The sequence below is a fragment of the Orcinus orca genome, chromosome 4, assembly GCF_937001465.1.
Source record: "Orcinus orca chromosome 4, mOrcOrc1.1, whole genome shotgun sequence".
Taxonomy (NCBI): Eukaryota; Metazoa; Chordata; class Mammalia; order Artiodactyla; family Delphinidae; genus Orcinus; species Orcinus orca.
This window is the reverse complement of record NC_064562.1, coordinates 95,423,683-95,567,861: the sequence shown is the minus strand read 5'-3', so window position 1 is coordinate 95,567,861 and position 144,179 is coordinate 95,423,683. Positions and strand designations below refer to the sequence as shown.

Genomic DNA, 144,179 nt, shown 5'->3' with positions numbered 1-144,179 from the left:
GATGCAGGGGTCACGGGTTCGTGCCCCGGTCCGGGAAGATCCCACATGCCGCGGAGCGGCTGGACCCATGAGCCATGGCCACTGAGTCTGCGCGTCCGAAGAATGTGCTCCACAACGGGAGAGGCCAAAACAGTGAGAGGCCCAAGTACCGCAAAAAAAAAAAAAAAAAAAGGTAAAACCTGATTAATGCACACAGAGGGTTTCAGAAAACTGTGACTATTTTAACATCAATAAATTTATTTATTCCTCAACAATTGTTGATTCTTTACTATATTCCAGATACTTTAGCAATCACTAAGAATACAAGAGTAAAGGATATAATGAGATATGTTACATAAATACAAGATTGTGATATAATCTGGTGAATTCTGAAAGGAATTCTTATTTTTTCATATAGAGTCCTTATAAAAGGACTCTACTTCATTCCTATAAAGGAATGCAATCTACTTCATTCTAAGTAAGGGGAGTTCTGAAATGAATATAACCGTACTCTTTCCACCCCCTCACTCTTCCACATAATTAAGAGCAATATGAATATGAATGGCCAGAATCTAGGATGTTTACTGAGACATGTGTTTATCTGGAGACAAGGTCACCAACTTGTAAGCCCATGGGTTTTATTACATTAACTCTTCTGCCAGAAACTGGATGCTAATTAAGTATTCAACACACCAAGGAGCTGGATAGTAACTACTTGGAATGAATCTACTGTGCAGATCAAACTCAACCTACTTATTGTATACATTTAGGCATGGAATAAGAGGCTTTAAAATGTGTGGTCTTTGACCTGTTTTATTAAGAATCACGGTAGGTCAGGGGTTATTAAAACTCGGCTGTGCAATAATAAAGCCAATAGTTTGAGTCTTATTAGTGTTCTTTTTTTTCCCCTCTTTATATTTTATTCGTTAGAAGGGAGCATGATTCACAAGGAAAAAAATTATAACTATGTGTGGTGATGGATGTTAACTAGAATTATTATGGTGATTATCTTGCAATATATACAATATTGAATCATTATGTTGTACACTGGTAACTAATATAATGTTATTAGCCAATTACCTCAGAAAAGAAACAAAAGAAGAGAGGATGAGTAATTTGTAACACAAATTACAACATACTAGGGGACAAACATGAGAGGTTGAAAGTAAAATTGAATGCGTGTGTCTATTATTTTAAGCAAGATTTCTTTGTAATCTTAGCTTTGAGAACCAGATGTACCTGGAAATGGTTACAGAACTTGAGTGGCAGCTGAAGTATTTTTAAAAATTTTTATTTTATATTGGAGTATAGTTGATTAACAATGTTGTGTTAGTTTCAGGTGTACAGCAAGGTTCAGTTATACATATACATGTATCTATTCTTTTTCAAATTATTTTCCCATTTAGGTATTACAGAGTATTGAACAGAGTTCCTTGTGCTATACAGTAGGTCCTTGTTTGTTATCTATTTTAAATATAGCAGTGTGTACATGTCAATCCCAAACTCCCAATCCATTCCTCCCCTCTACCCTTCCCCTCAGTAACCATAAATTCATTCTCTAAGTCTGTGAGTTTGTTTCTGTTTTGTAAATAAGTTCATATAAGTGACATTATATAATATTTGTCTTTCTCTGTCTGACTTACCTCACTTAGTATGATAACGTCTAGGTCCATCCATGTTGCTGTAAATGGCAATATTTAATTCTTTTTTACGGATGAGTAATATTCCATTGCATATATATCACATCTTCTTTATCCATTCATCTGTTGATGGACACTTAGGTTGCTTCCATGTCCTGGCTATTGTAAATAGTGCTGCTGTGAACATTGGGGTTCCTGTATCTTTTCCAATTAGAGTTTTCATCTTTTCTGGATATATGCCCAGTAGTGGGATTGCTGGGTTGTATGGTAGTTCTATTTTCAGTTTTTTAAGGAACCTGCATACTGTTCTCCATAGTGGCTGTAATCAATTTACATTGCTACCAACAGTGCAGGAGGGTTCCCTTTTCTCCACACCCTCTCCAGAATTTATTGTTTGTAGATTTTTTGATGCTGGCTGTTCTGACTGGTATGAGGTGATACCTCATTGTAGTTTTGATTTGCATTTCTCTAATAATTAGTTATGTTGAGCATCTTTTCATGTGCCCCTTGGCCATCTGTATGTCTTCTTTGGAGAACCGTCTATTTAGATCTTCTGCCCATTTTTGGATTGGGTTGTTTGTTTTTTTGATATTGAGCCACATGTGCTGTTTGTAAATTTTGGAGACTAATCCCTTGTCGGTTGCATGTTTTGCAAATATTTTCTCCCATTCTGTGTGTTGTCGTTTTGTTTTGTTTATGGTTTCCTTTACTGTGCAAAAGCTTTTGAGTTTAATTAGGTCCCATTTGCTTATTTTTGTTTTTATTTCCTTTACTCTAGGAGACATATTGAAAAAGATATTGCTGTGATTTATGTCAAAGAGTGTTCTGCCTATGTTTTCCTCTAAGAGTTTTATAGTATCTCACTTAATTATAATAGCTTGTTTACTCTTTACAACACCTTAATAAGGATAATAATATTGATAGAAGCATTTTGATGGATATTTCAAATGTCCTAAGACTATTCTAAGTGATACACATAAACTATAGCATTTAGTTCCTGGGAGAACTCTGTTAAGCAAATACTATTATTATCTCCATTTAACAGATGGGGTACTGAAGCATAGAATACTAAGTAAATTGCCAAAGATTATGCAGTTTTTATTTCTAAGATGTTCTGATGCCAAAATCTCTACTTTAGAATATAATTCTTTATCAGCTCTCATGAAGAGAGAACTGTAGTACAATAGATAAACTTAGCTTTAGAAATGGCAGTGAGAAATCCAGAGAAATATCAGAGAATGGAGGAAGGCAGCAAGCTACTTTGAGAACTTGAAGGCCAAACTAGTCTTATGTGAAAAGAAAGAGAAATGGAACAAGAACAATATATCTGGAACTAACGGCTTTGAAATGTGGAGTATAAAAGAGGAAGATATTTTATTCATGACAAAATCAGTGGGGATTACTAGGGCTCAGAGAGCTCTAACAAAGGGAAAAAAGTAGATCTCAGAGAGTAAACAAAAATGTTTCCCTAGTGGAAACCCTTTCCAAAAAGTTTACTGAGAGACTGTTTCTTAAAGTTAAGGTAGGAAGTCAATAACAGAGCAAGAGACTATCTAGTTACATGACTGGGATAGTTACATTTAGTATTTATACCAGCTCCGAATAGGTCTGTGGAGAGAAGACTGGGAATTCCAGTTAGAATATCTCAGACAGCAATCAATGAATATAAAACTTGTTGGAGACTCATATTTAAAAAGCATAATGTGATCTAGGAAACTATATAACAAATGAGTGAAAATTTGGACTGATGGGGGTGTTCCCTATGTAGGAATATCCTACAAAGGCAGATTATAACAATAGGATTTGTTTGAATAATAGACATTTTGTGCTGGCTTTGATGTCACATTTTATATTATGAAATAATTAATTAGGCTATTTTTGATGCAGTATGCTGACGAACTTGTGTTTTCTTTTTTTCTCTTAAAACACTAAGAAATTCAAAGTATCTTCATCTTCAGAGGTTTGAATAATGAACAAATATACAGACCAAAAAAGGTCCAAGGAAGAAGAGAGGGCAATATTCAAAGAGGAAGAGTAGATCAAATGACTCTGATAAAAGAATATAGACAATAGAGAACCAAAAACTATCAGATAAACTGTTTTAATTAGGGCAGGTACCTTAAGGTTCACCAGAGAAACAGAATCAGTAGGAGATATGTACATTTATCATGACAGTTTGGTTCATGCATTTATAGAGAATGAGAGGTCCCACAATCTGCCATTTGCTGGAGACCTAGGAAAGCCAGTGGTATTGTTCAGTCTGAGTCTAAAGGCCTGAGAATCAAGAGAGCAGATGGTTTAAATCCCAGTCTCAGGGCTGGAGAAAATGATATAGCTCCACTTAAGTAAGCAGGTAGGAAGCAAAAAGGGATGAATTCTTCCTTCCTCTACTTTTTGTCCTATTTAGGCCTTGAAAGGATTGGAATGTGCCCACCTACACTGGGTAGGACAATCTATTTTACCGAGTCATTAATTCAAATGCTAATCTCGTCCAGAAACAACCTCACTACCACATCCAGAAATAATGTTTAGTCCACACACACTGTGGCCAGTCAGGTTGACACATAAAATTAGCCATCACAGCAAGTGTTAGTCAGTTGGTGCCAAAGTAATGCCATACATATGTAATGTTCTAATGTACAAACATTCAAAATCTCAGTAGCTTACAACATAATCATCCATTCTTATGCTCACAGGTCTGCAGGTGGACTGTGGTTCAATTGACTAAGGGTTGGTTTGACTGGATGACTCTGCCTTAGGTTGTGGATCAATTGTCTCACACTAGGCTGCAATTAGTTTCATTCTAGGCTCTAGATTGAAGGGAATGCAGCTACCATGAGCATAATCTTCTCACAGCACAAAACCAGATTGCAAATTTATTTAAGATTCTAATTTGAAAAATGTGTTACCATTGCAGTAGTCAAAGCAAGTCAAATATCCAAGCCCAATATCAATGGACAAGGATATACACACTACTCAGTGGGAGATGGAGGTGAATGAATATTTATTAATACTCCAGACTATTACAGGACAATACTGGGTTAAACAGTCATTAAATTTCAAGAGCTCTAAGACCATGATTTTTTTAAGATCTTATAGATGTTCTTGATTAGAGGAGCTCCTCTCTCAGAAGACAGAGTCATTGGAGCTAGTATGAGTCACACTAATTTGGAAAATAGAGTTGCAAATGGAAGAAATACAAGGCCCACTGATATATCAACAAATGAGTGTACGCAAGACTAGTAAGACTTGGGCTTCTTGATTCTAGTAAATCCCAGAGCCATGAATAGAAACCTGTATTTGGAGGGTACAGTAGTCTGGTTCTGTGGGTTTTAAATTTTGCACAAGTGCTTCAGTTAGCCTAATGGAGTATACCTTACAGAGAATGAGAATGGTGGTTGAATGAGAGAGTGAGACATACAGGGAATAAGTGAGGATATCCCATTAACAGAAGATAGTTCAAATTAGAATTGAGGGTGGGTAAAGATAATATTGACTGGACTTCTGGGAACTTATGCAAATTAATAGTTTTTGGTGATCTGAGGAAATTCAATATAAATATATATTTACTTAATAGGCATTTATTTATAGATTTGCCTGCATTAAGAAGCTTTCATTCATTAAATACACATATGAAGAGTGGAAAGAGAATTCAAAAGGAAGAAAATGGTATTTGTAACATATGTTACCCCCCCCCTACAAAAAGAAAGAACTAATTCTAGAATATATAGGAACACCTGCCTTTTGGGGGAACAAGCTAGACAACTAAAGAGAAAGATAAATTACTTAACAGGTAACCCATGCATACACATGCACGTGAACACACACACTCAAAAGCACACACATTTAAGAAAATTAATAACATATGAAAAAATATTCAATTCATTAATAATCAGCAAAATGCAAAAAAAATTGAAATAAAATAGCATTTTACACTGATCGGATTGAGAAAAATGTAAAAGTCTGACAGTGCCCAGTGCTGGCAAAGATGATAATTAATAGGAATTTCCTTACATTATTGTGGAAACTTTTGCAGCCATTTTGGAAGATTGTGTGGCATTGTCTAGAATATTTGAAGATGAACATATCATATGACCCAGAAATTCTACTTCTAGGTATTTGCCATAGACTTGCACTGTCCAGTACAGTAGCGAGTAGCTACATGTGGTGGTTTAAATTCAAATTTAAATAAAACCAAGCTAAAAAAATTTGATTCCTCAGTTACACTAACCACATTTCAAATGTTATTTTGCCAGGTATGACTAGTAGCTACCACTTTGGACTGCAGAGATAAGAACATTTCCATTATATGAACCCCAAGAGACATTTACAAAAATAACCTTTGCAGTTTTTTGTGATAGCCATAAACTGGAAGTAACTCAAAGTTCCAACAATTTTAAAATGGATAAAATGGTTGTAGTATATTCATACAATACTATACTACAAAGAAAATGAAAGAATTAGAGCTACACCCAACATATTAGATAAATATTAAATGAATATATTCGGTATGATTCCATTTATGTAAAAGTCAATCCAAAACAAACAAACCAAAAAACAAATTTGTGTTATATTGATTGAGGTGGCATACATAGAAAATCATAAAGAAAAGTCAAAGAACTGACACACCTAGATACGTACACACACACACACACACACACATTACATACACAGGGAAGTGGGGAAGAGAATGAATAAATGAGTGAGTGATTATGAGAAGGACCAATGTTATCCTAAATTTTCCAGGTTCAGACAACCGTAGGGAATAAGAAAGGAGGGAGAAATGAGAATCTTTCATCAGATATATTATATTTAAGGAAAGATTAGGATATCCAAGTAAAAACATCCATTAGGAAGTTGTACATTTAAGGCTGAAATCACTGAAATTGGTTTGGGCTGAAACAATAGGTTTAAGAATCAACCATATGAGGATAATAGTCGAAGCTAGAGATTAGGTGAAAGCCTTAGGAAGTTGGCTACAGGGAGAACAAAACATACAAGCAAAGAAAAAGCAAAGGAAAGAAGGAAAGACAAATCCTCTCTAATGGACTTGTGGCAGCCTGCCCAAAAAAATTAACCCATCATGGATACAGTGCACCAGCCATAGCTTTCCTATGTTGCAATGAAATAAATTAATCTGAATCTCCCCTGATTCTGAAAAGAAATCCTGGCATTAATTCTCTGCATGTTCGGCTCTTACCTATTTTAGAGATGAGAAATAACTGCTAATCTTTCAAATGTCAGCTGAAACGTCAGTTATCTAGGTAAGCTTCTGTTGTCCACTGCCCCCTGGCCTAAGTCAGGCACATTGATAAACTCTTTCATTCTCTACTTTCTCTTTGTAGCAATGATTACAGATTGGAATTATAAATCTACAGTATGCATATGGCTGCTTTATTATAATTACCTCCTCCATTAAATTCTACAAAAGCAAGAAATGTTTTAACTCACCATTCTGTCTCTAGTTCCTATACAGAAGATATACAAAACGTGTATTTGTTGAGCACAGATTGAATAAATGAATGGATGAATTAGAACATTTTTATTTGCACTGGTGGTATATGTCTCTGAATGATTCTCACATCGTGTGTTGACTGTTTCACAAAAATGTGTAACAGGGATGGACTGAAGTAGATCCTTTCTTTATTTCTGAGTTCCTTCTAGACTTTTTCCATAATCATATACATATATACATAAAAATCTTCCATCTATAAGACACCACACAGAGACATTGATGCACAAATGTCAAAAAGAAGGAAACTAAGTCTAGGTAAAAGTCTAAACTATCAATAAATTGAGGCCAGCAGCAATTATCTTCTCTTTCTTTGCCCATATCTCTACATTTCAAGAGTGAAATACTCAGTCTCCAGTTTTCTTGAATTCTATTCCACCCATTATATTTTCATAAAATATTTGATGGTGCCTTCAAGTGAATTTATTTCAAAGTGCTATCAGTCCTAATGGCATTTTATCTTACGACTTTAATCGTGGAATAGAGGGTATTGAAATAATCAAGCATTTATGGTAACTGGACTTTGAATTCACATGAAGGATTCTTTCTCTAGGAAGAGGAAAAGTAGTTGAGGTACATTGAATTCATTCATTCTTTTATTAAAATGGATTCTGAAAAGAAAGGACATTGGTCTTAGAATTTTGGAAATGTTCTTCATTTTGTCTTCCTTTTGTATTTTCAGGGAAACTGTTGTTAATTGGTGTGTTAAGCACTAATCATTAAAGATTTTGCACAATTAAATGTGAAGATTAGGCAGTTACCAATTCCCAGATTTAGATATTAATCCAGGATGTACAGAAATTGAAATAGCATATACATGTTTTCAACTCTCCCAGATGTTCTGAGAAATCTTTGGAAATTTAGGGATTACCACCAGCATATTGATTTGGTGGAACTCATTTGGCTCGATAGGTCAGAGTAAATATGTTTATTCAGTATTATTTGACACAGAGAAATATAGAAAAATTCATATAATCTTACACTGCATGTCTTTTAAGGCACTTTGAATTCAATTTTTCTCACATCAGATAACTTTGAGTAGTTACCAAGTTGATTGAAAGACATTTAAACTTTTGGAAAAGTATGAATAATATTAAGGCTGGATGGGCAGACTTTTTTGCTGGGATATTCTGGGTTTCTACAAATTCTAGTAAACCTGGAACTTTCAGATAAAGTTGATTAATGAAAGAGCTAATTAGGTTACGTAAAAAAATTTAAGGCAGAATAATCAGCTGTTGTATTTCTCTGTTTTGAAGTTAGAGAGAAATATCTGGATATTTTCTTAGATGTTGGCGAAGACAATGAAGCTAAATAACATGTAATATGACCCCCTTGAGAGGAAATCATATAAAATTGTGGGCAAGAGCTTGGGCATTTTACTTCTAGGAATCCTGTTTTAAACTACTGGATCAAGTTTTAGGTCCTTTTAATACTTAAATCTCTCATTGATTGGTTACCAGTAGCAACAGGAAATTGTAAGAGAACCAGAGACATGTTTCCTTACCAAGTATTTAGACCCTTTCTTAATCACAGTTAAGTCCGCCTGATCTAATGTGTTTTGCCAGCACCAGAAGCAAATGCAATAATACAGGGTTCCCTAGTAATCCTGCCATTTGATAATTGTTCACTTGTTTTACCTGTGTATTTACTTCTAACTTTTCATCTATTTCTGAAAATAATTTGAGGCAACATAAACTTGGGGGAAAAAAGTCTGAGGAAAAGAACAGGAAACAGGTAAAAGGTTTACTCTGAGTTTCCTGGTATACAAGTTAAGAAAGTCTATCAGCTACGCATATGAGATCATTATACTCCAAAAATAGTAAGGAAAAAGTCTCAAGTAAATCTTTACATGCAAAACATGTTATTATCAGTTTTCAATAATGCTGTTATGTAAGATACAATTTTTAAATGATCTCAATATGTGAAATTCAATGAAACTTATTTTACAATTTATCATAGAGTTCTCTACACATATTTGCAATGTCTTTTTATTGTAAGTTAATTAGGGGGAAAGTAAATACGCATTCCTTCTTTTTTACTTCTATCTTCATACCACAAAGTATGTTTGGGTATATTAGGTGTGTACCTAGAACCTAAAATTAGAGTTGAAGGAGATGAAAAAAGTTTGGAAGTGCTCATTTCCTCATTATACCAGATGTTAAAATTTCTACGTAATACTTGGGGTCACTTTTTTATGAATACGTTAAGATATTGTCTATGAAGGAAATCTTTGTGTTTACTGGGAGACGCTTATTACCAGAAAGTAAAACCTAGTTGCAATAATAGTAAGTTTAAGAAATTTTTTTAGTTATAGAAGGTAATGAAGAAGAGAGGTTAATTTGGAATTATTAACAGCAAGCCCTAGCTGTTTAAAAGTTCAAGCAACATTTTTAAGGGCTGTAACTTATCTGAAGCACATCAATTTACTTTCCTTAGCTATTTCTAGTATAATTGTTAGTATTATAGGTTTATTAGTTAATGTAACTTCAGTTAAATCCCAACGTATCAAAATTGGATAAAACATCTTAATTTTTCATGTAAGAAGTAAATCAAAGGTTACAGAATGGCCATTAAAATTATTTTAAAAAAATAGACCAGTCAAAGGCTACCAGATTTACCATATATTAAAATATAATATAAAGTAACTGCCAATAAAACTATGCAGTACTGTTATAGAATTGACAGATATACTAATGCAATAAAATAGAAATCTCCCAAATATATACCCACATATACATGGATGACAAAGTTGATTATTTTAATTCAGTGGAATATGTAGTTTCATTTAAAAAAATATGCTGGCACAAGTGATTATGAATCTTGAAAAAAACAAAGTTGGATCTATTCTTTACACTGTACATTAAAACTAAATTCTTGATAAATTAATGGATTAAATCACATTAACACCAACCATTAACAATTAGCAGTCTTAGAATAAAATTTAGAATATTATATGTATATGCAAAGGTTTAGGAAGAAATTGTTAACAAGAGAGGGAACTCAGAAAATTAAAGTGTGTTTGTATCTATCTATTATATATATTTATAGATATATAGAGAGATCTTTATAAATAAAGTTTACAAATAGAATTAGTTTTAAAATGTTTTTCCTAAATTTAATTCATGAAACTGTCAAAGTCATATCTTAACATGCCAACATTTCACACAGTTTCCACAGAAAAAGATAAATATATTAAGTTGTTATTTCCAGTATTAACCAATTTTTTTTTTACTTCAGCCATGAAGAATTTAAAAGAAATCCAAGCCAAGTAGGATTATATTTAGTTTAGTTATATGTAAAACTATTTTAAATAGTTCATGGAAATTAATTTATCTATACTAGCCCTGCCTCCCAAAATGTTAGAGTACTATTTTTAAGATTAAAAGGGTCAATGATATTTCTTGTTCAAAAAGCAGTGTCTGTCTCCTTATGTTATTTTAAGTCTACCAACTTTAGCCACATATTTTCCAAAAGTAAATGCAAGGTCTGACATAGTACTTTTCAAGCTAAGTCATAAACACTTAACTTTCTATGGTGGAAGTTCAGGATAGTTACAGGCATTTTTATATGTAGTTCAAACATTTCCACTGAAACAAATTCTAGCACTTAGTATAAGGGAGATGGAAGTGCATTCACTGTAATATTGGGAAGGAAGTATGCATTAACACTGATGAATAATTCGTTCAGTTAATAACAGTACTTTTAAAATGTAATTTTGGAGAAATCAAAATACATTTAGTTTTTTGAGTACAAATTCAGCATGCATAAATATTGCATATTTGAAAAGTCATGTAATACTTTGTTCAGAAAATTGTAGGTCTTTTCTATTATTGTAATCATGATAGTATTTAAACTAAGGATTATTGTCTGGCATAATACTATCATTCTTAGAAATAATCAGACAGAGATTGATCAGCTTATATTGATGTAATACCTTCTGGAGAAAAGGATGCAAAGGCAAATAGGAAGAAAAAGATATTTTTCTAATTATTTAGCTGAATGTAGCTGTAGGCTAAACAACTGATGTATTCTATTGGAATGGCTGAAAAACCCCCACACAAAAAACACAACAAATTCAGACATAAAGAGGCTGAAAATGACTTTCATTCACCCTGTCTTCATTTACTCTTTATGTCAAATACCCTTTGCTAGAAGCACATTTGGGATAGTCTTGGTAAGGTGTCTGACAGAATTCTGATGTAGGTGATTTTATTCCTGGGGCACACCCATCTTCCATTGTATTACTCTATTTTACCCACAGGCATTATGACAGAAAGTAGGGATGAAAACTGTGTCACACTTACATGGAGATTTATCAAAACGCCTCATTTCTCCATCTTCTCATTGCCAAATCCAGAAGTAAAAGCACACCGTATGACATTAACTATTGGAAAACTTAACAAGCAGCATCACATTCTTAATGTATAAAAAGAGGGATGGCCGTTTATGCCATTTCAGAGTATATATTCTTTACACCCCAGAGGTATTGAACTACATATACAAGAATCTATAACATACTGCAGACAGTGTCTTTTTTCAGAGCTCAGAGAAATAACAAAGATCTCTTTTGTCCATACATTTCCACTTGCAAAATAATAGGTAAGGAAAGCTTTTGTTATTTTGTTATAATCTATGACTCCAATATAGCTGGGATTGCATTTACCATTTTTTGTTCTCCTTACTTTTGTACAAAGGCCAATAGTTAGCAGATTTTATTTGAGCTGTAGGGCCTTAGTAATAAACGTCTTTGGATTCCCCTTTTGACATTTATGACATGCCAAGTCAAACCACAGTTTTATTAAAGGCTTCGTGTTCGCTGCTTTTATTTTATTCATTTGCTTCATTTTTATAATTTCAAAAGGCACCTATTCAGTAGAATGTCTTGATCCATATCTAAACTGTTAAGTTTCATTTTTAAACTTTTGACTTCATGTGTTTTTATGATCTAAGCTCAGGTGACAAATCACAGAAAGGTGTGCCACCCCGACTCGGAGTTTCAGTTTTATGTAATTTTGATGAACTAGAATTACTTTCTGTTTTTCTGAAAATACCGAGCCATTCAGCCTCCCAGGGATTTTGCCAAGGAACAACAGTCACTCTGCAGTTTTCTGCTCTTGCAACCAATGGAGAATGCCTCTGACAAAACAGGAATATGCTATTATTGTTTTCACTTCTGACTAAGTTCCTGTAAATCAAGTCTTTCTCTCTCTCTCTATCGATCTATTTCTATCTCTATTTCTCTTTCAGTCCATGAATTATAGTTCCACACTGGAGTTGCATGTTAGAGATTTATAACTGGATGCCATACAAACCTGGCACAGTTTTCTCCAAAATAGTCTAAATTGAAACTCATTTTAAAACATTCCTAAATCTACTCCTAATCCTGTGTCTTTCTTTTTCTGTTGAGAGAAACAATCCCTATGGATCAAAATCTCAGTTCTAACCCAGACTTTTTCCTTTACAGAGACTATTAAAATCATCTCTGATCTTATCTTTACTATCCTCACATTCCCTTCTTTTCATAACATGAGTTTTATCCAGCTAAACCCTGCTACTTGTAATATAGGTATGCGGATATAGACACAAATTGTGAATTTTTACTAAGACACCAAGTTTGAATACAAATTTTGTCATGTATTACCGTTGCAATAAGTAACTTTACTTTGAATCTATGTAGAAAACTTTTCACATTCTTTTGTTTATTCACGTAAGAAGTATTTATTTAATAGACTACTACTAAACCCATGGTCTATTCTGGGACATCCAGTGAAAGCAAATAGGCAGGATTATTGCCTTCATAGCTCTTACAGATAATGGGTAGAGAGAGATTAAATAATCAGACAAATTATGTAATTTCAAAAGAATAATAAGTGCTATAAAGTTGTAGCATAGGATGTAACAAATACATATGACATTTAGATTAGTCCTCACTGTGGAAGAGATAGTTAAATTAAGACCTGTGTGATTAGATGGCAGTAGTTAACTGGACAAAACAGCAGATAAAAAAGGCCTCAAGGCAAGAAAATTCTTGGCACATCTGATGACTGACATGTACTGTGCCTGGGATGAAGCAAACACAAGTAGCCCCTCCATAGTGTGGAGTTTTGTTCTTTTTTTTTCCTTGGAGTTTTGAACTTTTCTGTGATGAGTACAAATATTCTTGAATGACCTTTTCTAGAAAGAAATTTAGTCTACCACAATAAAAAAAAAACTTACTTAAAAATTAATCTAATTAATTAATCTGAAATTAATATTACTCTAAAATATGCAGGTAACTATGTTTTTTTCTAATGAAGACATTAAAATTTTAAAGTGAAACTCAAAATTAATACTTCATAAGAGTCAAATAAAGCATACTGCTGCTTATATGTAGGTTTCAAGGACTCGGCATACTGTATAAACAAACACTATAGATATAGATTTAACTATATTTAAAATTCAGTACTTAATAAGGCCCTTAACCATACAATGTCTTTTACACTGCAAACTATGTAAAGGAACATTAAACTGCATAAATGAGCTTAATGTATCTATGCTGTAGAACAAAACGGAGTAAACTTAAAACATATATTATACTCTTGACAGTAAGAGTAAGACACTGTACCAAGCTGGGCCGAGAGAAAATGAGAACACATAGGGAACACCCAACAGTTATTTCAAGCAAAAAGTAGATACGTTATCACATATTCCCTTTCTATACATTACTTAGTATTTATGACTCATGAAATCTTTAAAGAATGTGTTGTGATATGTAAACTTTAAGTAGTGAAGTCATGGACTTTAAAGAGTGTTTTTTACATTCAGTACAACTTATTTTAGAACAAACAGATTATGTCAGATTTCTAAATCATATTAAATAATACAATGTAAATTTACAAAGTTCTCACTAAAGTCTGACACTGATTCAGACATTCTTTTAGTAACTAAACATATATTAAATTAGCATAGTGTGCAGCACCTGAAGACGTTTTACGAAAATAACTTTGAAAAAGATACTTAAGAGAACTGTGATTTCAAAATAACTGGTTTTATGTGTTTATCTTTGTAAAACAACTGATGGTTCAGTGATAAATATCTCAGGTTATTTGAACTTGTTTTGTCAAAATAGCTAGTGTAAGTGATCCACTAAATACAATTATTGAAGAAAAATTCAATACATCACACACTACACTGGTAAGCACTGTATTTATCAATGGAATCATGAAGATTAATTATTATAACTGATAGTTTTGGAAACCAAATTGTTCAAGTGGGTCATCAGGGTCTCTGCATTGTAAAAATCAAGTTGAGATAAATGAAATTCCTACTCTTTCCCTCTGTGTTCCACATTTTTCTAAAAATGATTCTTGTAGTAATGACTCTCAAACTTCTGTAAATTTGAGACAATGATACATATTAATTATTCCTTTTGACATCACTAATTCTTTTGAATCTTGGAATCATTTACATGTATTTTCTAAAAATTTGTAAACTACTTTTATAACTAAAATATAATTTCATCCATAATTTCATACTTTTAAATTAATCTTTCTTATCAAATTTTTCAGATGTCTATCTTTACTTATTAATATCCTTAATTCCTTAAATATTTTATTGCACTTTACAAACACTATATGTATGCTATACGTACAAAAATAATTAGATAACTTCAACTACCAAAATTTTATTTCCAAACACTAAGCTTTCAGTATAATTTAGGAGCATGTGCGTTCCCATTAATTGTCAGAAACAATTGAATACAAAGAGCAGCAAAGACATATAGAATAAATTCCAGATATAAGTGTGTGTATGTATAGTCTTTGCATGTTTTTTCTAGAAGACAAATATATTTAATTACTTAAATGCAATTAGTTTGTAATTTTTAAAATGCAATCATTAAAAACTCTGTTTATCTGAATTTATAAGCTCAATTTTAAAAGTAAGCTTGAGGGCTTCCCTGGTGGCGCAGTGGTTGAGAGTCCGCCTGCCGATGCAGGGTACACGGGTTCGTGCCCCGGTCCGGGAGGATCCCACATGCCGCGGAGCGGCTGGGCCCGTGAGCCATGGCCGCTGGGCCTGCACGTCCGGAGCCTGTGCTCCGCAACGGGAGAGGCCACAGCAGTGAGAGGCCCGCGTACTGCAAAAAAAAAAAAAAAAAAAAAAAAAGTAAGCTTGAAAAATACTGTCCTTTAGTAATATCTTTAGTTTTATTTATCAAAGACTGGATTTCTTTTGTTCCTTTTATTTTTACTTTTTAAATTTTTTTTAACCGTCTTATTACAGATCTTCAGAAGCATTTTGCATTTTTTTAATTTTAATTTTGGCTGCACCACGCACCGTGGCTTGTGGGGATCTCAGTTCTCCAACCAGGAATTGAACCCGGGCCTCTGCAGTGAAAGTACCGAATCCTAAGAACTAGACCAGGGAACTCCCCCTTTCTTCTTTTTATCTTTTCTTTTCTTTTAAGGAGAAAGTGTGGAGGAAGCTATGCCTTTTTCTCTTTGCTCATGCAATTACCCAGGAGAATACAATGCCCACAGATCTGTAGAATACTGAACCATCGGTATTTTTGTCTTTTATGCAGAATCAATTACATAAGCTAGTCTAACATAAGCTCCCGCGGAATTAGCCAGGTTCTTCAAAAATCGCATAACTCACTATAGCGTAGTGGATTAAGTTTGAAGCTGCTCTGGTCTTCATCCTGGATTTGTCATTCTTGCTCTGTGTATAATCCAGGTCAGATCACAACATATACTTGCTTGAACGTTCACAGCTATAGAAAGAAACTGCTCTTATGGATGCCTTATACACTATGAGCATTTTGAGATGATGGTGAAGTCAGCCCATCATCTTTGCAACATAATATTTAACATTCAAGTAATACTTCTGGTAGAAATTTATATAAACTGTCTCTAGCGTAAAATTAAATAAACTCAAGTAATACAGAGAAGCTTGCTTACTAAATATCATGACTTTAAAAAGTGACTTTCCTTTGAAAGATAATAACCATATTAAAAAGATTAATAGGCTTTTAGGTATTATTTTGATATTTAGATGAAAAAAATATTGATTGTAATTTTTGTCCAGTATTAGGTTAATGATTTAAATATGGAAAACCATATTTTCCTGTTATTCTTAAAGAGAAAAAGACAAGTTAGAAGCACTTACATATTTTTCCCATGATCTAATAGGTGGCAAATTATAAAAGGAAGAATTGAAATCCAACACTTTCTGAATCAAGAGCCTATGATGTGTGTGCTTCCCAAATAGATTACTAGTTTGGGTTGATTTAAGTTGAACATATTTTTTCTTCTTTCCCATTTAACTATGCTACTAATTCTTATACTATTCTTTAATATATAGCATAAATCTTCTAGGGTCTAACTAACACATAATTTAGTAATTATATGTATTTTTCACATTTCACTAATGTCTTCATTTTTACCTCCATGAATATGCATTTAAATACCACAGCTAAAATTTTCAGAATTTCTTCTCTTCTAATATAGTGTGCCTATTGATTCTTATTCTCACCACAGGGCCTGCAGGTTGACAAAACTGTCTTTTAATATCAAATTGAAATTATTATCAGACTTGTTAACACATTAACATCTCTTAACTCTTAAATCTTAAACAATGATGTTAGATCAGATATTAGATCAGATAATAATAGAAAGATGAGATATATGTGTAGTGGTCAATAGCTCCTGTTATGGATATGTTAATACTACATCAGAAGTTAAAACCTACTTAAGTAGAGTTAGACAACTGGCTACAAAGTCTCTCCAAAGTGCCAGTTCCATACTGGGTTTCAGACTTCTTTCCTGAATTCCTAAGGGAATGAGATGTATTTTTACTATTAAAGTATCAGTTGTTGCCCCTCAAAAAAAAAAAAAAAAAAGGAAAAGAAAAAAAACACAAGATCATAGTTAAGAAAGATTAATTATTACTCTCCCCTCTATTCCTGTTTTATGTGTTCTCACTATTCCCATTGACTGCAGAATAAGATCTCGCCTCCTCATTTATTATTTGGTCTCCATCTTCCTTTACATCTTATGTTTGCCAGCTTCTGCCTTATATTATAATCTAATAAGCCTAAACTACATATATTTTCCTAAGGAGTCCATGATGTTTCCTGTTTGCTGTTCCATTTGGCTCTCACTGGGGGATTATACTGGGTTTATTCACCAGTAAAGTGGGAATCTTGGCAGCCATGTTAGAATCCTGCCTACCTCACTTCTCTTAAAGCTTTACCATTAGTATAGAATGTAAAGGAGATGAAACAAAGTATTTTTCAAGAAATTTTGTTACTTCTAAAATTATTTATTTAATTGAATTATAATTAACATACAATATGATATTTGTTTCAGGTGTCCAACATAGTGATTTGATATTTTTATATATTACAAAATAATCACCACAATAAATCTTGTTACCATACAGAGCTATTACAATATTATTGACTATATTCCCTATGCTGTACATTATATCCTCATGCCTTGTTTATTTTATAGCAATAAGTTTGTACCCCTTAATCCTTTCTACCTAATTCACCCATTCCCCCCAACCCCTCTCCCCTCTGGCAACCACTAATTTTGTTCTCTGTGTCTTTGAATCTGTTCTGCTTTGTTTTGTTTGTTCATTTGCTTTGTTTTTTAGATTCCATATAAATTGAAATTATAGCTGTCTGTCTTTCTCTGACAGACGTATTTCATTTAGCATAATACATTCTAGGTCCATCCATATTGTCACAAATGGAAAGCTTTCTTCTTCTTTTTTTTTTTAATGGCTGTGTAACATTCCATTGTATGTATATGTACCACATTTTCTTTATCCATTCATTTATCCTTGGACCCTTAGGTTGCTTCCATGTCTTGGCTATTGTAAATAGGGCTTCAATGAACATAGGGGTGCATGTATCTTTTTGAATTAGTGCTTTTGTTTCCTTCGAATAAATGTTCAGAAGTAAAATTGCTTGATCACTAGTGGTAGTTCTATTTTTAGTTTTTTTAAGGAATCTCCATACTGTTTTTCATAGTAACTACAATAGGCATTCCTACAGACAGTGCATGAGGACTTTTCTCCACACCCTTACCAACACTTGTTTTCTGTCTATTTTATAATAGCCATTCTGACAGGTATGAGGTAGTACATCCTGGCTTTGATTTGCATTTCCTTGATGATTAGTGATGTTGAGCATCTTTTCATGTGCCTATTGGCCATCTCTATGTCTTCTTTTTTTTTTTTAATTAATTAATTAATTAATTTTTGGCTGCATTGGGTCTTCGTTGCTGTGCATGGGCTTTCTCTAGTTACGGTGAGCGGGGGCTATTCTTCGTTGTGGTGCACAGGCTTCTCATTGCGGTGGCTTCTCTTGTTGCGGAGCACGGGCTCTAGGCACCTGGGCTCAGTAGTTGTGGTTTGTGGGCTCTAGAGCTCAGGCTCAGTAGTTGTGGCACACAGGATTAGTTGCTCCACGGCATGTGGGGTCTTCCCGGACCAGGGCTCGAACCCGTGTCCCCTGCATTGGCAGGTGGATTCTTAACCACTGCACCACCAGGGAAGCCCTCTATGTCTTCTTTGGAAAAATGTCTATTCAGGTCCTCTGTCAACTTATTAATTGGGTTGTTTCTTTTCTTGATATTGAGTTGTATGAGTTCTTTATATATGTTGAATATCAACCCCTTACAGAATATGTCATATTCAAATATCTCTTCCTATCCAGTAGGTTGCCTTTTTTGTTTTGTTGATGTTTTACTTTGCTGTGAAAAAGCTTTTTAATTTGATGTAGCCCCATTTGTTTATTTTTGCTTTTATTGCCCTTGCCTGAGGAGACATATTCAAAAAATGTTTCTAAGATTGATGTAAAAGATCTTCCTGCCTACATTTTCTTCTAGGACTTTTATGATTTCAGGTCTCATATTTAAATTTTTAATCCATTTTGAGTTTATTTGTGTATATGTGGTAAGAAAGTGGCCCTGTTTCTTTCTTTTGCATGTAGCTGTTTTCCCAACACTACTTATTGAAGAGATTGTCTTTTGCCCACTGTATATTCTTGCCTCCTTTGTTGTAGACTAATTGACCATTAGTACATGCGTTTATTTCTGGGCTGTCTATTATATTCCATTGATCTATGTGTCTGTTTTTGTGTCAGTAACTTACTACTGTAGCTTTGTAAAACAGTTAGAAATCAAGGATTGTGATACCTCCAGCTTTGTTCTTTCTCAAGATTGCTTTAGCTGTTTGTGATCTTTTATGGCTCTACACAAATTTTAGGACTTTTTTTCTAGTTCTGTGACAAATACCGATTTTTTTTTTGTTTTTTTTTGTGGTATGCGGGCCTCTCTCTGTTGCAGCCTCTCCTGTTGCGGAGCACAGGCTCTGGACGCCCAGGCCCAGTGGCCATGGCTCATGGGCCTAGCCGCTCCATGGCATGTGAGATCTTCCTGGACCGGGGCACGAACCCGTGTCCCCTGCATCGGCAGGCGGACTCTCAACCACTGCACCACCAGGGAAGCCCCACCATTGGTATTTTGATAGGGATTACATTGAATTGGTAGATTGTTTTCGGTAGTATGGACATTTTAACAATTTTGGTTCTTCCAATCTATGAGTACAGTATCTATTTCCATTTATTTATTTATTTATTTACATTTTGAACACATTCCAAAGCTTTATATTTTAACACCTCCTTAATTTTATATTTTTGATGACTCATTTTACATCTTTTTATTTTATGTATCCCTTGAATAATTATTGTATTTTTTATTAATTTTACTACTTATGACTTTTACTTTGCTACTTGTTTTATAAGAGATTGATTTACTATCTCTAGCATTTATTTATTTACCTTTTCTGGTGAGAGTTTTGCTTTCATATGTTTTCTTATTAATTAGTACCTTTTCTTTTTAGCTTGGAGGAGTCCCTTTAACATTTCTTATAAAAAGCCAATTTAGTGGTGATGAACTCTTTTGGCTTTTGCTTATCTATAAAACCTTAATCTGTTCTTTAATTCAGAATGATAACCTTGCCAGGTAGAGAATTCTTGTTTGGCAGTCTTTTTCTTTCAGCACTTTGAATATGTCATGTCACTCCCTTCTGGCTTGTAAAGTTTCTGCTGAAAAATGTGCTGATAGCCTTATGGGTTGTCCCTAGTACATAATAAGTTGCTTGTTTTCTTGCTTCTTTCTTTTTACAATTCTCTCTTAATCATTAACTTTTACCATTTAAATAACATGTCTCAGTGTGTTGCTCTTTAGGTTTGTCTTATTTGGAACACTCTGGGCTTCCTGGAACTGAATATCTGTTTCCTTCCCCAGATTAGGAAAGTTTTCAGCCATTATTTCTTTAAATACAAATTAAAGAAATTTCTCTTTCTGTTCCTCTTCTCCTTTTGAAACCCCCATAATGCAAATGTTATTCCAGTTGATGTTGTTCCAGGATCCCCTATGTTATCCTCATTTCTTTAATTCTTTTTTTACATTGTGCTGCTCTGTCTGGGTGTTTTCCATTGCTTTGTCTTTCAGCTTGTTTTGTGCTTCTTTTTGTTTTTAGTTGATTAACAATGTTGTGTTAGTTTCAGGTGTACAGCAAAGTGATTCAGTTATACATATACATGTATCTTTCCTCTTCAAATTCTTTTCCCATTTAGGTTATTACAGAATATTGAGCAGAGTTCCCTGTGCTATACAGTAGGTCTTTTTTGGTTACCTATTTTAAAAATAGCAGTGTGTACATGTCAGTCCCAGACTCCCAATCTGCTTCTGTTTTATCCATTCTGCTGTTGAACCCTTCCAATGTGTTTTTCATTTCAGTTATCACTTCTCTTCAGTTCTTTCTTATAGTTTCTCTTTGTTGTCTTCTTGCTACGTTCATCCCTTTCTTCTCCTGAGATCAGTGAGTGTCTTTATGAACATTATTTTGAACACTTTGTCAAGTAGATTGCTTATCTCTGATTCATTATTTTTCTGGGGATTTGCCTTGTTCTTTGATATGGACTATATTTCTCTGTCTCCTTGTTTTGTCTGTCTCTCTGTGTTTGTCTACATGTATTATGGAAAGCAGAGCTACCTCTATCAGTTTTTTTCCAGGGGGAGCAAAGGCAGCTGCCTTTATTGCGGGCCATGGGCTGGCTGGCTTCACTCAAAGGCCGTGCACTTGATCTTGAAGTCGCCATTGGCTGCCAGGTAGTTGATGGCCTACAGGTTGAGGCAGTTGGGGAATTTGAATTTGTATCCACCAGGCAGCTGGATGGTTAGCTCTGCCTGGTCGAAGCAGATGCATACCTCCACAACACTTCCAGGCTGAAAGGGGAAGACAGACTCCTGCTTCTCAGCCCCCCAGGCCCCGCCATCCTTGCTGTTACACACGATGGTGTTGGTGTCCCCGTGCTCATTGAAGCAGGGGTTGAAGTGCAGGCACAGGTTGTTGCCATCTTTGCCCAGGTTCAGCACAAAGCTCTTGGCATCCAGGGCCACCTTGCCCAACACTCTGAGGCACTTCCCAGGTTTGAGATTCAGGTTGCTGATGACAACACCACAAGCCATGATTGAGGAGAGGAGGATGTTCCTGGGACTTTGGGACCAGTTGTCTGAAGACCCTACCGGACAGCCTTGGTCTTGAAAGAGTGGTATTCTTTAGAAGCTGTTCTGTGTGGCCCAGAAGTGCAGTCTCCTCTGGCCACCAGACCCAGGCATTCTATGGCCATCCCTCATGTGAGCTGTAGGTGCCCGCCAGCTGTGATAGGGCTGTGACTGCTGTATGAGGAGGAGAGGGTTGGAGTCACTTGCCCATCCTGGGTGTGGATTGATCTATGTATGGGCTGGTTGGAGCTCAGGGCACTCATCAGGCTCAGTTGTGGGTCAGCTACTGCATGAGGATGACAGGACTCTGTAATCCCTGCTGACCTCCAGACCAGAAGATCCGTAGGTGTCTCCTTGGCTGTGGTTGCAAAAACTGGGGCTCCTGGTGAGTGTATAAGCTCCTTTCTGAGGAGCCTCATCAAGCCCTAACGAGGCCAAGGGGGTGTGCAAGGATGGTGTCTCCCCGCTTACAGTCCCTGGGAGCACCTTCTTAGCCTCTAGGTATGTGGGAAACCTGAAGCCTGTCCCTCAGGATGAAGCTCCAGGCTAAGTAAATAAGCCTTTTTCATATAAGATGGGGTTATGTTTCAGTCTGCTGTCTGTGCAGGGCCCTGGGTATGGTGGCCTGCCAAGAGCTGTCTTTTCGATTGCTCCAGTGTCACGAAGTTCAAGAACACCAGCCCCCATGGCCACCAGGGCCAGGCCAGCCAGTAGTGTTCCCTATGCGGATTGCATGCACCCACTGGCTTTAGCTAGGTAGCTGGAGATTATAGGGGGTGGGACTTGCTCTCTTGCTTCAAGAAGGCAGTAGGAAAATGTCTTGACTACACCCACCCCTGGGCTTCAGCAATGCAGTACAAAAGTGCCTTGTCTGTGCACATGAGTCAGCTGTTAGGCCAGGAGTGGGAGAATATTATGACTGCTTGTGTTCTCCACTCCCAGCCAGGGGGGCAGGGGAATGTCACAGCCACCCACACTTGCAGACTTTAGTTAGGGAGCAGGAGAATGCCATGGCTATTTGTGCCACCCCAGTCAGGGCGTGGGGGGATGCTGCAGCTGCCAGAGCTCTCCAGCTTCAGCTTTGTGGCAGGGTAGTGCATCCAAGCTCTCAGGCCTGTGCTAGCAGGTGAGGTGAGGAACACAATGACCTCTGCCAATGCCTCCTACAAGTATTACCACCATATTACACCCCCTGCACCCCCCCCCAACCGATACTTTTAGACTTGCAAACAACTCTCCTTCACAAAGAGTCTCAGCAGTTTTCAAACCGCTGATATTTTTCAGGGTCTCTGAGTGAGAAGGATTGCATGTGAGCCCTTTAAGAGGGGAGTCTCAGTTTCCAATAGCTTTTTTGGACCCTTGGACATTAGCCCCATTAGTTTTCTAAGCCAGGCGTTTTGGGGACTCAGCTGTCTGTTGTAGAATTCTTGGGCGCGTGTGTCTGATGTGGGGTCCCACACTTGCTCCCCCAGGAGAAAAGCCTTTCTAATAAGATCCCTCTATATTGTGTGCGGCCAGGCCAGGGGTGGGGTTTTGGGTGAGATCTTTTCTCTGCCCCTCCTACCCATCCTGATGTAGTCCTTTGTATTCTTTGTTGTGAAACAGGTGATCAACTAGTTTTCAGGTTCTCTTCTGAGGGAATTAATCCACATGTAGGTATTTATCTCTGGGAGGAGATAAGTTCAGGCTCTTCCTTCGGCGTCTTCTTAAAATGCCTTCTTAGTTGTTTATTTTTAACATATTCCTATCAATATTTTTTGTGATGGTCAGATTTCTCATAAATTTGATATCTCATACATAAATTCAATCATTTATTTTTAGAAGTTTAGAGAGTTCTTACAATTCTAATTACTTGAATTTTCTAAAAAGAAACTAAGGTACTAGTGACTTTGGTGACATTTAACTTAATAGGAAAGGAAGGTGGATTCTTTCTACTCACTGGTTCTTTCAAAAGGGCAAAAATCACCCTGGAAATATCTAATTTTCAATTCAAAAATATAATTATTACCAAACAGATTTGAGTTTTCAGTGGGTAGGATGTTTTATTAAATCACCTGAGTTATTAATAAAATTTCACCAAGTCTTGACAATCCCCTTTTATGTGCTATTCTCAAATAATGCACTTCCTTTCAAACACTTTAAATGGCTCTGAAGCTAATAATCATGTAAGATGCCCTCTCTTCTCACACAAAGAAGTATTTCAAAATGAATAACACAGGTCAGGTATATTTAAATCTTGCACTATGCATGCATGTTTTCTAACTCTAAAGCAAATGCTACCATTTTACTTAGTATCAACTGAATATTTGTAAAGTGTCAATGTCCGATTTCAGAGTCAAATGGATACTGATAGTGAACGTTTCAAGGTTTGAACCTCTATATTTGTTGTTAATTGTATAAATAGTTTTACCTTTAAAACTATTTATACAATTAATAAATTGATAATTTATAGAATAAATAAATAAAACTATTTCACTTTCCCACAGAAATCTTCAAGATATATGGCAGTGATAAGATATAAAGTAAAAGTCCTTACTCAAGTGTTCACCTAAACAAAAAAGAACCCCTTTGAAATTTGAATTGCAATGATTTTATCTCAAATAAAGAAAAAAGTATGAACACAAAGCAACACTGCATTCTACAGTGTGGAAAGAGTGACCAATGATGTCTGCCTGGGACTTGGATGCATATTTTACTATATGATGTCCAGGAAAGAGCATATTAATGATCTCCAAAAAAAAAGGAAACTGGATAGTCCTAAGGATATTTCCTGGGATCACATACAGAAATGCCCCTGGTCACATTGATTTTTAAGGCAAGCAGTCATTTTAAGTCTAGTGCTACATATATTAAATTTCACCAGTTAAATATGACTTATGGACTGGATAGTCAGAACACATGGACTATACAGCATTAGCATTAACAGTGCAAAATTAATTCTGTCAAGAATGACTTTGTAGAGGAGATTTAGACTGTCTAACCATGTGACTAGAAATATCAAATAAGCTAGCCTTTACTGAACACTTACAAGCCAGCACTGTGTTCATGTTTTTCATGCATTGTCTCATTAACACATAAAATTCCATGAGGTAAGTAGTGCTATTATCCTCATTTTATGGATAAGGACTGTAATGTAACAAAATGTACCAAAAATGATGTAACAGTTAGCTAGTGTTAGAGGTGGAATTTGAACTCCAGATCATCTCCCTTCTAAGAACATGCCTGAGCTTACCACAAAACCACATTTGTGAGAAGCAACAAATACGAGAAAGTCTAGGGATACATTTTAACTCCATTTAACAGGAATAATCTTGAAGCAAATATTCCCCGCAGGGATCAGTTTTCCTTCTGCAGGATACAGAGGAAGAATCGGGCACCATGGGGGCCCTATAAATTCCCCCAATTAAAACACAGAATGAAGATCACACCAGGTTTTCCTTCAGCTGGATCAAATAGATGCTTGAACCTTATAAACACTGGCACCTCCAGGGAGGTATGGAGTCATGTGTTTGGTCTGTTCCGAGTTACCTATTCAATATTGTCTTATCTTTTGTTGTTTCACCCATGTTGGAGTTGCTTACCAAATTTACCACACCTTCTATCCGTATTAGACTTGCCTGAAATAATATTCAACTATTACCCAGAGTAGTCAGTGTGGTGTTGTAATGTTTTCCACTGTTTGGATATTTGAAAGACCTAGCAGATTCCATAGAGTATATTCACGTGAGAATTTTATTTAAATATAAAACATACAGAACAAGAGAAGTAGGTTTCAGGCAGCCATCAAAGGGCTGAGAGACCATCTTTGTGCCCTTGCGTTGTACTGAGCCTCTGGCTGCACTGCCAAGTTTGCATGAGAAATCTTAGCTTCAGGAGAGCAGCTAGAGGAAACTCTAAGAAGTTCTTCAAGTGGCCAAACCAGGCTTGTCAAACTATTTGAGCTAGTTGAACCATTGGTAGAGAAGCCAAGCCTGGGTGGAGTGGGATCACCAGAAAAGTTTCCAGCTTTAATCAGCACATCATAAATGCCACTGCCTTTATCTCAGACAAGAGTCAAAAACCAGGCATCTCCAGAGACAGAAAGCTTAGCCATTCCAGCTGTAAATTAGCTATCTTTAGGTGTCCAGCCCTATATTCTGAAGCCATTTGACAAACATTATTTAAGATTGGACTGTACCTGTGTAATTGTTTAAAATCAATCATCTCTACATTTAAAACCGTTGAGAATTCCAGGCCTGAGTGTGAAAAGTACTTGAGTCATGCTGTTAACAGAGAGTCTTAGAATTGTGAATGATTCTTGTTTAGCTTATGGGCCTCATTGATAATGTATTACTGTATTTCAAACATGGATCACACATGTGGACTTTACTATGATTCTAAAATATAATATGTAGCCTCCAGTTTTGATAGATCAATAAGACATTGATCTGATCCTAACTGAGCATAAGGGTTAGGAATAATGCTTTTAAACACATGTTGAAAACTATGTTTGGCTGAAATTCTGAATCTCCCCTTCCAACTGCCAAGAAAAATCTCAGAATTAAGTTCTAATATTTAACATGCTACCATGTTCTTGTTTTGTATACATTGTTCTTGCATTTTCAACTTTAATTTAAATACATTAATAGTAAAATTGTTATGTGGTCATGACCAAAACCAGCACAAAGCTAAAACTCAGCAGGAAATATTCAAAAGCAGTCTAAATGATTATCTTTCCCGAAATGTGAAGTTAATTATACCAGGTCAAAAAGAATAGTAATCTCATTGCTACTTGAATAAAATTTAATTATAGGCCAATCTTCACAAACTATTAATATGCTGACACATATTTAAATCAAGATTCACAAACACTGAAGAAGGGAGCTACAAATATGGAAAAGGAGAAAACTAGAATAAACTCTGTTCTGTGATATACATTAAAGGGATCAGTACAAACTTGTAGGCTGTAATATAATTGAAAGATATACAGTCATTACAGATGTATGTGTATGTGTTGTTTTCTGCCTCTATCTGCTAAGAGCACTTGGAAGTAAAGAAACTCTGATACAATGAGCACACCTAGCCCACAGATCTTGGTTTCTATATACCAGGGATCCTTGGAGAAATGGCTGATATGAAACATCTACACACACAAATATAAATTCATTTTTAAAAGGAAGAAATAAAGGATTATAGAGGTTATATCATTTACATAAAGTCACAAGCAAATAAGTGATAAAGAGAGCATGAAAAGGTAAATGCTGGATCAGACTATCTGGGGTAAGATCCCAACATCCTTCATTTACTAGTTTTCTGGGCAAGTCTGTCAACCACCTGACCTTAATTTCCTGGGCAGTAAATCTGTATAACAACAATAATATGTACCTCATAAGTAGGGTTATTGTGAGGAACTAAATGAGATAATATTAGAAAACATTGCATATTATAATTACACACTTTTTATCGCTATCATTTTTATTTTAATGACGATTTTTATTATATGAAACCATGTCTGGTTGACTTCACAATACTCCCACAGATACAGAATTGGAACAAGTATATTACAATGATGAACACTGTATCAGAAAATGGACTTAAAAACCTCATGGTGTATTTGTGAGAAAATAAGGAGGGTGACCTAAATAGTATAAAGTGTAAGAACTGAAGAAGAGTGGGAAACATGGTTTGACAGAAATGTTGAGCCCAGATTATACTGATCGTTGAGTTTGGAATGTATATGACTTTTGGAAGTGCATTTTTGCGGGAGTTTAGGTTCTTCATATCAGTATGCAAGATATTTTGGGTGAAGGAAAAAAAGAAATTGTCTTTTTGCTCTATATGGGTAAAGGATAGTCCCTGAATAGTTAATAATGCCTAAATTGTACTGGAAAAAATAAAGGGCATCATAAATTCAAAATAATTAGAGATGAATTCAGATAAAAAATAGGAACATGTTGCAACTGTAGAATATATAAATTAAATTAATTTTAGCTTTAAATTGTAATTTAAATTGGTCTAACAAATGATTTCACATAGAGACTCTGTAAGGAGTGACTTTAATTGATACATGTCTAATTTGTAAGTATTAGAAATCCATTGTTTGATATAAATAATTGATGTGAAATTATTGTAAGTTTTCTATTAGGTTTTTTTTTTTTTTTTTTGGCGGTACGCGGGCCTCTCACTGTTGTGGCCTCTCCCGCTGTGGAGCACAGGCTCCGGACGCGCAGGCTCAGCGGCCATAGCTCATGGGCCTAGCCACTCCGCGGCACGTGGGATCTTCCTGGACAGGGGCACGAACCCGTGTCCCCTGCATTGGCAGGCAGACTCCCAACAACTGCGCCACCAGGGAAGCCCTATTAGGTATTTTTTAATTGTCTCCTTTGGAATCTTTATCCTGTTAATTTACTTAGCCATTTTTTTCATGCAAGGAAAAAGCTACAAATACAAACCAAGTGATCAAAAATTGATGTAATTATTTCAATATAGCTTCATTTTAAAAAAGCTAGAAATGACAACACAATATTCATTTATATTCTATATTTCATCATTTTTCCTCTCCAGTTTCTGCTGGCACAATGCAAAGTCCAAAAATATTAAGACTAAGGAAAAGGAAGAAATAAAGGTTAGAAATAATGAGCAAAATGGACAATCACTTCTGGATAATTGAGAGTGAACTGTGTATCGCTCTTAAAGTAAGGGGCAACATCATTATCTCCATTTTCCTGTAAAAATATGTGTGGTCAGTAAGCAGTATTGCTACTCTTACTTCTTAAAGCATGAGCCACTGGTCTCTAGAGGAGCATAGCTAAATTTGGGGGTTTAATGAAGGTTTAAATGGGAATAAAACTTACCAAACCTTGCATATGAAATTTCACTTGACCCAGAAGCACTGTTCCTAATTCTGCAAAGTTAACAAAAGGCATGAGAATGGGGAGGAATGCATTACTAGACACAATCTGTTCCATCAGTTTTTTTGAATTCCTGTCCTATTTCAATCTTCTTTGTACAATAGATGTAATGTCAAAAGCATTGCTAATTAAAGGATATTTGTAGTAGCCAGATTCTCAGAAAGAACCACCATAAAACTAGAAGAAAAGAAGAGAAAAAAGGCGAGACATAGCTATTGTAATAAAAACAGCCTATTTCTTAAAAAAATATTACAAATACTAACTGAATAGTGTAGCCATTCCTAAGGATGATTATGGATTTTAACGTGTTGTGACACCTATAATGCTTCTATGTCCTACTCTCTTATTTTCACTCTGTTGTAGTCCTCAGAAAGACGAGTTGACCAATTCCACGGCTTCAACAATAAAGGCAAATGCAATGTAAGAAATATTGGATCTGTTGGAAATTTTCAGTTGCCTTTATAACAACTCATAAAAATATGAAATCTAATCTAATCACCATTGATATTATCTCCTGTGGGGGGTTTGTGTGTGTATATACTTCCAGCTAGGGTGATATAATTTTTTAATTTAATTTATTTATATTTTTATACAGCAGGTTCTTATTAGTCATCTATCTTATACATATTAGTGTATACATGTTAATCCTAATCTCCTAATTCATCACACCCACACCCCCACCCCTGCTTTTCCCCTTCGGTGTCCATACTTTTGTTCTCTACATCTGTGTCTCTATTTCTGACTTGCAAACCAGTTCATCTGTACCATTTTTCTAGATTCCACATATATTCATTAATATATGATATTTGTTTTTCTCTTTCTGACTTACTTTACTCTGTAAGGGTGATATAATATAACATATAAAACACTAAGTCACTTCAGGCAGTTTTCTTCCTACTTTTAACTATTTTTTTCTGTCATGTTTAATAAGAAACATTCAAAAATCACCTGCACTGTGAACATACTTTGTATGAAGGTAATTAGAGATAGAGAGGAGAGTTTGCTTTGATCAGCGCTGAGCGACTGAGCAAAACAATGGCTATAATTTTGAAGTAGTGTTGAGAAATTCAATCCAGGAAAGATTAGTTTTGATAATTTTGACAGAAAGTGAGATGAATTTCTACTTGTAAAGTAGACATGAATATTTTGCTAGTTATCTTAAATCATCTGTTTTTTAACAGATCCAACTGTTTTTGAAAGATTTGGCTCAGTCCCATCCCATCCCATCCCATCCCATCCTTCCCTCCCCACTTATTAATAAGTGATCCAGATGCTGGGCTAGGCTTGGGAATATCAAAGCAATGAATAAGACCTTCCTTTAGAAGACTCAAGTCACCTAAGAAAACACAAAAAGCCCCCAACAAAACGGATAGTTAACAAAAAAGTTGAATAAACGAGATGCTATTGTTAGCTACAGAGTTTTAGGGGAGCATGGGTGCATGGCACTAACTGAGATGCTATAGAAAACTTCAATGGAGAAGAAGAAACCTGAAGTTTGATGAGCAAATAGAAGTCAAAAGATGGGAGAGAGACATGGAAGAACTCTAGGCAGAAGAGCCTATAAGCAAAAGATCTGGGACATGAGAATGCATGGTATGTTAGGTACATCGAAGAGGAATTTCTTGACTGTAAGATAGGGAGTGTTTTCACATATATTACCTTACATAGTGTTCAAAATAAACTCACCAGACAGAAAGACTTCTTTTCCCATTTTAATATAATAAAATGACAATTTGGGGAGGGATCTGAATGTTATAAAACTCTCTAATGCTAATAATGGATTTTGAATTCATTTCCTTCGATTACAGTGAAAACATGCCAAGTATAGTAATAAGTACTGAGTCATGTCAAAGAGGATTCTACAACACAGCACAGGACAGAGTAATAAAAGTTGATACTTATATAGTGATTATTTTATGTCAGGTGCCAATAGGGCTTCCTAAGTGTTATTTTAAACTCATCAAACCCTTGCCACCTACAAAGTTAGCACTATTATTATCACCATTTCATGAATTAGGAAACCAAGGTAAAGAAAGATAAATCTTCACTAATTTCTCATGGCTAAATAATTGGCAGAACTAAGGCATAAAATCAAATAGTCTATCTCCAAATCCCACACTCAACTGCTAAACCACTGCTTCTCTATGTTACTATATTATTCATGGAAGAAGTCAATGATTAAAAAGCAGTATAAAATAATGACAATAAAGGGGGAGAATTTTTGTACGTGATCTATAAGATATGGAGAGGAGGGGATTATTGTTTGGGGTCAAAAGTTTGGTTTGAAAATAGAAAAGAATTAGCAAAATAGTTGACAGTCCTGGGTACTGTGGTGCCCTGCTTAGATCTCCCTTCAGGCATTCATTGCTCCCTCCACTGCTGGGAGGGCTGCCTGCTGAAGATTGGGGTCATCTCTTTCCTCAGGAATTGCCCATATCTGAAGGGAGCTGCCTCACCCAAAGTTAAATCCCCTTCTGAAAATTAGCCCACAATGATTGAGTTCTACAGACAGGTTAGGTAAATTACCTTAGGTCACAAAGATTCCACATAAAAGAATATGATCCCATACTTGCCTTATTCAAAGTCTAAGGCATTTTTCCTTTACCAGGTTTCCTCCCGTATATAAACTTTACAGATCAAAGTAGGTGTTTTATAGGAACTGGCAAATTTATTTATGTCCATTTCATGCAATCTTTAGACTACTGTCATTTCAGTGTGCTCTCATAAATAAGTTTGTTTCAATATCTTTAACATAGACCAAAAATATAAAAGAAACCAGAAGCAGTATAAAAGGAGAAAACTATTGGACATTGAAACATGAGATTATAAGTGATATCCTGTATTGTATATTAAATATATGTATGTAATATAATGTATATATATTTTGTAGCTTAAGAATATGTGTTTCCTTATATTGAATATAAAATACTGAAGTCTGGGCTTCCCTGGTAGCACAGTGGTTGAGAGTCCGCCTGCCGATGCAGGGGACACGGGTTCGTGCCCCAGTCCGGGAAGATCACACATGCCGCGGTGCGGCTGGGCCCGTGAGCCGTGACTGCTGAGCCTGCGCATCCAGAGCCTGTGCTCCACAACAGCAGAGGCCACAACAGTGAGAGGCCCACCCACGTACCGCAAAAAAAACAAAACAAAATTGAAATCTGTGTTCCCTAGAGATGAGAAGAATCATTCTTATTGATTCTAAGCATCTAAGCTACACTTTATAAATAGTAGGAATCAGTGGCACTTCAATCTAGGTTTTTATGTGTCATTGGATCTTTTATGGTTGTTGAAAAAGCTGGAATGTCTGTTAATTTGAAATACTGTGTATAACAGAAAGTATATCAGCTGTGCTTCAACTGACTCTAATAGGAAATCTTCCAGAATATTCCTGGGCCTTTAAGCTAAGCTTTTATTTTTCCAGAATTTTACCCACAGTTGATTCAAGACATTTCCTTGTTATACTCAACGATAAATAGTTAAGCTCAATAAGGTAATAGTTGAGCAACTGAAACCCTATATGTTGTGTTTCTCACAGACAGCGTGAATGCTGCTTCAGGGCACTGATCTATTAAGCCGGATATTATAAATCACAGGGCTATTCACTGGCAATCATGATGAGAATCCCTGTTTATAGAATTGCAACCTTGTGCAATAGTTGCATAGACCAAAGACAATTAAAAGAGTTAATGCCAGTGAGGGTCACCTTTCAAGAACCACTTAAATAGAACTGTGCATGCAGCAGTGCCTTGCCCCTCCATGAGGGGCACTGCAGCACTAGACTGCAAGCCTATAGCAAGATGTATAAAAGTCATAAAATAGCCAATCTCTCTAATCCAAGTTTGTCTTCAAAGGGACATCTTCATTAGTCAAGCAGTACAGTGAACACAAGTTCTAAAATACTCATTAACTGCCCTCTGAAATCAATCAATTTTGGAAACAATTTACAAATCACATATTTATTTGATATATTCATTATATAAAAAGTGAATAAATAACAACACCCTCAAAAGTCTTGTAACCTTTTAAATACGCGGTAGTAGTAAAAATTTTATTTGAAACAATGTCATGTTTAGCTGTGTAGCCTAAGAAAATACTGCATGTATTATTGTCCTTGGAATAAAATTATGCTGTTGAAAGCCTTACTCTTCTTATTTTTGGAGAAGATTAAACATACTACTGCACTACCATTGGCTTTTTAGACAATACTTATATAAATAATTGTCTTTGTTTTAATGCTGAGTTTGATTCTTATGACCGCATTTCCTTTGAGGAGATAACACCATGACATAATTATACCAATTATACTTCCCTTGTCTGTCAGCAATGTTGTAGTTACTAGTATCAATCAACCAATATATATGCATGTTTGACTGACCTTCACAAGAATTATATAAGTTCACATGTTGGAAATGAGCATCATTAATTTATAGACAGAGATAATCATATACTATATATATATATATATATACACAAACAATATGTATATATATGTATATATATACAATGTATATATACATATACAATATATATATCATAGTAAGGCAAGAGTCCTAGCAATGTAATGCATTAAGTGCTTGTTTATCTAAAAAGTAATGGCAACTAGCATTCATCGAAATGCTTACAATGTGGCAGGTCCTAAATATTTTACATAAATTAATTTGATTACTCTTCAACCTGAATCTATGAAGTGAATACTATTATTTCTCAGTTTTGTAGAAAAGGTGACTGAGACTTAGAAAGGTTAACTACTTTGCCCTAAAGACTAAGTGAAATCCAGTAAGTGATGGTGGGAGAGTTGAAATATGGCAGTCTCTCACCAGAGCCAGATTCTTAACCCTGGAATCAGAGGTCTTGCTCAAGTTTTGGTACTGCCTCTAGTGGACCAATAATCTCATTGGTTCTGAGGTCCTGAGAAGAGTAATAAACTTTTCTGACTTAAGTTTTGAAAATATCACTCCGGATGCTTCTCTGAGAACTGATAAAGACACTTTTGGAGGCAGAGCTACCATTGATTAAACATAGCACTATCCTAAGGGTCTTTAATGGACAGACACTGGCCCAGACTGTGGACCCCTGAGACATCCCATGCAAAGGCATCTGCTTGACTGCTGTAGATATAGTACAATATACAGTACAATATATTGTAGATATGTACAATATAGCAAATTATGCAATATAAATGTGTAGATATTACATCTCTTTATATTTTGACATGTCAGTTGCAGAATCTTTAAGGTGCTATATTTTCAAATACTTAGAAAAAACATCAACAATTGTTATAGATCATGTAAAGTATGAAACACAAAATGTTGTATTTCAGTACAGGAGAGGACACTTCAATTCACACTCTTCTGAAACATCCCTACAAACTGTTGTTTGGACTAATCAGACCACAGGAGAATTCAAACCACAGGTGGTTTGAATTCAAAAACATTTCAAAAACAATGTTCAAGGTAGACCAATTGAAAAAGTGGGGCAGCAATGATTAGTGCTCTATAATAAGTAATTTTTATTCATAACAGAAATCTAAATAGAGAAGAGATGTAGATGTCGCAAGGGGTGAAATTTTAAAGAAATTTATATGAAAGGGAGTGACTAAGTAGAGGAAAACAATCAGATTTGCCTCTGAATGAACGTTGCCTTTGGCCTTGTTAGCTCAAGAGCCACCTTTGCTTTCTTTCTGACACCATCATTTAACTGCAACAAATCAAATTTGTCTGATAGAGTTGCTTGACAGGAAGCATAAGTAACTGCCAGGAGGCCTGGCTGCAGCTGTTGCTATCTTATAGCACACAGTTGTGCTATGTCATTTGAATTTGTGCCTCAATGCATATTTAGGGCATCCCTTCTACATAACCTGATTAAAGTTGGGTCCTGTCTGTTCACATGACTGGCGATGCTTAGAATCCTACTTGTAAACACAGACCACAAATTTTAAGTCCAGTAGAAATATTTTCCAGAAAGAAATACTTATGAAACTAGACATTTCTAGCAGCCTTCCTTTCATTAGGCCCCAGCATTTTATCACCAAAATCCAAGCACGTCTGTCTATTCACTTTGGCTCTTAAAAAGCTTTTGTTCCTTGAATCCCACTCTGATAATTTCTTTGCTACACTTATCCTCTACCCTTATGCACTGTTTGTAATACTTTCATTCCCAATCTTTGTATGGTCTTTAAAAGTATTCTTGGGCATTTTCATGCAGTTGCTATATATTCTCAATAAGGCTATCAAATTCCTTGAAGACTAAAATATTCCAAAGTATTTGGATAGTTGGATATATACTGGGGAAACTCAGGAAATGACTTTGTCAAATATATATCATCCACTTTTTTCATCAATAATGCCGTTTGCAGCAACATGGATGGACCTAGAGATTGTCATACTGAGTGAAGTAAGTCAGACAAAGAGAAATATCGTATCATATCACTTATATACAGAATATAAAAAGAATTGATAAAAATGAATATATTTACAAAACAGAAACAGACTCACAGACTTAGAGGAACGAACTTATGTTTACGGGGGTGGGGGGGGGAAGGGTGGAGGGAAGGGATAGTTAGGGTGTTTGGGATTGACATGTACACACTGCTATATTTAAAAATGATAAAAATAAAATAAAGCAGCTGTGCAAGAACAACAACAACAACAAAATTGGTAAAACGTCATATGTTTTTATGTATTACATAGATGATTCATGTTTCACAGAGAACAATTTTTAACCAAAAATATGTCATCTCTCACCCCTAATTTCCCTCTTTCTTGTGCTAGTATTGGCAATTCTTTTTGTTATCATTCTGGCAATAACTAGCCCTTAAATTCTTAGGCTTCCCCCTACTATTTTTCTGTAACATTCCAAATTATTCTCCTCTTCAGTATGCTGAGCAATTTAGCAAATTTTTCTTTTAAATTTAAGTTCTCATTCAGATTACTTCCATCACTTCAAATAACTCACTAAATTATTTTTTCCAGACAAACAAGGTGTACTATTTCCTTGTGAAATAGCACATCATCAAATAGCATACATGTGTTCTTGGCAGCTAAATATGATTGCTTGGGACCTAACTGCTCCTTTTGAGGATTTTCTTTAGTCTATTTTTTAAAGCTGCTGGGTTTTGAAATGAGGTTGGGTTTATTTTATTTTATTTTATTTTATTTTATAGTTTAATTTGAAGTTCCAGGCACTAGAAAGGCTTTGTTTTAGAATAAAAATTTCAAAGATTTTTTGAGGTGAGAAGAGTAGATTTGAAGAAGTTAAGTGGCATGTCTAAATTAAATGACACAGTAAATATTCAAGGCAACGAAATAGGCAAACTCTTTAATACCTGTTGTGATTAATTGTACATTAATGAAAAAAGACATTATCTTAGTACCTGAGCATAACCATCTATGGATCAACTGTTTCTTTATTAATTTTCTGTCTTGATGGCCTATCCAACGTTGAAAGTGGCATATTTAATATTCATACTCTTATTTTATTGCTGTCCATTTCCCCCTTTAAGTCTGTTAATATTAGCTTTAAATATTTAAGTGCTCCAGTGCTGGGTGCCTATATATTTATTGTTCTTGTATCCTCTTATTGAATTGATTCCTTTATTACTATTTAGTAACTTTTTTTGTCTTTCTTGTGACTGATTTTGACTGAAAGTCTATCTTATCCCATGTAAGTATAGCCTCCCCTGTTCTCTTTTGATTACAATTCACCTAGAATGTATTTTTCCATTGCCTCACTTTCAACCTATGTGTGTCCTTAGAGTGAAAGTGAATCACTTGTAGGCAGCATGTAGTTGGAGCTTGGGGTTTTTTTTTGTTGTTGTTGTTTTCATTCAGCAACTTTGTATCTTTGATTGGAAAATTTAATTCCTTTTCATTTAAACTAGTTATTGATAGGTAAGGACTTACTACTACCATTTCATTAATTGTTCTCTGTTTTTTAAAAAGTTCCTTTGTTCTGTTCTTCCTCTCTTACATTCTTCCTTTGTAATTTATTTTTGGTAATGGTATGCTTTAATTCCTTTTTTGTATATCTTTTATGTAACTACTATAGGTTTTTCTTTGTTGTTACCATGAGGCTTACATAAAACGTTGTATGTATAGAACAGTCAATTTTAAACTGATAACAACTTAGCTTCAATTGGGCAAAAAAGCTCTAGAGTTTTCCTTCTCCTCCTTGTACATTTTATGCTATTGTGTCACACTTTACATTTTTTATATTGTGCATTATTTTAAAAATTATCATATTTATAGTTATTTTAATATTGTTTTTCAACCTTTTTATAATTTTTTTTATATAATTTTTATTTTTTTGACCACGCTATGTGCATGTGGGATCTTAGTTCCCCAATCAGGGATCAAACCTGCACCCCTCAACTGGAAGCACAGAGTCTTAACAACTGGACTACCAGGGAACTCCCTGTTTTTCAACTTTTATACTAGAGGTAAAAGTGTTTTACACACCAACACTACTGTATTAGTGTATTCTGAATTTGACTGCATATTTCTCTTTATTAGTGAGTTTTATACCTATATATGTTTTCATGTTATTAATTATCACCCTTTCATTTCAACTTGAAGAATTCCCTTTAGCATTTCTTGTAAGGCAGGTCTAGTAGTTATGAACCCCCTTATTTCCATTATAATCTGAGAATTTATTTTGTATGATTTCTATTATTTTTAATATATTAAGGTATGTTTTATGGCCCAGAATGTGCTCTATCTTGGTAAAAATTCCATGTGAGAATGTGAGAAGCTGGCATAATCTGCTGTTGGATGAAGTATTTTATGAAGTACATTAGACTCTTGGTTTCCGTTCTGACGTGTAAAGAGCTTAAAATTTGTCACTCCTTTCCCTACAAGTAAAAAGATAAATGAATTGAAAATCAAAAACTCTTAGTACATATATCAAAGAATTGAAAACCCAAGGCAAACTGCTGCCTCCTCTGAAAACTGGAGAGAAAGACAGAAACAGAATCACATCTTACTGGGAGTAGAAGTCCAGAAGCAAAGCCTGTATCTGGACCAGTATTGGTAAAACCATTTTATATTGTAGTTGAGGAATTGCTGGAGGCTCAATGTATACTGATGTGAGCAATAAAAATTCCAAGGGGGTCCAGTCTTTGTGAATACCAAATACTTTCTTGAGTTTTACCTCCAGGAGCTCTACCAGATTCTAACTCTAACAGAGGAAAATTCCCTTGTGCTTCCAGCAGAGGTTGGGAAACAGTAACCATTTTGAAATATGCCTATGGCTTTCCTTAACAAGGCCTGTCCTACAGGGAACCTACTTTACCAGAGCTTAACTGGCTGGGGCTTTACTAAAGCTTAACGACACATATTCAAAAGGGCAAAAGGATTTCTTGTCAACCAAGTTACCACTTAGGATCGCCAAAAGCCAGTGAAGAGCTTAGGCTCAAAGCTACCCAACCCAAAGGGAGCATGGGTATTATCACACTGTTCTAGTTACTCATTGCTGTGTAACAATCTATCCTGAAACCTAGTGCCTTAATAGAACCATTTTATTTTTTAACAGACTTATTAAGATTTAATTAATGTACAATAAACTGCATATGTTTAAAATGTACAATTCGATATATTTTGACGTGTGTATATTCTGTGAAAGCATCAGTGCAATGAGGAAAATAAACAGATTTATCACCTTCAATTTTTTTGTGTGCCCCTTTTTAATTTTTAAATGTTAAATTGACATTTTTATATATCATTGGATCCAAGTTGAGGAAATATTATTCAGAATTTTTGCATCCATTCTCACAAGAGATAGTGATCTGTAGTTTTCTTTTCTTGTAAGTTCTTTTGTCCACCTGGTTTTATTATGAGGATGATGCTGGCCTCATAGAATCAGTTAGGAGTATTCTCTATTTCTTTTTTAATCTATTTGCAAGAATTTGCTTATAATTGAAATTATTCCTTATATATTTAGTATAATTTATCAATGAAGCCATCAAAGTCTGGAGTTTTCCTTCTGTTTAGTTTTATTTTTTTCAAATTTAATATCTAATATCTAATAAATAGATATTAGGCCATTCAAGTTATTTCTTCTTGAGTGAGTTTTGTCATTTCTATCTTTCAAAAAATTTGTCTATTTCATCTAATTTATTGAATTTATTGACATAAAAATTGCTTATAAATTTTTGTATTATTTTAAGAATTATAGAATTTATAGTGACTCAAAGAGAACAAAATCAATTGGATATTTTTATCCAGCCAAAAGTTGGTGATGAATTGGACTAAGAGGCAAGTACTATGTTGCCATCTAATACTAAGATTAGTCATAGATAACAGTCATTAATAAGTTTTCTTAATATTCTCTTTTGAAGAAAGCAGAACATTAATTCAATAGTTATTTGCCAACATACTATTATTAAGCATATTATATGCCAACTATTATATTCATTGATTTTTTTCTAAGAAAATTGCTCAAAATTTTATTAAAATACTTGGGACCTAAGACAAATTTTAGCTAATTATGTAGAAAATTCATTTAATATTTAGTTGCTGTAATCTTACGTTTGTCATTTGGGTTTTCTAAGGAACAAGAGATGTACTAAGAACAAAAGATTTATTAAGATTTATTGGGACAATACTTGTGAAAGATAAAGGATACAGAGTGCAGGAGCAGGCAGGGAAAGACTTCTGACTGGAATACGGGTCTGACATCTGTGAAAGGAGAGTATGAAGGAAAGAAGATTGATTAGGAAGAGCCCCAGACAGTGGTACAGCCTTGAGAAAAACCCTGACTAGCCCAACAGAGAACTCTAATGCTTAGATGTCTTTCAAACAGTTCCACGTCGTCTTAAATGTTGAATCCTTTTATCACCATGATGTTCAGTCATTGCAACCGTACAGTCATTCTGTTGTGTGCCATGGCTCAAAAGCTGAGGCAGATCCTGAAAGTACCTACAGCTAGAGACTCTCAACTAAATTCTTTTTTGTGGCATGTTTCCCTTGGAATAGACTTCAGAAAGGGGCAGAATAGAATGGCTTCCCCATGGTGTTTTCTAACGTTAAGAAACACTATTGTCACCAAAAAATGCTAAATTATATTCCCTAAACAAGTAGTGTGAAATATGTTCTCCAAAGAATGCCACATTAAATATTTTTAAAGTATACTAAACAATAACACTGGATTAAAATCTTATATTAGTCCTTATTTTTATTTGCCCTGATTTTTTCTACTAGATTTCTCTGTACTTACAGAATACATAAACATTTCATAAGCCCTAGTATTACTAGAAGAAGCAATCAACATTTATGATTCTTGGAACCCTACTTAACCTCAATTTTCTTAAATGGGAAATTTGGGAGACTATATTTTTCATGTATATATTATTACAAAATATTTGTGTGATTGTTCACTATAATTAACTAAATTTTTTGCATGCTTGTTATAATCAGACCCTTAGAATTTTGCTGTAATATAGACTAAGAGAATTTTACTTTTGTATTCATCAAAATAATTTAGTAACACTAAATAAAAAATAATGTGGTTTCAATGACACACCAAATGTGCTATATTTTACAAAAGCAGTGTTGGCTGATACAAAGTATTTTGGGTTAAGCACACAGGGTCAAAAGCATAAAAAAGTTGAGAATGAGTTTTTGAATAAGAAGTAACACTTATGTTTACCAAAAGTTCTATATTAGAAACTTAACTTACTAAAGCATTGTTTCTTGGTAAAATTAATATTACATTCACATGTACATGTATGCATGTATCTGCATATGTATGTATGTCTGTGTAGATATTCATAAGCAGTTATAAGTTGTTCATTCATTCCTCATCTCTGGAGGTTGAGCTGATTTCAAGGGATTTGTTTCACACAAGTTAAAACAGCTGCAAAGGTTTTTATTAGGTTTCTAGCTGGTTTTAAGAGGGGTAAAAACACTACATGTAAATTAGATTTTTAAAAATCATATATCTATTCTCATATTGGCCTAGTTTTGAAAATGGTTTATTTTCTTTTATGATTGCTCTTTAATTGTTGATGTCTCTTTATATATTTTTTAACTTTATTTTTAAATTTTTATTTATTTATTTTTGGTTGCATTGGGTCTTCGTTGCTGTGTGTGGACTTTCTCTAGTTGTGGTGAGCGGGGGCTACTCTTCGTTGCGGTGCGTGGGCTTCTCATTGCGGTGGCTTCTCTTGTTGTGGAGCACAGGTTCTAGGCACGCAGGTTTCAGTAGTTGTGGCAGGCGGGCTCAGTAGTTGTGGCTCACGGGCTCTAGAGAGCAGGCTCAGTAGCTATGGGGCATGGGCCTAGTTGCTCCACAGCACATGGGATCTTCCCGGACCAGGGATCAAACCTGTGTCGCCTGCATTGGCAGGCAGATTCTTAACCACTGTGCTACCAGGGAAGTCCTCTCTTTGTACTTTGATTAAAGTTTCTTAGATCCCTAGCTGCTAATTAATTGACCTTCAAACAGAAATACAAGATGATTTTTCTTTTACCTCTGGTTTCTGTGGAGTACATAGTAACGGATCTTCAAATAAACATTGACGAACACTGGTGGGATGACAGTGGAAGTGTTTAGAGAGAAAGTGTCAACTGATTTTTTAAACTTTATTTTCATATATCATTATTTTTATTAACTGTGACATTCCCAATCATAGTTTTAAGATGTGAATTGAAAGTTAACTTAATTTTAAAATAAAAATTATTATACCATTATTCAAAACACACATAAAAATACATGAAATAATGAAAAATAAGTATTTTTGCCACACAGCTTTGAAAGATATTGGCAATTTGACTTATTAATTTTACAGCTTTTTTTTTTTTACTAATAGATGGACTTTATTTATTTTAAACATCTTTATTGGAGTATAATTTCTTTACAATGGTGTATTAGTTTCTGCTGTAAAACAAAGTGAATCCGCTATACATAAACATATGTCCCATATCTCCTCCCTCTTGCGTCTCCCTTCCACCCTCCCTATCCCACCCCTCTAGGTGGTCACAAAGCACCGAGCTGATCTCCCTGTGCTATGTGGCTGCTTTCCACTAGCTATCTACCTTATGTTTGGTAGTGTATATATGTCCATGGCACTCTCCCATTTCGTCCCAGCTTACCCTTCCCCCCTCCTCATGTCCTCAAGTCCATTCTCTACATCTGCATCTTTATTCCTGTCCTGCCCCTAGGTACTTTGGAACCAGTTTTTTTTTTTTTTTTAAATTCTATATGTATGTGTTAGCATAAGGTATTTGTTTTTCTCTTTCTGACTTACTTCACTCTGTATGACAGTCTCTAAGTCCATCCACCTCACCACAAATAACTCAATTTCATTTCTTTTTATGACTGAGTAATATTCCATTGTATATATGTGCCACATCTCCTTTATCCATTCATATGTCGATGGACATTTAGATTGCTTCCATGTCCTGGCTATTGTAAATAGAGCTGAAATGAACATTGCAGTATGTGACTCTTTTTGAATTATGGTTTTCTCATGATATATGCCCAGTAGTGGGATTGCTGGGTTGTATGGTAGTTCTATTTTTAGTTTTTTAAGGAACCTCCATACTATTCTCCATAGTAGCTATATCAATTTACATTCCCACCAATAGCACGAGAGGATTCCCTTTTCTCCACACCCTCTCCAGCATTTATTGTTTGTAGATTTTTTTTTTTTTTTTTTTTTTTTTGGCGGTACGCGGGCCTCTCACTGTTGTGGCCTCTCCCGTTGCAGAGCACAGGCTCCAGACGCGCAGGCTCAGCAGCCAGGGATCCTCCCAGACCGGGGCACAAACCCGCGTCCCCTGCATTGGCAGGCAGACCCCCAACCACTGCGCCACCAAGGAAGCCCCCTGTTTGTAGATTTTTTGATGATGGCCATTCTGACCTGTGTGAGGTGATACCTCATTGTAGTTTTGATTTGCATTTCTCTAATGATTAGTGATGTTGAGCATCCTTTCATGTGTTTGTTGGCAATCTGTATCTTCTTTGGAGAAATTTAGGTTGTCTTCCCATTTTTGGATTGGGTTGTTTGTTTTTCTGATATTGAGCTGCATGAGCTGCCTGTATATTTTGTAGATTAATCCTTTGTCAGTTGCTTCATTAACAAAAATTTTCTCCCATTCTGAGGTTGTCTTTTTGCCTTGTTTATGGTTTCCTTTGCTGTGCAAAAGCTTTTAAGTTGCATTAGGTTCCATCTGTTTATTTTTGTTTTTATTTCCATTTCTCTAGGAGGTGGGTCAAAAAGGATCTTGCTGTGATGTATGTCATAGAGTGTTCTGCCTATGTTTTCCTGTGAGAGTTTGATAGTGTCTGGCCTTATATTTAGGTCTTTAGTCCATTTTGAGTTTATTTTAGTGTATGGTGTTAGGGAGTGTTCTAATTTCATTCTTTTACATGTAGCTGTCCAGTTTTCCCAGCACCACTTATTGAAGAGGTTGTCTTTCTCCATTGTATATTCTTGCCACCTTTGTCACAGATTAAGTGTCCATATGTGCATGGGTTTATCTCTGGGCTTCCTGTCCTGTTCCATTGATCTATATTTCTGTTTTTGTGCCAGTACCATATTGTCTTGATGACTGTAGCTTTGTACCATATGATCATCTCAATAGACGCAGAAAAACTTTCGACAAAATTCAACACCCATTTATGATAAATACTCTCCAGAAAGTAGGCATAGAGGGAACCTATCTCAACATAATAAAGGCCATATGTGACAAACCCACAGCCAACATCATTCTCAATGGTGAAAAACTGAAACCATTCCCACTAAGATCACGAACAAGACAAGGTTGCCCACTCTCACCACTGTTATTCAACATAGTTTTGAAAGTTTTAGCCACAGCAATCAGAGAAGAAAAAGAAATAATAGGAATCCAAATCAGAAAGGAAGAAGTAAAACTGTCACTGCTTGCAGATGACATGATACTATACATAGAGAATCCCAAAGATGCAACCAGAAAACTACTAGAGCTAATCAATGAATTTGGTAAAGTAGCAGGATATAAAATTAATGCATGTAAATCTTCTGCATTCCTATACACTAATGATGAAAAATCTGAAAGAGAAATTAAGGAAACACTCCCATTTACCATTGCAACAAGAAGAATAAAATACCTAGGACTAAACCTACCTAAGGAGACAAAAGACCTGTATGCAGAAAACTGTAACACACTGAGGAAAGAAATTAAAGATGATACAAACAAATGAAGAGACATACCATGTTCTTGTATTGGAAGATAAACATTGTGAAAATGACTATACTACCCAAAGCAATCTATATATTCAATGCAATCCCTATCAAACTACCAGTGGCATTTTTCAGAGAACTAGAACAAAAAATTGCACAATTTGTATGGAAACACAAAAGACCGCGAATAGCCAAAGCAATCTTGAGAAAGTAAAATGGATCTGGAGGAATCAGGCTCCCTGACTTCAGACTATACAGTTTTTTTTTTAATTGTGAAGAGCACAGCTGATGGCCAAGTCCCCATAGCTTACTTCTCCCATCCTCTCATGAATAACTTCAAGTTGGTGTGAATACTTAGATATTTTATATTTAAAATTTGATATTTATGTATAACTGCTCACATATGCATACAAAGCAATATGCAGGATTGGTATTGCATATTTACAAAAGTTAAATAATGGCATTTATTTACCTTTATAAGACATTCCTTCCTCCTTTAACATGACGGTTTTGAGAAGTACTACTTCATTTAGCTCTAGTTCATTAATCCATTATTGCATAATATTCCTTTGTATGAATTAACCACATTTATTTTTCTTCTACCAACAAATTGAACTTTTAGGCTGTTTTAGTGTGTTCATAATTACACACAAATTTTGCCACGGACACTAATGGCCACAATTCCTTCTGCACATGTACAAGAATTTGTTTAGGGTAAATTACTGAGCATAAGGTTGCTTATTCTTAACTTTATTACCAATTTCTTCTCAAATTATGCTCTTATAGCAATGCATTGTGTTCTGTTTTTCTACTTTCCACCAACACCTTCATGTTAGCCAACTTTTTAAATTGTATAATCCTATAGATGAGAAATTATGTTTCAAGATTGTTTTAAATAACCTTTTTTTAAGTTAATGATTAGCTTGAGAATCTTTCATTTGCTTATAGGTTATTCAAGATTTCTCTCTACAGACTTTTCCATTTTTATTTTGTCATGTTTTCTTATTCTTATGGATATGTTGATGTGTTATCATTCCAGAGTTAAATCCTTTTTTGCTACATCCATGCCATATATCATTTTTCAATCTTTCTATTTGTTTACACTGTTTTTATCATTTAAATGTTTCATTTTGCTGTGGACAATTTTATCAGCATTTTCTTTATGCAGTTGTGTAAATACTGTTAAACCCACGAAAATGTAATCTATAGGACAGAGGGATATTTGTCAGTAATGTTCACTATTTTATCCTTAGCACCTAGAAGAATTAATGGCAAATAGGAAGAATTCAATAAAAAATGTGTTTAATGTTTTAATCAGGTTGTTTCCCTATCTTAAAGTCATTAAGAAGTATTTCAACTAATAAATAGCAGTTTTAACTTATTGTTTTTATATTTAGTCTTTCATATGTCAGAAATTAAAATTAAATGTCATAAGAATAGTATCTAATGTTATCTTTTTTTCTTGCTTGTGTATATAGTATGTACAAGCATGTGTGTGCATTTGTGTATTGATATTTATTGATACTAAGCCAATTCTTATAAAATATAGAAAGTTTGTTCCAATACAGTTCACATTCCTCTCCCCTACTTTGTCTTATGATTTTCATATATATTACATCTATATATTAACTCAACAATTCAGTGTTAGAATAATTGTTTTATACCATCTTATAACTGTAAAAACCTAAGAGAAAAAAATTAGACGTTATTTTACTTTTATCACAATTTTGGGTCACTTTTATTTTTTCCTGTGGATTTGAATTGACGTCTGGTATCATTTTCTTTAAGCCTGAAGGACTTCCTTAAGAATTTCTTGCAAGACATATATGCTAGTAACAAATTCTCTTGGTCTTCATGTTTCTGGGCATGTTTTTATTGTACTTCATTTTTTGAAGGATAGTTTTGTTTCTTTTAGTGGGCCCTTTTTTTCTCTCCTCTGCACATGCTCACAGCTTCCTTTTTTAGATTTTCTTCCCCAGTTTATAATTGTTTTTAGAGACTGTTTTTATAATCTTTATAATTTTTTTCCCAGTTTTTATCATTGTTTTTTCCACTATACCAAAAGTTCCTCTCTGCCTGTGACATTATTAAGAATTAATTTTATCTGAGAATTACTAAGTAGTGTTAGTGAAATAAATTGTACTTTAAATATTATGCAATACTGTATCAGAATGTTAATTCCTAAAAGAAACATTTTCTCCCACCCAAAACTCTGTAAGAAGGAAGAAGTTTGGTATCTCTTGCTGGGGATATAATTTATCAGTGTTTACAATGGCTTTCCTTATCTTATGCATAATCTCCTCAACCCTTATATTTTTATAACTTTATCTCCATCTTATATCAACCTTTGCATATGATTTCCTTCTGTCCGTAATATTTTTTCCTTAAGATGTCTTCTTGATAATTTTTTTATCATCTAATATTTGATCAAATGTCATTGTTTCAATAAGCCTTATCTAATTACCCTATTGTATTGTCACCTGCCTCTGATAACTTGTTTCTTGTTCATGTGTAAGCATTAACCCCCATGCTTCTTTTTAAAGCAAGCTCAATATTTTATTGTACCCATTCCTCTGGATTGTGGCTTCTCTTTAACTTTGGGAACATGGAGATTTATCGTTGACTTGTAAGCATAACCACATTTCTTTTTAATATATTTTGTTATAGTTTACTAGCATTTCTGTGTGTTGTGAGTCATATTTCTAGAACACAAATTTTATAATACAGTTTTTCACTTTGCCTAAAGCATGAGACACAACATAAACAACATTTTTAAGGTTTTCCTGAGAATTAGCTATAAAATTTTAAGAAGGGAAGTAAAGAAAGCAGTTAATGGAGGATATTTATTCCATCATGTATTACACTCAGGGGTTATATTTTGGGTTATATTGGGATTAAAGCTAATGGCTGCCAATCAACTATCAATGAACAGTTTATATGATTATGGTGTCTGAGTTATTATTTGCAAGCTAAATATTTTAATTAAGGAATACCTGTAGGTTATTTAAGAAGACAAAATTATCGTGACTTACCCTACACAAAAAGTCAATCTAAAAATTGGTCACGATGAAAAAGGGCAATTGAAAGAACAAAGCTAACTTGTTCTTGGATAACACTATAGAGTGGGCACATGTGAAATACTTCGTATAATTATAGTTCTAGTATCTTAAAAGTATAATGTCAAAAATAACTCAATAAAAGATAACCATGTTTTAAAGCTGTTAGGAAGTAGTCCTAAAGAAATCAAGAAAAATGATCAGAATTCTAAGGCAAGAAATAAAAAGCCTAAGAGGAAAAATAATCAGTCTATAAAACCATAAGAACTATGAATAAGTGAAACAATAGTGAGTTCATTAATTTCAAAACCTAGCTTAAGGAATACAACTTGGGTTACAGTTGGGTGAAGAAGACAATAAGTTAAAGAGTAGGGACAATTTCATAGACTTCCTTGATATAGTTTAAGGTTAAAAGACATTAAATGCCTGTTTTTAGTTACTATATCAAAATAGGAATTGAAGAAAATATTATCCTATTTTTAGAATTTAGAAATTCGGGAATGCAATAACTTTGATATCTATCTAGCCTACTAGAAGAATTATTAACAGCATAGTTCTAAGCTGCATGGTTTATAACTATGATTCATTAGAGTGTCATTGAAATTTTAATATATGTACATATACTATTGCAATATTTGAACATCTATTTGTTGTAGGCATAGCCCCGTTAAAAGAAATATCCATATATCATAAGTAGTTATGCAGAACAGAAATGTATCTACAGAAATGTATCTGTTATGCAGAACAGAAAATGTATCTATGTCATAGATACATAGATACAGAAAGGTATCTATGTATCTATGAAAGACATAAAATCTTAGTTCTTGGGAAACAAAGTGGTAGATAGGAGCTAGGGTGTCTTTTTGTGAATTTATAGTTCCCTGATCCTCTGGAATTGGCTTATTTCAGGATATCAACTTTTACAGAGGGAAAGCTAAGGAATATTGCAAAGATAAATGATTATAAAGATAAGCAGATAATGAAAGCTAGAGATTTACTATTTTTCAATCATATTACTTGACTCTATTGTCTGATTCTGAATAACTGATTTAAACCAAAGACCTATTTGCAAGGTTATATGGCTTTGCATCCAGCTGTGAGAGTGTGATATTAGCATGCAAGAAAAGGATACGATTATTAACACAATGCTGGACAAAGGCCTCCCACCTGGGAATGTATTTAGAGAAAATATTTAAACTAATATTACATTTTAATTGCCAGCTGAGGAACTATTGAAAGTGTAGTATTTTTCCATTTTCTTTGGTTGGTATATTTGATGCATTCCACTTGTATTTTAGATCAAAGATGGATATTAAAGTAGGCATTATCACTATACTTAACTTTCCAAAGAGTTATCAGTGAGAAATATTAATCCTAGGTATTAAAAGTATAATTCTACCACTTTGAAAGTTACATATGTATTGATATAACCCCATAAAAATTAGGAAGAAGAAATAATAAATGGAGTTTTCAGATAAAAATATATCTCACTATTGTGGGCATGAAAACATAACACTGGTTTTTCTTGGTATTTTAATAAAGGTATTATGAATTGCTGATATGTACTATATTCTTGAAAATTACATACTTTCATAATTAAATACTCTGACAATAGGGTTTCACACTGGTATTTTATCAAACATAAAGCAATACAAAAATGGACATAATACAAAGCATCATTAGATTATCATTCTCTAAAGTTAGCTTTAATTAAAATATTAAAAAGAACAACATCCTGTGAACTTTAATATAATCAGAACACTTTTGTGGGAAAAGAGGCCTGCTCATTTGGTTTTGCATTTTATACTGAAAAAAAAAAGATACTTTTAATCAAAATGTACATGTATTACTCTATTTACTAAAATGATTTCAAAATGCAAAAATACGTACACTACATATCAGTGTACATTTTCTTTTACATTATTTGGCAAATATGATCTGTGTTAGAAAAGAAAAAATAGCATGAATATTCCCACTATATCTTCAATCCAAAATAGCAGAAGGATTGAACAACCTTGGCCCTGGTGTTCTAATAAAAACAATGTTGCAAAATGCTCAAAGAAATGATGGTATCAAAGGTCTGTGTCATTTTGTTTCCTACCAGATCCAGAATGAGATTGATCAAGTTTCTGTGATTACCTTTCAATCCTTATAGAATGTTGCTTACAGGCCCTGTGATGATGTTCTCTCCATGTGTTTTTCAAATTCTAGATTTTAATAATCTCTTTCTGGGAGAGTGAAACTAAGTAAACTTTGCTTTTCCTGTATTCATCCCAATCCTAGCCTGGGAATAGATAAAAAGTAAGTTATTCATGAAGTGATCACCAAATAGAATATATTACTTTTGGATTGAATTAGGTGGGAGGGAGTTTGGATTAGAATGGTTACAATACTTTTTGTTAAATATTCTCCCTTGAATTTGGTCTACACTATTTGCTTAAGTAGGAAGAATCTGACAGAACAATTAAACAGATAATAATTTGATTTACTATCAGTGAATTATAAGCCAATAAATAAACACAAATTCCCAAAATATTACCTACATGCTGAAAAATCTTAGATTAGTTATGAAAGCTTTAAGTATTGGAATAGACCATATACAGTAAACCCCCAAAATAATGCCATTTATAATATTCATGAAAAATAATAAAAAGTATATATTTATAAAACCTTGAGTGACTTTATCAATATGATTTCCAAATCTTAATTTTCAGGGCATTCTAGTTCCTTTCTTAATAAGTGTGAGAGTAAAAAGGTAACGTTAATTAAGAAAAGAAAGTCTTAAACAGAGATCATAGTATAAGAAAGAGAACATAAGCTTTGAAGTCAGACAAATCTGGTTTCTATTCTCAGATTAGTTACTTAAGGGCAGTGATCTTGGTAAAATCATTTATGTTCCATTTTCCCCTTTCATTATTTGTAATAATAATACTTACTTTCCAGAACTGTAAATATTACATAAAATATACATTATATTTTTGCCATTTGCTTTAAGTATGCATCCCCAATTGATGGCAGTAGTTTCAGTACAAGTTAGAACAGAATGTTGATAAATGTATAAGTTCTAAAGCATACTTTTAAACCACCAGTGACTGTAGCAAATTCTCCCATATCTATACCCCTGAACACCTAACCAGTCATTTTATTTTATTCATTTCTCTTGAAAAAATATCTTTCTTGTTGCTTTGAAATTCTATTGAACAAATATCATTAATTTTACTTTGCTCATTATTTCCTTAAATTTAAAACTCCATAAAAATAACTTTCACATACATCTTTTTCTTTTCTTTTCTTTTTAAAAAAGCCCATGGAAAAGTTTTAAATGGCCAAGTGAAGGTGGCATTTGCAAATAATGACAGATTTGCAAATAATGGCAGATTTACTTCATCCTTTCCAAACCTAATGCCTCTAGAAAAGGTTTAATAGAAGTGCTGAGAGGAGGTATCTCTGTTTCTTAATCCCAAAGGTAATGTTTTCAGCATTCCAGGATAAAGTGTGTTTGCTACATACATCTTTTTCTAAAAATAACCACTTAAGTCTCTTTTGCATGGCACTATTTAACAATTATTTGTTAATTTCATATAAATCAGTGATACAATATTTATGATCTTTTCATGGTGCATTTTCAAGTGTTCAGTGATAATTTTGGCAGAGAAAATGCTTGTTAAATTCATAACTTTTGATTGTTAGATTTTGGGTGATATTGCTGAGTCTGAAAATAATGAATTCTAATAAAAGTATGGAAATGAATACCAACCACCTCACATTTATGGGAAAAAATGAAAGCATAAGTGGATCAAATGTAAACTAGTTTTATTGTGTCCTCAAACTGAACTGACGACAACAATTAGTGCACAATATCATGTTTAGGTCAAACAACATATGCAAATGTATTTTTCTTCCGTACTTCTACAACTTGTTTGCAAGACTTTATTTTTCACATAACCACAGGGAATGGTTTTCTTTCATTTTGGATCTCTGAAATAGAGCAAATATATATTTTCTTAGAAGACTAAAGAGCATTTTATAAGGATGCAGACATCTCTACTTTCTTGAAATTTTCAAAGAATTTTTAATCAATATTTAAATGTGAATTTTTTATTTGAATTTTTAATCACCAAATACTAATGATTTAATTGTGTTCCAACAAAACGTTAATTCATTATAGCTTTGTCCTATATTTTCTATGTTTTACAAAATCATGGGTTTTTTTTTGTTGTTGTTTTGTTTTGGTTTTTTTTGTGATATGCGGGCCTCTCACTGTTGTGGCCTTTCCTGTTGCGAAGCACAGGCTCCGGACGCGCAGGCTCAGCGGCCATGGCTCACGGGCCCAGCCGCTCCGCGGCATGTGGGATCTTCCCGGACCGGGGCATGAACCCTTGTCCCCTGCATCGGCAGGCGGACTCTCAACCACTGCGCCACCAGGGAAGCCCACAAAATCATGTTTTTTATGATACATATTTATGCAGGTGAATGAGGTCTAAATACTGGGAACATTTTGCTGTTTTTGAAGTTCAGTTTAACTGGCCAAATAATGCATGCCAGTGTGAAATAAATAAATGCCATATATATTAAATAATTAATTAATTTAACAGTAATATGAACTAGTTTATAAGTGATATGATTTATTTACAAGTTGTTACACCCATGGGGAGAGACTGTGGATTTGTGTAGTATAGGTAGGCAGTTTATTATATATTTCACATACCAGCCTAAGTGGTTTCAGTTGCTCTTCTCCCTCAATTTTTCTCCCTTACTTCTATGGCATCAATTTTCTCTACCTAAGTTTCATCTAAATTTCTAGCTCTTGTACTGCTATAATCTACACATAATTTTTCAAGTATTTCCCATATTCTTTCATTTAAGGACCTTAAAATCCCTCCCCAAGACAATATGAATACATAGCTAACATAAAATACCCCCAATTCTCAAACTGATAACTCCTTATAACTGCTATTCTCTGCTAATGCTTTCACAATTGTCCTAATTTCTGCTCAGATGACATCTAGTCAGTTATCAAGCTGAGTTGATTCTGCAATTCACTTATTTATTCCTTTGTTCATGCAGCAAAAGTTTATTGTTCCTACTAAAATTGGCTGATAATATTCTCGATACATTGTTGATAATATAATAATAATTTATTTCCATTTTGTTGGGTCTGAGTCCTCTCAGAATATGTGATAGAGATCTAACATCCCTTGGACAGCCTGCCAACACTCAATAATGCTACAACAGCAAGTCTCTGTTGACAGGTCAACTACAGCAAAATCTGCTCTTTCCTGGTGTCCCAAGCTTGTACCAGGCTCCATCTGTTTTGTTCCAGAATGTTTGGTCCTGCCTAAATCTTATGCTTTGATACAATATTTTTAGTATCAACAATGAGTAGTGTGACAATATGTTTTATTGTCCAAACAGAGACACTATGGACTATGAAAAACAGTAAAAACACTTAAAATGTATAACTTTTGAATGTTTATTTCTTAAGTGCCAAACTGGTCACAGTATATTGAAAAAACTAAAGATAATTATATTCTAAAATAAATTGTTAAAAAATTTCTAAAAGTAAAAACATATACACATATCTTAAATAAAAATCTTATTTATATTGATTTCTCAGGATTAACATAAGAAGAAAATAATTCTGGTATATATGTATCTATTTCTAATACTAAGTCACAAATTTTTTTTAAAGAATATATTTCTCAATGTGGTATAAAATGTAAATTTGTCAACTTGGAAACAGAAAATCCATCAGAAGATTGTTTCCACAAGTTAAGGTACTTAAAAAATAGTTTGTAATAGTTCAAAGTTAAAAACTGAATACAATTTGATTCATGTCATTATTTAATTTGTTTAAATCTTCCCTTGATAAGTAGATTTCTAAGTCTTTCTATTTTGTATGAGTTATTTTAAATAATCCCAATTTTCTGAGAACTGCTTTTTTGTGGTTAGTATTTCATTCATTATTGCTATGACTAACAATCCCCAACTACTTTTGGAAATGTAATCACACTTTAAAAGAGTCATTTACAAAATCTTTAACAGTGGGACACTTATGTTGATTTGCTAAATAGTTCCTCAAAGGCTAAACATTTTTAATTGATAAACAGTAAAGAGAGAAATTGCATATTGCCATGTTGAATTATTTTGTTTTTTGCTTTCTATATTGGATTTGTATATATCATATACAATATATATACTACCCATAGCTTATTTTGTGAGTGTATAACAACATTTGTAAAATTTGACAACTGTGGATTTTAATTCTGAATTATATTTTCTTCAAAACAAACTCAGGTACATTCTTGCTCCACAGATAATTAATTTAGCAAGAATATTGTTTTACTGTGATACTATGCTTCAAATTTATATTCATAGTAATTTGCAAAACCAAGTAATTTTATTTTCAGTGTTGACCTGGGAAACTGAATTTTAACAACTTTTACAATTTCAGTTGTCTCACTTTTGAGAGAGTGAACTCTTAAAAGCTTTGGGTTTTGTTTTGTTTTGTTTTTTGTTGGAGTATAGTTGATTTACAAAGTTGTGTTAGTTTCAGGTTACAGCAAAGTGATTCAGTTATACATGTACATATACATATATTCATTCTTTTTTTAGATTCTTTTCTCATATAGAGAAATATTGAGTAGAGTTCCCTGTACAGTAGATTCTTGTTGGTTATCAATCTTATATAATATAGTGTTCATATGTTAATCCCAAGCTCCTGATTTATCCTTCCTCTCCATGTTCCCTCACTGGTAACCATAAGTTTGTTTTCAACATCTGTAAGTCTGTTTCTGTTTTTGTAAATAAGTTCATTTGTGTCATTTTTTAAAATTAGATTCCACGTATGAGTGACATCATATGATATTTGTCTTTCTCTGTCTGACTTACTTTGCTCTGTATGACAGACTCTAGGTCCATCTACATCTCTACAAATGACCCCAATTTTGTTCCTTTTGATGACTGAGTAATATTCCATTGTATATATGTACCACATCTTCTTTATCCATTCATCTGTCGATGGACATTTAGGTTGCTTCCATGTCTTGGCTATGGTAAATAGTGTTGCAATGAACATTGGGGTGCATATATCTTTTCAAATTATGGTTTTCTCCACATGTATGTTCAGGAGTGAGATTGCTGGATCATATAGTAGTTCTATTTTTAGTTTTTTAAGGAACCACCATACTGTTTTCCATAGTGGTTGTACCAATTTACATTCCCACCAACAGTGTAGGAGGGTTACCTTTTCTCTACACCCTCTCCAGCATTTACTGTTTGTAGACTTTTTGATGATAGCAATTCTGACCAGTGTGAGGTGATACCTCATTTTAGGTTTGATTTGTGTTTCTCTGATAATTAGTGATGTGAGCATTTTTTCACATGTGTTTTGGCCATTTGTATATGCTCTTTGGAGAAATGTCTATTTAGAGCTTCTACCCATTTTTTGATTGGGTTGTTTGTTTCTTTGATATAGAGTTGTATGAGCTGTTTGTATATTTTGGAGATTAATCCCTTGTTGGTCACTTCATTTGCAAATATTTTCTCCCATTCTGTGGGTTGTCTTTTTGTTTTGTTTATGGTTTCCTTTGCTGTGCAAAAGCTTTTAAGTTTCATTAGGTCCCATTTGTTTATTTTTGCTTTTATTTTCATTACTCTAGAAAGTGGATCAAAAAGATCTTGCTGAGATTTATGTCAAAGAGTGTTCTGCCTATAGTTTCCTCAAAGAGTTTTATAGTGTCTGGTTTTACATTTAGGTCTTTAATCCATTTTGACTTTATTCTGTTTGGTGTTAGGGATTATTCTAATTTCATTCTTTTACATGTAGCTGTCCAGTTTCCCAGAACCCTTATTGAAGAGGCTGTCTTTTCTCCATTGTATATTCTTGCCACCTTTGTCACAGATTAGGTGTCCATAAGTGTGTGGGTTTATCTCTAGGCTTTCTATCCTGTCCCATTGATCTATATTTCTGTTTTTGTGCCAGTACCATATGGTCTTGATTACTGTAGCTTTGTAGCATAGTCTGAAATCAGGGAGCCTGATTCCGCCAGCTCCGTTTTTCTTTCTCAAGATTGCTTTGGCTATTAGGGGTGTTTTGTGCTTCCATACAAATTGTAAATTTTTTTGTTCTAATTCTGTGAAAAATGCCATTGGTAAATTTTTTTTTTTTTTTTTTGTGGTACGCGGGCCTCTCACTGTTGTGGCCTCTCCCATTGTGGAGCACAGGCTCCGGACATGCAGGCTCAGTGGCCATGGCTCACGGGCCCAGTGGCTCCACGGCATGTGGGATCTTCCCAGACCGGGGCACGAGCCCATGTCCCCTGCATCGGCAGGCAGACTCTCAACCACTGCGCCACCAGGGAAGACCGCCATTGGTAATTTGATAAAGATTGCATGGAATCTGTAGGTTGCTTTGGGTAGTATAGTCATTTTCACAATATTGATTCTTCCAGTCCAAGAACATGGTATATCTCTCCATTTGTTTGTGTCGTCTTTGATCTCTTTCATCAGTGTCTTATAGTTTTCTGCATACAGGTCTTTTGCCTCCTTCGGTAGGTTTATTCCTAGCTTTTTATTCTTTTTGATGTGATGGTAAATGGGATTTTTCATTAATTTCTCTTTCTGATCTTCTGTTTTTAGTGTATAGGAATGCAAGAGATTTCTGTGTGTTAATTTTGTATCCTGCAACTGTATTGAATTCACTGGTGAGCTCTATTATTTTTCTGGTAGCATCTTTAGGATTCTCTATGTGTAGTATCATGTCATTTGTAAACAGTGACAGTTTTACTACTTCTTTTCCAATTTGGATGTCTTTTATTTCTTTATCTCCTGTGATTGCTGTGGCTAGGACTTCCAAAACTATGCTGAATAAAAGTAAAAGCTTTGTTTTAATTTATGAATTAAACAAAAAATTTAATTCCTATTTAAAGTAACTGATGATACCCAATGCATTAGTTAACAATCTTCTGATGCATTTGACTTTCTTCTGTTAACAGATTCTACATATTAATATCTATCAGTTCACTTTTTTTATATGTACCAGAAGACTTGGAATTGATAATGAGCAAAATTAGTTTAGAAGAAGAGTCATTTGAGTTGAATGAAAAGTCATGCATAACAGTCATAGATAAACACAACTTAAACTTTTGGAGGTGATATATAACATTTTTACATATCAATCATATCTCAACAAAGGGGCTTAAAAATAAAACCTATTGATACAACTTTTGTAGGTAAACTTGTTTATATTTTGTTTTCAAATTGCTAACTTTTGAAATATTCCTGATGCTTTTTCAACAGATATGCATCATCCTATTTTTATCTTGTCAGCGACATCATTACAGTTTCTATAGTGGATGGTAAATGTTGACAAATACTTGCTTAATTGACATGTTTATTACTAACTTTGTTGAATAGAAATTCAGTCTTAAACTTTTCATTAAATGTGCATTTTCACTATTTTGAGATAATTACCACCAAAAGTACTTATTACAAAACTTAAAAAGTGTTACCAAATGAGTGTTATCAAAACATTTGGCCATGTTACCAAATGACAAGTTCTTGTATATTTATAACATTTATAAAATATCAAACCTCTGCAGCAGAAATATACAATTTTCTATAAAATATAGGAATTGATTGACCTCAATTTCAACATAATTTTTTAAAATATTTTCAACTGAAAAGAAAACACACAACATGAGGGCTGTGAGTTCAGTTTTATTTGTGACTTACTGAGGACTATAGCCCAGGAGACAGCTTCTCAGATAGCTCTGAGGAACTACTTCATAGATGTATAAGGCCAGGGCAGGGAGGGGAGGTCAGTACTTATATCCTTTCATGAAGGGGTTACATGCAGTCAAGCATATATCTCAGTAGAAGGTTGCTGCTAGTCATGAGAAGGTTGCTGCTAGTCACAAGGAGCAGATGTCTCTGTTAATGATTTTAGTGTTTTTCTAGGTATGAGAAGATGCAAGAAATTGGATTCATAAAATTTTCTCCTGAAAATATCAAACTATTTGAAGGCCTGTTCTGCCACTTTTCCTAGAGCATAGAGTAACTCATTCCTGATCTCTCCTCATTCCTGAACTCCTTTCAGGGTGTGTTAAAGGTCAGTGACTGCAGTGGTTAGTGACTTCATTCTTGTAGAACCAGATGGTTAGTGACATTTTTAGTTGTCAATATCTAAAATAGCTCTTACCTTATTATCTCTAGAAATTGCTAAATTTAGCTATTACATACTTCAGTATCTAACTCTTGAACATAAGTTACCATATTTTCTCTTTTCCAACCCACTCTTTCCCTATAATCCCTGATTTCAGACCAAATTAACATTTCTTTTTCCTTATTTTTTCTTTGAAAAACATGAGCCCTTTTATTCTCCTCCTTCTTTATCCCATCTACTCATTTCCAACATTTAAGCCATATTATAGACTCAATGTTTATGTCTCCCAACATTCATATGATTAAATCCTAACGTCTAATGAGATGGTTTTTGAAGGTGGGGACTTTGGGGGGTGATAAAATCATGTAGGTAGAGCCCTCATGAATGGGATTAGTGCCCTTATAAAAAGACCCTAGAGATCTCCCTCTCCCTTTGCACCATTGAGAACACAGCAATAACACAGTTGTTTATGAATGAGGAAGTGGGACGTCATCAGACAACATATATCTGCTGATGCCTTGATCTTGGACTTCCCAGCCTCCAGACTGAAAAATAAATTTGTCTTGTTTATAAGCTACCTAGTCTATGGTGCTCTGCTATGACATCCTGGACAGACTAAGACACCATACTTTCTCTATTATTATTTCTGTGCAGAAAACATGAACTTTAACACTACCATATGACTTCACTTCTGCACACAAAATGCTGAGTGTACTACTATTAAAAACACAAGAATACACTTTGAACTATAATGAGATTGCAATATTGCCTTGAAATTTTCATGTGTTACTAATAAATTCCCTTTCCCCACAACAATCTCTAGCTTTTACCCTTATCCTTATAATTCAAATCCAACACATAGCTCAGAACATATATCAGTGTTCAGCTTTTCTTCAAAATTAGCATATTGAGAAACTACACATTACTTCTCTACACAGTAAACTTCTATCCATGTCTATAGCCATGTTTCCTTGCTTAGAATTCAGTGGAAGCAAAACTCCTCCTCCCATTAAAGACCTGTTACTATATCTGTTCTCTGACTCTATTGGATCTGTTTCTCAAGGAATTTCTTTATCTTCTATCTTATCTTTTCTTCTTGGTTGAATAAGACATAATAACAGAAATAATAATTATAACAATAGTTATAATAAATACTTTCATCAACTCTAGTTCTCAATACCTAGCTCTTACCCATATCAACTTTCCTTTTAGAGCTGAGCTTCCAAAATGGGCGTATTTACCTGCTCATCTCCCACTTACCTAATCCAGTGCTTCCCTGATTCTAACTTGCATTGTTCAACAATGGCATATTATTAGCCAAATTTTTTAGTCATTATTTGGCATATATAGCCATGGACACTACTGAACTTTTCCAGCTTCTGGAAATTTTTTGTTTCTTTGGGTGGCTTCATTCAGAGTTTCAACCTTAATTGTCTTTGCAAAATATTTTTCATTTGCATTTCCAATGGTGAAGATTCTGAGAATTTCAGAAGACCCTGGAAGATTAAGTAAGATAAGGATTTTAAAAAATTCATTGGGTTCATTACAAGTGTGACGTTAGTATCTTGACAGCTGCATTTTCATTAGTGATCATTAGAAATCATACTGAAATCATTTGAGGGGTAAATGCAAGATTAAAATAAGTGAATACATTTCAAGAAATTGACTATTAATGGGAGGAGATAAATTGGACTGTAGATTATGAGTATTTAGGGTCAAAGGAAGTTTGTTTATATATATATATTTCAAACATAAAATTTATAACTGGATAACTTTGGAATGCTTAAATCCATGAAAGAAGAAATGAGCTAGAGATTCTAATTCAGAAGGGCATGGATAATCTTGGACTTTCTACTTTCTTTTGCTAGCCACTGCCTTTTGGTTTCTAATAATAGTCAATGGCTCAAAGCTTGCTAGTTTCTAATACACTTAATACCTTAGTATCTGAAACACAAAACTAACCAAGTCATAAAACCTGTCATTAAGGCTTCATTGACTTTGGAATAAAATACAAATTCCTTAGCATGGAACAAAATGTCCTTCATTAATGAGCCCTTTGCTAACACTTCAGACCTACATTTTTACCATCTCGCCTTCAGATAGGCCTTCTGGAATCTATCTGTAGATGACTATATGTATTAAGCTTCAGAAACATTGATATAAGCCTTTTATTCTGCCTGAACACCTTTCTTTCCCTTTTCACCAATTTAGTTCAATTTTTAGAATTCAGATCATTCATTTACTTGATAAATATTTGCTGTGAATATATGAAGCACCATAGTAAGTGTTGGTGACACAGCAAAGAAAACATAGGTGTTATATATAATATTTATTATATAATATGTATTTATATTATATTATTTATGCTTATTTTATAATTATTGGTTTAATATATGTTGACTTTGCTAGAATATCCACAATAAGAAGGAATATATCTCTTATTATATATCAACTTCATAAAAGCCATCATTTATTAAACCAATAATTATAAAATAAATATAAAAATACAATAAGCATTATTAAAATAAGGCAACATAACAGAATACCAAGAAATTGTATAGCAAAGTGCCTTAGCACTTTGGGAAGGTTCAAAACAGGAATCTAGGAATAAATAGTATTTAATATGAAACTTGATGACTGAGAAGCAAATTCAAAATGGGAAGGCTTTAGAAAAGCACTATGAGAGAAGCTAGATACTGCAAAGATGAAACTAGAACTTTGAGCATTAGAGAAATGTACAGAAAGCTGAGTGCCTCAAAAAAAAATTAATAGGGAGAAAGAGTAGTATGAACTTAGACTAGGGATATAAACTAGGGCATAATTATGTGAGATTTATAAGCCATGATAAAAAATAATATAAGGTTGCTCTTTACTCCATGATCAGAGGAGAATTTTCTATACGCTTTTAAGCAAATGTGTGACATGATCAGGTATAAAATTTTAAAACATAATTTGAGATGTTGCCTGGAGAACAGATAGACTGCAAATATGCAAGAGTGAATGTAGGGAGACTGATTAGGAGGTTATTACAGACTTCAGATAAGAAACAATGATGAGTTGAACTAGGATGTTGGGAGTGGAGATGGAAAGAAGGAGCTCCCTGAATATTTTAGTAGAACTTTATATTTTATTTGATAGTGAAGATGAGAGGAAATCAGATATGATTTCCTCCAGAATGTTTAATGGATCTTCCTAATCTAGGTTAGTTCCCATTTATATGCACTCTGGGCTTACCTCAGTCTTAGAAGTGGCCAGATTTTATTGTCAGTATTCATTTATCTTTCTTCTCTAAGCATATCAACTATTGAGAACAAAAATATATCCTTCTTTTATCTCTGTATTTTTCAACGTCAAATACAATGGATAACCTATTTTTGCTGGATAAATGTAAACAATTTTAGGGGGAGAAAGACACTTTGGAAATTCCAGGTGACCCTTGACTTTCTGGGTGCTTCTAAAACTTACCTCTTCCCTTGAGAACTTACAATTTTATATACTCACATGAATATCTGAAGTCAAATTGACTCAGGAAAGCATGGCCTTTGAAAGCTCATGTTTGGAGAGGATTTGAAGCAAGTAATAGTAATGATAATTGTTAACAGAAATATCTTTAGATAAGAAAGATTATGGTATATTGGAAATAGCAGTATATTTATAATCAGTTAACCTTCATCTGACACTGACTAGTTGTGAAGTATTGGATAAAATAAAGGGATTGCTGACATTTGCATAGAAAATTGTCCCTTTCTTTATACTTTTCCATACATATGTAATTGTTCTGCCTCCCTCCCTACCTCTGCTATGCTATTCCTATGGGTACATCCCACAGAGAGTTGCTAGCACCTCCCAGACATGAATAAGAGTCAATTTCCATAAATGATACAGCCTGAGGAGTAAATTTGAGGATTTGGAAAGCAGCCAGTTCTCTCTCTATAAACCAGCAGGTTTATAAAAATACATGAAACAGCAGGCCCCTTAGTCGTTTGTTGCCTGAAGGGCTGTGGTGAGCCCTCCACAGGAAGGATGGCTAGAGGATGTGCTTAAATGGCCCTGATGTACTTCTGACCATATGGTAAAGCTGGAATTCTGGGAAACAGGAGCAGCACAGAACTAACTGTTGTGCCCCAGTTAGAAACCCTGTGACTTCTGCATTATCTAAAATGTCCAGAATAAACAGTATTAGGCCAAGAAAAAAATATTTGCTATTTATTGTTACTAGTTATTTAATTACTAGTTATGTTAACTTTAATTTCTCATTTGTTTTTATTTAGAATTAATCCTTTCTGTGTGGAGCTCTATAGATGAAAGAATGGTTCTTTATATATTTAACATATGGAACAAGTTGTCAATCTACCACATGCAATAAAGCAGCAATTTATGATAAGAAATAAATACCATTGTAAATATGGCAGAGGGTCCATTTAGTGTAAGTGGTATATGTTTAACACATAAGAATTTGTCTTAGTCAGTGTGGGCTGCTATAACAAAATAACATAGACTGGGTGGCTTACAAACAACAGAAATGTTTTCCTCATGGTTCTGGAGGCTGATCCTGGGAAGTTCAAGAACAAGGTACTGGCAGGTTCAGTGTTTGGTGAGAGTCCACTTTCTCGTACACAGAGAATTGGTTTTGTGCTGTAAACTCACATGGCAGAAGGGATAAGGTTCCCTCTGAAGCCTCTTTTATAAGAGCAGTACTCCTGTTACCGAGTCCAAGTTTGTACTGCTTGCTGCATGACAGGTCAATAAATTGAGAGACAAGTTGTTGGGGCAAGGAATAGGAACTTTATTCACAAAGCCAGCAAACCAAGAAGATGGTGGACTAGTGTCCCAAAGAACCATCTTACTGAGTTAGAACTCAAGCATCTTTTATACTAAAAGTGGAGGAGGTGTGGCTGGGTATTGCAAACTTCTTGGTACCAGCCAGACCCTGGAAGTGATAATCCTTTGTTCTTACAGCTAGGTAGGTATGGTCAGGATGTTCCTATAAACCTCTAATGAGGCAAATATTATCTTTGTTCTGCAATTTTTTCTCTCTATATGAATGGAAAAGTGTTATACCTTTAAAGGTCAAGCCTGAGAGGCAGAGTGTTGAAAATGAACAATCATGTATATTTCAGGCTATAGGCAACATTGTTATACAAAGGTGCAGAGCCAGCATGACTAAGCACACAGGCAACAGATCACAAAGGTTAGAGCTAAAGGAATAGATACAATATGGAGTCAGGTTTGTTCTCTGTTACAATTCCATTCAAGGCTCCACCCTTTTGACCTAATCACCTCCCAAAGACCCCACTTCCTAATACCATCACTTTGGGGATTAGGATTTCAACATAAGAATTTTGAAGGGACACTAACATTCACTGTAGCAGAATTTACATATTAATGTTACCATTGTAACTACTAAACTAATGACTGAAAAGAGTAATCATAGGGAAAGACTATTTACAATTATTTATTTCAAAGATGTTTATTTTGGTCTTTTAAAATTTTCTTTTGCTTTATTTTAATTCTTCCTGCAACATAATTAGCTTGTCCATCAGCAAGAACTGAGGTTGTGCCTTAGAGTAATGATAAAGAGAAATTCAAACTTTTTTTTTTTAACAACGAGTTTATGTTGTAACAAAAGCTAAGTTTAATTACATCCGACTTAGTTCTAGGACTTACTCAAGAACTATGGTTGATGGTACATCATAGCACTTCTTTCGGTAGGAACACTGTTAATGATATTTCTGCAAGGAAATAATAAATCCAAAAAATGCTCATCCAAGGGAAGTAATAAACCCTTAACTGTCCACATCTTTTTTAATCTGGTTGATTAGATCAACATTAGGATCAGATTTACTACTCTCTCATATATGTAGTTCATCAATTTTTACTGTTGAAGGGTATGATTTTTAATGAATATATATTATAATTTTATCATTTTTATACCCATTTTCATGTTTATGGGTATTTAGGTGATTTATAGTATTTAAATATTTTTTCCTATTATGAATACAATGATATGACATTTACTTTTATTTATTTATTTTTGAATTTTTGAATTTTATTTCATGTATTTTTTTATACAGCAGGTTCTTATTAGTCATCAATTTTATACACATCAGTGTATACATGTCAATCCCAATCTCCCAATTCAACACCCCACCACCCCCACCACACCGCTGCTTTCCCTGATTGGTGTCCATACGTTTGTTCTCTATATCTGTGTCTCAATTTCTGCCCTGCAAACCAGTTCATCTGTACCATTTTTCTAGGTTCCACATATATGCGTTAATATAGGATATTTTTCTCTTTCTGACTTACTTCACTCTGTATGACAGTCTCTAGATCCATCCACATCTCAACAAATGACCCAATTTTGTTCCTTTTTATGGTTGAGTAATATTCCATTGTATATATGTACCACATCTTCTTTATCCATTCATCCGTTGATGGGCATTTAGGTTGCTTCCATGACCTGGCTATTGTAAATAGTGCTGCAATGAACACTGGGCTGCATGTGTCTTTTTGAATTATGGTTTTCTCTGGGTATATGCCCAGTAGTGGGATTGCTGGATCATATGGTAATTCTATTTTTAGTTTTTTAAGGAACCTCCATACTGTTCTCCATAGTGGCTGTATCAATTTACATTCCCACAAAGAGTGCAAGAGTGTTCCCTTTTCCCCACACCCGCTCCAGCATTTGTTGTTTGTAGATTTTCTGATGATGCGCATTCTAACTGATTTGAGGTGATAATTCATTGTAGTTTTGATTTGCATTTCTCTAATAATTAGTGATGTTGAGCAGTTTTTCATGTGCCTCTTGGCCATCTGTATGTCTTCTTTGGAAAAATGTCTATTTAGGTCTTCTGCCCATTTTTGGATTGGGTTGTTTGTTTTTTTAATATTGAGCTGCATGAGCTATTTATATAATTTGGAGATTAATACTTTGTCCATTGATTCATTTGCAAATATTTTCTCCCAATCTGAGGGTTGTCTTTTCGTCTTGTTTATGGTTTCCTTTGCTGTGCAAAAGCTTTGAAGTTTCATTATGTCCCATTTGTTTATTTTTGTTTTTATCTCCATTACTCTAGGAGGTGGATCAAAAAAGATCTTGCTGTGATGTATGTCAGAGTGTTCGTCGTACATTTTCCTCTAAGAGTTTTATAGTATCTGGTCTTATCTTTAGGTCTCTAATCCATTTTGAGTTTATTTTTGTGCATGGTGTTAAGGAGTGTTCTAATTTCATTCTTTTACATGTAGCTGTCCAGTTTACCTAGCACCACTTATTGAAGAGACTATCTTTTCTCCATTGTATATCCTTACCTCCTTTGTCATAGATTAGTTGACCATAGGTGCGTGGGTTTATCTCTGGGCTTTCTGTCTTGTTCCATTGATCTATATTTCTGTTTTTGTGCCAGTACCATATTGTCTTGATTACTGTACCTTTACAGTATAGTGTGAAGAGAGGGACTCTGATTCCTCCCACTCCGTTTTTTTCCCTTAAGACGGCTTTGGGTATTCGGGGTCTTTTGTGTCTCCATACAAATTTTAAGAGCTTTTGTTTTAGTTCTGTAAAAAATGCTATTGGTAATTTGATAGGGATTGCATTGAATCTGTAGATTGCTTTTGGTAGTATAGTCATTTTCACAATATTGATTCTTCCAATCCAAGAACATGGTATATCTCTCCATCTATTGGTATCATCTTTAATTTCTTTCATCAGTGTCTTATAGTTTTCTGCATACAGGGCTTTTGTCTCCCTAGGTAGGTTTATTCCTAGGTATTTTATTCTTTTTGTTGCAGTGGTAAATGGGAGTGTTTCCTTAATTTCTCTTTCAGATTTTTCATTATTAGTGTGTAGGAATGCAAGAAATTTCTGTGCATTAATTTTGTATCCTGCAACTTTACCAAATTCATTGATTAGCTCTAGTAGTTTTCCGGTAACATTTTTAGGATTCTCTATGTATACTATCATGTCATCTGCAAGCAGTGACAGTTTTACTTCTTCTTTTACAATTTGTATTCCTTTTATTTCTTTTTCTTCTCTGATTGCCATGGCTAGGACTTTCAAAACTATGTTGAATGAGAGTGGTGAGAGTGGACATCCTTGTCTTGTTCCTGATCTTAGAGGAAATGCTTTTAGTTTTTCATGATTTAGAATGATGTTTGCTGTGGGTTTGTTGTATATGGCCTTTATTATGTTGAAGTAGGTTCCCTCTATGCCCACTTTCTGGAGAGTTTTTATCATAAATGGGTGTTGAATTTTGTCAAACCTTTTTCTGCGTCTATTGAGATGATCACATGGTTTTTCTTCTTCAATTTGTTAATATGGTGTATCACATTGATTGATTTGCATATATTGAAGAATCCTTGCATCCCTGGGATAAATCCCACTTGATGATGGTGTATGATCCTTTTAATATGTTGTTGGCTTCTGTTTGCGAGTATTTTGTTGAGGATTTTTGCATCTATATTCATCAATGATACTGGTCTGTAATTTTCTTTTTTTGTAGTATCTTTGTCTGGTTTTGGTATCAGGGTGATGGTGGCCTCAGAACGAGTTTAGGAGTGTTCCTTCCTCTGCAATTTTTTGGAAGAGTTTGAGAAGGATCAGTGTTAGCTCTTCTCTAAATATTTGATAGAATTCACCTGTGAAGCCATCTGGTCCTGGAATTTTGTTTGATGGAAGATTTTCTTTTTTTCTTTTTTTTTAGAAATGGGGCTAATTTTTTTTAATTAATTTTTTTTTAAATTTTTGTCTGCGTTGGGTCTTCGTTGCTGCTCACGTGTTTTCTCTAGTTGCAGCAAGCAGGGGCTACTCTTCGTTGCAGTGTACGGGCTTCTCATTGTCGTAGCTTCCCTTGTTGCAGAGCACAAGCTCTAGAGCGCAGGTTCAGTAGTTGTGGCTCACTAGCCCAGTTACTCCGTGGGCATGTGGGATCTTCCCAGACTAGGGATTGAACCCGTGTCCCCTGCATTGGCAGGCAGATTCTTAACCACTGCACCACCAGGGAAGCCCTGTTGGAGGATTTTTAATCACAGTTTCAATTTCATTACTTATGATTGGTCTGTTCATATTTTCTATTTCTTCCTGGTTCAGTCTTGGAAGTTTATACCTTTCTAAGAATATGTCCATTTCTTCCAGGTTGTCCATTTTATTGGCATTGAGTTGCGTGTATTAGTCTCTTAGGATGCTTTGTATTTCTGAGGTGTCTGTTGTAACTTCTCCATTTTCATTTCTAATTTTATTGATTTGAGTCCTCACACTCTTTTTCTTGATGAGTCTGGCTAATGGTTTATCAATTTTGTTTATCTTCTCAAAGAACTAGCTTTTAGTTTTATTGATCTTTGCTATTGTTTTCTTTGTTTCTATTTCACTTATTTCTGATCTCATCTTTATGATTTCTTTCCTTCTGCTAACTTTGGTTTTGTTTGTTCTTCTTTTCTAGTTCATTTAGATGTAAATTTAGATTTTTTATTTGAGATTTTTCTTGTTTCTTAATGTAGGCTTGTATAGCTATAAACCTCCCTCTTAGAACTGCTTTTGCTGCATCCCATAGATTTTGATCATCGTGTTTTCATTGTCATTTGTCTCTAGGTATTTTTTGATTTCCTCTTTGATTTCTTCAGTGATCTCTTGGTTATTTAGTAACGTATTGTTTAGCCTCCATGTGTTTGTGTTTTCTACGTTTTTTTCTCTGTAATTCATTTCTAATCTCATAGCATTGTGGTCAGAAAAGATGCTTGATATGATTTCAATTTTCTTAAATTTACTGAGGCTTGATTTGTGACCCAAGATGTGATCTAACCTGGAGAATGTTCCTTGTGCACTTGAGAAGAAAGTGTAATCTGCTGTTTTTGGATGGAACGTCCTATAAATATCAACTAAATCTATCTGGTCTATTGTGTCATTTAAAGCTTCTGTTTCTTTATTTGTTTTCATTTTGGATGATCTGTCCATTGGTGTAAGTGAAGTGTTAAAGTTCCCCACTACTGTTTTGTTACTGTCAATTTCCTCTTTTATAGCTGTTAGCAGTTGCCTTATGTATTGAGGTGCTCCTATGTTGGGTGCATATATATTTATAATTGTTATATCTTCTTCTTGGATTGATCCCCTGATAATTATGTAGTGTCCTTCCTTGTCTCTTGTAACATTCTTTATTTTAAAGTCTATTTTATCTGATATGAGTATTGCTACTCCAGCTTTCTTTTGATTTCCCTTTACACGGAATACCTTTTTCTATCCCTTCACTTTCAGTCTGAATGTGTCCCTAGGTCTGAGGTGGGTCTCTTGTAGACAGCATATATATGGGTCTTGTTTTTGTATCCATTCAGCAAGCATGTGTCTTGGAGCATTTAATCCATTCACGTTTAGGTTAATTATTGATATGTATGTTCCTATGACTATTTTCTTAATTGTTTTGGGTTTGTTTTTGTAGGTGCTTTTCTTCTCTTGTCTTTTCCACTTAGAGAAGTTCCTTTAGCATTTGCTATAGAGTTGGTTTGGTGGTGCTGAATTCTCTTAGCTTTTGCTTGTCTGTAAAACTTTTGATTTCTCCATCGAATCTGAATGAGACCCTTAATGGGTAGAATAATCTTGGTTGTAGGTTCTTCCCTTTCATCACCTTAAGTATATCATGCCACTCTCTTCTGGCTTCTAGAGTTTCTGCTGAGAAATCAGCTGTTAACCTTATGGGAGTTCCCTTGTATGTTACTTGTCATTTTTCCCTTGCTGCTTTTAATAATTTTTCTTTGGCTTTAATTTTTACCAATTTGATTACTATGTGTCTCGGCATGTTTCTCCTTGAGTTTATCCTGTATGGCACTCTCTGCCCTTCCTGGAGTTGGGTGGCTATTTCCTTTCCCATGTTACGGAAGTTTTCAATTATAGTCTCTTCAAATATTTTCTCTATTCCTTTTTCTCTCTCTTCTTCTGGGACCCCTATAATGCGAATGTTGTTGCATTTGATGTTGTCCCAGAGGTCTCTTAGGCTGTCTTCATTTCTTTTCATTCTTTTTTCTTTATTCTGTTCCACAGCAGTGAATTCCACCATTCTGTCTTCCAGGTCACTTATCCGATCTTCTGCCTCAGTTATTCTGCTATTGATTCCTCCTAGTGTAGTTTTCATTTCAGTTATTGATTTGTTCATCTCTGTTTCTTTGTTCTTTAATTCCTCTAGGTCTTTATTAAACATTTCTTGCATCTTCTCGATGTTTGACTCCATTCTTTTTCCATGGTCTTTGATCATCTTCACTATCATTATTCTGAATTCTTTTTCTGGAAGGTTGCCTGTCTCCACTTCATTTAATTGTTTTTCTGGATTTTTTTCTTGTTCCTTCATCTTGTACATAGCCCTCTGCCTTTTCATCTTGTCTATCTTTCTGTGAATGTTGTTTTTGTTCCGCAGGCTGCAGGACTGTAGTTCTTCTTGCTTCTGCTGTCTGCCCTCTGGTGGATGAGGCTATCTAAGAGGCTTATGCAAGTTTCCTGATGGGAGGGACTGGTGGTGGGTAGACATGACTGTTGCTCTGGTGGGCAGAGCTCAGTAAAACTTTAATCCATTTGACTGCTGATGGGTGGGGCTGGGTTCCCTCCCTGTTGGTTGTTTGTCCTGAGGCAACCCAACACTGGAGCCTACCTGGGCTCTTTGGTGGGGCCAATGGTGGACTCTGGGAGGGTTCACACCAAGGAGTACTTCCCAGAACTTCTGCTTTCAGTGTCCTTGTCCCCACAGTGAGCCACAGCCACCCCCACCTCTGCAGGAGACCTTCCAACACTCGCAGGTAGGTCTGGTTCATTCTCCCCTGGGGTCACTGCTCCTTCCCCTGGGTCCTGATGCACACACTGCTTTGTGTGTGCCCTCTAAGAGTGGAGTCTCTGTTTCCCCCAGTTCTGTCAAAGTCCTGCAATCAAATCTCAGTGGTCTTCAAAGTTTAATTCTCTAGGAATTTCTCCTCCCGTTGCCGGACCCCCAGGTTTGGAAGCCTGATGTGGAGCTCAGAACCTTCACTCCAGTGGGTGGACTTCTGTGGTATAAGTGTTCTCCAGTCTGTGAGTCACCCACCCAGCAGTTATGGGATTTGATTTTACTGTGATTGCACTCCTCCTACCTACCTACATTGCGGCCTCCTACCTACCTACATTGTGGCCTTTCCTTTGTCTTTGGATGTGGGGTATCTTTTTTGGTGAGTTCCAGTGTCTTCCTGTCAATGATTGTCCAGCAACTAGTTGTGATTTTGGTTTTCTCGCAAGAGGGAGTGAGAGCACGTCCTCTACTCTGTCATCTTGGTTCCAATCTGACATTTATTTTTAATTGAAGTATAATTTACATATTATACAATTCAACCTGTAAACAGTAGAGTTATTACTTACATGAAACATGAGATGTATAGAAAGATGTATAGAACAGTTCCATCTCCCCCAAAAAGCTAAAAAAATTTTGCTTAATCCAAAGTCATAAACATTTCTTCTTAAAGTTTTATAGTTTTTAATTTTACATTTAGATCTGAGATCAATTTTGAGTTACTCACTATGATATGAGGTGTAGATCAAGATTTTTTATTTCTTTAATATAGATGTCTAATTGTTTTAGCATCATTTGTTCCAGCACCATTTTTTCCAGCACTATTTATTTCTTCATTGAATTGTCTTTTCCCCTAACTTAAAAATCAATTGACCATACATATGTGCATCTATTTCTTGATACCCTAATATTTTCCAGTAATCTTTGAGTCTATATTTTTTAATACCACAGTCTCTTGGTTATTGTAGCTGTTCAGTGAGTCTTGAAAGCAGATAGTGTGAGTCCTTAATTCTATTCTTTTTTTTTCAAAATTAGTTTGACCATTTTAAATCCTGTTCCCTTCTGTATAAATTGTAGAATCAGCTTATAAGTTTCTACCAGAAATTCTCCTTTCAGTCTTTCAACATTAAGCATTTCTATTCACTAGCATCCACAGGAGAAGTTATGGATTTCAGGCCTGCTGTTATCTTTCTTACCCAATAAGGGTCCTGAAGTTGCAGGTGGAATACAAACTCATGAGGATGAATGAGTTATGGAGAGAAGGAAAAGCAATTTTTCAGTGAAGACAGAGCAAAGGACAAAACAATGAGTGCAAATGCTGGATTAATTTTAAGATTGTATCAAAACGTGTGCAATATTAACATTTTAATATTGTGTGATGAGAATGAGTTTTACTTTTTATAAGAATCTGGTATATTTGAAATATTCATTGGACAATTGTAACAAAAGTTATTATATTAGCTTCAGCAGTAGAATGACAAAATTTGGATTTTAAAATAATATTAGAAAATATTACAGAAATGATGTATTTTTACCTATAAAAGCTTAATTTTAGGGCTTCCCTGGTGGCGCAGTGGTTGAGAGTCCTCCTGCCGATGCAGGGGACACGGGTTCATGCCCCGGTCCGGGAAGATCCCACATGCCACGGAGCGGGTAGGCCCGTAAGCCGTGGCCACTGAGCCTGTGCGTCCAGAGCCTGTGCTCCGCAACGGGAGAGGCCACAACAGTGAGAGGCCCACGTACTGAAAAAAAAAAAAAAAGTTTAATTTTAAAGTTATTTCCCAAATGTTTTTGATATATTATCTGCATTCATAAATAAAAATATTTATTTATTCATTTCAGGCTTACTATTGATAAGATGTTGTATTCACATGAGAGAAGCATTATTATTCAAGGAACACTGCAGTGATAACCATGGCAGTGGTCTTGCTGCTTAGAGGTTTGGGTGGTGACAGCTGGTGTACAACTGGAGAAGCAGTACTGCCAGGCTTGGTATCCTCTTACATAATATTGGTCTTAGAGCCCCCCCTCAGTTTTCAGTACTCTATTCCCCAGCTTGTGGCCCTCTATACAGGAAGTTCCAAAAATGAAAGCCAAGGAGCTGAGTGAGGAAACAAGGTAGAATTTGGGAGACACTGACAAGAAAGTCACTTTTTATTTGACCCAGACTATAGAGTTGATATTCCTATAATCCAAGTTGTGGAGTCAGGGAAACATGATTTGTATGCTATAGATACCCACACTAAATATGTACTTAGACTATTTTAACTACAAGAAATACGTATTCTATATGTTTCCCATATAATAATGTTATAGTATTTCTATATGTTATAATATATGCTACTGCAATATATACATAAAATTCACTTCGATTTTACATTTTTATCCCTGATGTTTTTCTATGAAAAAATAAAATATTATGTGTCCTCACAACAGCTTGCAAGATAAATATTTGAATCCACTGATAACACTATCCACTCATTTAAAAAGTTAATCTATAAATTTTTGTTGAAAACAAACTGTGTTCATGATACTATTGTTTTGTAGAACTAATAAAGGTAAAGAAAATATAGTCTCTGTTTCAAATGACTTATAGTCTAAAAAACACCAAAGCAAAACCAACAAAATCAATAAAGACATCAGGGACATTAAGAAATAAATGGAGTTGCATCTTAGTGGACGTTTCTATCTATAGACAACATAAGGCAGAATCTGTTTAAGTGAAAATAACTTTTGGAAATCTTTGCAAGACATCCATTTGGGCATTTCAGTGTTAATTCTTAAATAAATCGACACAGCCACTTTTTCCTTACTATTTTTCTATTTGAACACTGAATGAGGCAGTTGACTTGCTTGTATTTGAGGGCCAAGAAGTAAGAAGAAGATAAATTATCTTCAGACACTACTCAATTTACTGCTGATAGTGGAAATTGGGTATTGAAACTGGCTGAAGAAATAGCAGGTTAACCTTTACTATATACCTTCATTAGAAGGCATCTACTCATTGAGCAGAATGGCAAGTAGCATGAACTATTTAAATTCCTGGTTTATACTTACTGTTTCATTCTCTTTCTCTTCCTCTGTGCTTTCTCTGACTTTTAATTCACTTATAGCTGTCTTCCATGAGTTGAAAAATATATGCATGCTGCTTCTTCAGTACCACTTAGATAGATCTAAAACTTTCACGTAAACAAACATACATGTACCATAAGGACAACATATGTAAATATTGGTTATAAGTGGTAAAAATAAAAGTGATGTGTAGCGAAAAGGCACTTGACCTCACTTTTACTAAATAATTTCTCTTATCTTAGTACACATGAATCATTTATAGTGATTTTTTTTTTTTTTTTTTTTTGTGGTACGCGGGCCTCTCACGGTTGTGGCATCTCCCGTTGCAGAGCACAGGCTCCAGACATGCAGGCTCAGCAGCCATGGCTTACGGGCCCAGCCGCTCTGTGGCATGTGGGATCTTCCTGGACCAGGGCACAAACCCATGTCCCCTGCATCGGCAGGTGGACTCTCAACCACTGCGCCACCAGGGAAGCCCTATAGTGATCTTATAGATGATTTTGGAGATAAGAACATGAGGCTTTAGTAACAATAAATATCAAACAAAGAGACCTTAAAAAGAAATTAATGTGTCATCAAAACACAATATATAAAAAGATACTCTTCTTTTTACTTGACAGTTACTCATCTCACACATTTTCTGACATGTGTCACAGTATCCTAGGACTGATAGTGATTTGTGAAGGTCATCTCTTCAATCCCTTTCTGTTAGGATGACAACAACATCCAAATACAAAAGATACAGGGTAACAAAGGAGACAAAATAGTAGAGAGGTGGCAAAGGAAGAAGGGGAGTTGTAGGAGAGAAGAGGAGAATGGACAAGAGGCAATCAATAAGAATCAGAGTTCATGGTCCTTTCAAAACATCAACAGATCCCATTCAATCTGTTTACAGCAGTTTTTAACTTATCCTGTGGTCTGGAACTTTGGGGGAGAAGAAGAAGGAGGAGGAGGAGGAGGAGGGAGAGGAGAAAGGAAGAGGAGAGAAGGGGAAGGGGAGGAGAAGAAGAAAAAGAGGAAGAGGAAGGAGGAGGGCTGGGGAGGGGGAGGAGAAGGAAGGGGAAGGGGAAGTATTACGAGAGAGGGAGATATCATGGCCAGGGACCTGTGTGAGTCCCTGGGGCAGGCTGCCAAGTGAGGGTCCTTGGTTTTGTGCAGGAAAGAATTCAAGAGCAAGCCAAAGGAAAATGAAAACAAGTTTATTCAGAGAGACACACATTCCATAGGCAGAATGCCGACCGTCTCGGAAAGTAAGAGTGGCCCTAGGACAAGGTGGTGTTGGTTTTTATGGGCTGCGTAATTTCATATGGTAACAAGTGGGAGGAATATTTTAGCTATTTCAGGGAAGGGTGGAGATTCCCAGGAATTGGACCTCTGCCCATTTTTTGGCCTTTTATGGTCTACCCCAGATCTGTCATGGCATAAGGGGGAGTGATTTTTAGTATAATAGTGAAGGTATAATGAACTAAAGGTCAATGACCAGGCTATCCTCTATTCTTGAAGCCCCCTTGGGTTCAGCAGGCCCCAGCCTGTTTTCATTGCATCCTAACAGCTGTGCCCCTTCTTCATTTATCTAGCAGTTGTGTCCTGCCCTTTTCTCTCCTGTCTCAGAAGGGGAAGGAGAGGAAGAGGAAAAGGAAGAGGAAGAAGGAGACCTGAATCACTTACCCAAGTATATTACAAAGTATATTATAGTGCCAGGCCACTTGAATTCATTATTCCACCCTCAATTCTCCACAATAGACCCTACATTTCTTCAAGAACACCAGATATTGATGAGAGAGAGGGTAGCTGTCATTACAGCTTAAATAGGGTTTAAGTGTTTGGCCCCAATACAAAGCAGGCTAAGACCCAAGAAAGAAGCAAAACTGATCAATCCATCCACTCTTGGGAAAAATAGTAATTTTGATACCTATAATTGGGGTCTGCCTCAAACAGAAAACTCCCTCAAAGAAAAAAAAAAAGGAGAAAATTCACTGCATTTATAAACCCAAAAATGAATATACACAGTGGGATATTTACTACATGAATAAAACACTTCGTGGCATCTATGCCAAGCTACTGGAGTTAGATAAATAATACTTAATGGGTAAGTGAAGATGATGCAGTTGAGTAAGTTTAATTATGGTATACACATTCAACATTTTTCCACTTTCAGTAATACAAGCCTATTTTATTCAAAAGTTTAATCACACAAATGTATATACCTAGATTTAAGAGGTTCAAAAATTTGATCTTATGTAACAGTATTTCTAGATATATAAACACAACTGTTGTATAGCTTAAGAAACCATGGTCTATACAATTAAACAGAACATGATTAATCAAACAAGAATAGATTTTAAATTTTATGGCTATTAATAGAAAATTCTCTTTGTGCTATATTAAAAAAATCCAGGATCAAGGACTAGTGGACTCCATTTCATGTTTTGGCTATAACATTTATAAGAAGCTGAATCTTAGGAGGACCATTCTCACTCTTCTTTTTTAGTGTTTTAATAGTGTTAGTTTCTTTTAATAGTGTTAGTTTCCTTTTCATTAAATAGGGCATGGCACAGAGCTGTTATTGAGATGATGAGGTTCAAATGTGAATGTAAGTTGAGAAACAGCTGTTATTGAGATAAACATTATTCTTAATGTTTTTAAACTATATTTCAAAATCCAGGTAGATATATCATGATAAGTGAAATACTGTGTTGTACTGATGTATATAATACTCCTCCATTTCTAAAATAAGGTAAGGGGAGCTTTGAGTCTGCAGTCATAGTAATCTGAGAGCCTTGGATGTATTAAAGATTATTGGTAGCAATTCCTTTTGCTTGCTTAAAATCTTATGTATGCAATTCATTAAGTTAACAAATATAGAAGCCTGGTCTGTTGGTAGAACATTGAGTACTCCTTATCTATTCAATTGCTTGGTATAAAATGGCTGCTAAGAAATTAGTTTTGTAATAAAAGAATGAAAAATATAAACTCATGGTTTCATTATTTCCAAGAAAAAACATTTTTATTAAATTTTCATTTAAATATTCTCAAAGTACTTATTAAATAATAAAATAGGCAAACATGGCTGGACCCAAATCATCAGAATATTTCTTGGGATATCTCTCCATCAAAAAAACAAAATAATCTGATTGTAGCCATCTGCTCTTCAGTCTAGCAGATTAGGTGTTTCCACAACTAACACCTCCTCAAATATAGTAGGATGTTAACAAATTTGGGAGGTCCAGAAATTCTAAATCACTAGGATACAATTTAGCAAATCCAAGTGGCAGCATTAATAATGTAACAGCTAGAACATTTTTGTAAGTGCTTGCTGATGAAAGACACAATTGCCTTGTAATTAAAACAATATTCCAAGTCACTATTCTATCTCATAGAAGTCTTAAGGAGGGCCTTGCAAATGTCTAGGACTGTACTTTTTTTTTTTTATCATTTACTCTGCACATAAAGTTTATCAATAATATGGTTATAAATAACCTGAAAAGGCCTCTTTGAGTACGTGACATACTCAGTGTGGTGAAACACTGTATTATGTTGTGAATTCTTCAAATACTTCTTCGAATGAATTTAACTCCACCCTGCTTGGAAAATATCACACACACGTGCATGCACAATATATTATTTCTATTGGCTGAAAATAAGTGAAGCCAAAAAGAATTTAGCATCTCCTCATAATAGGATTAAAAGCAATTTATTTACTTATAGCATGGATATGCATAAATAACCCATGTATTATATTTTGAATGAATAAATCCAGTTTATTTCTGACCTCAAATTAATATATATACATACATGTATACATACACACATATGTACATATATTTATATGAAATATTTTGTAAGTCTACTAAATATTGAATGTTTAATTTTGTTTTTAATGATGTAAATATTTTAAAATGATGTTAAACCTAACAGATACATTGCAAATACTTACAGCAATGAAAAGATAAACCTTTTTTTAGAAATTGAGTCTACCAAGTAATAGGCATTATTTTATTATAAATTGTTCATCTTTAATATAGTCCCTAAAAAACTAAAGTGCATTAATTTTTAAAAAAACATTCTATTGAGAGTTTTCACTTTAAATGTAGGAGGAAGAATCAAAAGATATAATTTCTTTTTTAAGTATTATCATTAAGTTTAGCTACTTAAAAAAAAAACGTTATATATGTTTCATTTTATTTTTACATACAGAATAAAAGCCTAACTATAACAAAACTCCGATAATGTCTCTTGAGAAAAGTAGTCTGATACTTTTGACAGTTCCTTGATTTCCTTTTGGGTGACCCTGAATTGGTAATGATATCTTATGTTTAAGAAGGATCATCAATCTTGGAGAATCTCAGTGACAATCTCAGTGTCAATTTCTTTATCACATTGGATATATATCTGAAACGCTTGCACTTACGCTGAATTAAGAAATCCCAGTGGGTTACATAAATAACCACTAGCACAGAACAAAGTCATCCACTCTTTAAAGAAATAGACAATTTATCTCTATCTATATAAAAAAGTGATTGAAACTAGTGGGAAAAAGTAATGTTGGAACCCAAAAACTATATCTCTGACCTGGATTTCTATGATCTCCAAGCTTTATGTATGACTGGCTTGCCCTCTCTTGCCTCAAATCAAAAATTTCTTGAATCTGATTATTATCTAGCATTACCTCAAGCAAATGGGATGTCCATCCCTCCAATTGCATAAGCCAAACATTTGGGAACAATTTTCTTTCACTCATCCACAATATCTAAGACATCACCAAGACCTTATCAATTTTAGCTTCCAGACATCTCCCAATTACGTAACCCACTGTCATAAACCTCCAGTGTACAGCACCATCCTCTATGGTTTTACTACACTCATGTTTTTTTAAATAGCCCCCTTCCCTTTAATATGTATTCTACAAATTATTCACCTTGAGTGTGGCATCTTTTTTCTGCCAGCACCCCGATTAATACAATAATAGTTTTTACCTCTTAAGTTTTTTGTGAAGAGTAAATCCATCAATATGTATAGAACACTGAGAATAGTGCTTGTAACATTTAAAAACACTCAATAAATATTAACCTTTTTTTTTTTTTTCCTGACCTGGATCCTTATTTATTTATTTATTTATTAACATCTTTATTGGAGTATAATTGCTTTACAATTGTGTGTTAGTTTCTGCTTTATAACAAAGTAAATCAGCTATACATATACATATATCCGCATATCTCCTATTAGCCATTTTTTACCAAATATTTCCACCGTGGGTATATATTTACATCATAGCAATTTAGGCCTATGCTTTTCCAAAAACATTAAAACATTTTTATTTTACTTTTGGTTTTTGTTGTTGTTGTTTATTTATTTTTATTGAAGTATAGTTGCTTTACAATGTTGTGTTAGTTTCTACTATACAGCAAAATGAATCAGCTGTACGTATATATATATCCCCTCTTTTTTGGATTTCCTACCCATTTAGGTCACCACAGAGCACTGAGTAGTAGGTCCTCATTAGTTATCTATTTTATACATAGTAGTGTATATATGTCATTCCCAATCTTCCAATTCGTCCCACCCCCTGCTTCCCCCCCTTGGTGTCCATATATTTGTTCTCTACCTCTGTGTCTCTAGTTCTGCTTTGCAAATAGGTTCATCTGTACCATTTTTCTAGATTCCCCATATATGTGTTTATATATGATATTTGTTTTTCCCTTTTTGTCTTACTTCACTCTGTATGATAGTCTCTGGGTTCATCTACGTCTCTAAAAATGACCCAATTTCATTCCTTTTACTTTACTTTTGCAATAAAATTGCTTTATATTCATATTAATAAGAGCTGATAGATAAATGATAGACTGATAGAAGATAGACAGATACACATACATATAATACAGATCCTCCAATTTTCCTGAACAATGACATTCCTGTTGGAGGAGGTCATTGAGGGGATGTGACCTCCAGTTGACCCTAGAGCTGGATGTGGGCAATCAAAGGCTCCTCACCTTCTCCCCTGTCATTGGAATGTACATTCTGCCCACCATCTCCACACTAGTTGCTGTTTCAAGGTTTTAGCCATGAGAGACTACAGTATTGTTGAGACCATCAGAATGCTGTATGTGACTGAACAGTTAAGGCCTCTAGATAAACTTTTAAGTTTCTAGAGGGTAGGAGTGGAGATCTAGCCATCTTGTGGCTGCCAAAGGCAAGCCTTATATGTAAGTTCCCTTGCTTATTGAACCTGCCACCTGTGAATCTGGTGTGACTTGCCTCTTTCTTCATTCTCTCCTAGCCCTCCATGTACAAGGGCCAGTCTGCAAACCAACAACTCCGTATAAATTTGACTTAATTGTATAAGTTACAATAGGCTATCACAGTAAAATTAAGAATATTAATGAGATACTCAATTTAGTAGACATATTAACATGTGGTATATTTATAGTACTGATGATATAAATGCTAGCAACATGTTGACTATAACTTGCTATTTTGTTTCCAATCTGTTTCTTATTATCTTGATTTCTCTTTCACTTATTTAGTTTTTTTTTTTAACTGAAGAGCTGAGCCATGAACAGCAGTTTTGGAGAACACCTGATTTATATCAGCTATCCTAGATCATTTTCGAGAAATGGAATATTTTGATAATTTTTTTAATCATGGAAAAATAATGATTCTCTCCAGCTAAAAATACATTGTATATTACCTTAGTTATAGTTCAGAACCCTCAAGACCGTTCACCAAGAATGGATCAGATGACAGGAGATGAGCGTGATGTTCTGTGGTATATTCAAGTTGTTCAGATCAATTTAGGCCATATTATGACAGATACCATTGGAGTTAATATTACTTGAAACAAAAATGGAAATGAATATTCTTGTCCATTCCCATCTGAATGTAAAGTGCTTCTGATCCACCTTTGTAATGGAGAAGAAAGTGTTCCCTAATATGTTGCATAACAAGCAAACATCTGACACAATAGCTACAATTATGAATACAACATGGTTGAGATCATAGTGGTCTAAAGTTTTTGTCCAGGAGTCATCTGAGTTTTTCAAGAGTCAGAATGGAAGAACGAAACAAAATATGATAGATAGAATCAACCCTGCCTTTATTAGGCATTTAATGGTGGCACAAATCCGTGCCATCATCTATAGAATGGAATATGATTTTTCATTTATTATTTTGGTTAGAGGGAGGCAGCACAGTTCAGAGGCTTCTATTTGGTATTCCCCACTATGATAGCTCATTCCACATTCCAAGTTGCCAGTGTTCAGGTAACTTAAATTTCTCAGTATATCAATTCAATGATATGCTTTGGGTGGGCCTAAAAGACCAGAGATTCCAGTTTGAAACAGACTTTATCCAGAAATCCATTTACTAATCTGGCACCTCTTAGTCCCCATTCTAACAGAAGGTATGATGATATTGTGAGTCTTGGCTTATTAATGTCAGTTCTGGTCCTGTGTATGTAATCCTTGATATGTCTGGGTATTTCCCTCTCTTCAATGTTCAATTTTACTGGTACAGATGGATGAAGCCACTTTCTGTATTTAACTGTTTTGGTATTGCAGGCTCCTTCCTTTTAGGGATCCAACCACTCCTTCAGTCGTTGGATTCCAGATCAGAACAATGGCTCAGGTCCAGCCACTGAGCAAAGGATTGTAGTTTTTTATTGGGGCAACTGCCTCAGCATCCTGCTGCTTCATTCTCAATTTTATTTGATTGCATATGTTAAGTAGCACCCTTATTGATGGCCAACCTATTCTGTCTCTGAGTGTGGCATACTCTATAACATCATGAGTCATATCACTTCATTTTTCCTCCAGTTTGCTTATTACAATAATTACAGCCTGCAGTCTTCTGAAGATTAAGTGTTGTCACCTGGCCTCTATTAATTCAGGACCTATCATTCTCAGTGGATATTAATGAGCTCTATTTTGTGACTGGGTCTCCCACTTTCATACCTGACTTGCAGAGGGCAGTCACCACCGGAAGCTGTTTGTGATGTGGGTGCCCTCCTCATAAACGCATTTCTAATGGCCCCAGTGAAGGGTGTGCTCTTTGGGCCTCCTGTAAAACATAATCATCTGAGGCTCTTCTGGCCTTACATTATAAGCCATTTCATCACGATCTCTTCTTTTGGCCTCTTTCCTTCTCTTGACTGCCAGAAGATCTTGGACAATGCTACTTCTCCTCACCTCTAAGTGATATCTGGTGGTGAGTTTGTACCAGCATCTAGGGTTTCTACTCTGATTATATACCCCAGGTCAAGTTGTTCTTGTTCATCCAGTTTTACATTCTGGTCCCTTTGATCAAACACTAAACTCCAATCCCAAGGTAACTGCTTTGGTCCCTGCAATTACATGTTAACTAATTCCTACTTCTCCTTTTGTCTATAATCTCTTTCCCCCTCTATCAGGCTCAACATGCCCCTAGCCAGATTATGCTGGAATTAGCTCTAGTTTGGGTGGATTCAGCTTCTGAGGGAGGGAGGTCTTTTCAGCAGAATGTACTGTTAAGATTTATTAGAGAATGATGGGGTACTTCTGGGAAGGTTCAAGGGAATCTGCAATTATCCTCAGGGGGTCTATACAGATAGACCCATGCCATGTGTTAGGACCCCAGGTTTTCCCACCCACGGCCCTGACTTTAATATAACAGATCTGCTTTGGATGAGCATTAAAATGTTTCTGGATGTCTGCGATTCTATCAGCTTTTCAATCTGTTGAATCTCAGCTGTTTTTGCTCTTGACTAGTCTTTCGGCTCTCACAGTCAGACTTCAACTGCTTATTAACCACAATGAGTTTCTTACTACCCTTCTTCAGTGAGTTAATTCAACTTAGTAGCCAGCCAATATTGCTATTTTTTTACATCTTGTCAACCTCCCACACACACACAATTATTGAAAATGCCTGAATCATTGTGCCTACAAGGGTTAGCTGCAAGAGAACTCTTTAGCACTTAGGATGCCATCTTGCATCATGTTCTATTGGTGGCCCTCCTACATTCAGGATTGAGTCTTCTTTTTCTTCCAGACAAGGGATGACCATGTCAAAAATCTTTATTTTGCCATCGGTTTTTTCAAGTATCTTACTGCCATTTGAATTAGTTTAGGACCACCAAATAGCATGTGCCTAGGCAGAATGAGACATTAAAGATGTTTACTGTAGGAGGGAGCAGGGAAAGAAGAGTAGAGTGTTTATATACCGTAACACTGGTCTGACACCTGTGGAAGGAAAGAAGGAGTGAAGGAAGGTTGAGGAGGAGGATTCTTGGATGCAGCATGGTTTCAACAAAGCTTTGACCAAACTAAAAAAGACTCGTAGAGCCACAGTCTCCTGTTGGAAAATGCCTATATCTCATGGTAATGAATCTGCTTAATTATCTTTTTTTTTTTTAATTTTTTGCTGCATTGGGTCTTTTTTGCTGCACACAGGCTTTCTCTAGCTGTGGCGAGTAGGGACTACTCTTCGGTGTGGTGCATGGGCTTCTCATTGCTGTGACTTCTCTTGCTGCGGAGCACGGGCTCTAGGCCCATGGGCTTCAGTAGTTGTGGCATGTCGGCTCAGTAGTTGTGGCTTGTGGGCTCTAGAGTGCAGGCTCAGTAGTTGTGATGCACAGGCTTAGTTGCTCCGTGGCATGTGGGACTTCCCGAACCACCGCTCAAACCCATGTCCCCTGCTTTGGCAGGCAGATTCTTAACCACTGTGCCACCAGGGAAGTCCCTGCTTAAGTATTCTTGTTGTGCTCAATCATTGGCTCAGAAACCTGTGGCAAGCACTACCTCAGTGGGAATGAAGTGGGGGAATCCAAAGGGTCAACAGCTGGAGGCTTTGGTAAAGTACAGTCTCCACAGCAGATTTGAGTGGCACGTTGCCACAGCAGTCACATGTGTGCTTTCACATTTTGTATGTAATGTTATGGATTCCCCATGTGTCCGTGCTTGAGGGTATTAAGTGACTTGTGTATTGAGATTGAAGCAGGAGAATAGTTGTGGAGGCTATAGGTGAGGAGGAAATGAAAAAGTACAGGCATGCAGGGGGAAGAGCTTAGGAAGGAGAGGCAAGAATTTGTCTCACACACATTTCTCTTACATCCCAATATTTCCTAAAATCAACCTTGCCTATATCTGAAAGTAGCACACATGTTAAAAATGTTCCTCAAAGAAGCAATTTGTCACCCTGAAATATTTTATGTGAGAATTAAGAGAGAAAGGCAACACACAGTATGAAAAAGTCATAGGATTCAATCTCAGTGTGAAAGAGAATATATGAATTTATCCTTTAGGATTCAGGGAGCCTTCAGTCTTTTTTATTTTATCTTTGCTTGTCTTATTTCACTCTTTGTCTCCCATGTTTTAAATTCTCTATTTGCTTCTTTTTTCCTTTCCTTTATTTTTTCCCTGAAAAACTACCTTCCTATTTTCTACATCCCTGTGGAATATTAGCAAGAACAGTGTGATGTATTAATCTTGGCAAATGGAAGCATATATTCAGGTACTTAGAAATTTCTCCTAATATTGATAAAATGCTAAGCTGTGACTGATTAATGACCTTTGGGATTGGGTCTATGTTCACATATCCAGTGTATACATGATCGTGGAGATCAGTCTTTTGAGATTCTTTTTTTTTTTTTTTTTCAGATGTTGGGGGTAGGAGTTTATTAATTAATTAATTAGTTTATTTATTTTTTGCTGTGTTGGGTCTTCGTTTCTGTGCAAGGGCTTTCTCTAGTTGTGGCAAGTAGGGGCCACTCTTCATCGCGGTGCGTGGGCCTCTCACTACCGCGGCCTCTCTTGTTGCGGAGCACAGGCTCCAGATGCGCAGGCTCAGTAGTTGTGGCTCACTGGCCTGTTCGCTCCGTGGCATGTGAGATCCTCCCAGACCAGGGCTCGAACCCGTGTCCCCTGCATTGGCAGGCAGATTCTCAACCACTGCACCACTAGGGAAGCCTGAGATTCATTTTTATATTCCACGTGAAAAAGAAAATAATATCCTGGCACCAGAGGTTGCATAATGCAAATATTATTTTGATTTTTGCTTTGTAATGTGCAAGTTGTTTTGTTCAGGATAATTTCTGACATTGGAGCAAAATGAACTTTGGGTCTTGTCACTGTCTGGAATTAATAGAAACACATCACCATGGTCAACATTCTCACAGATATAAAATTATATTTCAGTTGAGGCCGGAATTTTACCTCTCCACCAAGAACAGAGTTTTAGTGTGTGGATTTAAAGTGACTTTTCTTTACCAGAAATATATAGTGAACTTCATTGGTAGGAGTAAAAAACAATAGCAGAAAGCTTAGTTATAATATATAGCATGCTAGAGGCAGTAGCTCAGATCACAGAATTATAGAAGGTTAGAGCTGGCTGATGTATTATAATCTACCTTTCCCTCCAAATGAGCTTGTTCTGAGTCTGGATGTAAGAGTGCTTTGGACTGATCTCCAGCTGATTGATTCAGTCTAAAGATGCAGGTAAGAACAGGTCTGAATACAAGGGTTATCTGAAACCTAAGGTGCAAAGAACAGTATTGAAAACACTAGGAGGGATAAATTAAGAGTTTGGGATTAACATATACACAGTACTATATATAAAATAATCAACAAGGATGTACTACTATCCAGGGAACTCTACTCAATACTCTGTAATAACCTATATGGGAAAAGAATCTGAAAAAGAATAGATATATGTACATGTATAGCTAAATCACTTTGCTATACACCTGAAACTAACACAACATTGTAAATCACCTATACCCCAATATAAAATTATTATTTTTTTAAAACAGAGAAAACAGTTGGACAATTTTGTCATCAGTAGGAAAAGGATTCTAAATGAAAACAAGCAAAGTGATGGATTAGGATTAGTAGAGGGAGTTTGAATCTTTGAAGCCCAAAGAAAATCTGAACAGAAAGTTTACTATAGTTTTATTGTGTAGCTCAGCCAACTGGAAACCTGAGGAGGGGTTATTGGAAGGAGGCTAGAGATAGAGGCATTCATATCAGATAATTTGTCTCTAAGCTGAACATTTCTTTTCCTTGTTTGCTGTGGCTGCTACACCTTAGCTGTCCTTTTTGTCTTACACATTCCCTTCATTAGAAGGAATCTGTAGTGATGCTTACTGTAGGCTCCTTTCTAGGACCTCCTTAAACCAGGATAATGTACCCTAAGTAACACGTGTGGTAGGGTTGCCAAAATTGCCGGAGGGATGTAGAGTCTGACTCAATTGCAACATACTGGTATTTATTTCAGTCTTAACTTTAGTCCATTTAAAAGCTCTAAATAGATTTCCTCTGAAATTTCTTTTACTTCCCATAATAAGAAATTCTTTCAGATATAGCCAAAACATACTATTGATTTCTTCTATCTACTCTAGTCTGATTTTGTAAAAATTAGCATTACCAAAATGTAACTGCTACTTCTCTTTCATCAAATATGATTTTTTTCTAATCTTTTATGTTCTGAGAATGGCACCATCACATATTCAGGTGATCAATTCTTTATTTATTTTATTTTTTCTTTTTTTTTTTTTTGTGGTACGCGGGCCTCTCACTGTTGTGGCCTCTCCCATTGCAGAGCAAGGCTCCAGACATGCAGATTCAGCAGCCGTGGCTCATGGGCCCAGCCGCTCTGCGGCATGTGGGATCTTCCCGGACTGGGGCACGAACCCATGTCCCCTGCCTCGGCAGGCGGACTCTCAACCACTGCAACACCAGGGAAGCCCCAATTCTTTATTTCTTATCACCATGTATATTGTAATCAGAAAGTTCTGTGGCTCTACTATCAAAGTAAAGTTTAAATTCCTTACTCCATCACCATCAATCTATTTCTACCATCATCTCTCACTTGTAATCCAGGAGTAGCGTCATATCTTATCTTTGTACTTCTGAGCGTTCCCTCTCTCAATCCTTTCTCCAAATAGCAGCCAGCTATCTGTTTAAAATGCTGATCAGAGCACATCCTTCCTTAAGTAAATACCTTTAATAGTTTCCCATTACTCTTAAAATTCTAAACTCTGTTATGGTCAACATAAACCTGCCCAATATGCTTCTGTTTAAACCTCTGACCTTACCTTCTTCTCCTTTCTTTCTCACTAACTTTCCATCTCTCTGATCTTTTAACTGCTGTTAGATTTCCAGATTATTAATTATTTGGAAGCCATTTGTCATTTCCTTTGTCTAGAATACTTTTGGCCCAGATCTTCTGATAACTCTTTCCTCCTCAGAAGGTAGCATTCTTTCCATATGTCACTCAGAAAGACCTTCCTTGACTACCTCATCTAGAGTACGTTCCAACAAATTGAGTTACTGCTTATCCCTTTTTTAACATTTTATTCTCTTCTTGATACTTAATAATATCTGAAATGTTACCAAGTTTATTTGCTCCTGAATTTATCATTCATCTGGCTATGTTGAAACTAACCCACTGAGGCTACCTTTTCTTTTATAAAAAATGGTCCTGTATCAGTCAGGGTCCTAGGAGACAGACGGCACATTCAAAATGAACAATTTTGAGGAGAGTTTGGATTTAGGGAAAAGACTAGTGAAGTGTACCAGCACTAGTCCTAGCTGAGCACTTACTACCCCTGTGTCTGAAGATGCAAAAAGTAAGGTAGAAATGGTTATTATAACAGAAATAATAGATGTTCAAAAAGAACCACATGAGAAGATTTACCAATGATATTTGGTCTTTTTGTTGCATTTTATGGGCTTGGGGGTTTTCCACCAGTGGATATTAGAGCACCTTTTCATTACATCTTTGTCAATGTTTAATACTTTGTATTGAGAATTTTAAATGTTGTGGATATGTGTGGACTTCTAATACCAAGGAGTGAAATAAATGTTTTTCCATATACTTTGTTCTGCCTGTATGAAACCCTTGTGTAATATGGCAAATAAGAGAGGTATTTCACTTTATAATATTTTGTAAATATGTAAATACAATGAATAGTTACTACGTGCATTAAATTGAAAAAATACATATATGTTACACACTAAAAATTTGAAATTTTTTAGTATTGCTAATCTCTCTTATATCACTTAAAGATACTTGTTTAGTTCATTTAAGAACAATAATTTTTATCATGTTAGGAGTGGTATAGTTTGGCATAATATGAAACTCTGGCTAGTATTACACAGTTGATGAAATGCTTGGGCTTTGAAATTAAATAAATCTGAAAATAGAAGCTAACTTTGACCTCTTTATGTAAAGAGTAGTTGACTTTTGTCATCTTCAGTTTCATCTGATAATAATAATAATATTTTAAATGGGTATATTTAATTTAAGAATTTAACTTTTTGAATTATTAGGTTAAATAAAAACCTACAATAGAGGGCTTCCCTGGTGGCGCAGTGGTTGAGAGTCCGCCTGCCAATTCAGGGGATGCGGGTTCGTGCCCTGGTCCGGGAGGATCCCACATGCCACAGAGTGGCTGGGCCCATGAGCCATGGCCGCTGGGCCTGCGCATCCAGATCCTGTGCTCCGCAACGGGAGAGGCCACAGCAGTGAAAGGCCCGCGTACCACAAAAAAAACAAAACAAACAAACAATCCTATAATAGAGATATGAATAATGATACTATAATTATTATTAATGAAAAATAATTAGAGATGATTGGTTCAAGATGGCGGAGTAGAAGGACATGTGCTCACTCCCTCTTGTGAGAGCACTGGAATCACAACTGCTGAATAATCATCTACAGGAAGACACTGGAACTCACCAAAAAAGATACCCCACATCCAAAGACAAAGGAGAAGCCACAATGAGATGGTAGGAGGGGTGCAATCACAATAAAATCAAATCCCATAGTATAATTGTTCTCCAGTTTGTGGGTGGGTGACTCACAAACTGGAGAACAATTATACCCCAGAAGTCTACCCCCTGGAGTGAAGGTTCAGAGCCCAATGTCAGGCTTCCCAACCTGGAGGTCTGGCAATGGGAGGAGGAATTCCCAGAGAAACAGACTGTGAAGGCTGGTGGCATTTGATTGCAGGACTTCGACACGATTGGGGGAAGCAGAGACTCCACTCTTGGTGGGCACACACAAAGTAGTGTGCACAACAGGAACCAGGGAAAGGAGCAGTGACCCCATAGGAGACTGAACCAGACCTACCTGCTAGCATTGGAGGGTCTCCTGCAGAGGCAGGGGGTGGTTGTGGCTCACTGTGGGACAAGGACACTGGCAGCAGAAGTTCTGGGAAGTACTCCTTGGTGTGAGCCATACCGGAGTCTACCATTAACCCCACTAAAGAGCAGGGTAGGCTCCAGTACTGGGTCACCTCAGGCCAAACAACCAACATGAAGGGAACCCAAACCCAACCATCAACGGACAAGTGGATTAAAGTTTTACTGAGTTCTACAACATCCAGCTCTACCCATTACCAGTCCCTCCATCAGGAAGCTTACACAAGCCTCTTAGATAACCTTATCCACCAGAGGGCAGAAAGCAGAAGCAAGAAGAACTACAATTCTGCAGCCTGTGGAAAGCAAACCACATTCACAGAAAGATAGACAAAATGAAAAGGCAGAGGACTATGTACCAGATGAAGGAATAAGACAAAACCCAAGAAAAACAGTGAAATGAAGTGGAGATAGGCAGCCCTCCAGAAAAAGAATTCAGAATAATGATAATGAAAATGATCCAGGACCTCAGAAAAAAGAATGGAGGCTAACATCGAGAAGATGCAAGAAATGTTTAACAAACACCTGGAAGAATTAGAGAACAAACAAACAGAAATGAACAATACAACAATTGAAATGAAAAATATACTAAAGGAATCAATAGCCGAAAAACTGAGGCAGAAACAGATAAGCGACCTGGAAGACAGAATGGTGGAATTCACTGCAATGGAACAGAATAAAGAGAAAAGAATGAAAAGAAATGAAGACAGCCTAAGAGACCTCTGGGACAACATTAAACTCAGCAACATTTGCATTATAAGGGTCCCAGAAGAAGAGATAGAGAAAGGACCCAAGAAAATATTTGAAGAGATTATAGTCGAAAACGTCCCTAACATGGGAAAGGAAATAGCCACCCAAGTCAAAAGGAAATAGACACCCAAGTCCAGGAAGAACAGAGAGTCCCAGACAGGATAAAACCAAGGAGAGATATGCCAAGACACATAGTAATCAAATTGACAAAAATTAAAGACAAAGAAAAATTATTAAAAACAACAAGGGAAAATGACAAATAACATACAAGGGAACTCCCATAAGGTTAACAGCTGACTTCTCAGCAGAAATTCTACAAGCCAGAAGGGAGTGGCATGACATATTTAAAGTAATGAATGGGAAGAACCTACAACCAGTATGACTCTACCCAGCAAGGATCTCATTCAGATTCGACAGAGAAATCAAAAGCTTTACAGACAAGTGAAAGCTAAGAGAATCCAGCACCACCAAACCAGCTCTACAATAAATACTAAAGGAACTTCTCTAAGTGGGAAACACAAAAGAAGTAAAGGACATACAAAAACAAACCCAAAACAATTAAGAAAATGGTAATAGAAACATATCAATAATTACCTTAAATGTGAATGGATTAAATGTTCCAACCAAAAGACACAGGCAAGCTGAATGGATACAAAATCAAGATCCATGTATATGTTGTCTGCAAGAGAGCCACTTCAGATCTCGGGACACATACAGACTGAAAGTGAGGGGATGGAAAAATATTCCATGCAAATGGAAATCAAAAGAAATCTGGAGTAGCAATACTCATATCAGATAAAATAGACTTAAATAAAGAATGCTATAAGAAACAAGGAAGGACACTACATAATGATCAAAGGATCAATCCAAGAGGAAGATATAACAATTATAAATATATATGCACCCAACATAGGAGCACCTCAATACATAAGGCAAACACTACCAGCTATAAAAGAAGAAATCGACAGTAACATAATAATACTGGGGGAATTTAACACCTCACTTATACCAATGGACCGATCATCCAGACAGAAAATTAATAAGGAAACACGAGCTTTAAATGACACAATAGACCAGATAGTTTAAATTGATATTTATAAGACATCCCATCTGAAAACAGCAGATTACACTTTCTTCTCAAGTGCACACAGAAGTTTCTCCAGGATAGATCACATCTTGGGTCACAAATGAAGCCTTGGTTAATGTAAGAAAATTGAAATCACATAAAGCATCTTTTCTGACCATAATGCTATGAGATGATAAATAAATTACAGGGAGTAAAGTGTAAAAAACACAAACACATGGAGGTTAAACACTACTTTACTAAATAACCAAGAGATCACTGATGAAGTCAAAGAGGAAATCAAAAAGCTGATTTGAGACAAATGACAATGAAAACACAATGATCCAATACCTATGGGATGAAGCAAAAACAGTTCTAAGAGGGAAGTTTATAGCAATAAAATCCTACCTCAAAAAACCTGAAAAATCTCAAATAAACAATGTAAACTCAACCTAAAGGAACTAGTGAAAGAAGAAAAAACAAAACCCAAGTTAGTAGAAGGAAAGAAATCATAAAGACAAGAGCAGAAATAAATGAAATAGAAACAAAGAAAACAATAGGAAGATCAATAAAACTAAAAGGTGGTTCTTTGAGATGACAAACAAAATTGATAAAAGTTTAGCCAGACTCATCAAGAAAAAGAGGGAGAGGACTCACATCAATAAAATTGGAAATGGAAAAGGAGAACTTACAATGGACAATGCAGAAATACAAAGCATCCTAAGAGACTACTACAAGCAACTCTAGGCCAATAAAATGGACAACCTGGAAGAAATGGACAAATTCTTAGAAAGGTAAAACATTCCAGGACTGAATGAGGAAGAAATAGAAAATATAAACAGACCAATCACAAGTAATGAAATTGAAACTGTGATTAAAAATCTTCCCACAAACAAAAGTCCAGGACCAGATGGCTTCACAGGTGAATTCTATCAAATATTTAGAGAAGAGCTAAAACCCATCCTTCTCAAACTCTTCCAAAAAATTGCAGAGGAAGAAACACTCTCAAACTCATTCTATGAGGCCACTATCACCCTGATACCAAAACCAGACAGAGATACTACAAAAAAAGAAAATTTCAGACCAATATCATTGATGAATACAGATGCAAAAATCCTCAAGAAAATACTATACCAAACAGAATCCAACAACACATTAAAAGGATCATACACCATCATCAAGTGGGATTTATCCCAGGGATGCTAGGATTCTTCAATATATGCAAATCAATCAATGTGATACACCATATTAACAAACTGAACAATAAAAACCATATGATCATCTCAGTAGATGCAGGAAGAGCTTCTGACACAATTCAACACCAATTTATGATAAAAACTCTCTAGAAAGTGGACATAGAGCGAACTTACCTCAACATAATAAAGGCCATATATGACAAACCCACAGCCAATATCATTCTCAGTGGTGAAAACTAAAAGCATTTCCTCTAAGATCAGGAAAAATACAAGGATGTCCACTCTCACCACGATTATTCAACATAGTTTTGGAAGTCCTAGCCACAGCAGTCAGAGAAGAAAAAGAAATAAGAGGCATACAAATTGGAAAAGAAGAAATAAAACTGTCACTGTTTGAAGAAGACATGATACTATACATAAAGAATACTAAAGATGCCATCAGAAAACTGTTAGAGCTAATCAATGAATCTGGTTAACTTGCAGGATACAAAATTAATGCACAGAAATCTCTTGCATTCCTATACACTAACAAAAGATCAGAAGGAGAAATTAAGGAAACAATCTCATTCACCACTGCAACAAAAAGAATAAAATACCTGAGACAAAAGACCTGTACTCAAAAAACTATAAGAAACTGATGAAAGAAATCAAAGATGACAGAAACAGATGGACAGATCCACCACATTCTTGGATTGGAAGAATTAATATTGTGAAAATGACTATACTACTCAAAGCAATCTACAGATTCAATGCAATCCCTATCAAATTACCATTGATATTTTATACAGAACTAGAACCAAAAATCTTAAAATTTATATGGAGACACAAAAGACCCTGGATAGCCAAAACAATCTTAAGTGTAAAAAACAGAGCTGGAGGAATCAGACTACCTGACTTCAGACTATACTACAAAGCTACAGTAATCAAGACAATATGGTACTGGCGCAAAAACAGACATATAGATCAATAGAACAGGATAGAAAGCCCAGAGATAAACCCACATACCTATGGTCAACTAATCTATGACAAAGGAGGCAAGGATATACAATGGAGAAAAGACAGTCTCTTCAATACGTGGTGCTGGGAAAACTGGACAGCTACATGTAAAAGAATGAAATTAGAACACTCTCTAACACCATACACAAAAATAAACTCAAAATGGATTAAAGGCCTAAATGTAAGACCGAACACTATAAAACTCTTAGAGGAAAACATCGGAAGAACACTCTTTGACATAAATCACAGCAAGATTTTTTTTTACCCACCTCCTAGAGTAATGGAAATAAAAACAAAGATAAACAAATGGGATGTAATGAAACATAAAAGCTTTTGTAAAACAAAGTAAACTACAAACAGGATGAAAAGACAACCCTCAGAATGGGAGAAAATATTTGCAAGTGAATCAACAGACAAATGATTAATCTCCAAAATATATAAACAGCTCATGCAGCGCAATATTAAAAAAACAAACAACCCAATCAAAAAATGGGCAGAAGACCTAACTAGACATCTCTCCAAAGAAGATATACAGATGGCCAAGAGACACATGAAAAGGTGTTCAACATCACTAGTTATTACAGAAATGCAAATCAAAACTACAGTAAGTTATCACCTCACACTGTTTAGAATGGGCATCATCAGAAAATCTACAAACAACAATGCTGGAGCGGGTGTGGAGAAAGGGGACCCTGTTGCACTGTTGGTGGGAATGTAAATTGATACAGCCACTATGGAGAACAGTATGGAAGTTCCTTAAAAAACTAAAAATAGAATTACCATGTGACCCAGCAATCCCACTACTGGACATATACCCAGAGAAAACTATAATTCAAAAAGACACATGCACCCCAATTTTCATTGCAGCACTATCTACAATAGCCAGGTCATGGAAGCAACCTAAATGCCCACCGACAGACGAATGGATAAAGAAGTTGTGGTACATATATACAGTGGAATATTACTCAGCCATAAGAAGGAACGAGATTGGGTCATTTGTAGAGACATGGGTGGACCTAGAGACTGTCATACAGAGTGAAGTAAGTCAGAAAGAGAAAAATAAATATCATATATTAATGCATATATGTGGAATCTAGAAAAATGGTACAGATGAAGTGGTTTGCAAGGCAGAAACAGAGACACAGATGTAGAGAACAAATATATAGACACCAAGAGGGGAAATCAGGATACGGGGTGGTGGTGGGATGAATTGGGAGATTAGGATTGACATATATAAACTCATATATATATATAAAATAGATAACTAATAAGAACCTGCTGTATAAAAAAATAAAATTCAAAAAAAAAATCATATATTTTTATTGCTTAAGTCTAATTATATGTTTTGAATAAAAACCAGAGAATCCAAGGGTATTATAATAATTGATGTCAGAATTAAGTATAAATCAATTTGAGATGTTTCAGAATCAGTAAGGAATTATATATCACATTAAAGAATTGTTTGAAGACTTTAGCTTATCTAAGCTCCTATATTAGAATTTAAATTTTCTCTATTTTAGTTAAATGATCATAGTTACTTCACATACTTAAGTGATTCTTGTATGTGAGCTATTGTTTCCTCTTAACTTTAATTCATCCTTTCTTGGCCATGCCTCTTATCATTAGAGGCAAAGGGGTTTGACTATTCTCATTCCGGTTGCTTTTCAACTACTAACGTAGAAAGCTTTGAACCATTCTGCTCCCTTTTATGTCATTTCCAGTGAGCTAAGTGATCACTACTTTATCTTAATCCCCACAATACTTATAGCTAGTACCTCAAAGTTTAATGTCTAATTGTTCAATAATTACTTCATGTAAAATAGTTTTGTCTCTCCTTATGTAGATGTACATTTCTTGAGTTCTCACAGTCATATACTCCTACCAGAGTATCTAATGCATTGCTATTTACATCATCATTATTGTATATGTGATTTGAATAGAAATACATTAAATATGCTGTAATTTTAAGCTCTTGCTTCCTAGTTATTTTGTAATTAGAAAAAAAATCCTCATAGTTAAGTCCACATAAATTTATTATCAAATTATTATTTTTACTGAAATCAATGTAGGGAATACAACTCTATAAATTAGTTCTTCTCGGGGACTTCCGTGGCAGTCCAGGGGTTAAGACTTCACCTTCCAATGCAGGGGGGTGCAGGTTCAGTCCCTGGTCAGGGAGCTAAGATCACACATGCCTCTCGGCCAAAAAACAAAACATAAAACAGAAACAGTACTGTAACAAATTCAATAAAGACTTTAAAAAGGTCCACATTAAAAAAAAATCTTAGAAAAAAATAAAGTAGTGCTTCTCAGTTGGGAGATGAAGGAATGAACAGCATTTCCCAATAGAAGGATGCTTACACTCAGTTCCTAGAAAATAGAGTCTGAGACAAAACTTGTGAGTTAACATTTTACTAGACTTCCTGGGAACTGAGAGTCAAAGCAAAAAGGGAGTGAAGCATGGTGAAAGAGCAAATACAAGAGTTACAGAGCCCATCACAGCTTTGCAACAAATACAGTTGGGAGCTAGGTCATGTGAAATATCTCTAGAGATGTCAATAAGATACTAATCCATCTTGCGACAGTCCTTGGGGGGAGCAAGAACAAACAATTTATCTAATGGCTTCTGCCTGACTTATGTCTTTTATTGGGCAAAGACTAGCCAAGGAGGCAATGACTTTCCCACATTTTTAGGCTGTGTTACCTGGCTCTATGGGTACCACTGGGGAGTTGTAGTTCCAGCAGGTACAATGCCGCTATTGTGCTGGGTTAGCAGTCTTTCTTTGCAAGTCTCTAGGAGTAAACAACTGCTTAAATCTGTACAAAAGGTGGCTTGGACTTTATGAGGAGGGGACAGTTGCTGTGAGAGTATAAGCCATCGCTGGGGTCCTTCCAGCCTTTCCAGGAAGCCAGAGAGTGGCTGTGGCTTGGGTCACTTGTGGAACTGAGCAGATCCAGGGAGGCACAAATCTTGGTTCCAACACAGTGACTATGTTCATTGTCTCTAGGAACATGTATACTTTGAAAATGATTTTCCAATATAATTGTTTTCTAAATAAAAGCTACTGAAACAAATATTCAACTAAATTTTACCTAAAAACAATGTAGAAAATGAGGAAAAAATTAAATGAAGAAATTTGTATACAAAATTGTCAGATTTAATTGGTATTCAGTATTCTGTGTTTTAATCATTCCTTATATCTGTAAATTATAAGGGTATGTGATAATCATAAAACATTTAAAACCACATATAATTAGATCTCTCCAACTTACATGTAGAATTTTATATATTCAACAATTTTTAAATCACAATCAAGAAAATTTAGGAGATTCATACAAATGAATATTTAGCCCAATATTCTTGAAGAGAAATTTAAATACACAAATCGAAGGACATTTAATTTGATGACCATCCCTTGTTCTATGTATTTGCACACTAATGAATACACTATTCTGATTAATATTGATATATTATAAATGAATATTTATATATATATACAATATTAAAATTAGCAAAATTCACTGTATTATTACTATTACCCTATTATTTTTAAAAATATTTTATTAAAGTATAGTTGATATACAACGTTGTGTTAATTTCTGCTGTACATACATGATTGTGATTCAGTTATACATATACATATATTCTTTTTCATATTCTTTTCCATTATGGTTTATCACAGGCTGCTGAATATAGTTCCTTGTGCTAAAGAGTAGGACCTAGTTTATCCATCCTATATTTATCCATCCTATATTTAATAGTTTGCATCTGCTAATCCCAAACTCCCAATCCTTCCCTCCTTCATTCCCTCTTCCCCTTGGCAACCACAAGTCTATTCACTATGTCTATGAGTCTGTTTCTGTTTTGTAGGTATGTTCATTTGTGTCGTATTTTAGATTCCACAAGTAAGTGATATCATTATAGTATTTGTCTTTCTCTTTCTGACTTACAACTTATACAATATTTTCCATTGTATATATATATCACATCTTCTTTATCCATTCATCTGTCGATGGGCATTTAGGGTGTTTCCATGTCCTGGCTATTGTAAATAGTGTTGTTATGAACATAAGGGTGAGTGCATCTTTTCGAATTACAGTTTTGTCTGGTACTATTACCCTATTATTTAGATGAACTTTATGGAAGCTGTGGTTGACAGTCTACCAACATAATGTATAACATAAGTAAAGCAGCCTTAGTAATGACTTGGCCTGCTGGACATCAGTGGCCACTAGTGTTTATATTTTATTAATATAATTTATATAAAGTTGCATCCATCTCTGAGGCAGTTCAATTTTTCCTGCTCTGATGAAGTTTTGCTGTGTTTAAAAATATATAATTAATTAATATAATTAAGATAACTCTGAGAAGAAGGAAGGCATAGATATGTAATCTACCAGTTATAGAAGACTTTTAAAATCACCTCATCTTCAAAAACACATCAATATTAGCTAACTTGAGATTTTCTTTTTTTTATGCACCTTCTTCATGCTAAAGATGATGAGTTTTTAAAGGGTCCAAAGTTAAGAAGATGAGGAAGAAAGCAATGAATCAAAAATCATGAATATTTGCAAGCCAAATAATATATAATTAGAGAATTTCCATTGATATTATGAAGAAATATTGCACAAAAATCTTTGGCTTTTTTAGTGTGAAATTATTTAGGCATTTAAGTTTTAATTTAATTAAGTTTTACTTTAATTTTAAAAATTTAGTTTTAATGTAATTAAGCATTTAGTTATATTTTCCTAAAGGAAATCCAAGACCTCTTATTTCTTAATTATCTCAAGTACATGATTAAGTTAGGCTGCATTATCAAGAACTTTTTCAGAGAATTCTATGATGGTTAATTTTATGTATCGACTTGACAAGGACAAGAGGTGCCCAGGTACTTGGTTAAGCATTAATTCTGGGTATGTCTGTGAGAGTGTTTCCAGATGAAATTAGCATTTTAATTGGTAGACTGAATAAAGCAGATTGCTCTTCTCAGTGTGGGTGGGCATCACAATCTGTTGAGAGCTTAACTAGAACAAAAAGGAACGAAGAATTTCCCCTCTTTCTGACTGCTTGAACTGGAACCTTCTCCTGCACTTAGACTGAGACTTAAACCTTTGGCTCCTCTTATTCTTGAGGCTTTGGACTCTGTCTGGGACTTACATCATTGACTCTGCTGGTTCTCAGGCCTTCAGGACTGGACTGGAACTACACCATCTTTTTTCTTGGCCCTCTAGTTTGTAGACTTCATATTCATATTCATATGAGACAATTCCTTATGAAAAAATCTCACTTTATCTCTCTCTACATAGATAGATAGATAGATAGATAGATAGATAGATAGATAGATAGATAGATAGCTATGGGAGATATATATAGATAGATATGGTGTAGATATAGACATACGCTATTGGTTTTTCTCTGAAGAACCCTGACTAATATTGATTTGGGGACTGAGAATTGTTCTAGAAGAACAAATTTTAAAGATACATTTTTGGAATTGGTTCTGGAGTTTTTGGAATTGAAGATCGAATTCAATTTAAAGATGCTAAGAATTCTATATACAGAAATAAAGGAGCACTGATAGTCCACGATGTGAACTGGCAATAGAGATACACAAAATTTCTGCCTCTGATACTCCTAATCAACCACTTATAAGAAACAAGAAGCTGGGTGACTGTGTATATGATACTTTTGAACATTTTGGGAAAACTACCTAATGTAATGGGGTAGGCTGGTTTTTCCTAATATTGCTGGACAAAGTGATAAAGGAAAAGGATAAGCTCAGGGATTTGAATTCCCAGCCGAGCACCAAATAAATAACCTTAATGAATGTGCCCTGAAGGAGACCCTTATTTCCTGTAGCTGCAGGGCTGAGATTGCTGAGAATCAAGCCCAGTAAAGACTCATAATTAAAATGTAAGTTGAGGTCCCAGCCTCTGGGGGTCTTTACTACTAATGTGAGGGCATCGATTGGGAAAGAATGGGATTCTTAGGATGGAGACATGACCCTGATGAAGCTGGGGATATTGAGGCCATAAATATTGTTGAGTATTCTTTGCCAGTGGAACTGGCCTTCTCAGCCCCTGTACTATTGGCCTTTCCATCCCCATCTGAGGGGATTAACTGCATTGCCTGAGGAAAATGTAATGTTTTCACCTGAAGCAGTTGTAAGAAAGGCTGATTCTCCTCAAGACCCACTCCCATCACCCCCTTTGCTTTTAGACCTATAACGAACTCAAAACCCAATAGGCCCCTAAAGTGAGGTACAAAGTATAACATATAAGGAGATGTGCTAGACTCCAAAAGAACTAATTTATATAAAAAGAAATCTGGAAAATGTGTGGGAATAGATAATAAGGGTGTGGAATAATAGTGGAAGGAACACAAGGTTGGATCAGGCCAAATTTACTGATGTAGACTTGCTAAACAGGGACTCTACATTTAATGTTGCAGCTCAGGGAGTTAGAAAAGGGTTAAACAGTTTGGTTGGTTTATTGGCTGAAATACGGACCAAAAGCTGACAAAAAGAAAAGAGAACAAGTTGGAGATGCCAGACCTGCCATGGTTTAATGTAAAGGAAAGAATTCAGAGGCTGAAATGTTAGATTGGAATGTAAGAGTGGGTTTGTCATTTAAGACATACTCATCCACATGGGGAAGATCCAGAAGACACACCTTTCACTAATATTGTGAGAAATTAATTTTTGAGTGTTGTCCAGGCATCCGTGAAGAGCTCTGTGGTCACTCTTCTTTGTTGGCTAGATCTTACAGGAGGAACAGCAGGCACTAAATTGGTAAACCTAAATGCAATGAAAGTAATTGGATCTGGGAGTGGCAGGGACCAAGCTGGGCCCTCAACCACCAAAGACATGGTGAGCATGGTTACCATGATGGGCAGTAGTCAAAGCAGCATTCAGAGTAGACTGACTTCTACCTACCTATAGAATTGGCTAGTTGTTCATGGTGTACCTAGAAGTAAAATAGGTAAGAAACCTACTAAAATCGGACTTTTCTGTAAAAACAGAAAAGTTCTAGGTCAAGTGAGAAAAAAGGTCTAACCTGAATCACAAAAACAGAATCACAACCCTTCAATCAATTCTTGGTCTTGAGCCAATTTGCAGATTCAAAAACCACTTGAATGAAGGGAAGACTGGGTTCCTTTGAGGAAGGACCCTGGTATACTTCCAAAAATGTATACTGCTAATCTTTCTCCCAGCTTTGCCCAAAGGGACCTATGGCCTTTCGCCAGAGTAATTGTATATTGAAGAAAAGGAAATATTCAGACGTTTTAGGGACTACCAGACACTGGCTCTGAACTGAGATTCTAGACCAAAAACTTCACTGTGGTCCACAGTTAGAATAGGGGCTTATGAAAGTCAGATGCTGAATGGAGTTTTTGCTCAGGTCCCTCTCACACTGTGCCCAGTGGTTTTCTGTCCCCATCCTGCTGTAATTTCCCCAGTTCCAGAATGCATAATTGGAATAGATACACTTATTAGGGGACGGATCCCCACCTTTGTTACCCGATCTGTGGAGTGAGGGAGATTATGGAGGGTAAGAAAAAGTGGAAGCTGTTAGAACTGCTTATATCTAGGAAAATAGTAAACCTGGAGCAATACTGCATCCCAAAGGTATTGTAAATATTAGTTTCACCATCAAGGACTTGAAAGAGGCAGAGGTGGTGATTCCCACCTCATTACCATTGAACTCTGTAGGGAATCAATTGTGTAGAAGATGATTGATTTGGAGAATAACTGGATTATCACCAGCTTAAACAGGTGGTGATTCCAATTGCTGCTGCTGTAACATGAAGTGGTTTTTATTTTAAATGAATTAACACATCCTCTGGTACCTAGGAAGTAGCTATTTATCTGGTAAATGTCTTTTTCCCCATTCTTATCAATAAGATCCATTAGAATGAGTTTGCTGTCAGCTTACAAGGCCATCTTCCTGATCCTACTTTAGGTATATATCAACTCTTCAGCCCTATGTCATACTTTAGTCCACAGGAATCTTGATCACCTTTCCCTTTTACAAGAAGTCCCTTGCATTGATAATGTTATTCCGACTGGCTCGAATGAGAAAGAATAACAACTATTCTAGACTTATTGGTAAGACATTTACATGTGAGAGGGTGGGAAATACATCTGACTAAATTTCAAGGGCTTCCTACCCAGTGGGAAGTTGAGTAGTGTGGGTCATGTTGAGATGTCCCTTCTAAGCTGAAGGATAAGTAGGTGCACTTGGACCCTAATACAGCTAAAATAGATGTACAACACCTAGTGGACCTCTTTAGATATTGGAGGCAACGTAGTCTATTTGGGTGTATTACCTTGGCTTATTTACTGGGAGTCCTGAAAAGCTGCTAAATTTGAGTGGGATCAAAAACAACAGAAGGCTCTGATATAGAGCCAGGCTGCTGTGTAAGTTTCACTGCCACTTGTGCTATATGATTTAGCAGATGCAATGGTGCTTGAAGTGTCAGTGACAGAAAGCAATTCTCTTTGGAGCCTTTTGCAGGCTCTATACATGAATCACAGCACAGGCCCTTAGAGTTTTGGGTAAATCCCTGGTATCCTCCACAGACAACTACTCTCCTTTTGAGAAACAGGTCTTCGCCTGCTACCAGGCCTCAGTAGAGACTGAACACTTAACTATGTGCCACCATGTTACCACGCAACCTGAGCTGCCCATCATGAGCTGGATATTATCTGACCTATCAAGCCATAAGTGTGGACATGCACAGAAACAGTCCGTCATCAAATGGAAGTGGGATATACATGTTTAGGCCCAAGCAGACCTTGAAGGTACATATAAATTATATAAAGAAGTGCCCCAAATGGTCCCCATTCCTGCTACACTGCTTTTGTCTCCCAACCTGCACCTTTGTCCTCATGGGAAGTTCTCTAGTATCAGCTGACAGAGGGAAAGAAGACTCAGGCCTCGTTTACAGAAGGTTCTACACAATGTGTAGGCACTGCCCTAAAGTTAATAGATACGACATTACTGTCAGCTTACAGTAATGATGGAACTCTGGGACATCTGATGGATCTCTGGGATATCCCTGAAAGGCAGTGTTGAAATAAAATCTTCCCAATGGGCAGACATGCTAGCAGTGCATCTGGTTGTTCAGTTTGCTTGGAAGGTGAAATACCTGGATATTCGATTATATACTGATTTTTGAGTTGTGGCCAGTGGTTTGGCTGGATGGTCAGGGAATTAGAAGAAACATGATTGGGAAATCATGTGGTAGGATGACCTGTTTTGTGGATGCTACTCAGCTTCCTTCTCCAAGCCACCCTGTCATTGCCCTGTGGGCTCAGGAACAAAGTGGTAATGGTGGCAGAGAAGTAGGTTATGCATGTAGTCAGTGACAAGGACTTCCACTCACTGAAGGTGACCTGGCTATGGCCGCTGCTGAGTGCCCAATCTGCTAGCATCAGAAACCAACGCTGAGCCCACAGGTACCATTACCTAGGATGATCAGCCAGCTACCTGGTGGAAGGTAGATTACATTGGACTGCTTCCATCATGGAAAAGGCAGTGTTTTGTTCTTACCGAAATAGACACTTACTCTGGATATGGAATTTCTTTCCATGTACACAATAGTTCTGCCAAAACTATCATCTGTGGACTTACAGATTGCCTATCTAGAGTCACAGTATTTCACGTTACTACTGTTCAAGGAATTCACTTCACAGTGAAAGGAGTGTAACAGTGGGCCCATGCTCATGGAAGACACTGTTCTTATCATTTTTCCCACTATCCCAAAGCATCTGGTTTGATAGAGTGGAATGGCCTTTTGAATACTCAGTTGTAGTGCCTGCCAAGTGGCAACACCTAGCAGGGCTGGGGCAAGGTTCTTCAGAAGGCTATATATGCTCTGAATAAGCATTGAATATAAGGTGTTTTTTCTCCCATAGCCAGGATTCACAGGTTTAGGAATCAAGGAGTGGAAATGAGAGTGGTACTCACTCACTATTACCCCTTGTGACCCACCAGCAAAATTTTTGCTTCCTGTTCCCATGACCTTATTCTCTGCTGTGCCTAGACGTCTTAGTTCAAGAGGGAGGAATGCTTACACCAGGTGATACAATAATCCCATTGAACTCTAAGTTAAGACTGCCCTCTGATCACTTTGAAGTCTGCATGCTTCTGAATCAACAAGCAAATAAGGCCATCTCATTGTTGGCTGGGGTAACTGGTGTTGACTACCAAGGGAAAATTGGACTACTACTCCACAATGGACAAAATAGAGTATTCTAGAATACAGGAGATCCCTTAAGGTGTCTCTGATATTACCATACCCTCTCATTATAGTGAATGGAAAATTACAACAACCCAATCCAGGCACTACTACTAATGACTTGAACTCTTCAAGAATGAAGATTTGACTCACTCTACCAGGTAAAGAACCATAAACAGCTGAGGTGTTTGTTGAAGGCAAAGGTAATACAGAATAAGTAGTGGATGAATGTTATTATAAATACCAGCTAAGACCATGTGACCAGTTACAGATAGAAGGACTGTAATTGTCATGAATATTTCCTCCTTATTTTACTATGCATATGTTTGTTTGTGTTTGTGTGTATGGCAAATGTCTATTTTCTTTCCTTTCTTTCTCCCTTATCATGTAATATAATATATACTTACTTTATAGCATAGTATTTAAGTTAAAGGATATTCAGAAGTGTAAACATCTCTTATGGACTTTACCTCCCATACTGAGGAAGGGTTAGATTGATTTTTGTTGTATGCAGAATAGTTGTGTTGATACCATGTTAAGTAGAATTATGATCTTGTTATTGTCTTTATTTGGAGATTAAATATGGATGGAGATTAAATATGGATTAAATTAAGGATGTGTATTTGAGTATCAGTTTGACAAAGGGGTGGCCTTGTGATGGTTAATTTTATATCAACTTGACTGGGACATGGGGTGCCCAGATATTTGGCTAAACATTATTTCTAGGTATGTCTGTGAGGTTGTTTCCAGATGGGATTAGCATTTGAATTGGTAGGCTGAATAAAGCAAATGCCCTCCCTATTGTCTGTGAGCATCATTCAACCTGTTGAGGGAGTGAATAGAACAAAAAGGATGAGGAAGTAAGCATTTGCTCTCTGCCTGAATGTATTTGAGCTGGAACATGGGTCTTTTGCAGTAGGACCAAGATTTATCCCAATAGCTCTCCTGGTTCTTGACCTTTCAGACTCTGACTGGGACTTACACATTGGTTCGCTTTGTTCTCAGGCCTTTGGACTTAGGCTTGAACTACACCATTGGCTTTCTCGGGCCTCCAACTTGCAGATGGAAGATTATAGAATTTCTTAACCTTCATAACCATATAAGTCGATTCTATACAATAAATCTTTTTCTTTCTCTACATATGTATATCCTACTGGTTCTGTTTCTCTGAAGAACCCTGACTAATGCAGATTCTTTTCAAGTATTCACATTCAGGTTATAAAACCAATATTTTACCAATAGCCCAATATTATCATATATAAGATCTTTACAGACATGGGTATTAGGCACACCTATTTCACTATTGGTCATTAATGGATTGTCTTGTCCTGAGAGGTTTAACATAAGGAGCCATGAGACTTTCATTCTTTATTCATCTATCAACATCCTTCAGGTTAATTCCCAAAGCCCAAATCTCCTGAATGGATTATTTAATTCTGTTGGTGATAGTATAGACAAAAAAAAAAAAAAAAAAAAAGTCCAAATAATGGACCTGATGATCCCATGAAGACTCAGGCTGACTCTGAAGACTTCAAAATTGGATACATTGAAGTTCACAAAACAAGCCTCAGGCTACTCATTTTTTATAGATTGTTTTAAATTAGGTTTAAATTATGTGATTGTTTCAGATTCAGCACCAAACACTTATTTCTAATTCCCAATAAGTAATTATGTTTGTTAGACTGGACTGTGGATGCAAGATAATCACATTCTTTTAAATGTTCACATACTAGTTAGCTTAAAGTCCTTTCTGTCTTTTCATCTGTATATTAACTTTGAAAGTTTCCTGATAACAAAATCAATATAATGTATAAGAAGTCATTGTAATTAAGAAGAACCTATTATTATTAAGAAAAAACTTATTATTTCCAATTCAGTTTTAAATACTTCTTCAAATATTAATGTAAAAGACTTCATTTAAAATATATTAAAGCACTTTACCTGTCTTATGTTTGAACCCTATCCATACATGTTTATTAGTATAAATACAAGCAATAAAAATAATGAGCTCTGTGTTTATATGAAAATTGGACAAAGCTAGGTATACTTTCAAAGGACTAATACTTGACATTAACTGAAATTAACCTCCACTCCAAAGAACAAAAAAAAAAATAAAGACTACTTTTCAGAAAACATGATCATTGAGTATTCAATAAATGGCCAAGGAAACGTTTCCTTGCAAGATCCTTTGGTTTACATATTTTTATTTTAAAGAATTAGAATGGGATAGGTCATGATATAGTCTTGTTAATGTACAGTTGTCATTGTTTTATTATTTTATAAAAATGCCTAAGATTTAATAAATAAAAGACTAAAAATCATGCTTGTGTTCAAAAAGGAGAAAAGTTCAAAAAACAAAGAAAGAAAAAAAACCAACACTTCAATGCTCCTGCACAGGCTTCAAAAAAATCTAATTATGTGAGAAGTTTCCAATTTAAAATTGATCTGACAAAAAGGGGATAGGCTGCATTAAAAAGATCCTGAAAAATTGAGATCAGTTAGACGTATCCATTCTTAAGAGGTAAGTTTGTTTTCTGCCTCTCCCTTACCTCACCCCACTCCTTTAAAATTGTTTGAGTTCTACCAATAAGCCACTTGTTCCCTTTTATTCAAGTGGCAGCAATATAGAGTTCTGATCTGATTGGGACCCTTAGTAAGTACTCAAACAGTATCCTTATATTTTTTGAGTTGATAGAAATCAATATCATAAACATGTGGGAGATGGAGTTTGAGACCAGACATGGTATAGAGGAGTTTTTGTCCAAATAATATCAGAATCAGCTAGTGGGTTTGAGAGTCTTGTAGTCTTCTAGGACTTGTCTGATTCAACTACTTCAGACGTTGTGAAGATTGGTTTTGGGAGTCTATCAGTTTAACAGATGCTCAAGTGATTCTTACACATATTAATGTTTAAAAACTACTAGCCTGCAGGGTTTCCCTGGTGGCGCAGTGGTTGAGAGTCCGCCTGCCGATGCAGGGGACACGGGTTCGTCTCTCGGTCCGGGAAGATCCCACATGCCGCGGAGCGGCTGGGCCCGTGAGCCGTGGCTGCTGAGCCTGCATGTCCAGAGCCTGTGCTCCACAACGGGAGAGGCCACAACAGTGAGAGGCCCGTGTACCACAAAAACAAAACAAAACAAACAAACAAAAACCTACTAGCCTAGAATATTGACTCCCACTTGTATGTGTGAGTGTGTGTGTGCCCGGACACATGTGTGTTAATTTCATCTCACTCTCCTATTTATAAATCTGGAATAATATTGGTTTTGGCAGAGAAAATCTTTCTTTCTTTTATCTTCCTATACCATCTCTTACATATTTATTTTGCAATTCCAGTTCCTAATCCTATATAACAGATTACTCCAAAAGAGCAGTTTAAACCAAGCAGTTTATTTAGTCCACAATATTTTGATCAATAGTTTGCAAAGCGTTTGCTTGGATCTGTTTCACTTGAAGGATCTCATCCAGTTACAGTAAGATGTTGGCTGAGGCTGCCGTCATCTGAAGACATAACAAGGCTGGTCATCCAATATGGTTTATTCACATGCCTATCAATTGATGCTGTTGGCTGAAAGTTCAACTTGGACTGTTGACCAGAGCATCAGACTGTGGTCTCCTCCACGACACACTCAAGATTTGTAACTTCTACTGTCTAAAGGCTTGCCTTGTATGTAACAGATATCTATCCATGAGGTGTCTGAACTCCAGTTTACCATCCCCTAAACAGGCCTTTTTCCCCCTATAATGCCCCATTTACACTTAATACTGTACATAGGAGTACCAAAGAATGTGCTAATGGATTACTTGAGTGCCAAGATATTTCACCCTTTCTCCATCATGTAGCAGCAATGCTACCACTTCAAATGTTAAGTTTTGAGTACTCCTGCCAATATGATAATTCCTTTCTGTGTCTGCTGCACAAGGTGGACCAAATGACCAGGAAGCACTCATATCTTCAAATTTAGTGAAACTCTATGTACTCTGGAGAAAGCCTTTCCTTTTAGTACCCAGAAACATTAAAACTACAGAGCCTAAAGTTATAGGAACAGGGAACTCAAATTACCCCAATGTATAACTGGGAGTGATGGAGAGTAGGGTCAATCCTATCTGAAATGTTCAAGGTCATCTAATTAAATATCCTACCTCTTCCCTATCAGGGCTCTGACTTTGGCTTAGAAAATTGCCCTCCTCTGAGAATTCAGCCTTATTTGAAGTTATGCTCTTACTTACTTACACTTAGGTCTTCAATTCAGTCTATAGATGAGTGCCTCCTTAAATGTTGCCTAAGAGGCTCTCTGGATCTTGAATTTCCCTTATTAATAGATTGCTTCATGCATCAATGTTACTTAACAATAGCCACCCAACTTCATAGCCCTTTTGGTTACTATTTTCCTTTAACTCTTAAATGTTAACAAAAATATACCAGATTATATTATCCCTGCTTCCCATCTCCATTCACCACAGTTAAAAATCTTGGAAGTCCCACTGCTACAACTTTCCAAGAACTATTGATAATCCACCTGCCATCAGTGATGAGGTCTTCATGGCCATATAGCCATCAAGTGGTCCATTTCCAGAATTCCATTGTTGGAGGCTAATTCTTAGGACTCTTCCTGGCAACAGCTGTCTGAGGTTAAGTTCTTCAGAGCTTGAGACAGAAGTTGTTGAAGGAAATAATTTGTTGAGGACATTCTCTCACAAAAAGAGGATTAGGGAAGCAGGGAAGGAAGGAGAAAGAAGCTAAGGAAGTAAGTCATCTCGGCTGGAGACTAGCTTCAGCCTGATTTCAAGGGAAGCTCTGCTGTATAAACTGTGCTACAGACCTACCCTCACCTTAAGCAAGAGAGCTGAAACTATTTTTTAACCACCCCCTCAGTTCAGTCAGTCATTGGCCTGACTATCTCAGAAAGAGTGTTATCGTTATTTTGGGGTGAGGCAGTTCCTGTTTGGCTGCCAGAGAAGGTGGTGGTTAAGAGCCCTTAGCAGCTAACATTCTTAGCAGCTGTGTGATGTATGCATCTGACAGACTCAGTGAGAATCCATATAAGGCACCAGTAACATCACTAATGAAGCAAGGGTTTGGATAAATGACAAACTTTTTTCCTATCATGGGAGTAAATGGTACAATATTTCTGAAGGGATATTTGGAAATAGACTATGAAAGACACAAAAGCATTATGTGTGTTGATGTAGCTGCAACTAACTCAATTCAGAATAGAGAATTTAGTGCTCTTTAACAAAGCAAATTTACTGTGGTGAAGTGTCCTTAGGGAAACACATGTATAAGTATGTGAATATGTCTATATAAAGTTTTTAATAAAAAAGTGTTTGTAAGAGCAAAATTTTTGAAAGAGTTAAAATTTCAAGAATGAAGTAGTGGTTAAATAATTCCATTATTTTACAATTTTATTTATTATAATCTGATATTATAATAGAAACATTAATAGATTCCTTTGTGATTTATATATCTATATGTTACATACATGAAAGATAAAATAAGTTGCTAAATATTTTATAATCGTTATTTAGTGTTTTATAGCCCTTAGAATCTCTCTGTACAAAAACGTGTAAAGAAACGCTGTAAACAAACATATTTGAGGGCTTTTAAACATATTCTAAAAGAGTATCATACTCAAAATAACCTAAGATCCCCAGGTCTCATAAGATTTGCACCCAAAATTTAAAAGCAATTAATGCCTGGAAGATAATATTTTGGGCATGGCTGGCTCTAGCCCGATCACATTTGTATAATGTTATTTATAGACAGTGTCCATTATGCCTGGCAGGATCCATACCTTACAGGATGTTAAACATTTAGAATATTACTCATGATTGCAGTTTTTAAAAATTTGGCTTATCTCAGTTTCATAATTTTTCCACAGTGTACTGTTTATTTAATAAAACTTTTGTTTTTATTTATAGCTGCAATATATATCTTTACAAAGAAATAAGGAGGAGCTTTTTTCCTCAAATCAGACTCATATGTTGAATTACTTACAGGAATCTTTATTATTATAAAAATACTTGGTTTATAGGTTTTCAATATGCTTAATTTATGTAGCAAATATAGTTGGTGTATTTTTCTTGCTCTCAAGGATCTTTTCAGTATATTCGAATGAAATAATTTCCAGTTTTAGAACTCACAAGGAAAGGTAGAAATTGACTGCTGGCACAAAATCATATTCTTCAGAAATAAATAACTATACATACTATACATACCTTTTTAAATTTGATATAGGACCAATATCATATGAAGGATAGCAACATTCTTGCCACCCATGGGTCCAGATGGGTGGGCGATCTAAAAAATTTGTTCTTTTTCTAGCTTTTGAGTTAAAGAATTTCATCTCTCTAGTTTCTGAAGTGACAGCATATTATTGCTACCCTTACTTGTAGACAGGTTAAATATTCAGTAGCTATAAGTGAAAATTTGATGTGAAATGGTTCTCCAAAAAGATTATTTTCTAAATGATTGGATTTCCTAAATGGATTTTCTAAATGATTTCCTTCCCAGTAAAAATCGAACAGAGATTAAGCCTTAGCTGTACACATCCCCTTCTCTCCTTAGTAGTCTTCAAAATACAGATATGCTTGATGATGTAACATAGGCTTTAAATTACAAAAAATAGATGTGTAATCAATATGTCACAAATGTTTGAGCAGAGAACACCATGAAAAGTAGATATTGATAGTTGGCACTGTTTCCTTTATGACCAAAAGCCTCCATTCTTCTTTTTAAAACACATCATTCTTCCTTTTGGAGTGGTATATGCAAGTGTGTGCCCCAGCTGCCTTAGAATATGAGACAGAAACTTGCTCTTACCTCCTCAGCTTTGCTGGTGGTTAATTACATGACTTAACCAAAGAAAAGCACACTTTGAATGAACTCTGAATCCTGAGTGAGGCTTGTAAGAATAGAAACAGTGACATGATTGGATTAATGCCACACTCAAATTTTCAAATAAAGCTGAGAAGGTGATTCCTATCACATCCACTTTTGTTGTTAAAAAAAAAACACATCACGCCCTCCTTCATTTGCCCTCACAACAAGCCTTGAAAGTAGGTGGATTATCCAAATTTTACCTATGAAAAGGATTGTGAAACACAAAGGATTTAACTTGCCCAAGGTGACACATAAGGATTCAAACGGAGACAGCCTAAATCTCAGGCCCAAGAACGTTTCCTCGTGCACAGTGCCTCCCAGGTTTTGCGCAGAACGGGGAGAGAATGATCTACCTCGCAGGGTTACTGTGAGAATTATATGAAATAATAAACACAAAACCCCTGGAACACGGTGGACATTCAACACCCGGAAGCCACTAAACAACTCGCTCAAGGTTACACAGTCCTTGGTGAAACCAGGATTTAAACAGAGATTTGAATCTCGTGTTCCTGGGAGTGCTTAGGAGCTCCAGAAGCTTTTCTTGGCTTTTACCCCTGCCACAGAATCTGAATTGTCTCTCCCTCTATCCCAAAAAGCACACCTCAGAAGTCAGGGGACACCCAGCAGGCCTTTGCAGAAAGGAGGGAAGGAGCAGGAGTCGCATTAGGAAGCTTTACCTTCTGCTGGCTTTTCTCTCCTCCCAGCTTCTCTGGTATCGCATCACTTTTAATTCTCTACTTTGACCAATGCAAATAAATGGCAGATGGAGGAATAAATATAGTAAGAATAACTTGCTATTATTCCAAATGTGGTCTCTTTATTGTTGTCAATGAATTCAGTTTAATGCAATTGGAATGCAGCTAGTAAACAGAGAAGTTATGTTTTTCTTCTACATTTAGCCAGATTGAAAATATCCTAAATGATTTTGTTTTCATCTGGCAGAGATAGCTTATACCTTATGCATGTTGCCTTAGACATATATGAACTCTCTAACTCTCTTATTATTTAGCCCATAAGGACCATAAATATATATTTCCCAATTTTAAAAGATACCATTTTGGGTCACTGACTTAATGACGTAGTACTTAAAATTAGGTATAGAAAGTATGAAGTAGCAGGTAGAATACTTACCAAGGTAAGACATATGCATGCCAGTGAATTGAAAATTAATCCCTGTAATAGTAATTCAGGAACTACCAGTGAAATTTCTGAATAAGGGTTGTTTGATTGTTTGGGAATCATTTTTACTGCTGATCCATGAACAGGCTTGAGTGGTGTAGTCATACAATTAAGATTCTGGGAGCTTAATTAGGTAAGGTAACATTGGAAGGCGATTTGATACTTTTTAATCTAGGAAGAAGTAAAATTATTTTTGTTTGGATATGATGAGATCTTATTTATAGAAAATCAACAGATTCAGTAAAGTTGCTGGATACAAAATCAACACACATAAATCAACTACATTTCTATACACTAACAATGAAACACCTGGAAAAGAAATAAAGAAGACAATCTGTTCACAATAACATCAAAACCATAAAGTACTTAGAAATAAATTTAACCAAGGAGATAAAAAATCTGTGCATTGAAAACTGTAAGAATTTGATGAAAGACATTAAAGAAGATGTAAGTAGTTGGAAGATATCCTGTGTTCATAAATTGAAGAAATTAATTTTGTCAAAATGTCCATACTAGTTAAACTGAAATACTTAAAGTGAATCTATGGATTCAATGCAAACTGTATTAAAATTTTAATGGCATTTTTCACAGAAATAGCAAAAGCAATCCTAAAATTCTTAGGGAATCACAAAAGTCCCCAAATCTCCAAAGCCATCTTAAAGAAGAGCAAAACCAGAGGCATCACACTTCCTGATTTCAGACATCCTGATTGCTACCAAGCTATAGTAACCAAAACAAAGGGGTACTAGTATAAAAATATACACACAGAAAAATGGAACAGAATTCAGAGCCCAGAAATAAACCCTTACACATATAGTCAACTAATACTGACAAAGAAATCAAGAATACTAATTCGGAAAGAGATAGTCTCTAAACTAAATGGTTTTGGGGACACTGGATAATCACCCTTAGAAGAATAAACTTGGATCCCTATATTAAACCACTTATGAACGTTAACTCAAAAATGGATTAAATACTTAATCATAGGACCTGAAACTGTAAAACTCCTAGAAGAAAACATGACACCAAAAGCACAAGCAACTAAAGCAAAAATAAATGAGTGGAACTATATCAAATTTTAAAACTCTGTACAGAAAAAGAAACAATTAACAAAATAAAAAGGCAACTACATAATGGAAGAAAATATTTGCAAATCATATATCTAATAAGGGGTTAATATCCAAAATATATAAGAAACTCATACAACTAAATGGCAAAAAACCAATCTGACTAAAAAATGGGCAGAAGAACTGAACAGATATAGGTTCAGAGAAGACATATGGATGGCCAACTCATACATGAAAGATGCTGAATGTCACCAATCACCAGAGAAATGCAAATCAAGACCATAATGAGATATATCACACCTGTTAGAAAGGCCGTTATCAAGAAGACAAGAAATAACAAGTGTTGGTGAGCATGTGAAGAAAAGGGAATCTTTGTGTACTACTGATGGAATGTAAATTAGTACAACCACTATGGAAAACAGTAAGGAGCTTCCTCAGAAAAACAAAAATAGATTACTGTATGATCCAGCAATCCCACTTCTGGGTATATATTCAAAGAAAATTAAAACAGGATAGTGAAAAGATATGTGCCCTCTCATTCATAACAACTTTTTTCACAAGAGCTAAGACATGGAAACAACCTAAGTGTCTATCAATGAATGAATATATAAAGAAGCTGTGATGTATTACATGTGGAATATTATTCAGCCATGAGAAATAAGGAAACCCTGCTGTTTGGGACAACATGGATGGACCTTGAAGGCATTATGCTAGGTAAAATAAGTCAAACAGAGAAAGACAAATACTGTGTGATCTTGCTTATATGTGGAATATAAAAAAAGCTCAACTTATAGAAGCAGAGTGTAGATGGTGTTTGCCAGGGGCTTGGGGGTTGAGAGAAATGGAGAAATATGTTGGTTAAAGGATACAAGCTTCCAGTTATAAGATGAATAAATTCTGATGATCTAATGTACAGCATAGTGATTATAGTTAACAGTACTATATTATGTACTTAAATGTTGCTAAGAGAGAAGATCTTAACTGTTCTTAACAAAAAAGGAATCATAATTATGTGAGGATGATGGAGGTGTTAAAATTACTGTGGTAATCATTTAGCAATATATGTCTATCAGATTGACACATTGCACCTTAAACTTATACAGTGTTATATATCAATTATACCTCAGTAAATTTGGGAAAAAATAAATGCATATACTCTTTGACCCAGTAACTCTAGATGAGATATATACTCTGGAGAAGCATTTATATATGTTAGCAAGGAAGTTCACACAGAAACATTACATGAAACATTAATTTTAATAATAATAACTAAAAGTAAAACCAAAACAAAGAAAAATATAAAGAAATATCCTATATGCTGTAAGTAATGAAATGGATAAATAACTTATATGCTATCCATGTTATATAGCAGTTAAGGAGGATAAGTATGCTTCCAATGGGTTAATATGGAAAAATGTGGAAGATGTAGTATTCAATAAAAGAATCAAGTTATAAACAAAATGTAGAGTAACATGCCCTCTATAAACTAAAGCATACAATGCTACTATGCATTTGTACATATACATATATATTCTTATTTTTATCTTTACCTATATCAATATCTATCTATTTATCTATATATCCATGTATATTTATCTGGATAGATATAAACCAAAGTAATAACTGCTAATTCAGGAAGCAACTGAAATTGAGGGGGGTTGTCAAAAGGAAATTTAGCTTCATATATAATATATGAATTTTCCTTTTCAAGAGGATAACATACTCATGTATGATTTATATAATAAAAATTAATTTTTAAATAAGAGGAAATTTAAGTCAATTGCCTAAGGTAAAAAGGCTAATTAGTGTCCAAGTCAAGATTAAAACCTAGGAATTCTGACACTTATGTTATTCACTAATTTTCTTATGTTACATTCTAGCCAATGACCAATTTTCATTAAGCATTTCAATGGGAAAGAAAATTAAATATTAATTACATCCAAGTTAAAATGGCATGAAAACACATTCTTCCATCTACGCCACATTTTGTATTAATTAAATGATTTTGCTAGTATTAAAGCCAGTTTTTGGAAGAAGGTTAATGAAGCATTCCCACAAAGTTGTAATGAGCACAAGACAGGTAATTTCAATCTTCCTCTGGGTTAGAGGTTTTCAAACACTAATATACATAAAATCATTGAAGCATTTGTTAAAATGACAGGTTCCCAAGTCCAATCCCAATAAAGCCTGAAATAGTTGATCTAGGGAGTTTCAAGGAAGCCACAAGATATACTGAACAGTCCAGGTCATTCTGAGTTGTTTTACTAAGGGCCCTAGTTCCAAATAGCTCAAAACTCATTGCTGCCACCTGAATGAAAGGGAAAAGATGGCTTCCCAGTAGAAACCCAACAATGTTAAAGAAGTAGAGGGCTGGAGAGGAAGCTGAGAGTGACATTTCTTAAGACTTGAGTCCTAGTCATCCAAAATGATTTTTCAGGGATTATTACCTATATGATGTGGCATGTCCCCTTTTTATGCAATCAATTTTATATTGGGACATTCTCACAATATCAGGTTAAAACAAACAAAATCCCCACAGCCTTCACAGAGGCACTCAAGTATCCTTTATTCTTTTTCTATTCAAATTTTTCTCCTTTTGGTGATGCACTTTTAAAATAATCTTTCATTTATCGATTCACAAACACCTTAAAGAAGAAAATTAAATAAAATGAAACAATAAGAGCTACACATTAATAGGACTCTAACATGATCTGCCCCATTTCACTGCTTTAAAATATAAATATGCCAAAAAGAACCTTGCAAAGGGACATTTTCTTTGTCATTCACTTGAGTATGCTCAGTGATCATTTCTTCCAAAAGGTAGTCTCTGAAGAACTTCCCCTGTTTACTCCAACTTTCTCCCTGTGCCTTTGTGATTGAAATTACTTTATTTCAGATCATTTTTTTTTCCTCTTTGGAGTGGAGATTGATTTCAACTCTTGGTCCTTTGAAAGTGTACTTAGATTTGAAAGGGAAAAAAAGATGTAATCAGATTTTCCTAATTTGTTTGAGTAGAAGGAAATGTTTACTTGATTTTTGCATGGTAAGTGCTACTTTTCTATGAACTATTTTAATTCTATAAACATCTTCTACTCAGGTTTTGTACAGTGGAATTATAGCTATTCTTTGTAAATCCATTTAAAATCAATCATTTGGATAAATATGTTTTATTATAGTACAGATTACCATTTTCCTTCCAAAGAATTATCGATTTCCTCCTCTTAAAAAAGAAAAAAAAAGAAAGGTCCAATGAACTTTTCAAGCTCTTGGCTATAGTAACATGACACTGGCTTAATTACATGCAGTAAAGCTCTATTGGCCACAACCCGTTGCTGGCTTTTGTAAGCTCTGCATGTATTTTTCTTGAAAGCAAATGCAAAAAAGCCATTTTTATCACTATCTGATTATGTTGTCATCATATGCAGTTAAATTTACTACAATAATCCATAACAAAATAATAGAAAGTTTCACAATGAATTTATACAAAACATGAAATCTGTGAGACATTTGAGCAAGAGATCAAACTAATGCTTCTATGTATTTAGAAATACAAATACTAGAATATTTCAATATGTATTTTCAGTATTAATATATATATATTGATAAGTATTACAGAAGTATGGGAATTACAAACCTTTTATTATTAGATGTTCTCTAAGTTTTCTTAAAGGCTGTTAGTTCCTTGAGGTTCCATGTCTTAATGTCATGCTTAACCTTTACTCAAAATCTATCACTGTATTTCCAACTTTAGAAAGACTTTTCTTCTTTTACGGATCTGTAGTATATACAAAACACACACATAATGTACATAGGTGCAAAATATATAATACATAGAATGTATACACTGAATATATATGTGAGTAGATGTAAATACATAGGTATGTAGAAGTACACATATACACACCCACACACATATATAAATGCACATATATATTGAGTGGTGTGCTGGGTCCAGTCAGTCTCTAGTTGGTAATTTTAAACTGGCACTGGTAGGAGTATTTACATCACAGACATTGGCAAACACTAAAAATTAGGGTTTTGAGGAGATTTTAATTTTTTCTTTTTTTTTCTCAGAAAGCCGGTAAACATTAAATTGTGTATGCCACTGCACAAATTGAATTGTGTGTGTTTGAATTCATTTGAAATGAATATGTATATTTCTGATCATGCAAATTAATTGTTGCATGAAATGATTGGGAAATTCACTTCTCTACTGATCTCAAACATTTAGCAAGTAGTGGCTTCAGGACCTGGGCTCAAATCTTGTCTAGTGGGTAGTGGGTAGCACAATTTCTATGTTGAGCTGCTTCCTATTGTATAGTAATGTGAGACATCCCCGACCCACCAGTCAGGGGATATTGGTCTTTTATTAGGTGTTCTCTCAGAGGAGTTAATTATGTTTTGGCAGATTTCAAATACCAAAGAAGTTATTCAAAGCATTAATTACTTTTTTCTGATTAGGATATTTGGCTCCTCACAGGTTATTCTTGGCACACAGTGTAATCTTGCTTTCATGCTTTTGGGTTTTTTTTTTTTTTCCAGGACAAATTACTGAATGCACAAAGCAGTTTTAACCATGGAAAAGATCTTTACAGATTAGTGGTATAAAGAAAATGTACAGACTTCCACATTTATCTTTTCTACCTATTTTTCATTCCTCAATTTTGTAAGAATTGTTCAGTTTGAAATTATTGATCAAAAAATTTAGTCAGAGGGATAAAAACATCAACTTTTCTGCTCACAAGAAGCTCATCATCTACTTCAGATATAGATATCAGATAGAATCAAATAGAATGTGGTATTGGATAGAATTGATAGTTTTTTGATGTTTCTTGATGTAGGAATAGAGGATTCTCAAATTATCACTATTGGCTCTATCAGGTAAAAACAAATCCTGATGTAGGTAAAGGAGAGAATTTATTCAAAAAGATTATTATAATAGGGGAAAGGAAATATTGCAATGAAGAGAAAGCTGCAGCTTACCTGAAGATCTACAGGAGTATCAAAGGTGAGGCAGAAAAAAGTTTTTATTTTATGAGGAGATTTTTTTTTTTTATGAGATTTGTTTTCTAAACAAATCTAGAAAGAACTGGATATGGGGGAGTGAGAGTGTCATAATTGGATAGTTGATATGAGAATAGCTTTCCTTGTTATTAGCAGATTTTCAGAAGGGTATTTTTGAGTAAGGGTTGTTCAAGTTCCACTGCAAGAATTTTGTCCAGAAAAGTTGGTGGAATCAAAAAGTTTAGTTAATCATTTATTGGACACAGGATGACTATTTGGAGAGTCTGTGTCTGGCCTTGTCACAGAAAAACAAGAGGGTCATTTATGAATGTCTTATCTAAGTGATATGAGGAGGGTATTTTTTGTAGTAAAATCTTTTGTATGGAAAATATATTGGGGAGGGGTAGATTTGGTGACCAAACCTGTTTTATAGGAGCACAGGGCTCAGGTAAAGTTCAATATTGTCAGCTTTATTTTTGCAAATTTTAGCCATGCCACAATTTTTGTTGTTGACTTACAGAGTTTGATACTTAAAACTTCATAGAAAGCATCTCATGTCTCATATTTATTACATATCAACCAGGTAGTTGGTGGATTGTTCATAAAAATGATGGGAGATGAGCAGATTCTCAAGGGTAAGGCTGAGATTTCATGCACTGCTGGGGGGAGTCAAAACATCTTTTGAATTTATTTCTACGGCTTTATTTGCATATCTTGCTGAAAGTTAGCAACTTTTATTTTTCTTGTTTTAATGATTCTGGTTATCTGCTGCTTAAGAGCAAACCACCTCAATGCTTAGTGACTTAAAACAACAGCCATTAATTAGTTGCTCACAAATCTGCAATTTGAACACAATAAAGGAAAAGGTCTGTCTGTTCCACATAGCATCAGCTGAGGCAACTTAGCTGAAGATTGGAAAATCCACTTCCAAGATGATTTGCTCACCAGGCTGGTAAATTGGTGTTGGCTATTAGCTAGGATCTCAGATGTGGCTGAAGGTGTGGGGCTTTGTTCCAATCCCAGTAGCTTAGAGTTCTTTAGAGTATGGTGGCTGTATTCCGAGGGTCATTATTCCGAGAGAGAGAGAGACAGAGAGAGAGAGAGAGAGAGAGAGAGAGAGAGAGAGAGGAACTCTATTGATTTTAATGACCTAGCCTTGGAAGTTATATAATTTGCTTCTGCAAGACTCTTAATGGGGTATCAGAAAGGTTGGCCCAGTCTCAAGAGGAAGGAACATATGATCCACCTATTGATTATGAGATGACAAGTTTCTAAAAGATCATATGAAACTGTAAATATTTTTATGACCAGTTTGAAAAATTAAACATAAATAATTGTGTTCCAAAAATTTTGCCAGGAGAAAATATGGTTAAGGAATTAGAAATCCCATAATAAAAATAAACTTAGATATGAAAGGCACAAGATAGGTGTGGGAGTATTTTCTAGCACATAATTTATTTTACTTCTGGAGAATAATATTCATAAATTCTCTGTGTTTAATTATTCAGTCTATACATTCCATATCATTTTGAGTTATTAGAGTTACATACAAGTCATAGTTTATTGTCCCAAAATACACAAAGTTGATAAAAAGATATAAAGCTACAGGAATACATATATCCCTGAATATCATGGCTAGGAGATGGTTACTGAAATAATTTCAATAATTTGAAGTCAATAATATGCATAAAGAAAGTTATCATTGAATACCTTTATTACAGTTTCTATCTTAAAATTCCATCCATCAGGGGTAAAACAAATTTTCTTTATCATCATCTTTAGGGAGCAAGAGCAAAATGTTTCCCATCCTTGAGTTGGAGCTTTTACTTACTTTCTACTTATCTCATCATCTTCCCTACAATTTTATCAGCTGAAAAATGAATCCCTCCCAGAAATAAAACACAGCTGTTGCAATTACATTCAGAAAGTCCAAAATAGATACTACCACATTTATTTACTGGAAGGCTCAGTAATGTTTCCAAGAAAGCTGAGTAGGAGAAGAGAAAAGGGAACTCGTGTTAAAGTGATGAAAAGTCTGAATTACAGAATATATTGTACAGAAATTATTGACATATATGTTAATTGCACAAAATGGTAATAAAGTGTTTCTGGCTTTATATTATGTTAAAGGCAAGAATAATAAGTTCATGAAATTTACTGAGATAATTATTAAACTAAAAATTCATTACTTTAATTTATTACTGAGCACCTATTATGTGCAAGTAAGAAATTGCTGAGTTTAGTTGACTTTTCTGAGTAAAAAGTTAGAAGATATTTTTAGACAACTACGGATATACTTACAAGATAACAGATACCATTTGAAGGCAGATGAGCACTTTCAAACCTACAAGAGAAGATATTTTTCTAGGACACTTTTAGAAAAGAAAAAAAATGCAGCTTTTCTGTTTATCAATTTAGTATAAATTGATATCAAAACTTGCTAAAAATAGAGATTAAAAAAAGATACTAAGGACCAATAAAATGGAAGAGATAAATGCTATTTTCCTCTCCTTTTCTCATTCTTTCTGGACTATTTAATATTTGTTTGTCTTTTTCAACAACACAATAGTTTTATAATCATAAAGACAAATGTAGGGGAACTCCCTGGCAGTCCAGTGGTTAGGGCTCCAAGCTTTCACTGTTGAGGGCATGAGTTCAATCCCTGGTCAGGGAACTAAGATCCTGCAAGCCACATGGTGCAGCCAATAAATAAATAATTAATAACAAACTAACAAAATAAATAAATGACATAAAATAAAAATAAACTGGGGGGTGGACCTTCAAGATGGTGGAGGAGTAAGACATGGAGATCACCTTCCTCCCCACAAATACATCAGAAATACATCTACATGTGGAACAACTCCTACAGAACACCTACTGAATGCTGGCAGAAAACCTCAGACTTCCCAAAAGGCAAGAAAATCCCCACGTACCTGGGTAGGGCAAAAGAAAAAACAGAGACAAAAATTAAGGATGGGACCAGCATCTCGGGGAGGGAGCTGTGAAGGAGGAAAAGTTTCCACACACTAGGAACACCATTCACCAGCAGAGATGGGGGGTGGGCGGGGCGGAAGCATCGGAGCCACAGAGGAGAGTGCAGCAATAGAGAAGAGTGCAGAGGGCAAAGCGGAGAGGTTCCTGCACAGAGGATCAGTGCCAACCAGCACTCACCACTCTGAGAGGCTTGTCTGCTCACCCGCTGGGGCAGGTGGGGGCAGGGAGCTGATGCTCGAGCTTCGGAGGTCAGATCCCAGGGAGAGGACTGGGGTTGGCTGTGTGAACACAGCCTGAGGGGGGCTAGTGCACCACAGCTAGCTGGGAGGGAGTCTGGGAAAAAGTCTGGACCTGCTTAAGAGGCAAGAGACCATTGTTTCGGGATGTGCGAGGAGAGGGGATCCCTTTCCTGTGTGCCCATAGAAAGCAGAGCACAGCCTAAGTGAGCTCCAGAAACGGGCATGAGCTGCACCTATCAGTTCAGACCACAGAGACAGGCATGAAACGCTAACACTGCTACTGCTGCTGCCACCAAGAATCCTGTGTGCAAGCACAGGTTACTATCCACACCCCTCCCGCCCGTTGCCAGGAGCCTGTGCAGCCCGCCACTGCCAGGGTCCTATGATCCAGGGACAAGTTCCCTGGGAGGACACATGGCGTACCTCAGGCTGTTGCAACAACACACCAGCCTCTGCTGCCACAGGCTCACCCTGCATACCAATTATGACTACCATACCCCTCCCTCTCCCCAGCCTGCTTGAGTGAGCAAGAGCACCCTAATTAGCCACTGCTTTAACCCACTCCTATCAGCGTGGGTAACAGATGCCTGAGGATGACCTACACACAGAGGTGGGACCAAAACCAAAGCTGAATGCAGGAGCTGTGTGAACAAAGAAGAGAAAGGGAAATTTCTCCATGCAGCCTCAGGAGCAGTGGATTAAATGCCCACAATCAACTCGATGTACGCTGCATCTGTGGAATACCTGAAAAGACAACATATGTTCCCCAAATTGAGGTGGTGGATTTTGGGAGCAGCTGTAGACTTGGGGTTTGCTGTCTGCAACTGATTTGTCTCTGATTTTTATGTTTATCTTAGTTTAGTTTTTAGCACTTGTTATCAATGGTGGATTTGTTTATTGGTTTGGCTGCTCTCTTCTTTCCTTATTATTTTTTTAATTTTAATAATTAAAATTATTTTTTATTTTTATTTTCTTTCTCTTTTTCTCCCTATTCTTCTGAGCTGTGTGGCTGACAGGGTTTTGGAGCTCCAGCCTGGTGTCAGGCCTGAGTCTCTGAGGTGTTAGAACCAAGTTCAGGACCACCAGAGACCTCCCAGCCCCACATAATATCAATCAGAGAGAGCTCTCCCAGAGATCTCAGTCTCAATGCAAAGACCCAGCTCCACTCGACGGCCAGCAAGCTCCAGTGCTGGACACTCCTAGCCAAACAATTAGCAAGACAGGAAACAACCCCACCCATTAGCAGAGAGGCTGCCTAAAATCAAACTAAGTTCACAGACACCCCAAAACACACCACAGGACACTGCCCTGCCCACCAGAAAGACAAGATCCAGCCCCACCCACCAGAAAACAGGCTCTATTTCCTTGTACCAGGAAGCCTCCTCAAGCCACTGAACCAACCTCACCCACTGGGGGCAGACACCAAAAACAACAGGAACTATGAACCTGCAGCCTGTGAAAAGGAGACCTCAAACACAGTAAGTTAAACAATATGAGAAGACAGAGAAATATGCAGCAGATGAAGGAGCAAAGTAAAAACCCACCAGATCAAACAAATGAAGAGGAAATAGGCCATCTACCTGAAAAAGAATTCAGAGTAATGATAATAAAAATGATCCAAAATCATGGAAATAGAATGGAAAAAATACTAGAAACATTTAACAAGGACCTAGAAGAACTAAAGAGCAAACAAACAAAAAAAATGAAATTAAAAATTCTCTAGAAGGAATCAATAGCAGAATAACTGAGGCAGAGGACCAGATAAGTGACCTGGAAGATAAAATAGTGGAAATAACTACCACAGAGCAGAATAAAGAAAAAAGAATGAAAAGAATTGAGGACACTCTCAGAGACCACTGGGACAACATTAAATACACCAACATTCGAATTATAGGGGTCCGAGAAGTAGAAGAGAAGAAAAAAAAAAAGAACTGAGAAAATATTTGAAGCGATTACAGTTGAAAACTTCCCTAATATGGGAAAGGAAATAGTCAATCAAGTCCAGGAAGCACAGAGAGTCCCATACAGGATAAATCCAAGGAGAAACACACCAAGACACATATTAATCAAACTATCAAAAATTAAATAAAAAGAAAAATATTAAAAGCAGCAAGGGAAATGCAACAAATCACATACAAGTGAATCCCCCTAAGGTTAAGAGCTGATCTTTCAGCAGAAACTCTGCAAGCCAGAAGGGAGTGGCAGGACATATTTAAAGTGATGAAAGGGGAAAACCCACAATGAAGATTACTCTATGAAGCAAGGATCTCATTGAGATTCGACAGAGAAATTAAAACTATTACGGACAAGCAAAAGTTAGAGAATTCAGCGCCACCAAACCAGCTTTACAACAAATGCTAAAGGAACTTCTCTAGGTAGGAAACTCAAGAGAAGGAAAAGACCTACAAAAACTCAAAACAATTAAGAAAATGGTAATAGGAACATACATATTGATAATTACCTTAAATGTAAATGGATTAAATGCTCCAACCAAAAGACACAGACTGGCTGAATGGATACTAAAACAAGACCCATATATATGCTGTCTACAAGAGACCCACTTCAGACCTAGGGACGCATACAGACTGAAAGTGAGGGGATGGAAAAAGATATTCCATGCAAATGGACATCAAAAGAAAGCTGGAGTAGCAATTCTCATATCAGACAAAAGAGACTTTAAAATAAGACTATTACAAGAGACAAAAAAGGACACTACATAATGATCAAGGGATCAATCCAAGAAGAAGATATAACAATTGTAAATATTTATGCACCCAACATAGGAGAACCTCAATACATAAGGCAAATGCTAAGTGCCATAAAATGAGAAACTAACAGTAACACAATAATAGTAGGAGACTTTAGCACCCCATTTTCATCAATGGACAGATCATCCAAAGTGAAAATCAATAAGGAAACACAAGCTTTAAATGACACATTAGATAAGATGGTCTTGACTGATATTTATAGGACATTCCATCCCAAAACAAGGGAATACACTTTCTTCTCAAGTGCTCATGGAACATTCTCCAGGATAGATCATATCTTGGGTCACAAATTTAAGAAAATTGAAATCATATCAAGTATATTTTCTGACCACAACACTATGAGACTAGATATCAATTAAAGGAAAAAAACTAAAACAATATATAAATACATGGAGGCTAAACAATATGCTACTAAATAACAAACAGATCACTGAAGAAATCAAAGATGAAATAAAAAAAACCTAGAAACAAATGACAATAGAGACATGATGACCCAAAACCTATGGGATGCAGCAAAAGCAGTTCTAAGAGGGAAGTTTATAGAAACACAATCCTACCTCAAGAAACAAGAGGGCTTCCCTGGTGGCGCAGTGGTTGAGAGTCCACCTGCCAATGCAGGGGACACTGGTTTGTGACCCGGTCTGGGAAGATCCCACATGGTGGGAAGCGCCTGGGCCCGTGAGCCATGGCCGCTGAGCCTGCACGTCCGGAGCCTGTGCTCCGCAATTGGAAAGCCCACAACAGTGAGAGGCCCACATACCAAAAAAAAAAAGAAAGAAACAAGAAACATCTCAAATAAACAACCTAACCTTACACCTAAAGCAATTAGAGGTAGAAGAACAAAAAAACCCGAAAGTTAGGGGAAGGAAAGACATCATAAAGATCAGAGCAGAAATAAATGAAATAGAAACAAAGAAAACAATAGACAAAATAAACAAAAGGTAAGTAAAACTAAAAGCTGGTTCTTTGAGAAGATAAACAAAATTGATAAACATTTAGCCAGACCCATCAAGAAAAAAAGGGAGAAGACTCAAATCAACAGAATTAGAAATGAAAAAGGAGAAGTAACAACTGACACCACAGAAATATAAAGGATCATGAGAGATTACTACAAGCAACTATATGCCAATAAAATGGACAACTTGGAAGAAATGGACAAATTCTTACAAAGGTACAACCCTCCAAGACTGAACCAGGAAGAAATGGAAAATATAAACAGACCAGTCACAAGCAATGAAACTGAAACTGTGATTAATAACCTTCAAACAAACAAGAGCCCAGGACCAGATGGCTTTGCAGGTGAAATCTATCAAATATTTAGAGAAAAGCTAACACCTATCCTTCTCAAACTCTTGCAAAATATAGCAGAGGGAAGGACACCCCCAAACTCATTCTACAAGGCCGTAATCACCCTGATACCAACACCGGACAAAGATGTCACAAAAAAGGAAAACTACAGGCCAATATCACTGATGAATATAGATGCCAAAATCCTCAACAAAACACTAGCAAACAGAACCCAACAGCAGATTAAAAGGAGCATACACTACGATTAAGTGGGCTTTATCCCAGGGATGCAAGGATTCTTCAATATATGCAAATTGATCAATGTGATACACCATTAACAAACTGAAGGATAAAACCATATGATCATCTCAATAGATGCAGGAAAAGCTTCTGACAAAATTCAACACCCATTTATGATAAAAACTCTCCAGAAAGTAGTCATAGAGGGAACCTAGCTCAACATACTAAAGGCCATATATGAGAAACCCACAGCCAACATTGTTCTCGATGGTGAAAAACAGAAACCGTTTCCTCTAAGATCAGGAACAAAACAAGGTTGCCCATTCTTGCCACTTTTATTCAACATAGCTATGAAAGTTTTAGCCACGGCAGTCAGAGAAGAAAAAGAAATAAAAGGAATCCAAATCGGAAAAGAAGAAGTAAAACTGTCACTGTTTGCAAATGACATGATACTATACATAGAGAATCCTAAAGATGTTACCAGAAAACTACTAGAGCTAATCAATGAATCTGGTAAAGTATCAGGATACAAAATTAATGCACAGAAATCTCTTGCATTCCTATACAATAATGACAAAAAATCTGATAGAGAAATTAAGGAAACATTCCCAATTTACCACTGCAACAAAAGGAAGAAAATACCTAGGAATAAACCTACCTAAGGAGACAAAAGACCTATAGCAGAAAACTATAAGACGCTGATGAAAGAATCAAAGATGACACAAACAGATGGAAAGATACACCATGTTCTTGGATTGGAAGAATCAACATTGTGAAAATGACTATACTACCCAAAGCAATCTACAGATTCAGTGCAATCCCTATCAAACTACCACTGTCATTTTTCACGGAACTAGAAGCAAAAAACCTAAAATCTGTATGGAGACACAAAAGACCCCAAGTAGCCAAAGCAATCTTGAGAAAGAAGAATGGAGCTGGAGGAATTGAGCTCCCTGACTTCAGACTATACTACAAAGCTACAGTAATCAAGGCAGTATGGTACTGGCACAAAAATAGAAATATAGATCAATGGAACAGGATAAAAAGCCCAGAGACAAACACATGCGCATATGGTCACCTTATCTTTCATAAAGGAGGCAAGAATATAGAATGGAGAAAAGACAGCCTCTTTAATAAGTGGTGCTGAGAAAACTGGACAGCTACATGTAAAAGAATGAAATTAGAAGCCTTCCTAACACCATACAAAAAATAAACTCAAACTGGATTAAAAACCTAAATGTAAGGCCAGACATTATAAAACTCTTAGAGGAAAACATAGGCGGAACACTCTATGACATAAATCACAGGAAGATCCTTTTTGACCCACCTCCTAGAGAAATGGAAATAAAAACAAAGTAAACAAATGGGACCTAATGAAACATAAAAGCTTTTGCACAGCAAAGGAAATCATAAACAAGATGAAAGACAACCCTCAGAATGGGAGAAAAATATTTGCAAATGAAGCAACTGACAAAGGATTAATCTCCAAAATATACAAGCAGCTCATGCAGCTGAATATCAAAAAAATAATCAACCCAATCCAAAAATGGGCAGAAGACTTAAATAGACGTTTTCCAAAGAAGATATACAGATTGCCAACAAACACATGAAAGGAAGCTCAACCTCACTAATCATTAGAGAAATGCAAATCGAAACTACAATGCGGTATCACCTCACACCAGTCAGAATGGTCATCATCAAAAAATCTACAAACAATAAATGCTGGAGAGGGTGTGGAGAAAAGGGAACCCACTTGCACTGTTGGTGGGAATGTAAATTGATACAGCCACTATGGAGACCAGTATGGATGTTCCTTAAAAAACTAAAAATAGACCTACCATATGACGCAGCAATCCCACTGTTGGGCATATAACCTGAGAAAACCATAATTCAAAAAGAGTCATACACCACAATGTTCTCTGCAGGACTATTTACAATAGCCAGGACATGGAAGCAACCTACGTGTCCATCGACAGATGAATGGATAAAGATGTAGCACATATATACAATGGAATATTACTCAGCCACATAAATAAATGAAATTTAGTTGTTTGTAGTGAGGTGATGGACCTAGAGTCTGTCATACAGAGTGAAGTAAGTCAGAAAGAGAAAAACAAGTATCATATGCTAACACATATATACGAAATCTAAAAAACAAAAAGAAAATGGTTCTGATGATGAACCTAGGGGCAGGAGAGGCATAAAGATGCAGACGTAGAGAATGGACTTGAGGACAAGGGGAGGGGGAAGGGTAAGCCAAGACAAAGTGAGAGAGTAGCATGGACATATATATACTACCAAATGTAAAATAGATAGCTAGTGGGAAGCAGGCGCATAGCACAGGGAGATCAGCTCGGTGCTTTGTGACCACCTAGAGGGGAGGGATCGGGAGGGGGAGACGGAGATGCAAGAGGGAGGAGATATGGGGATATATGTATACATATAGCTGATTCACTTTGTTATACAGCAGAAACTAACACAACATTGTAAAGCAATTATACTCCAATAAAGATGTTTAAAAAAGTATAATTGCATCAGTTATCTCTTTCTACCTTCATAAGAGCTTGTGGGATAGGAGTTTTTCTCCCAGTTTCATAAATGAAGAAACAGAAACTTAGAGAAGTTAAATGACTGGTTCAAAAGCTCAGTTAATAAAAATGGGGCTGGGATGTCTGCATTCAAATGCTCTGCACTCTCTACTACATTCATTTGTGGAACAGGCCATAGGAAGAGCCAAAGAGAATGAAACTGGCAAGAGAAATGAGGGTCCCATCCAAGCTACAACCTATCCACCTGATCTCACAGAAGCCCCTCATTTCTATAGTGGGGACTGATAGAAGTCTCCCTAAATATCTTCTCTTCTTCTTGGGCATATGGGTAGACCACATTTACTGTGGACATTTCCATTGCAGTGAAGTCTAGCCATGTGACTAATTTCTGGGTAGTGAAATGTAAATGAAAGTGATACTGTCACTTCAGGCCTAAGCGTTAAGGCAGTGAGCTTTCTCTCTCTCCTCTTTTTCCTCTTTGCACGAGTTAAAGCCTGAGGGGAAGTTAATTTGTGCAGATAACAACAATGCCCTAGGTGAAGGTGGATCAAGGCATTGGTAGGAACATGGGTTCCTGAATAACTGTGGGGAGTAGAGCTGACAGCCAACCAAGACTGCTTAATTTAGAACCAATCTGTGAATGAGAAATAAACTTCATTTTTCTTTAATAAATAAATAAATAGATAGATAGATAAAATAAACTATTATTGGCCATAAAGACAAATGTAAAGTTACTTGCAACTTAAAAATGAACAAATAAATCAGAACTAGCATGGGAAAATTTGGAGTGCTTTGAAACTAACAATGAAAGGAATAGTGACTATTAAAGCAGTTGGAAATTTTATAATATAGCATGGAGAAAATTAAAATATATCATTTTGTATATTTATTTTATTAATATCCAGCTACAATGCTTTAACTGTTATCTTTTCAGCAGTTAAACTTAATAATTATATTTTCCTAAGTTTTAGTAAAAATTTTCTCAAATTTGCAATTTAAAAAATGTAGTTTTATAATTCTTAATTTAACTTGCAATAAAATGATAAAGTGTTTTTCCTAAGGCTAGGAAATAAACAAAAAGCATAAATTTACCTCAAAAGACCTTTGACTAAAAATTGTAAGTGCTATATAACAAAAACTTCTATGGGGCTAAAAATAATTGATATAAAATAGAAAACTGGAATTAGTTAATTGGAATTTATTTTGCTGTGAATGACTAATGAACAAATATAATAAAATTAACTTAAATGTAAACTAAAGGCTTACACTATTTAAAAATATGTCTCATATTAAAAGTTAGAAATAAGGAACAAATAAATTAATACAAACACACTGAATTCATTGTTCTTACATAAACAGTATGTAGGGGAAAGTACATTAAATGCAAATAGGATTTTTTTTTTTTTTTGCAGTACGCGGGCCTCTCACTGCTGTGGCCTCTCCCGCTGCGGAGCGCAGGCCCCAGACGCGCAGGCTCAGCGGCCATGGCTCATGGGCCCAGCCGCTCCGTGGCATGTGGGATCCCCCTGGACCGGGGCTCGAACCCGTGTCCCCTGCATCGGCAGGCGGACTCTCAACCACTGCGCCACCAGGGAAGCCCGCGAGTAGGATTTTTAAAGATCATATATGTATCAGTGTGTACTAACTGAATTTCAGCCCTAGGGTTTAGAGAATTTTGATATATTTTCCAATACATGTACTGATGATACCTTGAATCGTCTGATGATAGCATCATAAAACGATCTCTTCAAGTAATCATTTACATTGAAGAAAATTCACATTGACGAAAAATCACTTTTCCTTCAGTGAATATGTTCACTTATATTGATGCCATAAAATAGATAAAAACAACATAGATGAACTCTTTACTCTGGTAAGGGAGCAGGAAAATAAACCCGTTAAAATATACACTATTTCTGGCCATGATGGAATAGTTAATATTAGACATACCCCACATAAACACTTGTAACACTGGGAAAAATATAAAAAGCAACTACTTTCAGGCATTGGACAATGGACTGTGAAGAATGAACAGAGGAAATATTCTGAATTGATCAGAATAAATATTTGAAGAAATAATGGCCATTTAGCTTGTTTTTCTAAATTAATAAAAGATGTAGACCCACAGATCCAAGAGGCTTATTAAAGTCCAAGAATGATAAATATGGCAATCGCACCTGGGCACATGGTTAAACTGCAAAAAAAAAACTAAAAAATAAAAACAAGGAAAAAATCTTCTAAGAAACCTCTTCCAAAACAATTCATATTATATTCAAGGGAAAAATATTACAAACACTAACTCTGATCTCATCAAATGCAGTGAAGGACGGAAGACAAGAAACGGTATCTTTAAAGTGATAAAAGAGAAAAAAAAAGTGAACTTAGAAATCCTTATTCAGTCAAAATTTCTTTCAAACTTTTAGTAGAAATAAATATATAATTTTTGACAAAAGTTGAGGCACTAATTATTTTTCTTTATTATAGAAAAAATGTATGTTTAAGGTTAAAGGAAAATAATCAAGGTAGAAGTTGAGATCTCAAGAAAAAAAAATAAAGAGAACTCCAAATAGCAAATACGTGACTGAATATAAAATACTGTTATAATTTTTAAATAGTATTAAATATTTTAAAAATAATAGTAATGCACTCTAGCCTATATAATATACTTAGAAGTAAAATATATGAAAACAATAGCACAGAATGGTGGGGGTGAGGGATGCTATTAGAAAAAATCAAAGGCAGTCCTGATTTTGCAAGCTGAGACTGCAAGGTGACCTTAAATCCAAATATATAAGAAATGAAAAAGATCCCTATTATTTATTTAGTACATTGTGATTTAAAACAATAGTCATTGTTTTGTTAAAGAAGTATGAATATAGTTTGAACAATTGTTCAAATTCTTGCCTTCTTGTCATATGACTTAGGAAATTGTATGAACATCTTTCTGTCTTTTTGAATTCCATAATACTTTCTAAGTATGTGTAGGTTTTCTATACTTTACCCTTGCACAGTAAATGTCATGAAATATCTCCAAAAGTTCTTTAAAGTTTTGTCACTTACTCTAGGACATCTTTATCCTTTTTGCCACGACATTTATTTAACTTCCCTCATTTATGTGAATAATTCACCTTCACTGAGTTTCTCTGGCTGTACATTGAACATCTCTCAAATTGTGTCAGTGTCAACATTCCCATGTTCAGCTATTTCTTCTATCGATATAACTTTATTCTGTTTTATTCAAATTTAATTCCAACATTGTGACTTTTGAATTTTTGCTGCACCTTCAAATTTATTACTCAGTTCCCTCTTTTTGGTCATCCATTTTGTAAAATGACACGTGGTTTTATCACTGGAAGACAAAGAAGCAACCCAATCTCATGCTTTCCTGACTGTGCATGAACCAAAAAACAGATGTGCAGTGGGTACTGATCATGAAGCACATTTATTATTTACATAGTCTTTGAGGACTGAGGAGCTAGCTAAGTTTACTGTTTGCTCACAGTTAATATGCTGCAGTATCTAAAATTTAAACTGTAAGTTGGGGCCTAGTGCTATTTAAATCATGGTAACAGAAATTCTTACATAGCAGAGATGTACAAAGCAAGGATTGCCTGTATGCTCTTATTTCTTGTATTGTTATAAATCTTATAAGATTCTTATACTGTATACAGAATGATCTAATATTAACTTATGATAGGTTGTGATAAAAATCTGTATTGCAATCCTTTCAGCACCACTAAAAATGTAATACAAAAATGTATGGCTAAAAATCTCATGTAAGAGTTAAAATGGACTACTAAAAATGTAGTAAATAAAAACTTGATTAATCCATGCAAAGGTAGGAAAAGATAAAATTGCAGAGGGTATATAGAGAAAATTAATTGCAAAATGGTAGACAATGCCAATCATGCCATAATTAAATTAAATTCAAATACACTAAACATTACCTTTAAAAGACAGAGATTTCCAAAATGAATATAAATAAAAATATCAAACTTTATGATTTTAACAAGAGACAAAATTTAATTTTACCAGCACAGAAAAATTGAAAGTTAAAGGATGAAAAATGGTGTGCAAAAAATAATGATTATGGCATAACTTACATTAATACCTAATAAGGCAGATATTACCAAAGATAGAGATGTTTTATAATGACAAAAGGATAAATTCATCAGGAAGACATAATAGTCCTAAATGTGTATACATCCCATAGCATAGCTTTAAAATACATATAACAAAAATTAAATATTGATGATTTTAACACTAATTTCTCAGTAAATTACAAAACAAGTAGACAAAATTATTAAGTACACAGAAGATTAAAGCTATCTCATTTTACCTAATTGGTATTTATGGAGAATCATATTCAACAAGTACAGGATATACATTTTAAATGCACAGGAAATATTCATTGAAATAAACTACAGTGTGGACCATAAAATGAGTTTAAATAAGTTTCAAATAATTAAAATCTATATTACAGTGATTGTAATCTGAACCCAATGGCCATAAAACTATAAAAGATAACTGTAAATTTCCCAAGTATTCAACATTAAACAACTGTATTCTAAATACCTATGGGTCAAAAAATAAAAATCGGAAAGTGTTTTAATGCCAAAATGTTAGTGAAAACAAAACAAACAAAATTTGTGGATGCAATTAAAATGGTGCTTAGAGGGTATTTTTATACCTCAAAGTGTATAGATTAGGAGAAAAAAGGAGACAGTTTTAAAATCAATTATCTACATCTCTGCCACAAGAAGCTGGAAAAAGGAAAGCAAATGGAAAGAAATAAAGTAGAAAGATTAAGATGAGAATAAATAGGAAAATTTCAGAGCATTATAAGCCATAGAATTATAGAAGATATTATTGTGAGTTGGCAGGGTGGAGTTTGTCAGGGGAGGTTTCTCTGAGGAGATGACATTTGATTTAACAACTGGGGGGAAAAGAAGGCAGCAAGAAAAAATATAGAGACAGATCTAATTGGTAACTATAACAATAGATGCAGAACTCTGAGGGAACAAAAACCCAATTTTTGAAGCAAGAAGAGCCACTCAATGTGTATGTGCACACACACTTATTCTTGAGATTCTGTGCTCTCCAGACATGTTCCAGACATCTGCTCTCACTACAGCATGGCCCCAGAATGGGTGCATGGGACACACTTCAACCTGACCTGAAGTCTGGAACCAAACTCAATTGACCCATATTTTGAAAGAAGTTTGCACCAGTCATGGGTACATGTATAAGTAAATAGTTTTGTTTTGATAAGCCACTGACATTTGAGGTGACTTTTTATGCAGTATTATTGTAGCAATAATACTCTAATATAAATGACAACTGTGAATGGTAATGATCTGTAATGAAGAGTAGGAATTTAATTATAATTATATAGTATAAGGTGACAGTGAAATATATCACAGTATAGAAAATTCTTAGACTTTGATAAACATGAGAATATCCTTGAAAATTTATTAAAATCTACATTTAATGGCTTATCCCCCAGAAAAAATAATTAATTTCATCTGGCTTGGGGATTATTAATCTATTTTTTTAAAATATTACCCACATTGATCCTGACGCAATTGTTTATCTAAACACATTTGTACTAAGAAAGCAGAATATCAAAATTCATTTTAAAAGCATACCATTTATCTTTCTAGTCTTGAAATGTTTTATTTCTTGGTCAAAAATATATTAGAAGGGAACGTACACTTGGTTCTCTGTTTATTTTTGTTTGGGTAAGCATTTGGTTTCACAAAAGTTAACTCACTATATTTTGATTAATTTGGAATATCTAAGGACAATATTAAAATATCTAATTTTTTTAGAATATTGCTTGGCCTTAGTCATGTCTGATTCTGCTTGTCTGATAAAGTTTTCATGACTGGAATCTAGATTTCAGTTGGCATCCTAGTAGGTGTTCTTCTTTTTTGTCCTTTTGATATTGGGTTAAATTGTCTGGTCAATGTTATTTATCCCATGGCATGAAGGTGTTATGATTTATTCTTATGATATCTATATCCTTAGTTAGGGAAGCAGATTTTGCCCAAAATGTGTTCTTGAAAGTTTAGGGAATACTATGTAGAAATGCAGAAATCTGCTGCTTCTATTTTCTTTTCTTATAAGAAGCCTCTAATTTTGTGTGATAACATTTGAGAAACTTTTTCTTTCTTCCATTTTCTAGCAGCAGAAGATTTGTTTGCTAATTTTTTAAAATAAAATTCCTTGACTTTCAAATTTGAATTTTGGAAAATTAGTCACTGCTAGCAAGATTTTGTGTTCTGTTTTACTGCGTTTCTTTCTCTTTCTATTCTTTATACCATACCACAATATGGGAGGCATATATGCTGAGCTACATACTTAACAACGTCCACAACTGTATCATAGCTTGGTTTCATTGTCTTTCACCATTGACAACATTTAATAATTCTGAATAACAATAAGGTAACAGAATACCAATATTGTACATAGATAATGGAAAGCCTAAGATAGGGATAACAGTTTGCTTTACAATCACTGTGCTTCTCTTTGCTATTTGACAGTTCATGACTAAAGCATTAATCACATCCTCTTTCTGTCCTCCTCAGCTGTGGTTGAGGATAATAAATAGTCATCAAGTGAGGGTCGGTCATTTGAATCTGCAATGTGAAATATAAAGGCCAAAGTATTCTGGGTAATAAAATGTGATTATTGAATTCTTATGAAAATGATAGCACTCTGATGGAAGGGTATTATATTAGTTTAGGTTACAGACCATTGTCATAGATACAAGGAGATATGCGGATATATGCACCTGGGGAAATTAGTATTCATTTTAATAGACTATTCTTCTAAACTCAATTTTCTGCAATAATGTCCACCTAGATCCTTATACTAAGATACAGTTCTGCTCATCATAGTCTCCTTGAAAAGTCTGATTGAATATACTTTCAGTCCTTTTTCTTTGGAGTCTGACTTCAAGAATGTAATGCAATTTCCCACAAATACATCTATTTATTACTGTAATAGATTCTACCTTCCCAAACATCTTGTCAGTACTAAAATTAAGGATGTGCTCATCATTGAAGGTAGAAGGAAACTCCTCTCTGTTAAATATCTCTAAGGCAGGCAGGAGGAAGGAAGGAAGGGAGGGAAGGAGGGAGGGAGGGAGGGAGGGAGGGAAGGAGGGAGGAGAGAAAGAAACAAAAAAACAAAGAAAAAGAAAGATAAAGAAGGAAAAGAAAGGAAGAAGGAAGGAAAGAGAGAGAGAGAGGGAGGGAGGGAAGGAGGAAGAAAGGTTTTCTTTCCATTATTTAGCAAGTTTTATTAGTGTAACTAGCAAAATGGACCAATTTAAATAGCTTAAATCACTACATATTAGTTTAAAATAAAGTGGGTTGGTCATTTATACCTATTATATAAGCATTTAACACTTACTAAGGACTTTTTATGTGCTGGGATCTATTGTATAGCAGTAGTTCATGGTATTTGAACTCCTGATATTTAGCTGTGCACATAAACAACCAGACAAGGATCACATTGTCCAGCTTTCTTACAGACAAGTGTATTTTGTGACCAAATTTGGGCCAGTGGGATATGGTTGAGCAGAACTCACATGGAACTTTTTAAGAACCTTCCTTAAAAGACAGCAGTTGTGAACCCTTCGTCCCCATCTCTCATGTGTTATTCCTTCCTGTAACCTGGAATGTAGATACAAGGGAAGGAGAAGGGGTAAATGTGTTGGATCATGATTTGTTCATGATCCATGGGGAAAGCCTGGGTGTCCAAGTACTTTACAAAGCAGAACTGCCACATCAGCATTGGACTGCTTGATTCCAAATGATCCCAAACTTCTACATGAAAGATAAATGAGCTTGATTGTGTGTTTGCTTATTTTAATTCAGTGTTATTCTAGATCTCTATCATGCTCTGCTGAACACAATTCTAGCTTATATTATACATATAGTATCTCATTTAATGCTCAAATATAGCTATTCAGTAAGAACCATTAGTATACCTATTCTATATGTGAAGAGACTGAAGTATAGGGGATTGATGAACTTTCCCAAAGTCTTAGAGTTACTGAATAGAACAACCAGGTCTTTATGTCCACGTGGTTTTATTCCAGAGACCATGCTTTTAACAGGTAGAAAATTTGTCTTCCTGCTTGCACCACATACCCATCTGCACTGGGAAGCTATAGACTCATACTTTGTTGGTCTTGCACATCACTATTTCAATGTTCAGAAATGTCAACACCTAAGACAGAAAGGGAAGATATTTCAACTATGATGTAGCTGAGAAATTTCCCTTCAGCTACTCCAGCTTTTTACTGGAACTTTTAACTTTTTTTTATATCTATTGATATACCAATAGATTCATGGCTGTCAACTTCAGCTTTAAAGAAATGGCATTATTTTAGATTCCTGTCTTTCCCCTTGAGCTTGAACATGACATTTAGTACCTGACCATCTGCTAATAATCAATAACCTTTTTCCAAATTCTGAAGAACAACAAGCAATCCAAATAAGGTGCTTGAGATCCTGAAATACAAACACTGTTTTTAAAACAATAATAATTTTATCTTTTAGTTTTTTTTTACAACTATAATGTGTGGCCATTTAAAATATTTCATATAGATGAGCAATATTAACTAAGAAATTGTATCTTTTATTAATGGGCTTAGACTGCATTTCCCCACTATACCCTAATTACTGCTTGTCCTTAGATTTGCACGTGCTCACTTTAGTATCTTCAAGAGTTAAAAGAATTTATTTTACTACTGTGTCTGAATCTCACATGGGGAGTATCAAAAAGGAAAACTGACCTGGAAGAAGTATAACTATACTGAAGGAAAAATCTAGAGTGCCAGAATTCTTCTCCAACAATGATTATACTAGACTTTTCACCAATTACTATCGCTATCCAGAAGCCCATAATTCAGACCGAATGCTTTAGACCCTGAATGCTTTAGACACACATCTCTCCCATGACTATAATAAGCATGTTTCCCTTGGATATTAAGAAGGGCATACACCTGAGGGCAAGGAAAACAAGTTAAAAAATTGGTGTGACCAGGAAAAGATCTCTTGGAATGAGGTTGTAGTAGTCCCCCCTTACCTGTGATGGTTATGTTCCAAGACCCCCAGTGGATGCCTAAAACTGCAGGTGGTACCAAACCCTATATACTATGTTTTTTTCCTATACATACATACCTATGACAAAGTTTAATTTATAAATTAGGCACGGTAAGAGATTAACAACAATAACTAATAATAAAATACATCAATTATAATACTATACTAATAAAAGTTATATGAATGTGTTTTCTCTCTCTCAAAATATCTTATTGTACAAATTTAATGCCTTTTCCATTTTAACTAAGCACTTATCATGCACTGTGGTTGTAACTTTTGCACTTTGAGATACAACAACAAAACTAGCACAAATTAATTTTTCCTTTTTCACAATTTCCCAGATAGAAGACTTGTTCTTACCATACCTCTTAGCAACCTCAGCATACAATTTTTTTCTTTTCTTATTAAGTTGAGAACTTTCACCTTTTCACTTAAAGGAAGCTTTTTATGGCTTCTCTTTGGCATATTCCAATTGCCAGAACCACTACTTTTGTGCCTTGGGGCCATTATTAAGTTAAATAAGAGTGACTGGAACACAAGCACTGTAGTACCTCCACGGTCAATCTGATAACCAAGATGCTACTAAGTGATGGACAGGCAGGATATGATGGACAAAGGGCTGATTCATAACCCGGATGGGACGGGGTGCGACAGCGAGAGATTTTGTCACGCTACTCAGAGTGGTGTGCAATTTAAAACTTATGAATTGTTTATTTCTGGAATTTTCCATTTAATATTTTCTTGGGCTGCAGTTGACCTCAGTAACTGAAACCTCAGAAAGTAAAATCACATATAAGGGGAGACTACTGTAATTAATTAGTAACCTTCCATGTAGGAAGGAAATAGGAGGAAGTAAAAGCTCAAATTATATATAATGAAAATGTTCAACTTCTACCTTATAAATTTGTGTTGAAATCTCCCAATTCCTTAACCTGTGTGTGTGATAGTATAGACACAGGATTAATTAAAAGTCAATGTGAAAAAGAGAATAGTATTTTACCACCCCTAAAATTCTTGATTCGATTAAGAAATTGCATCATTTAATTGAATAGGCTGCAATGCAGAGAAACAGTAAGAAATCATGTGTTCCAAGAATGATAGTCATCCTTTTAGCTCCCTCACTCACAGAACAGAACCCAACAGACACTCTAAACATCATGAAACAATGAGCAGAATTGGTAATATCTGTCTTCATATAACATTATTGGTATAAACTGGTTCTTCACTCCTTTCTGTATTGCTCCTTTCTGCACTGGGGAAATCATCCAGTCATGTTCCCTTGTGGACGTTAGGGGTACGTTTGGATTTCAATACTGTATTTAGGTCTAGATAGCCTGAAGTCGGTGACATTCAAAATCTCACATCAAATCTGAATAAATTCTAACAGGAACTTTCATTCGTTCCCAATATTCTCAAGCATCTCTTTTATTTGTTCTGAACTTAGTGAGGTACTTATATCCCAAGCTTCTGGCTACCAGATTCCAAGGGCAGAGAGTCTAGGCATACTGACAGTAGTGATTTGGAATTTCTCTGCTATTACCTAGCTCACTGACTTTTGGAAGTCAGGTTTTGGCAAGTTTCCTCATCTATAAAACAGAGATGATAATAATGTATTGTTTATCTCACTGATTTCTTGTAAGTATTAAATGCATTAATATGTGGAAAGCTCTAATAAGAGTGCCTGGCACACAATATTTACTCAATAAATGTTAACGATTATTATCATACACTGAAAGGGATCCCAGAAGTAATGTTGGACGTTCTTTCAAATGAATGGGAACCCATAGGGCAAATGAAAACAGTTAACCCTTTTCCACATAAACCATAGATAGACTTTTCATAATATTCAGCCTTTATTTAATTCAATACTGAAAAAAAATTTTTTTAAAGCAGCTGATGAACTGTTTTAAAAACAGCATGATGAACTGAGGGCATATAGTACATATTTATTTTAATTCGACTATTTAGAATGCGATAATTCAAACTCATCCCTATTTTCCCAGAGTTAATTCATACTTCTTTGATAAGGGAAACTAAAAGTTTTATAATTTATTAGTAACTCTTCAATAAGCTGTCCCAATATTTTAATTTGAGAAAATGCAATTATTCCAGAACTTTCCAGGAAAATATAGGGACCATCTAGTTATGTGCTACATTGTTAAAAAAGAATTATATCCACATATTATATATGGAGAGGAAAATACAATACTTGGCCTTGAATTTCCTGCCTCATTTCTTCTTCTAAAACTTTGCTATTAAAGAATCTCCAAAATCAAAATTCTTACATGTTAATTTGGAAGATAGCATGGTGAACTATTTTTTCTTACGGAAGAAATCAGAGGAAATATATTGACTTCTATTCCATTTATATTATATCTTTTTGTAATTAATGACACAAGAAGCTCTGTATTTGAGGTCTGTAGTACTTGCCTGAGGCAAACATTAGTGTTTTGAAAAGATGGTTATCTTTTTCAACCAATCCTGACATTCTGGGTGCATAGCTAGGGCGTGGATATTCCATCATTGCTATCTAGTTAGTGATCAAGTATCAATATATTGCCTCTTAGCTCCAAGTCTGTACTTCATTGCCTGACCTGTAATTATTGAGCTGAATCTGATAAACATTTTTGTCAGACAGCATGATTTTAAACTTTGTCAATAGAGGGCGCTAGAGGGACATCATGGATGAAAGGGTCTAGTCTTCATGGTTCCAGTATCTTCCTCTTGGCATGCTTCTGCAGTGCAAAGCAGTCAACAGTATGTGCTGGCCAGCAGTGTAAAGCTGACCAAAATATGTGGCACCTTCCTGTAGGCAGCTTCTCCCAGTACTCTAGAGGGAAACTTCTAAGCTATTTCCACTGTGAAGCATGTAAAGAAGTTTCTCCATACCCTTGGGAGCCATGGTTAAACCTTTTGCAGGGAGGTCTGCATCTCAGTTTTGGGCAAGTAGGGGTGTCCTCCACATCTGTTCCTTCTTTACATGCTCTGCCTCAGCTGTAAAGGATGTGGCAGCAGGTCACTCCATATGCTATTCCTGAATTCTTTAGAGTTCTGTTTTCTCCAGAGTAACTAAACCCCAAGGAGAGTTTATAATCTTGTTCAAATTATTATGTGCTTTCTGTCTCTTGATTGGATGCTGACTGATACAGAAGAGGTATGAGGAAGTGGGGTGACCCCAGGAGATAGACCTGACAAGATGGAATTTAGGAACTGGTTTAGTCATGCCCTTGGGCTTGAGCATATTGGGGAGACTCTTGCCAAAAGGAAACAAGGCACTAGTAATCTGTGGCATGTAGCGGCATAACAGTTGGTCAAGATATCACCTGTGGTTGATTGTGCTAAAGCGTCAACTGAATGAAGTCCCTTGGGAGCCCAATGGCTGCTACACTTCAGTGTATGGCAATAAAAGTGACTACAAAGACTGTGCTGGAATTTCTTGAGTCATAGGAGAGTTTACAGGAAGAAATGACAAGCTCAGGAACTTTAACTCCAACTAAAGTCATACCCTAAGAACCAGATAGCTTCCATGACAGCTCTAAAATACATCTCATTTCTTAGAGCCACAAAATCAAAATTCCAAAATCAAATGCAAAATTTAGTTGAAAGGGTTGCTGAATTCCAAACTCTACATTATCACCATCCCTGCGTGTAAAGTTATAAATAATGACTATGTTAGATGTAGAAATAAGGAGTGCTCTGTCTACTTTATCTTTTCCCTGTTATTTCTATATATTTATAAATATTATTCAATTTCCTTTTATTTCTCTTCCTTTCCTATTCTTTTACAGGGAATGTTGATGACAAGTAAAATGATAATTTATTCCATAGATTACACAATGTCAGGAAGAGATTGCCATTGAATAGTATCACTCAGAAATGGATGCCGTACTTGAAAAGAGTTTTGTTCCTTGCATTTAAAAGAGGATGAGCATGTTGTTTCTACTGGGATAGCTGTGTTGTGTTAGAAAGGGGAATTTTTGTTTTTTTGTATTGCTGTTTTGCAGCGTAAGTATGAGAAGAAAAGTGTGTGCGTGATGATATATTTGGGTTGGCTAACTCAACGTGTATTTCAAACTGCTTATTGTGTGCTTTCCTATACTGCAAAGGCTAAAAAGTTAAAACAAGACAAAACAAAACAAAAATAGTTTCCTAGATTCCCTTGAAGTATCTAGATGAGATTTGGTTTGCTGAATCAATTTCACTTCTGAGAAACATTAGCTGCTTCAGAGGAAAACAGAGATAGCAGGTTCTGGATCCGGCTCATGTTGTCGGAGCTTTCTGATTGGGCAGGCAATTACCTGATTGTGGCAGAAGCAGTGGATCCCTTACGGACCCAGTTGTATATTGTGGGCTTTGGAAGTCATTACTAAAACTCAGCCTAAGTTCTGTTCCTTAGGCATCCCAAATATTTTGGAAGCTATCAGTATCCTTTAATAAATCCCCATATGCTTAACCATTCTGGGATAGGGTCAGAATCTGTTTTCTGTAAATGACTGGAGAGCAAAGATGTGACATGTGAATGTATGCCTAAATTTATAATCTGTCTTCCGTCACATTCTAGGGCACTCTTAGCATTTTCTAGGGAGTCTATTGATGCTTTCTCTGCTTGTCTGCGTGAGTTTTTCCTCCGCATCAATCCTCTTCTAATGCCTAATCCTCCTCATGCCTAATTTAATTCCTCATTTATATAGATTGCCTGGGGGTTAGGTCTGTAAGGCTTGTCAAATACTTTGGTCATTATGAACTCTGTGCCATATTACTTTGGAAGACCTGATTCTTAAGAACCATTACTTCCATCATCAAACCCTTGTATTTTCAAATCGGAATGTAGGCTTTCATAACTATTGTTTATGATGTGGTCTTCAAGATACTGTTTGAAGTCAACAATATACACTAAAACACAGAGATCATAAGTGTTCAGTTTGATGAATTTTTGACAATTGTGAACACCCATGTAAGCACCATGAAGAAGATACAGATATTTTCATCACTCCAGAAATTTTCCTCACGTCTTTTTCATTTACCTCCAAATCCCCACCATCATCATGGCCACTGTTTTGATTTCCATTGTCATAATTTAGTTTTGCTTTTTCTTGCCCTTAAAATAAATGCTATCATACAATATGATGTATTCTTTTGTCTCTGGCTTCTTCCTTTCAACATGTTTTTGAACATCCATGTGGTAGCAGGTGTCATTTTGTTTTCTTTTTATTGCTGAGTAGTATTCCATGGTATGAATATACGAAAATTTGTTTATTTCATTCTGCTGTTGGATATTTGGGTGTTTACAGTTTGGGGTTGTGTGAATAAAGATGGTATAACCAGTTTTGTGGATATTTTTCTAGGGTCAATTAAACAAGTCCTTCTGAAATAAGCTTTTAAATAGGGCAAGGCAATGTCTGCTAAAGTCTGGTCAGGGTAACTGGAAGGGGAGAGACAGATTGAAGTACCAAAAGCTGAGAGAGCAAGAGAGCAAAGGGAACTCATGACAGCTCTACAAGCTGGCCTCAAGGCTGCAAATCACAAAGGGATGTCCAGAATCTCTCATGATACAATAGTTCATTGTAAATAACTGATCCTTTGATTAGTATAACTACTACCATATGGTAGGTGTTCAATAAAATGATTTTGAACATCAAGTTAATGCATCAGATCAATCTCATATTATTATACATTTCAGGTTTGAAAATTCCATCATCTTACCTTTAATTTTTTTCTGAAAATTATTTTCTTTTTTTTTGAATTTTTCTATTTTATTTTATTTATTTTTTTATACAGCAGGTTCTTTTAGTTATCTATTTTATACATAATAGTATATATATGTCAATCCCAATCTCCCAATTCATCCCACCCCCACCACCCCACCACCTTCCCTGCTTGGTGTCCATACATTTGCTCTCTACATCTGTGTCTCTATTTCTGCCCTGCAAACCAGTTCATCTGTACCATTTCCCTAAGTTCCATATATATGCGTTAATATTTGATACTTGTTTTTCTCTTTCTGACTTACTTCACTCTGTATGACAGTCTCTAGGTCCATGCATGTCTCTACAAATGACCCAATTATGTTCCTTTTTATGGTTGAGTAATATTCCATTGTATATATGTACCACATCTTCTTTATCCATGTGTCTGTTGAGGGGCATTTAGGTTGCTTCCATGACCTGGCTATTGTAAATAGTGCTGCAATGAACATTGGGGTGCACGAGTCTTTTTGAATTATAGTTTTCTCTGGGTATATGCCCAGTAGTGGGATTGCTGGATCATATGGTAATTCTATTTTTAGTTTTTTAAGGAACCTCCATACTGTTCTCCATAGTGGCTATATCAATTTACATTCCCACTAACAGTGCAAGAGAATTCTCTTTTCTCCACACCCTCTCCAGCATTTGTTGTTGGTAGATTTTCTGATGATGCCCATTCTAACTGGTGCGAGGTGATACCTCATTGTAGTTTTGACTTGCATTTCTCCAATAATTAGTGATGTTGAGCAGCTTTTCATGTGCTTCTTGGCAATCAGCATGGCTTCTTTGGAAAAATGTCTGTTTAGGTCTTCTGCCCATTTTTTGATTGGGTTGTTTGTATTTTTAATATTGAGGTGCATGAACTGTTTATATATTTTGGAGATTAATCCTTTGTCTATTGATTCATTTGCAAATATTTTCTCCCATTCTGAGGGTTGTCTTTTTGTTTTGTTTATAGTTTCCTTTGCTGTGCAAAAGCTTTTATGTTTCGTTACATCCCATTTGTTTATTTTTGTTTTTATTTCCATTACTCTAGGAGGTGGATCAAAAGAGATCGTGCTGTGATTTATGTCAAAGCATGTTCTTCCTCTGATTTCCTCTAAGAGTTTTATAGTGTTCGGTCTTACATTTAGGCCTTTAATCCATTTTGAGTTTATTTTGTATATGGTGTTAGGGAGTGTTCTAATTTCATTCTTTTACATGTAGCTGTCAGGTTTTCTCAGCACCACTTATTGAAGAGACTGTCGTTTCTCCATTGTATATCCTTGCCTCCTTTGTCATAGATTAGTTGACCGTAGGTGCATGGGTTTATCTCTGGGCTTTCTATCCTGTTCCATTGATCTATATTTCTGTTTTTGTGCCAGTACCATACTGTCTTGATTACTGTAGCTTTGTACAATAGTCTGAAGTCAGGGACTCTGATTCCTCAAGCTCCATTTTTTTTCCCTCAAGACTGCTTGGTTATTCGGGGTTTTTTGTGTCTCCATACAGACTAAGATTTTTGGCTCTGGTTCTGTAAAAAATGCCGTTGGTAATTTGAGAGGGATTGCTTTGAATCTGTAGATTGCTTTAGGTAGTATAGTCATTTTCACAATATTGATTCTTCCAATCCAAGAACATGGTATATCTCTCCATCTGTTTGTGTTATCTTTGATTTCTTTCATCAGTGTCATAGTTTTCTGAGTACAGGTCTTTTACATCCTTAAGTGGGTTTATTCCTAGGTATTCTTTTTGCTGCAATGGTAAATGGGATTGTTTCCTTAATTTCTCTTTCTGATCTTTTGTTGCTTGTTTATAGAAATACAAGAGATTTCTATGCATTAATTTTGTACTCTGAAACTACCAAATTCATTGATTAGCTCTAGTAGTTTTCTGGTGGTATCTTTAGGATTCTCTATGTATAATATCATGTCATCTGCAAACCATGACTGTTTTACTTCTTCTTTTCTAATTTGTATTCCTTTTATTTCTTTTTCTTTTCTGATTGCCGTGGCTAGGACTTCTATAACTATGTTGAATAATAATGGTGAGAGTGGACATCCTTGTCTTTTTCCTGATCACAGAAGAAATACTTTCAGTTTTTCACCATTGAGAATGATGTTTGCTGTGTGTTTGTTGTATATGACCTTTATTATGTTGAGGTAGGTTCCCTCTATGCCCACTTTCTGGAGAGTTTTTATCATAAATGGGTGTTGAATTTTGTCAGAAGCGTTTTCTGCATCTATTGAGATGATTAAATGGTTTTTATTCTTCAATTTATTAATATGGTGTGTCACATTGATTGATTTGCATATATTGAAGAATCCTTGCATCCCTGGGATAAATCCCACTTGGTCATGGTATGTGATCCTTTTAATGTGTTGTTGGATTCTGTTTACTAGTATTTTGTTGAGGATTTTTGCATGTATATTCATCAGTGATATTGGTCTGTAATTTTCTTTTTTTGTAGTATCTCTGGTTTTGGTATCAGGGTGATGGTGGCCTCGTAGAATGAGTTTGGGAGTATTCCTTCCTCTGCAAGTTTTTGGAAGATTTTGAGAAGGATGGGTGTTAGCTCTTCTCTAAATGTTTGATAGAATTCACCTGTGAAGCTATCTGGTCCTGGACTTTTGTTTGTGGGAAGATTTTTAATCACAGTTTCAATTTCATTACTTGTGATTGGTCTGTTCATATCTTCTATTTCTTCCTGGTTCAGTCTTAAAGGTTACACCTTTTAAAGAATTTGTCCATTTCTTCCAGGTTGTCCATTTTATTGGCATAGATTTGTTTGTAGTAGTCTCTTATGATGCTTTGTATTTCTGTGGTGTCTATTGTAACTTCTCCTTTTTCATTTCTAATTTTATTGATTTGAGTCCTCTCCCTCTTTTTCTTGACAAGTCTGGCAAAAGGTTTATCAATTTTGTTTATCTTCTCAAAGAACCAGCTTTTAATTTTATTGATCTTTGCTATTGTTTCCTTTGTTTCTATTTCATTAATTTCTGCTCTGATCTTCATGATTTCTTTCTTTCTACTAACTTTTGCTTTTGTTTGTTCTTCTTTCTCTAGTTCCTTTAGGTGTAAGGTTAGATAGTTTATTTGAGATTTTTCTTGGTTCTTTATTGCTATAAACTTCCCTCTTAGAACTGCTTTTGCTGCATCTCATAGGTTTTGGATCATCGTGTTTTCATTGTAATTTGTCTCTAGGAATTTTTAAATTTCCTCTTTGATTTCTTCAGTGATCTTTTGGTTATTTAGTAACGTTTTGCTTAGCCTCCATATGCTTGTGTTTTTTACGTTTTTTTCCATGTAATTGATTTCTAATCTCATAGCATTGTGGTCGGAAAAGATGCTTGATATGATTTCAATTTTCTTAAACTTACCGAGGCTTGATTTGTGATCGAAGATGTTATCTCTCCTGGAGAATAGTCTGTGTGCACTTGAGAAGAAAGTTTAATCTGCTGTTTTTTGGATAGAATGTCCTATAAATATCAATTAAATCTATCTGGTCTATTGTGTCATTTAAAGCTTGTGTTTCCTTATTAATTTTCTGTTTAGATGATCTGTCCGTTGGTGTAAGTGAGATGTTAAAGTCCCTCACTATTTTTGTGTTACTGCTGATATCCTCTTTTATAGCTGTTAGCATTTGCCTTATATATTGAGGTGCTCCTATGTTGGGTACATATGTATTTATAATTGTTATATCTTCTTCTTGGATTGATCATTATGTAGTGTCCTTCCTTGTCTCTTGTAACATTCTTTATTTTAGTCTATTTTATGTGGCAGGAGTATTGCTACTCCAGATTTCTTTTGATTTCCATTTGCATGCAATAGCTTTTTCAATCCCCTTACTTTCAGTCTGTATATGTCCCTAGGCCTGAAGTG

General features: G+C 35.4%; 1 protein-coding gene across 1 annotated transcript; it reads right to left on the bottom strand.

The window, feature by feature from the left end:
• Positions 1–21,274: 21,274 nt before the first annotated feature.
• Positions 21,275–21,700, bottom strand: LOC101277490 (galectin-1-like). Its single transcript, XM_033421578.2, has one exon. The coding sequence runs from the start codon at positions 21,654–21,656 to the stop codon at positions 21,309–21,311; it is 348 nt and encodes a 115-aa protein (XP_033277469.1). The 5' UTR covers positions 21,657–21,700; the 3' UTR covers positions 21,275–21,308.
• Between the last annotated feature and the right edge of the window lie 122,479 nt (positions 21,701–144,179).

What these genes read in the sequence shown, in the direction of transcription:
- LOC101277490 (XM_033421578.2), bottom strand. Translation starts at nt 21,656, where the DNA reads ATGGCTTGTGGTGTTGTCATCAGCAACCTGAATCTCAAACCTGGGAAG.